Genomic DNA, 123,147 nt, shown 5'->3' with positions numbered 1-123,147 from the left:
GGCCTAATAGTTTTGAATAGCACGAAACCATTAATAGGGCGATTTATCGCTATTTAGACTACATAAGAGGAGCAATGAGAGACAAATAAAACTGTGAAGTCGCCGAGTTGCCCTTTAGGCTACCTCAAAAATTGGAAGGTCGAAATTAGAGCTATATTTTATTTCCTTTCTAATGTTTGTAATATCTTATAGGTTTCAGAACATTTTTTAAAATCGGAAATCATTGTTGTTCATTCTTGATAGCATCGTTGCAAAATGCTTCGAATTTTCATCTCTGTATTCTATGTACAATATCTTACATAGTGAGGTCATAATGTCATAATACCGCAAAATATGTTATTGTTGTTCACGTTTTTTGTTTTACGTGTTTTTATTATGGTAGTATGGCTCTGCTAGTGCTAACTCTTAATAATAATAATAATAATAATAATAATAATAATAATAATAATAATAATAATAATAATAATATTAATAGGATAATGGAAATTATGGAACATATGAGAAAGAACATCACAAAGCCCAGGATGATTTTCCTGAATTTCAAGGTAGCAAGTTAAAAGTCTCCATGTATAATTAATTCTATAGGCATTATTAATAACAAGACATTTTTATAGGATTATCACCAATTTTATTGCATCTAAGAGTCCGAAAAATTAAAGATGATACAATTTATTCCTAAATATTGGGTAAGTTACATCTCTGAAGGTAATACGAAAACCCCGAGCGGATTGCATTTAACAAAAACGTAAGATACTTATGCGCCAGTTTATTATTATTATTATTATTATTATTATTATTAAAGCTCCTGTGATGGCAAGCAGGTTGGTAAAGAAATTTGATGTAAACCTTGCACACTAATCTAAGAGCTCAGAAAACTGATTTAATTGAACATCCAGATACTTCAACACATAAGAAAAACATTCAAAACTTAAATTAAATTAATACTTGTGTATGTTTGTATCTAAATAGTACATTATGCAACGAGCCTATAATTAAGGTAATTAAGAAGCGAGTATGGATATTTATGAAACGAGCGCAAGCGAGTTTCATAATTTTCATACGAGCTTCTTAATTACCATTATAGGAGAGTTTCATACGACTTTTTATGCTCGACTATATTTCTAACTTGATATTATTAATTTTCTTTGTATCTGACCTTGACCAATGTCCCGTATGTTATCAGATGTGCGGAGACGCGAAGGTATTGATTTTTTTCCGAGGAACAGATGTTCACATTGACCTTGCTAGGCCATAAGAACCTACAGAGATAACATTGAAATTAAATTAGACATTGAAAAACGAGATGACAAATTGAATTTATTTGAATATTATTTACAATTAACGCTAATTATTATAGTAACAGAACATAACTTTCTGCGACAGTATTGGATTTCCAGCCTCCGTGACTTTTCGCTAATTCTCTTTCGATTGCATATCCGAGAATAATCGATACTTGCGGTTTTATAACGGTAGAAAGCTGCCCTGTCATTGGCTGAACAGTTGTAACCTGAGTCGTCATTGGCTGAAAGACCTGACCTTTAATGAGTAGGTGTACTTTAATGACATGCATTAAAGGTCTGCTACCAGGTGTATAATTACTACATTTCGGCATGGTCGAGCATAAAAATATTTAGAATACGGTAGTTATAATGATCGTAAGATTTTATTCAGATGTAGGTCTACGGTGATTATTATTAGTTCTATTAAGACGCCGGTAGTTCGATTGTCATTGGCCAATTGAGCAACAGTAAGCTTAGTGATTGGTTGTCAAATAATTGAAAGCTATATATATATATATATATATATATATATATATAGTGCAATCCCTAAAGCAAAAGTCATGCAAATGGGCCGTTCGAAGAAGCGCTGGACTGAGAATTCAGCATTAAGACCGTAACAAGCCACAGAGCCTAACACTTGGCAAACGAAGAACTTAATGAAAAAGACGAAATGAACCGGCAGACTCGACGCACCATATTGCTCCGAACTATCTCCAATTTTGGAATATGATCAACAAGCAACAATGTTTAAAGTCCCCATTTCCCGGAGACAGTCCTCGAACAAAACTCGTCCCTGAATTTAATAATTTGTCTCCAGATATGTCCCGATTTTAAGTTTTAATCATTATAATTGTATGAAAATGCTGTTGAATATCTCTCATTCACAAGATAAGATATCTGTGGAATGCAAGTTATATTGCTGAGATGTCCTCCAGAAAGAGACAGTCTATTATTTCTCTTCCAATGTTGATAGACTTGGCCTGGATGAAATATTTTTAAATTTTCTCCAAGAAAGTGATTTTCTATGTACATCGAAATATCTTCGCATCTTTCTGGGAGTTATGTTCAGTGAAGAGTTGTTTTTCTTCTGTGAACATGGTGTGGAAATCCAGAAAATCCAGAACAAGTTTAGAAAATGTTAGAGCCATGCTTCCTACCTTAATCAACTTCAGCATGACCTGAAATAAATTTTGCAAAATATATTGTCATTAAAAAATCACTCTTATGAAAACACCAGTAGTTTAAGTAGTGGTTAAGTAGAATGAAAATCTTTAGTGCCTAAATAGAATGGATATTTTAATTATTTAAGGTGTGTGAAATCAATATAAGTGAATGACAAACTAACAGAAATTTTTAATACTGAAAGTAGGCCTAGTTTTTTCTGTCCATGGAAATTGTAAAAAAAAAAATCTGGTAATCTTACATTATTGGGGAGCCAGAACTAAGACGGGATTCTGAAGTTGTGTTTGTATCATTTTCTGTTACTGTTTGTGTATAAAGTTACAGATTAATGAGCAACGATTAATGTCAGTGTACCTACCTGTCATTACAAATAAATAAATAGGTCATTATCTTGTGATGCGTTATGCAAAATGCAAACAGTGGCTTACTCCGCAAGATATGCACTACCGTATGTGATACAACATTTAAATAGACAGGTCAGGCGACTTTTTATATGATATCCTTATTGAATTTGGTATTCCAAAGAAACTAGTTCGATTAATTAAAATGTGTCACTGTGAAACGTACAGCACAGTCCATAGCTAGTTTCTGTCGGATGCGTTTACAATTCACTGTGGGCTAAAGCAAGGAGATGCACTATCACCACAGTCTAGTATATACAGTCACGAAGCTTCAGTTGTGAGGGTGCTAGGAACAACAGACTGTGCCGGTACTATTTCGCATTGTCTGAAATGAGGCGATGTTATCGATCCTAGTGGTTAGCAACTATCTATGGATGCATATTGATTACGTATTGAGCTTCGTGATTGTTTATACTAGACTGTGCTATCACCTTAACTTTTTAACTTTGCCCTACAATATGCCATTAAGAAAGTCCAGGATAACAGAGAGGGTTTGGAATTGAACGGGTTACATCAGTTGCTTGTCTATGCGGGTGGCGTGAATATGTTAGGAGAAAATCCCCAAACTATTAGGGAATACACGGAAATTTTACTTGAAGCAAGTAAAGAGATAGGTTTGGAAGTAAATCCCGAAAACACAAAGTATATGATCATGTCTCGTGACCAGAATATTGTACGAAATGGAAATGTAAAAACTGGAAATTTATCCTTTGAAGAGGTGAAACAATTAAAATATCTTGGAGCAACAGTAACATATATAAATGACATTCGGGAGGAAATTGAACGCAGAATAAATATGGGGAATGCCTGTTATTATTCGGTTCAGAAGCTTTTGTCATCCAGGCTGCTCTAAAAATGCTGAAAGTTAGAATTTATAAAACAGTTACATTATCGGTTGTTCTGTAGGGTTGTGAAACTTGGACTCTCACTTTGAGGGAGGAAACAGAGGTTAAGGGTGTTTGAGAATAAGGTGCTTAGGAGAATATTTGGGGCTAAGAGGGATGAAGTTACAGGAGAATGGAGAAAGTTACACAACGCAGAAGTGCACGCGTTGTATTCTTCACCTGACATAATTAGGAACATAAAATCCAGACGTTTGAGATGGGCAGGGCATGTAGCACGTATGGGCGAATCCAGAAATGCATATAGAATGTTAGTTGGAAGGCCGAAGAGAAAAAGACCTTTGGGGAGGCCAAGACGTAGATGGAAGGATAATATTTAAATGGATTTGAGGGAGGTGGGATATGGTTGTAGAAACTAGATTAATCTTGCACAGGATAGGGACCGATAGCGGGCTTATGTGAGGGCGGCAATGAACCTCCGGGTTCCTTAAAAGCCATAAGTGTAGGCGACTATGAATTATCTTACGCTACCACAGTCCTTCTTCTTCCACCTCCTCCCCTCCCCGTTCACGGACCACATAATTATATACATAACGGTCAATCTGTGTATGATCTGAGATCCACCCCTCTGCTTATGACAACCACCAGAGTTACACCGAGGTTGATTTTTCCAGTTAAGAAAGTTGCACCAGCAGATGTCAGTGCTGCTGTTATCGGATAGCCATCTATAGGTTGAGAATTGTACTGAAAAGAGTTATCCACGCCATCTGCTCAGTAATACGATGAACTACTAGTATGTCGGGTCATGAAAATGTCGTCTGCTAAAACCGGCGCGAATATGACAACCAATCAATACTTCTGTCGTTCGTCGTAACAATAGAGCAAATGTTAATCGAAGTTTCTGTTATATGGTGTTCATTATGAAAATATCTTACATTGTTTTGTTTGAAATGTGATTAGATTCACAAACTGACCTATTCTATCGGCGCCAATGTACAATAATACTATGCGCATTTGCGCTACGTTGTCAAATGTAACTTGTAGTCAAACGAGTTCGCTTCCACAATAGAATCCTCTATTGCAAACCGATATTTTCATTATGTAAAATACAACCGTTATAAATCTAATCTATTTATCTGGCGTCCAACCGAATCAACAATGAAGTCATATAAATAGAAGTAAATTTGGCAACAACGGTGTTCATATCCCCTCGTATTCTTCAGGAATCACTACCAGAGAAATGGTCATTATGGCAGGCATGGCTGAGCATGAAAGGAAGATAGTGATTGAATTTTGTCATCTGTTAGAGAAATCAAAACAGCTTTTCAATGGCCTTAGGTAAATGAAGAACCCCAGCAAACGTTGGTGACGAGTATTACTGTCAATTTGTACTCACTGCTAATACAGAGTGGTCGATGTTCAGTTGTTCGCATTCACGAATGAATTTGTAAAATAATAATAATTTTACTGTGTTTCTTTGTGTGTGCTGCATGAACATTTACTAATTACAGCGCTGTGAAACTAGGCGAGGAGTGGTATTGTGATACGTGTCTTGATACAGGCTGGAGCGGGCGAAACAGTCACTGACCAACCGACCGACTGTTATGCTTACGATGAAAATTTGGTTTTATTACTTTTGAGAACACGTCCAAGACTGTTCATGAAACAAATAAATGATGCACTGTATCGAGTAAAAAAATTATGATATATTTCAACAATATTAGCTTGCCATGCATGTGCGTGGGTCAGTCACCCTTCAAGACACATGCCCCACCCCCTCTTTGTGTCTTATGTTGATTGTCAGATTTGTATGAATTCTGATTTTTTTCGCAGCAAGGCTGAGTTATGGTAGATACGTAAATACGTGTGTGTTTTATAATCCTTAATTTGTTTGCTTGTTGTGTAAATTAATAATGATGATTATGATTATGAATCATATGCATCACCACCATCGTCATTATTCATCATCAATTTAAGTGTAACATAACATACTCTTATACTGTGGTGTTTTATAGGGATTTGCCTCAGTATGGACATAAACAATGGCAAGCATATTTTGGAAGAACCTTTGACATTTATACAAAACTCTGGAAATTTCAGCAACAACATAGGTAATTTTATCTGTATTTCAAGCTTAGAATGCGTAAATTAAACCAGAAATACAAATATAACAAATTTAATTGATGTCTTAATTCTATTGTATTCTAATTTTCAGACAAGTTTTGGACACAAAATATGGACTAAAGAGGTGGCAGATTGGTGAAATTGCTTCAAAAATTGGCCAGTTATATTACCATTACTAGTAAGTGAAATAAGTGTGATTAAGTGTGAATGTTAATTTCAGTGTGTTCTTATTTCTCTATTTTATTGATATTCATAATCTCTTGTCTTCTACAAGAATGTTTGTTAAGAAAAAAAAGCTGTTACAGAACTAGTTACTGGGTGCATCTGATGAATTATGCCGCTTTTGACAATTAATTATTTTTTTTATTTCTCCTACTCAATATTGAGTTTAAAGAACTGATAAGATGTGATAGCTCAACTGCGCCAAAATTTTTCCCATTACTTTCCTCTCTAGTTTAGACCATACTTTTAGACAATGAAAGTCATTAACATGTCTAGGATCACCGTATTGCACCTGTTAACCAAAATCGTAGCAGCTAATGAAAACATTTCACAGTGTATTGCTTCGAAAGTATCGGAAGTCATTGCTGTACTGCATCACGTATAATCATTTAACTTATTGCAGTAGCCTACACAGAAATACTTTCTCCGCAAACACATAACAAATTTCATCGTAACCAATACATTCACGGGAAGTTCACCACGAAAATAAATTCGAAAATGTTCGTCAACCGCAGATGTATTTAATGTTCTTTTTCTTAATTATGTGCTTTACTTTATGGTATGAGTTACAAAACTACAGCCATAATAAAGAACAAAGTCAGTACATAAACGTAGATAACGTACATAAAAAATGTGACGTCATGTATCTTATTTCCATGTCTTAATCTAGTAATTTTAAAAGATTGCCAGCAGTGTTAATTTTTAGCAAACATGTAAACATAGCATCTTTCAGTTTATCAATGAGTCATTAACATTCCCTCGATAACTTTTAAAATTCTCATTATTAAAGGACTAATTTTCTATTTATTTTGTCAACATAACATTAATCTTCTCACAATTTGTATTCACGCATTCTTATGAAAGTAAAAATCAGCACGTCACGTACCTGTCTTAATTATTAACTTGGCATCTTACGATGATGACAGTTATCTCTTCTTTTAAGAAGTGTCATAAAATATTTATAAAATCACTCTCACACACATTATTAATTAGTAGAATGAATGCGACTTCCTCAATTTCTATTCACATTTCGATCCCAAGAGTTGTGACGTCAGTCATTGTTGCCAAGATTGCTCTCTGGCTTTGTGTAGATTTATGTCCTAGGCAGAGCCACCTACTGTAGGCAAGCATTCCTTTGAAAATTTGTAAAACAAGAGAACATCAGGCTTTGGCATAAATGATGTTTTCTTATTTTACAAATTGTCAAAGCCTGCTAATTTCTAAATATGGCCCATTGACTAAGTTATTTCATCATTGCTTTTATACATACGTTTCTTATGGCAATGTTAAATCTCTATGTTCTATTCCACAGCCCTTAAAACACGGTAGCCTATATCTGCCGAACTTTCGGAAGCATTTTTCATATAAAATATTACAAGAGAATGCAGACTTCTTCTGTTCATGTTAGTTGTGCCAAACTACGTAGATTAGACATTCTAATCGTGAATCAGAACTAATTGTATTAAAAATGTTATTAAAACTAAGCGATTTCATAGTCTCTCTTCCACGAGTCGTCTGCAATATACAGCTGCTTTCTTTTTTAATAATTTTTAGCTTAGCTTTAAAATTAAAGGAAGCTGCTATTGAATTATTCTCTAGAAATTTTCTGTAAATGTTCTCCCCATTTATTGCTGTATAATTATATTTTATGTTTGTAGAGCATTATTTGTAATTTATGTCTGATATTGTCTTGCTTAACAAACAATAAGATCTGACTTTTCATATTTTATTAAGGATCTCACTTCATTGTGTCTAATATGGCTGGAGTGTAATGTATGTTGATGAAAACAAAAATTGCATAACATTTTGTAATATAAGCATAATATACAGGCGCCGTAGCTATAAAAAAAAAGACGAAAGTGACAAAGAAAATTTGCTCTTTCATTAAACCTAGAGGGATAAAAAGTGGGTGATATCAATAAAATTCTGCTACAAGCCTATCTTACGGGGTCTTAATGTTTTGAGGTCATAGGCAGGCCCTTTCGATTAAAGTTCATAAAGAAACCAACCAGTAATATTCTACAGAAGTCAGCGATCATTGCTGACATCTCAAATGAAATAACTTACAATTTAAGAATTGGTACTTGGGTGAGTTCTAATTGAAAATTGTTAGAGCAGAAAGAATGTTCAGTTATCTTTGATTTTCATGGCAAATGCATGAGAATTTCAATTATTTTCTCACTGTCTCATTTGTATTGTAAGTTCAATATTAAGGGTCACTGAGACAACTCCTGGAATCTGAGGAAGCAGATACATGGAAGGTTCCAGGCCTTGCTAAACAAAAACCATGTGACTTTGTAGGAATGAACTGAGCCACATGTTAAATTGTAGTGTGTTTGTGTTTTCGTAACTGACTACAAATGTTTTCACTTCTCATGTTACTGCAGAGGCGTATACTGGTTAAAGGGTATGGGCTACCGCTGACCCTATTATTACACAAAATATATCTAACAATTACTTTAATTTTAATTACTATGGTAAAACTAATAATACAAAATTATTACATTATGTTATATTATAAACTTTTTCTTTTGTAATTTCCTTGGGCTACTGCCGGTAGCCCGCAAAATACGCCCCTGTGTTACTGAAACCATTAGACTATTATGTCATTCACAATAATGATGTTACCTTTTATTTTACTTAATAACATTGTTGGATCTGCTTTGATCTACAAAATCCTCAGTAGTTGGAGCTTCACTCGGTTCTCATCTGATATGTTGTACAAGCAACAGATTCGAAAGTAATTAGCACGAGATTTGTTAATGGATTTGCTCTGTTGCAGTCTTCGTACTAGTGAAACCAACTACTTGAATGAAGCGTATTCCTTCTATGCTGCGATCAGAGGCAGGGCTTATTACTCGAGAGCATCCAAAGAAGACAGGTAAGACAGCTGCAATTACAAATTACTCATTTATTGTGGTGTAGTTAAGGCCATGAGACCTTCTCTTCCATACTACCAGAAATACATATAAGGACAATAACAGAAAAAATAAAACTGTAAACATAAAATAAAATCATTCGAAACCATACATACAGACTACAGTCACACAAACTTTAAAATGAGTGAAGTTAAACTTGATTGTCATAATTATTTCATAGTTAATTATCAAGGCTAAGATATTAACAAATATAAACAAGAAACTTGCAATTTTAAATCTAGGGAAGAAACACAGATCAACACATCTAGCAATACTTAAAAATCGTGGAATAATACAGTTTCTAACTTAATTTTGAATTGTGATAATGTCGGACAATTCCTGACGTCATTAGGTAAAGAATTCCAGAGGCGAGGTATTTCTACCTGTAGGAGGATGAGTATAAAGAAGTTCTGTGATGAGGGATAGAAAGAAGTGCTTGATGTCGGTTCCGAGGAGTTGTAAGAAATTGAAAGCACAATATCAGATAATTCGGAGTAGAAGTATGCATGATTCTAAATCTTATAGAAGAGCCAGTGAATGTAGACCTATTGTTCTTTGTTCCTTCAGATGCACCCATGAAAGTAATAGGAGGAAAGGCGTTACATGGTCAAACATATGAGTATTGCAGATGAATCCAATGCACACATTATGAACACGTAGTCTCTCAGCTAAGAGTGAACTTACATTGGTTAGCAAGGAATCACAATAATCGAAATGAATTTCAGACAGATTGTTTTTAGGCTAAATTGACATGTATGTGAGTAGAAATACAGGAATTTCTCACATCATTCTGCTATAAGAAAAATCTTAGGACTTTTTTTTTTTTTGTCAGTACATAAAACTAACGTTTAATTTGTAATTCAGTACAGGTATTATTATTTGCAATGTAATTCTTTACATATATGTTGTTATGGAGTTAATAAGGTAGATTAGCATTGATTTTTAGAACCAATATTTTACGATGCTGCACTGTTCAAATTCAAACAACTGAGGTATTTGACCAGAAATGAATTCGCTTTCTACCACACAATAGGAGAAACAGTCAAAATACACATTACTCTAATATTTCTTGCTCTGATTACCGTACTTAAAACAGAAACTGCATGACACCTTAGACAGAATGAGTACTGTCAATACATAGCATCTGATAGTTTGTATTCCTTATTGAACTAGAATGACGTGAAATATTGAAATTAAACATCTAATATTTGTTGTTACATCACACACATTGTTAGCTTTGGGTCATGTGAATGAAACCTAAGCAGTTGCTAGTAGTATTAAGTTTTAGCAACATAATTCAGCACTAGTATTAGCATTTCCCCTTTTTGAAGTGAGTAAAATTTTGTTCATGCTTGCAAGCAGCTAGCTTCTGCTTCTTTGCATGATCTACTCTATTAAATACCTCTGACTGAGGTTCTGGTGATATGTACTGTACATCTATTATCAGGCAATATATCTCACTTGACAAGTGTCAGGGGAAGAACAATTGTTTGTATACAGCTGAAGTCTGATTAATGTAATATGTAGCTAATCGGCGATGTGTGCAATGGAGGGGGAAAGGAACTGGCCACCCTACCCCATTATCTCCTGGTGTAGTTGCCTTATAAGTGATGCCATGTTGGTATCATTTGTGAGGTTTAGACCTGCCTTCGGACAGTTGACTAAACAACAACTCCATTAAATCCTTTAAAGTTTATCATTATTATTAAAACTTCCTTTATTTAAAGGTTGCCAGGACTGACAAAGTGTAGCAGATATTAATGAATACATAAGTAGCTTATATGAAACATGTACCGGTAACTGGAAAAAAAAAAAAGAAAAAGGAAAGAAAGAAACCTATGTTATAAAATACAGTAAGTAAGTACAATGGAGCAAGAATAAAGAAAATGAGTAAATTATAAAAACGTTTCAAATATTACCATACTGGTGATTTCATAAGATCTAAATGGGTCCCTTTAAGGCACTAATGGCTATTTTTCTTCGTAATTGTGTTATTGAGGCCTAATTTCTTACAATGATGCCAAGTCAATGTGATTCTCTTTTGTTTTCCCTTTCAATCTCCATTTCATCATGTCTTAAGAAAGTGAACACGAAGGTTTTTCAAACAAAGACAGTCATTAACTGCAATTTATTTCTCTGCTGGCAAATATAAAATACTAGTACATACTTAATAAATCTCAATTGCCAAAAATACAAGCTGAGAAAGAAAAGACTCAACAGATATGTTAGCAGACTATCAGACATGTGGCAGAGCCATAACATCAAAGCAGATAAGTAATAATTATATGAAAACTGAAATAGGAGGAAAACAAATGCAACAGGCAGTTAGATGAGTAATAATGCAATCTTCATAAGTCCTGCAAGTTCATATTTGCATAAAAGCAGCCATTTTTAGCAAATATAATAACATGGAAATAAAATTCTAGCTTGGATAGAAGCAAACTTGAAAATACTCATGTTTTTATTCACTCTGTTTAGAGTAAATGCTGCAAAATTTTAAGTCACTTGTTGCAATTTAGTCTTTGCTGGAAATCATCTGGTACTTGTTTTTAAGCAAAGGTTTTGCCTTTAACTTTACTCTCTAAAAGAGAAGCTTTGCTTAAAAAAGTTTAGTAAAAGCAATTAGTTCCTAAGTTTCATTGTATCAATATCTGTTGCTCAATGTGTGTAAACTTGCAGGTCAGACCTGATGGTGAAGAAGCTGCGATACTACGCAAGGTTCATTGTCGTGTGTTTGCTACTGAAGAAGATGAAGCTGGTCAGGGACTTAGTCATGGTTCGTACCCTCGTTTTTAAGTTGCTGTGATGTGTAGCCTGTAGTTTAGAGGCCTGCTGCTTGACATCAGGGTTTCTGTTTGCAGGAGCTGGATAAGCAGATCGTGGACTACACAAGCACGTACGAGCCCGACGACCAGTTGGAGTGGTCGCTGGTGCTCGAGGAAATCAAGTCCTTCGTCAAGGCAGACGGCGTCGTTAGCGTCCTGCATGCCGACTCCAACACGATAGTGCTGTCCCATAGGTGAGCAACAATCCTAAATAATTGATTAAATGGCGCTCTTACTCGTGTTAATTATGTAAGCATGTGCGGCTTACAGCTGTTTCGGTGCTATTCGACACCATCCTCAGAGCCTACTAGATCTCGGCGCTATCTCAACTTCGCCGCCTGTTGAGTGGGTGCGTTCGTGTGATGAAGAGTTTTGTCAAATAGTGTGTGTGTTCTGAAATTGATCTGTGTGTTGAGAATTTGATTGGGGTGTGTTTTCGCGTGTCTGTACAGAAAACACACCCCAATGAAATTCTCAACACACAACTCAATTGCAGAACACACACACTCTTTGACTTTACATTATACCACACAAACACACCCTCACAGGAAACAAAACAAGAGGCGACCAACAACGACCAGTTCTGAGGATGGCCCATAAAAGGTCGAAACATGTAAACAAGGTACGTTAGAATTTAACACAAGAAAGTCTTATCATACATATTCCGTAGAATTCTTTGTTCAAATCGAAACAAGAGTGAAGCAATACAGTGGCAGTGTATGCATTGAAAGTGTATGAAAACTAAGAGCACGATCTTCTCACCATATGGTACAGAAATGTATCAACTATTAACAGTTATGATTGTCACCAACCCTTATTACAATGTCTTAACAATAGAACCTATGATATAAATGAAGGGGTGAGAATGAAATAGTCCAAAGCCACGCTTTTAACAAAAGTAGTTTTTTATGCGAGTTCGTTTCTTAAATGTATGGTGAAGCTACTATTAAAATATTGTAAAAATTACTCAACAAATGACGTATGTATATGCCGAAGAAATTATGATACTGCTTTGGACTCTAAACCTTTAACAGCTCTCCTGTGAAATTTTGTCTGTGTGGCTTAGGATCATATCATTCTCATCCCTTCAAATAACCGTGAATGTCCCTGATGTTGACTTAACAATACACATGATAAAATAAAATCGCGTTTGAAAACAGGGACAATTTCGGAAGTTTATTAGAAAGTGGGGACAGATTTTAGCCAGGGACAAAAGTATGAATTTGGGGACTGTCCCCAGGAAGCAGGGACATCTCATAACCTTACAGTATTTTTGAACTGCTATAGACATGGCTTGTCCACATTTTTTTGGCAATGTCCCTTAACATTCTCCAATGATGAAGAATAGTTGTCAAGAAAATTAAAATTTCGAACAGTAAATTATTGTGAAACAAAGTCGCTAAGAAGATTGCAGCAATCTAAATAAATATCAAAACATGGTGTGAAAGATGCAAAACTTTGCGGTGTGTGCGAGGACTGGCCACACCTCTGCCATGCCACAACAGCCTGGATAACACAGTCGGAATGTATTGGAAATTAACTTAGTGTCTTTCCGCTCATAACATTAAAAAATTGAAGTATCATGTTTACTGCACTTCTTTGCAGGTTAAGTCCACTGACGACACCGCCTGTAGAGAAGTCGCCAATGATGAACTTGACGTTACAAGAGATATTAATAATAGGGAACTGCAATGACCAGGTGAGTGCATCGCACAGTCTGACCTTGCATCATATTCCTTACTGCCCGCTACCTTTATCTGAACAAGTACATTGACAGCAGTCAGGATCTTCATCAACTTTTAAATTGTTTTCAGAAATAAATCAGTTGCAAAAGTAGTCATCTCTGTGTGTCACAGATATAGGCCTACTCTAGACAAGTAAGCTTACTTTGATCTAACTTGGCACACTGCTTAACTTCGACTACACACACCTGCGAAATTCTATTTTTGTTTTAATGCACCTAATTTTGATGTGTGTGCTTATAGCCACAAGAGGTGTGTCGTGAAAAACAAGTCCTCTATGAGCCTTGTTGTCAGCATCTCGGAGCACAATACCACATCACACATTGGACAGTTTTTGGGCTCATGTTCGGTGCCCGTGGCACGATCCCACGAGAAACTTTAAATCAACTTCAAACAATTTAAAATTTCTGATGCAACGATTGATGCCATAGGATCTCATGTGTTAAAATCATCTTTAGCTATAATTAGTAATCATTTGTACCCAACAAACTTTTATTGTAAATGATTTCCTATGTTTTCTTATCATTTATCTTAATGTTTTTTTCTTTCAAATTGTCACATAATTGTTTTTAATGATTGTTCATTGTGAATTGATTAGTAGGCCGATCTATCGAACCCTTATTTAGGGCGGCTTTTTTTTTTTTAAATTCGTAGACCTGTTACATACGGTTTTTTTTTAATTTAATTTAATTTCTTTTCCGTCATGAGTAGGCCCTAAATATTTTAATTTTTTGTTAATTTCTTTTAAATACACTTCAAAATGCGCGAAACAGCACGAAACATAATACAATCCCACTTGTTTGGATACAGTAGTTCAAAATTAATAACAAAATTTCAAACATACGTTAGGGAAACTATTTTCTCCTCCGCTTCATTGGAAACGAATGGTGACTTGTCATTGTCTTAGATTTTCTGTTCAAGTTTCACACACAACATGTGGCCTGATCTCCTAATTTCATTTTAAGATGGGACAGATACAAACTCTCGGTGTTTCTCTTCAGTATGTAATATGTAATTTGTCTAGGACTAGGTTTGCAGTATTTTTGTAGGATTGTTTCTGGTACATTGAAGGGATAGATCAGTGGTTCCATATTAGTGTGGCTGTCTTCACGTACTTCCATTGTGTAGGCTAGCATTTCGGTTCTTGTTACGTGTGCCAGAATGTGCCTCTAAGCTAGAATTACTAAACATTATTATATAATCATTTATCATTAATTTTATTAATTACCTATTATAGATTTTATAAATTGTCTTTTAAATAATGTATTGATATCACATCACCATTCTACTTATAATATTGGCGGTAATTAATTACAAATTCAACAATTAAGTCTTCTCCACCAATATTTAATTATTGCTGATATTCGTATTTGTTAATAATTCAATGCAACATATAGTATAACACGCTTGTCATTTTAATCATTTCATATGTGTTTTTGTAACATGAGTTATATGTATCAGCAATCATATCGACTTTCCAAATTTATATTTCCTGGAAACCTTTTCCGACATGAACCTTTTTACTTATAAGACATACGACATAAAACTCATGAAAATCTATTTGTCATGCATATTACAATGTACATGTTTAATTTGATCAAGGTTTAGATTACGTGTTTCTTAACAATATCTGATGATGCCGAAAAGGCGAAAACGTTAATATTCCATATACAATGTTATAGCAAATAAACATTTGCAAAATAGATCAATCTCATAGATTGAACTTGAAACATTTTATTATATTATTATGTAAGAATCTGCCTTACAATAGCAGAATAAATTCAAACTTAAATACGATACTCTGCTCTCATTACTGGTGTATGACTCAGCTTCTGCTGCAGATATTTGCATAGCTCTGTAATGAAGTGCCTTCCCCATGGCTTTTGCTCCTCATAAGCTTCACAGCTGCCTGTCGTGTGACGTACAAATATTTTTAGTTTCTCTCATAAGTTGTCATTATTGTAATTTATATAGTTCAATCACGTAGTCTAACTTCGTGACATGCACATTTCCAAATCCATCGACTCAGCTGTGTGTTTCGTGGCGCAGGTGAAGTTCAGCGAGCTGACAATGGATATGTTCCGCATGCTGCAGACCCTGGAACGGGAGCCCCAGGACGACTTCAACCACATCTACGATGCATCGCCAGCACCGGGTAGAGTGCCTTTGGTGAGTGAGTCTGCCCATTTACTTTTCCTGGGAAAGCAGGACTTTGATATTGAAACTTCTTATAAATATGTCTGAGGTCAGGTTTCTATAAAAACGTATAATTTTACCAAAGGCTGTCGGCAGACAGTAAGATATCTTTTCAAAATTTAGAATCTTCAGACAAGCAGTTACCTCATAGTCAGAGAGAAAGTGCTCAGATGTTTTTCTGCATACTTTTAAGTAGGCCACGGCTGGAGCATATCCTGCTTCACCCTCTCACCTCACTAAAGACTGTCTCATACTCAGTTGAAGGTGGAGGAAGCTACTAATCCTTTATATGATGCATTTGTTGCACATGTCGCAAGTGAAAGAGAATCCACTTACCCAGCAGTATTTTTTTTATTGATTTCTGTAAAACCAAGATCATATATACGCTATGCAGTGCTTTGCTAAATCAGATCGATCAGTGCTGTCAACTATTACATGTGTTTCTCAAAATTATGTAAGATGTGCCTACTTTTCGTTCTTTCATTCGATAATTAGGTATGCCTTATTTTCTGGGGAAAGGTAGCAAAATTGGGAGTGTCTTGATTTTGCAAAAGAAAGCCATTAGAATTCTATGTCAATCAAACTATCTTGAACATTGTCGACCTGTTTTCAAACAATCACAGAAATTAACTGTCATAAATTTATATATATACGACCTAGTCCTTTACACTCGACAAAATATAGACAATATAGACAATTACTCATTAATAGCCAATATACGTGATCATGAAATTAGAAATAGTGAACAAATTAATATTCCATACTGTAGATTACATAAAACTGGTACAAATTTTTCTGTCATGGGGATGAATTTATATAATAAGCTTCCCAGTCAATATTATAAGCTACCAACCAATAGTTTCAAAGCTAGATTTTATAATTGGCTTTTAATTAATCCTTTCTACTCTGTAGATGAGTTTCTTAACATAAATTCATACGAAATTATTTTTTAATAAATAAAGTTATTTAGATTAGTTACAATTATTACATAAGAGTGAAGTGTTTTCATTAATTTTAGAGTTTCAAAATGTTTTGTGTTTTCATTCCAATTAAACTTTACTGTTTTCAATTATATGTGTATTTTCAAATGTATGTTTTTTTTTTTGTGACGAAGCCCATCACTGTATGTTTAATGGCTTATAAATTGAACTGAATTGAATATAACTGATTACCTCCCATTATTACGACATTACAGCCAAAGGGATAATTATTATGGAAAAGCAAAATTATCATAACGAAAAGAGAGTATATATTTCTTCCGAAAAGGAGAGAAAAAAATTGCATAAAAATTTCCAATTGAGACTGAATTTCTTAGGCATGCAGAGGTTGTAGATATTTCACACAGGAGAACGTTTTACATCCATCTCTAGAATATTTCATTAAAATATTCCCAAATTTGGTTAATGAAGGTGAAGGTGAAGCAGACATAAGCTCACATGTGCTAGCTATCAAACAGCCAAAGAACTAGCCTGAGTCCTTTTTTAGGGACAGGGTTGCTTTATGCTGAAGAAAGCCATGGTAAGCATTTAGATTGCCCTTAGTAAAGCTTGAACCCTTGAATCTTGAATCCAGTGGCAAGTATGGTTACCATTAGACTATTAATTAAAAACGTTTTCAACTCACAAGGCCGATGCCCTTCCTACACACTCAGATCTGTTGCTTACAGTACATGACACAGTTCCATTCGGCCAGGCAGTGATGTCAGTTTACTTGCAGGACAAGGGTTATTCCTTGCCAGGAGGGGGGAAGGGAATGTACCCCCTTGTGTCATCATGTCAGGAGAATGGTGATCGGCCCATCAAAAGGGAGAACCCACACAAGTACCTGCTGTACAAGCCCACATTCAGTCAAGTAATGGTGTTCCTGGCATCAGGTGAGTACCACACAAGTACCTGCTGTACAAGCCCACATTCAGTCAAGTAATGGTGTTCCTGGCGTCAGGTGAGTACCACACAAGTACCTGCTGTACAAGCCCACATTCAGTCAAGGAATGGTGTTCCTGGCGTCAGGTGAGTACCACACAAGAACCTGCTGTACAAGCCCACATTCAGTCAAGTAATGGTGTTCCTGGCGTCAGGTGAGTACCACACAAGCATTTGTTGTGATGATATTTCTGAATGAAAGAAGTTCCCCTCTTTATGCTGAATTAATGTTCTTCCTTTCTTTAAAGAGCTAATTTTTTAACTTAAAAATTTAAGAAGTGGTTGTACAAACTGCAGCAAATTTAACAAGTGGTTCATGCGAACTGACTGAATGACACCACTGGTAGGTAGTAATGAAATGTAATGGAGAATTGATTGGATTCTGGCATGGTGTCCTTGATCACAAATTTAACTTGGATGTAACAGAATTTCAGTCTTGATCAGCTGTAGGAACAGATAGGCTACTACAGTGCATTCTGTGTGCTGCTGTTGCAGGCTTCAAGGAGCTGCCCCCTAGTGGAGCGCTGATGCTGTACATCTCTGCAGACGGGTGTTTCTCGGCTATGAAGCACCCCGAAGACAGTAAGCAAGCAGCTGTTCTTGATTTTGCTTGCTTGGTGAGTGAGTGAGTGAGAGGATTCTAACTACTTGGCAACTGTTGCAGTGGGCTACGACCTGGGCGGCGTGCTGACAAGCAGCAAGAAGGAGCTGGACCATCCCAACAAGAAGGCGATCCAGCTCAAGGAGATGCACTGGTGAGGAGTGGTCTGCACATGCCTCTAGGAACTGCGAACTTGGCACTCTTAGTTAGGGACCTGAAAATTTCGCGAAATCCGCCAATTTTAAAATTGTGGGGTAGAAAGTATTTTCCTTTATCTGCTTGATTTTCTAGCAGAATTGAAAGTGCTATTTTTCAAGCAAAATCGCATTGTGTAGGCTATACATACAAAAATTAAAGGCACTTTTTAAATATTCAAAACATGTCGATCGATTATTACCCGCTCGATTCGATAAATTTTATATATCAATAATGAAGTATGCACTTGACTAAAATTCGTTGTGTCGGTTTACTCAGCTATTTGCTTTTGAGATCGCAGCACATTGGATAGTTATTCTAGTTTCATTGGCAGAGTTGGCTGGACTTGTGAGACACGAGCCCCTTCATAAAATGGGCAAACAACTACAACTGCTCATGAAAGAGTAAAAAAGTAGGTACTAATTTCAGAAAAATAGACGCGAATTTTGAGAACAATAGATGCTAAAAATTCAGGTCCCTAATCACAATACGCGAAAAACTTAAAATGAGTGAATAATACAGGAACTCTGTTATTGTAGGATCAAAAGTTTGTTTCCAGCATTTTTAGCCACGAATTTCAGTACTGCACCTATTCACCAACATTAAAACGAAGCTAAGGATAAAATATGAATAGACAGAAATCTGTGTGTGACAAATATTTCCCTTAAGCATCTACTAAAATAAGAATTGAGTGTTCATCCAACTTGTACAGCTAATTTCACTGCTGTTATATGCAGAGTTCGTAAAGCAGTACAGGTTCAGCAGTTTAAAAAAAAAATGTTCTCATGCGAGATTTTCCCTTTTTTATTCAAGACTTATTACAACATATTATTCAAGGGTCTTAAATAAATCTGTTCAAGAAATTTCCATGTTTTTAGTCATGGCCTGTGATGTTTTATTCCCATGAGATAGTTGCATTTTATTTGGAGTTTCTGTGTTGTTTCTAATCTATTTTCTAGTGCCGTATATTAACATAACAGATTTTCTGCTGTTCCATTATCATGAGAGTGAGAGTCCATTATAATACAGATTAGATTTCCTGTAACCCTCTATTTACAAAAGCCGCTGATTTGTAACAACTGAGTAATACATTGCATTATGTCACATACTGGGTGCGCCAGTAAAATATTGTAACTTTTATTTCTATTTTTAATCACCACTCCTGTCACAATGTGACTTTTATTCTTAACAATCACCCTACAACAATGGGTATTCCACTCAACACAGCAACACAATAGTCGTTACTGCACTCCACACGACGACAATGACAATTCACGTGTATTATTGAGAAGAACAACAATGTACTCCTAATTTCAACTAATGTTCACAAAGCACTATGTGCAGAACAAAACTGTCAGTTCACAGTTAACAGTTCGTTCGCCTTGGCTAGTTCTAGCTCACTCACTCAAGTTCACTGTACGTCGAACCCAAGCCTTCCAGATATAGTTCACTACACATCGAACCCAAGCCTTCCAGATGCGGTTCCCTGGACTTCGAACCCAAGCCTCCGGATACGTCGCACTCGCCTGGATACTGCCACAGTTACGGACTCATTCAAGTTCACTGCACGTCGCCGCTGTCCAAGACAAGACTTGAAGGCTGACTAACTGCTGCGAAGACTGCTCACGCTTTTATTACTAAACCGTAACATCTCGAATCTTCGATTCGCGTGGCTTACGAGAGGATTACGCTTCTAGAGGCTTCCCCTGCTGTCTCCGCTCCACTCTGTTCCTGTAGTTTTCTTTCCCCTCGCTCCGTGCCGCGCTACAGCGCCTACTGAAGCTCGAGTTCAGTTTCCCCACGCCTTCCTTCTCGCTGGATGCGCGCGCACGCTCCTGAGGCAACCAGAATATTCCAAATGGCGCCACAATAGACTGTACTGGTACCTATTTTCAGTGTTCCACATTTCGCAAAGTTGTGCCACCATGGTAATCTAGTGGTTAGAGTGCTAGACTCAGGTTTGATCCCCGGCATACCCCCAATTCGTCTTCCACGGGAAGGCGAGGGAGTGGTGGCTTACAGTGAGGATCCAAAGGGCAACTCTTGGATTGGTGATAGAAGAGGGATATCATCCTCAGAGTGAACCAATGCCATAGGGATGTCCACAGGCATCACAGCAGTACGATCGGTGCCAGGTCGTTCCTTTCAAGATCAAAAGTGTCTTCATCCAGGATGCAGCGAAGTAGAAACCCTTGGGCATGTTTTGGGTTATTGCCCTAAAGGAGAACTACTGAGGAACAATCGCCACCATAAAGTGAGAAGCTCCATCGCAACCACTCTTCGGAAGGCAAAGTGGGAGGTTTACGAAGAAGTGCTGAGAATGGGTCAACGAGAAGAGCAGACATTATAGCCATCGATCGCCGGAATCAAAGAAGCCTCATTCTTGACCCCACTGTCCGTTTTGAGAAGGATGATCAACAAGCCAATAACGTTAACGATGAAAAGAAGTCTATTTACAACCCATGTATTCCTCACTTCAGTGAGAGATACAAAATGAATATTAATACATGGGAAGTCAAAGGACTTCTTTTTGGCGCTAGGGGAACTTCATTTAAGTTAACCAAAACCATTCTCCTTTCTCTTAAATTTTCTAATGAGAACATTAACAAAATTTGTCTAATGGTATTGAGAGATTCATTATACATTTTACACAATCACTTGTATAATACTATGTAATTTTTTTTCACTTCATTTCATTACTCTTCAATGTACTTTCATCTCATGTTTCTCCGAAATCAAATTGTACTTTATTTTTTAATTTATCATTGTTCCGTATTCTCTCCGCAATCATATTGTATTTTTTATTTAACCTCTGCTTTGTATTCTGGATCCTAGTGGTCAGACGTAGATTTCGGCCAGATGTCCCAAATTGTGGAATTTGTGTGTGTGTGTGTGTGTGTGTTGGGCAAGCCCGTGATCCAGATGTTTCTCTGGAAGCTCCGGTCCTCCTGTCGCATCCCAACGAATTTCCATCATCATCTCAACTCATTGCGGGTGTAGCTTAGACAATCTCCTATGGCGTACCCTGTGCAGTGACAGCTTGATGTGGGTGAATGACAAAAAGTCAAGTACTCACCACAAGAAAATATATATATATATATATATATATATATATACATATAATCCCTAACTTTTACCTGAAAACAGGCTGTATTGCATCGTATTGTATCAACTTTGTGAAATATAAAACACTAAAAACATATATTTTATTGAGACACCCAGTATGTATTGGCTGCAGCATCAGAAAAAGGAAGGAAAGCGAACCCAGTTGCTTGAGAATTTGGACGTTTCTACATCTGACACAGTGATAAAATAAATTCCACAGCTCTAAAATGTGAAACCGTGTCTCTCATTGCAGCCTATACCCTGGTGACCTGTACCCGTTCACGCGAAAACCGTTCTTCATCATCGTGGACTCGGACAACAGCTTCGTGTTCCAGCACGTGCCGCGCTACTTCGGCCAGCCCCTGGTGATACTCATGTCCCCACAGGACATCCCCGCAGCCTTCCAAGGTAAGCCATCGCGCACACGCTGCCGTGAGGCCACGGGCACGGATGCTAGGGGCTGTCCTTGTTGCAGACCACCAGCACAACGGCAGTCTGTTCACGCTGTTCCTGCACAGCCCGCTCACGGCGTTCTGCTTCATCTGCAACATCCTCAGCATCCCCATCCACCTGTGGGAGCGGTGTCAGTCCTTCATCGACAGATTCGTCACGGAGGCCAGCAGACTCTTCACACGGTGCCGAATAGGTCAGTTCACAGCAGCAGTCTGGTTTATGGGGAACATACACCTTCCATATGATCTTTTAGCTTTATATTAGTGAAAGAAATTTTAAGATATCTGCAGTATAAACTTGACCATATTATGCATTAAAATGTTCTACCGTGCAACATAATATGTAAGTTTATTGCTCATTTTCACAAAACTGTACTATTTAAATCATATCTTCCACAATTTTTCAGATAATTGCATGAAATTTTGCATGAGCCTTTTTCTTAGCAATATCAACAAACTGTAGCTCAATTTTTAACTCATCTTTAACAGAAATTTAGAAAAGAAAAAAAAAAATCTTATAAAATTTTAAAATATGAAAAAAAAAAAAATGTTCTTCTTGCAGTACAGATATTCTTACCATTGATATAGCGCTTGTTAATATGAAAAAAAAAAAAAAAAAAAAGATCTACTAAAAAATATTAAAGATCTCGAGAGTAATTTTTAAAAGCAGTTTGATACAATTCACAAAATGAGAATTTTGAAAATTCACAATTCCAATAACTTTTCTTGCAGGTAAAAAGTGTTTTCTTCTACATTGAAGAGCAATTTTCATACATAAAGGAAATAAAATACGATGAAAATAGTACTTAAAGATATGGGGGAATAAAATAAAACTCATGGTAGAAGGTGTATGTAACCCCTTAAGGAAATGAATATCTCTAATTACACAAGATAACAGATAACTACATTCAAATTATTGTGATCATGATTATTACTTTTGTTTTCTATGGTACATCACTCTTGGAATTAAGTTCGCAATCCAACAACTTAAATTATTTAACCATTAATCCTCACAAGTCTGTTCTTTGAATTCTACTGGAGTAAAAGGTAAGTGCTTGCACACCTCACATCTCAAGTGAGTTCACAAGTTCAAATCCGACAATTGCTAAACGCAGCTCCCTTGTTATACATTTTTAGCACGTGAAAGAACTTCTTTTCCCGAATAAAAAGACAGCAGCAAAATTTAACAATGAATTTAAATACTATTATAGTCACAATCATGCCATGGTATGAAAGAAAAATTTCACAACCTCGAGCGGGAATCGAACCTGCGACTTCCTGTTCTCCGGTCAGGCGCTCTACCACTGAGCTATCAAGTGAAATTTTTCTTTCATACCATGGCATGATTGTGACTATAATAGTATTTAAATTCATTAATATGTCACATCAACGGACGTGTATACGTCACCAAACATCGTAAGATGTAGATTACATTTGTAAAATTTAACATTTCGTACAAGCATTTTCTCCGCTCTGTACATGAATACAGCATGCCTGTCTTGGGGACCAGGTCTTGACTCATGCTCATCTTTGTTGATGTATTAGTTGCCCCAAGCTTGTCATGTTAGCAGAGCAGATTGTATATACTGGTGCCCAAAATCTTCCCAAGCAAAATAGTACATAAATCATGAAGTGCTATGCATTGTACACAAAGTATTATTCCACCTGAAGAATGTTACAATATTTTTGTGTCTTAATTCTTTACAAGTCCTGTTAACAGTATTCCTCGTTACAGATGCGTCCTACCTTCAATTCTTTGGGGACGATTTTCTGAGATTACTTCTTCTGCGATATGTGTTCTGTGACGTGGTGCTGCACCTCCACCGCTCCTTCAAGGTACGTCTGCCCCAAACACTTGAACTGCGCATGCTAGAGCCAGTCTCTGATGAGCTGAGCAGCAGCTGTTCTTGCATGGAGAGGGATCACTCATGTTTATGATTTTGTTTCAGATGGAAATTATACAATGTGTTATTGGCAGCGAAAGTCGTGATGGTCTACTGCTTTTTAGTGTATGTACTGACCTTCTGCTAGGTACCCATGGTAGTTCACTGTGTAGACGTCAGATTGATTGAAGGGAGTTGGTTGTTAACATATTAAAAAAGATTGCAAACTTCTTACTTTTGTCATATGAAACAGCATTCTTTTCTAAAAAAAACTGTATATATCCATAGGATATATGCACTTATTAAAATATATGTTTATTCAAATCATGGTGCCCTAACAACCAGTAGTATACTGTACATCTTGATTACACAACTTTTAACAGTCTATCACTAAGGGATAAAAAATATATAATATATATAACTTTGACGTGTAATGAACTAACTGAAGATGACTTCCAAGCCGAATATATAATTTATTTCCAAGAAATAGTCTGCCCAGGCATCCTGGGTTGCCACAAACACAGAATAACGATTACAGTAAAATAGATGAGTCAAATTAAAATGTGAACTAGGAACTTAAATTTAAGAAATAATAACTTTGTACATATATTGTAACAATCGCACACTAACGGATAGAAAGAGGGGGAGGGGATTATGATATTCCGTATAAATGATTTTTCAGAATCGCCACAGACCCTTTAATGCTAGAAGTAATTATTTTTGGAATGATGTCATGGATTCCAAATGTTTTGATAGTGTTTACAGTTGATCGTGGGATGGTGCCCCTCACTCCAATCATTAAACCATGTACTTCCCAGGTGCCTTCCATCTGATATTTTTCTCGAAAATACGGAATAGTAGGCTCATAAATTTGTTGTTTCTCTTTGTTGACCTCGGATGGTTGGGTCTGGCTCATCTCAAATCTAACAGTTGGGTCCAGTATAAAGCCTTTACTATTAGTCTTGTCTAGAGCCACGATGTCCGCTCTTCTAATTCCGCCGCCTTCAGACGCAACGCAGTGCACCTCTTCATGGACCTCGAAGGATCTTTTTCTAAGGGCTTGTGTTATTAGTTTTCGGATGTTATGATGGCGTGAATTTCTCAGGAGTTCTCCATGCTGACAGGATCCTAGGACGTGTGCTAAGGTTTCAATCTCGTTGCAAGGATCTCCCATGAAGATTTCTCACTGGTGCTACGTTAGCATTCATTTTAATTGCGTCCCGCCATTCAGAGGAAGACAGACCCTCCTTAGAAAAAATCCATTTATTTCCGGGAGTATATTCTTGAAATAAAATAACACCTTTTCCTTTATGTGGAAGCGCACACCATTTGTCGTACTCTTGTTTCCTAAGATATTGTCGTAGTTTATGGACACTGATGTTACTTATATCCAGATCTTCAGTCAACTAAGGTACTGGTATTTTCAAACTTACTTCATTAATACGTGAAAGTTATATATATTATATATTTTGTATCCCTTAGTAATATACATTTAACTTTAAACGTTGTTTTGGAAACGTACATTTTCCAAATTTTTAGTACAGTTGTAGAAAAACTATTTGGGCTAGACTTATGAAATTTTCAGGTTATCTCACCAGATATATAATAATGCTACCCTGTAAGATTTACTTAAAGACACTAAAATTATTCTGACCTACATTTCTACATACTCATAGTTTCTACACAATTGATGAATTGTATATGCTTGTAAATTAAATAGGAAAATATACTTGCTGTGTATTGTACAGTTTTGCATAGCCCAACTAAAGTATGCTTGTAAATTGAATAATCGCTCGCTATGTGTTATATATTTTTTGATTAGCGTAACTGATGACTTGTTTGTGCTTGTAAATTGAATTAATCTGCATGATGTGTATTATCTATTTTTGTATATCTAAACTGATTGAATTGTTTATGCTTTTAAATTGAATTAATTTACATGCTATATATTATATTTTTTTCTTAGTTCAACTGATGAATAATTGTTTAGGTTTGTAAACTGAACCAGTCTGCCTGTTAAGTACTGCACCAAGGTAGCTCAGTCGGCAGACTTGCTTGCCTGCTGATCTGGAGCTGTGCTCGGGCTTGGGTTCGATTCCTGCTTGGGCTGATTACCTGATTGGTTTTTTCGAGGTTCTCCTCGACAGTAAGGCAAATGCCAGGTAATCTGTGGCGAATCTTCGGCCTCATTTCACCTCAGCGAAAAAATGCTATAATTCTTGACTTGACCCACATATTAAAGCTTCAATGCTAATGTAAGATCTATGGAATATAATAAATGAAATGAAATGAAAAATAATATGAGAGAAAGAGATTAATGATTTAAAGATTAAAATGTACTCCAAGACCCAAGACCATAATATTTGACAAGAATACTTTGTACCACTCTAAGTCTGTGATTACAATTTTTGTGGAATAAATGTAGGGAAAGAGAAAATAATTATTATTGTGGCAATGCATGTGGGTGTCTGTAATTATTAATTAAAATTTGTTTGTTTTATTAATTTTTTTCAAGAAGTAAAGAAATTTATTAGAACTTCTAGTACGTATGTAAAGAGTAGAAAGAGGATATAAGAAAAACATATACTTGTGAGTATTAGACCCTTAGCTGTGACAAAATAATGTAGTTATGTTTTCATAAATTTCGCATGGGTTAACAACCAACTACCCTTGAATAAGTCCGAGCTTGAGATGTGAAGTTTATGCTTTTCTTTGTATCATGTTACTCTACTCTATATCTTGTTCATGGACACATTTCTCGTGTGTTTAAAGCAGCGTTTTCAGCCTTTTTCAACATATGGCACACTAAAAGTGTAATTTAAAATCCCGCGGTACACTCGTATAACCTAAACCAGTGGTTCCCAATCGGAGGGGGAGGGGGGGGGGGATTTTGAGGGATTTAGGAGAAAATATGTTTACTGAATGTTGACTCTCGTGGACCCACTTTTTTATTACTCTTCCCAGTTTCTGCTACAACCTTCATTATTTTCATCTTCTCGTGGCACACCAGCAGATAATTTGGTTAAAAAATGGCAGGTTTGAAGTAATGAAACAAAGAGACACCGGTACTGGTTCTTCTTTTAATGTAGTGCCTCACTGTCTCAACATTATTCACGCAACTTCCACTAAATAGTTATCACTATAGTCGCGACGCTGTTATTCACAGCGAGACTCCTCTTTGCTTACGTCTTAGGAAGTGAATGCTCTATGAAGTCTAGGTAGGTAGTATCGTTCGCCATTTTTGTTCTTTCGTTGCCTAGCTACCAGACGAGGAATCTATTTCCCACACCGTTAAACATTATCATGTCGTAGCTCCTATGATAATAAATCAAACGCACTCTAATTGAGCGGCAATTAACGTCTTCGTGTGCTTTCTGCGAACGCCAATGAAAGAGCCAAAATGGTGGGCGATTATATTAAGTATTTATCGAGCCTTAGGAAATACATAACATCTTCATCAGCGAATCACAAGACGCACACGTTTAAATGTAGTCGACCTGCAACGTGATTGGCTGCCGGAAATTAGAGCAGCGGAACTATAGAGACCTGAATTTTTAGCATCTGTTATTCTGAAATTAGCATTTACTTTTTTCCAAATTAGCATCTATTTTTTTCCAAAGGAAACTTCGTACATTCTACCTTTCATTTCTCAAAAGAAAACATTGTGAACAATTGGCATTTTCCTCCTTCAAATTACAGCGTCTGTCTGGAACAACAGCACTACACTGTGATGAAACGCGTTGTTTGTTGGTGTCCACAGTACTTGCAAACAACATTTTGAAAATGCTTTATTCTCCAACGCGGCAATTACAGAATTTACAAAAAATTGTCTTAGCGTCTGAAGCATACAGTCCATGAATGGAATACTGCTGAGCTTTTTCACGAACTGTTATAGCTGAAATTTATCGAATTGAGCTGACAACAATTGATAAAGAGATAATCGATCAACATGTTTTGAGTAGGCCTATTTAAGAAGCGACTTTAATTTTTGCATATATGTAATGCGCTTTTCACTGGAAAAATATCATTTTACTGATAAATCACTATTAAATAATATTTTTCTGTGATTTCGCAATTTGTTAGAAAATTCGCATTTTTCGCATTTTCAGTTCTGCAAGAAAATCATGCTAAATCACCTTACAGATGAAGAAAAATACTTTATTTTGAATCTTGCGTACACTACTTTTAACACTTGAATATAAGTAATTCACATATTCATTATATATGAGGTCTCGCCCACCTCATTGAATATTATACGACTATTATGAAGTAGCCAATGTGTATTATCACCATTTAAGACGAGAAAAATTCATTCCGACACCGGGAATCGAACCCGGGACCTCTCAGCTCTATGCGCTGAGTGCTCTTTCCAACTGAGCTATGTCGGGACACAATCCATGGTGCCGGCCGAACTCCTCTCGTAATGTTTTACGGCCTTACTACCTGCACTTTAAACAATGTAAGTCATACATGCAGGAGCGCATATTTAAATGACTTTATGGCCATATTCAACATTAGTTGTGACAACTGCTAACAGTTAATACATCACATATTCATTATATATGAGGTCTTGCCCACCTCATTGAATATTGCAGGTATTAAGGCCGTAAAGCATTACGAGAGGAGTTCGGCCGGCACCGTGGATCATGTCCCGACATAGCTCAGTTGGAAAGAGCACTCAGTGCGTAGAGCTGAGAGGTCCCGGGTTCGATTCCCGGTGCCGGAACGAATTTTCCTCGCATTAAATGGTGATAATAAGTAATTGATTAACTAGCGGACTTACTCGTGTTAATTATGTAAGTTTGTGCGGCTTACATAATTAACACAAGTAAGTCCGCTAATTAATCAATTACTTAAAAATACTTTCTACCCCTAAATTTAAAAATTCCCGGGTTTCGAAAATGCGAAATTTTCAGGTCCCTAGTTATTACTATCACATCCTGTGCTCTGCTACCTGCCAAACACAGAGACTTCTCTGAGCAGAAAAGAACTGTCACGTTGAGCAGTTCAAGACTGTGTTGCCATGTTCCCTTCTTTCAAGGAACAAAAACGTGCTCTGACTGCAAACACTGGAATAAGTAAGATAGTGAGACACTGCATTAAAGAAAGAAGCAACACATTTCTGCCTCTGTTATTGGAAATGCGAGAAAGATCCCCATAAGTGACCCACAGTGTTAATTTTAAACATAGACTAACATGGAAATAAAAAAAAATATAAACTTAGCAACCCTCAGACTCGGAATCTGTTCAGTACATTTCTGCAATGAGTTGCGAAAACCAGCTGTCAGAACAAGGGGGAAGGTAGATACATTACCTAAGAAGGCACTAGACCACTAGAACCCAGCAATCTGTAAAGATTGTGGATATTTTATTTGATATCACTGTGATCCCAAACTGCGCTCAAAAAGTCACTTGTCTCGCATATTTTCACTTCACTGAGCAGGAATTTTGTCAGCTGCTGTCTTCATCTTGTTAAGGCCATTATTGTTTCTAGTTTATATTAATGACTTCGCTTCAACTACGAGTAGAAATTATTTATCCCAGCAGATTATCTCAAGTAAACAATATCATTGGTTTACAAACACTTCTAATGTAGTATTAAACCGAGTGAATGATTGGTTTAAAGAAAATAAACTAGCACTTATTGTTGATAAAACCAGTGTAATCAAATACAGTGTGCATAATAGTTCTCACTTTAAAATTAAATAACTGATCTCAAAGAATCTATAAACACAAAATTTCTTGCTTTGGGACTACATAATAACTTGAACTGGACACACACATAGAATATAGTAATCCTAAATTGAGCTCTGTCATCCCCAGTGGTTTAGGGGTAAAGCACTCTCCTCTAGACACAAGTTTGCGGGTTCAAATATGGCTCGGGTCAATGTATTTTTCAGGATGCAAAAATTTGGAGCACAAATCCTCCTGGAGGGACTTTCAGATGTTAAAACCATCCATGCCTGAATCAGAGCCTGTGAACTAAATTTCTCCTCTCTCGCGTCCCAGTAGGCACTCAGCTCACCGCTTGTCCCTCTGTCCCTATAAGTCAAGTCCTTGTAGTTCACCGCTGTGAAGTAACAGTCAGCGCATCTGACAGTGAAACAAGCGGGTCCAAGTTCAAATCCTGGTTGGAAAAATTTACTGGTTTGAGTTTTTTCCAGGGATGTTCCTGAACCAATTGAAGCAGAATTGCTGGGTAACTTTCGGCATTGGACCTCCGACTCGTTTCACCATCATTAATTCACATGTCATCATCATCATCCATACCATAGCCCCAGTTAAGTTCACAGTGCAGTGTGCTGTACTTGTACAAGAGCATGGCTGTTCAGCTACCAAATCATTCATAAGAATAGGCGTGGTAAGCACAATAAGCCCCAGGCTGCAGTGCAAGCCTTCGAGTCCCTCCTCCATACAAAAAAAAACTTCTTGTAGGTACTGAAACCTCCATCAGGAAGTACCCATGTTCTGACATTGGAACAATGGATTACATACATACATACACACACACACACACACACACACACACACACACACACACTAAGAGAGAGTCTGCATGGATAGCGCAGTCGGTAGAGTGCTGGCCTTCTGTGCTCGAGGTTGCAGGTTCAATCCCGACCCAATTCGATGGCATTTAAATGTACTCAAAGGCGACAGGCTCATGTCAGTAGATTTATTGGCATGTGAAAGAACTCCTGTGGGACAAAATTCCGGCACATCGGCGATGCTGATATAACCTCGGCAGTTGCGAGCATCGTTAAATAAAACATAATTAAAAAGAGAGAGAGAGACTTGTGAAGTGCTTTGTGTGGAGTGTGATATTTTATGGGGCAGAAACATGAACATTAAACGAAGTGAGGAAAAGCGAATAGAAGTTTTTGAAATGTGGATATGAAGAAGAATGAAGCATGTGAAATGAACAGACAGAATAAGAAATGAAGCTGTGTTGGAAAGAGTGGATTACATACATACATACATACATACATACATACATACATACATACATACATACATACATACATACATACAAATTCATCTCTGCCTTGTTATGCATTAAGATCCTTATCTTCTATTGGTGATATGAACACCTTTAAAATGGCATACTTCGCATAGCTACACAGAGTTCCACTACCTTTTTCTGCAGAAGAAAAGCAGTATGTGTAAAGATTACTGAAATTTAGAAATTTTGATTTCACTTTGTTCGTATGTCCTTTCCCTAATGATGTTTTAAGTTAAAAATCAAGATATTTTAGTACAAACAGAACATTCATAATTTTAATAGTCACAAACCAGATCTCCATCTACTGGTGCACTCTGTTAGTCTCAGCTGTTACAAAAAAGGAGTTCACTATTCATGTTTTACGATCTTCAATGCACTGTCGAATTATCTTAAAGCTTTGAAGGGCTGAGAGAAGAAGGTTGGAACAGAATTAACATAATTTCTCCATATATTATTATGACACAAGTCTGCTACTGTGAAGATGATCAGCAGTAACATCAAGTGAGTTTTATTGTGTAGGAAGACAAGTAAAACGATTGAAAATGAATTGAAAGTATTCACGAATAGATCTTACAGAGAATATTAAGAACCAGACGACCAGAAAAAATCTCAAACATAGATCGATAGGAAAAAAAAAAACAAGTTAAAAAGGAATTAAATTAGAAGTAAATAAATGAAAATGGAATTGCTTAGAACATACATTAAGGAAATACACTTATCACCTACAAAATGTTTGTCAGGCATGGAATGAGGAAGTTCAAGAAAGCTCTTATTACTGCTAATAATGTCTACATAAAACCAGTAATTACATACTGAGGTGAAAATTCAATAACAGCAAATCTTAAAAAGATCAATCTTCTTAATGTACCAGTATCCAGCTGTTTGCTGACAACATAAAGTTCACTATAGTCCACTGTAGTCTATTCAGTTGTTGTTTTTCACGAGGAATGAGGGGTATTTTGATCGGTGTTCATTATAGATGCCTGTTGCTAGGAGCCAGAGGTGGGGTGTAGTCAATATATACTGCAGGGCTGTGTCTTCTGCAACTGGTACTGATGATTTTAATTTACTTCTTTTGTGGTTTATGGATGGACAGTATAGAAGAATGTGTTCCAGATCTTCATCATGATTATTACACCACAGACAAGTAGGATTATCAGAAATGTGAAATCGGTGTAGGTACAATTGAGTGACAATGTGACCTGTTCTGGCTCTTGTTAAAAATGTTTGAACATGTCTGGGCAAGTTTTTGTACATTTCCAGGTCATTTGGTTTCTTTTGTACAGACTGTAAAATTTTTCCTTTGTCAGAAAAGAGCCAATTGTTGATCCATAGGTTTGTAAAATGAGACTTTACTGAAGCAAAAGCACTGGATAGAGATATCACTTGAAGAGGTCTTGGTTGCAAATATGTTGCCTGTTTTGCAGTATTATCGACTTTCTCGTTTCCAGGTATACTACAAAAGCAATGAGAAAATCAAAGTCTGCGATTAATTACAGGAGCCGTCCAATCTATGCAATACCTGCAATGCAATCGTAGTTAGTTCATCAGTCCACTACTCAATATGAACTTAGGAAGGGATGCTGTTATTCAATACGAAGAATTGATCTGACTTCCATTTAGCAACTGAGAGCTACAAAACTTCATAGTGAACTTTAAATATCAGAGAAATGTTCTCTAAAGTACATGAGATTAAGAAAAAGATAAATCTCCCAACAAGTAAAGAAAATGTAATTCATAAAACTAACCCTAAACAAGCGATGGGAATAGAGTATTATCTGTACCTGATTGAAGATACCAAAAAGAGTGACACTACAAAATGATGTCCTAAAATCGCTAGCATTGGAAACTATTCATAGTAGATTCCATAACAAAGAATGAGTTCATATTTTCACTGATGGATCCCTGCTGTCCAGCCCAAATGGCGCTACAAATTCTGATGAGGAAATTGAAGGCATCTATTCAACACTTCAAAATCTGTTGTATTAGATCTCTTATTTTCAACAAGTTGTCATATTCAGTGATTCTAAAGCAGCTATTACTGCTATGACAATCAGTCTATTAGCTAAAAGTAAAAAAATAACTGACTGTTGGACAATTATACACCATCTGATGAAGCTTAACAAAAGGATAATTTTTAATGGGTACTGCACACTGTGGATTACCTGGTAATGAAACTGCTCACTTCTTGCTAAGAAGGGAAGTAAAATCTTACAAAGCCCTGTCGTCTGTATCATTTTCAACAGTTAAAAGATTAATCAACTCAAAATATTAGTTATAATGTCATACCATTTCCACGCAGTTTCAAATAATAGATGGGAGTGTCTCATTGTATAACAAAACATAATTGCTGAGTATCCAAGGGAAAGTGCAGTTGCATCCTTTCGATTACTCACAAGGCATGACTGTGAAAACACTTGAACAGATGAAATGAATCAAATCAAATCAATCTTCTTAATGTATCCAGCTGTTTGCCAACAACATAAAGTCCACTATAGTCCACTGTAGTCTATTCAGTTGTTTTTCACGAGAAATGAGGGGTATTTTGATCGGTGTTCATTATAGATGCCTGTTGCTAGTAGCCAGAGGTGGGGTGTAGTCAATATATACTGCAGGGCTGTGTCTTCTGCAACTGGTACTGATGATTTTAATTTACTTCTTTTGTGGTTTATGGATGGACAGTATAGAAGAATGTGTTCCAGATCTTCATCATGATTATTACACCACAGACAAGTAGGATTATCAGAAATGTGAAATCAGTGTAGGTACAACTGAGTGACAATGCGATCTCCGGGTAGGGACTGCAATGAGAGATGCCTAGAATCGTACTAAAGTACTTATTTGGAACACCAAAAGTCACACCGTCCAGTCAATCAGAGCCAAGTTTAATATTGAAAAGAACCATATAATGAGACAAGGAGGCAAATATAACGGATGAAATGAAGAAGTGGGGAATTATTGGCACGGTAGTTATTTTTGCTCATAAAAGTAAAATGACAGCTTTAACTGAGTAACCATACACGACTGATTCCTTTCCATACACACACAGAATGTTGAATTTTGTTTGTTAGAATATCCACACATCTGTTCAAAGGACGAGGTGTGATATGAGCTGTTGTGTTGCTCACAGGGCCGGCAGTTCCGCCCTCGCTGTCAGCCGCCGCTGCCGGACGGGGACCTGCTGGACCACCCGGCGCTGCAGCACCTGGTGCTGGACCTGGCGTCCCACCTCGACGTGCGCGGCCACTTCATGGACACCAACGAGATGGACTGATCGTCGGCTACCGTGTGGAACAGTATCATGTCTCTCACGGAGCCCAGCTCTGTTGATAGCCATGTAAGTGATCACCACATTATTCTCTCTCTGTCACAAGTGATGCTTTTCCTTTTACCATACTGTGGCATGAAGACAAGTTCTGACACTAGGAATGTCCGTCACAGCAGTGCTTTGAATACGTCAGCCTCAAGTCTCGGTTCCGCCGAGACACCGTACTGTAATCGTTTCGGGCGACTAGCTCGCACCGTTCTCGGAGCAGCTCGACTCCTGCAGCACCAAGACGACCGCTGCCGCAGCCAGCGACAAGTGCGTCACTTTCTAGTCAGTTAACGTCGCGTCGCCAGGAGTGCATCTTCCTCGCATGGGGCGCGGAAGGGACAAGAGAATTGATCCATTTTATAGCTTTAAAGACAGGCTTGTAGGTGCAGTTCCGCTAGACGCTTGGCTTGCGACTACTCGATTCCAGAACACTGCCAGCTCGAGGCGCGCCAGCAGGAAGGCAAACAGTATTCTTGATTTTTGGGAACAAATTTGTGACCCCGTGTGATTTTTGTGATATCATCTTCCATGTTGGACTGTTTAATTTCCTCGTATGAGCAGGTGCCGCACTTCAGGGAAAGAATACATGTACATAGCAGTAGGTAATCACTGTATATAAGGAGTACTCAGTGTCTTTGCTTCATGAAATGTAATAATAATGTTAAAGATGAATGATCACCATTTTCACAATCATATCAATTTAAAGTATATACTATTATATGTACGAACTAATCACTGTTGCGTTCAGTACCTTAGTTGAGTGTACTGTCACTTGTGATACGGCACGTGTGGACGTTGACAGCAGCACCGATAAGTGGGCTCCTTTGTTTTGACGCTTGTCAGTCACCTCGTTCGTTCGTTTTACTCATCAGTATTACTCCGTTACTAGTCACACGTTAGGGTGTACGAGGTCTTGCTGCTTTCAGTTCTCGCGGCCCTCTTCATTTTGTATTTTCTAGTGCCGTGACTTCCCAAGTCATTTAAGTTACGTCTTGAGCTCCTCTAAAGTAAAAGGGTCAGACAGCGATGCTGTGGAGGTGGAAATGCAGGCAACTTACTGTGATGGTCGATGTAGACTTCAGAATAAGAGTATTGTAACACATGACATTATTTTTCATTTAATGGAAGCAAGAAAAGGTTAGATTTTGTAACGTTATTTTATTTTGTTAATTTTGTTACTGTTAGTAAGATAAATTAGATTTGTTATTTGAATGTCTCTTCAATCACAGAATTTGGATTACTTTGTTTACAACCATTGTAAACCAAAAAAAAAAAAAATGTACAAAACATTAACTATTGTGCAGAAAGCATAGCTTACTCTCACGGAAGTTCAAACAAAATGAGATATTAAATTAATATCACAATACAGAAACCATTCAGTCAGTTATTGTCCTCGTGTGCAGGACCAAGGGGAACTGTTACCCTGTAGTAGTGCAGTTTTCCCTTGGCCCTCCACAGACGGGACATTGTGTACATTTCATTGCTTCTTCCTCCCTTCCCTCCCTCCCACATAGTACCCTTATAGAACAAGCCACTCCTCGACATTGCAGACGTGTGTTGTATCAGCAGCATACATACATCACCAGCCAGAGCCTCACATTTTGAGGACATTCTCTGTTGCTGGAAAAAAATATGATTTCGTGAAGAAATATTCTGTTAATATTTTAGGTCACCGTGAGCATAATGCGGAATAAATAGTTATACATACATTTCTACAATCAAAGAGCACAGGAGAAAAACAATCAAAGTCACAATTCTCTTAAGGGGAGAGGATGGTATTTTTTGGTGAAAAATGAGTAAATTGAAAAAAATTCTTTAAAATACTCTGTGATGTGTGGAGTGCATAGCATAAGATTTTGTGGATATTTGTGCCCTTATAGGATGTTATCATTTTTAAACTTTCAGCGCTATGGATTTTTAAATCACACGCCCCCTTTTATCGGTTTCTGGAACTTCATTTTTTTTTTTGCTACATTGCCAGACAAAAATGGATATAATTTCTGAACTATTAAAGATACAGGCATGAAATTTAGAACACACATTCTTTAGACTATTAGGAAACTTTTCTCTGTAACAGAATTTTGTTAATTGATTTCATTTTAAAAATACGTCCGTTTGTTTGCAAGAAAGGAAATCAGAAAATTGTTATTAAATTTTAATTGTTTATTTTACAAACGTAGGGACTAAAATCAAAATTCTGTTACAGACAGTTTGTAGAACATGCTTTTGCAAATACATTGCAGAAAACTGTTTGAATCTATCTTTAAAAACGGTTTAGATATATCGGTTTTAGTACAATCCTGCATCAAATCTGGGCTCCAAATATTTTTTTTTTTTTTTTTTCAAAATATTTATAATTGGTTGAGTTGCTACAGCTATGAGCTCCCTACATACAAAAAATTAATATTTATACCAAATAGGAAAAACAGTTTTAAAAAATACCATCCTCTCCCCTTAAGGGTGATGTCATCTTCTAATTCAGCATATTACTGCAAAATTTATTGCAGTTACTAAATGGAAAAGTAGGAAAGGATGACCGTATCCATGGTGGTAATGCTCCTCTACCAGTTTTGATAAGAAAAAAAATACTGAAGTTTGCAGTAATATGCCGAATTAGATGATGATATCACCCTTATGAGAATTGTGACTTTGATTGCTTTTCTCCTGTACTTTTCAATTAGATATATTTGGGTATCAGTAACATTAACTTTTGTCTAAATTTAGAAGTGAAATATAGGCATAATAAAAATAATGTGGTAGTTGATCATGGATATGGAATGAAAGAACAGCTCACAGAAGATCCTAAAACTGACAGTTTCATTTGGGACTGTCGTGTCTCACGCCATGCTGATAACATCCTGTATTTCTATAAAAATGTAACCAGGATATGCCAAAGTGAACCAATTTTTGGGCGAGAAAGTATGATGCTAATGTTCTAGGCAATAAAGATGTAAGTATGGAAGAAGTCATTCAGAATGATAATATTGCTGGTGAAAGTGGAGATAAAGTTGGTAGTGAAGGAGGTGATGGTGAAGGTTGTTGTAGAAGTGGTGGAGATAAAGTTGGTAGTGAAGGAGGTGATGGTGAAGGTTGTTGTAGAAGTGGTGGAGATAAAGTTGGTAGTGAAGGAGGTATTGGTGAAGGTTGTTGTAGAAGTGGTGGAGATAGAGTTGGTAGTGAAGGAGATTATGGTGAAGTGTGTTGTAGACGTGGTGGAGATAGAGTTGGTAGTGAAGGAGATTATGGTGAAGTTTGTTGTAGACGTGGTGGAGATAGAGTTGGTAGTGAAGGAGATTATGGTGAAGTTTGTTGTAGACGTGGTGGAGATAGAGTTGGTAGTGAAGGAGGTAATGGTGAAGGTTGTTGTAGAAGTGGTGGAGATAAAGTTGGTAGTGAAGGAGGTGATGGTGAAGGTTGTTGTAGAAGTGGTGGAGATAGAGTTGGTAGTGAAGGAGGTGATGGTGAAGGTTGTTGTAGAAGTGGTGGAGATAAAGTTGGTAGTGAAGGAGGTATTGGTGAAGGTTGTTGTAGAAGTGGTGGAGATAAAGTTGGTAGTGAAGGAGGTGATGGTGAAGGTTGTTGTAGAAGTGGTGGAGATAGAGTTGGTAGTGAAGGAGGTGATGGTGAAGGTTGTTGTAGAAGTGGTGGAGATAGAGTTGGTAGTGAAGGAGGTGATGGTGAAGGTTGTTGTAGAAGTGGTGGAGATAAAGTTGGTAGTGAAGGAGGTATTGGTGAAGGTTGTTGTAGAAGTGGTGGAGATAAAGTTGGTAGTGAAGGAGGTGATGGTGAAGGTTGTTGTAGAAGTGGTGGAGATAGAGTTGGTAGTGAAGGAGGTGATGGTGAAGGTTGTTGTAGAAGTAGTGGAGATAGAGTTGGTAGTGAAGGAGGTGATGGTGAAGGTTGTTGTAGAAGTGGTGGAGATAAAGTTGGTAGTGAAGGAGGTATTGGTGAAGGTTGTTGTAGAAGTGGTGGAGATAAAGTTGGTAGTGAAGGAGGTGATGGTGAAGGTTGTTGTAGAAGTGGTGGAGATAAAGTTGGTAGTGAAGGAGGTATTGGTGAAGGTTGTTGTAGAAGTGGTGGAGATAAAGTTGGTAGTGAAGGAGGTGATGGTGAAGGTTGTTGTAGAAGTGGTGGAGATAGAGTTGGTAGTGAAGGAGGTGATGGTGAAGGTTGTTGTAGAAGTGGTGGAGATAAAGTTGGTAGTGAAGGAGGTGATGGTGAAGGTTGTTGTAGAAGTGGTGGAGATAAAGTTGGTAGTGAAGGAGGTATTGGTGAAGGTTGTTGTAGAAGTGGTGGAGATAGAGTTGGTAGTGAAGGAGATTATGGTGAAGTTTGTTGTAGACGTGGTGGAGATAGAGTTGGTAGTGAAGGAGATTATGGTGAAGTTTGTTGTAGAAGTGGTGGAGATAAAGTTGGTAGTGAAGGAGGTGATGGTGAAGGTTGTTGTAGAAGTGGTGGAGATAAAGTTGGTAGTGAAGGAGGTATTGGTGAAGGTTGTTGTAGAAGTGGTGGAGATAAAGTTGGTAGTGAAGGAGGTGATGGTGAAGGTTGTTGTAGAAGTGGTGGAGATAGAGTTGGTAGTGAAGGAGGTGATGGTGAAGGTTGTTGTAGAAGTGGTGGAGATAGAGTTGGTAGTGAAGGAGGTGATGGTGAAGGTTGTTGTAGAAGTGGTGGAGATAAAGTTGGTAGTGAAGGAGGTATTGGTGAAGGTTGTTGTAGAAGTGGTGGAGATAAAGTTGGTAGTGAAGGAGGTGATGGTGAAGGTTGTTGTAGAAGTGGTGGAGATAGAGTTGGTAGTGAAGGAGGTGATGGTGAAGGTTGTTGTAGAAGTGGTGGAGATAAAGTTGGTAGTGAAGGAGGTATTGGTGAAGGTTGTTGTAGAAGTGGTGGAGATAAAGTTGGTAGTGAAGGAGGTGATGGTGAAGGTTGTTGTAGAAGTGGTGGAGATAAAGTTGGTAGTGAAGGAGGTATTGGTGAAGGTTGTTGTAGAAGTGGTGGAGATAAAGTTGGTAGTGAAGGAGGTGATGGTGAAGGTTGTTGTAGAAGTGGTGGAGATAGAGTTGGTAGTGAAGGAGGTGATGGTGAAGGTTGTTGTAGAAGTGGTGGAGATAAAGTTGGTAGTGAAGGAGGTGATGGTGAAGGTTGTTGTAGAAGTGGTGGAGATAAAGTTGGTAGTGAAGGAGGTATTGGTGAAGGTTGTTGTAGAAGTGGTGGAGATAGAGTTGGTAGTGAAGGAGGTGATGGTGAAGGTTGTTGTAGAAGTGGTGGAGATAAAGTTGGTAGTGAAGGAGGTGATGGTGAAGGTTGTTGTAGAAGTGGTGGAGATAAAGTTGGTAGTGAAGGAGGTGATGGTGAAGGTTGTTGTAGAAGTGGTGGAGATAGAGTTGGTAGCGAAAGAGATTATGGTAAAGTTTGTTGTAGAAGTGGTGGAGATAGAGTTGGTAGTGAATGAGATGATGATGATGGTGGTGGTGGTGGTGGTGACGATGATGAGTTTGCAAAGGTCGTGTAAGTGCAGTTATTGCAGATGGCGATGAAGAAGATCATGCTTATGAAACTGGTGTGCTGGAGTGACAAAGAAACTGACGCTAGTGATGGGAATGGAGTTATGATGTGAGTTCGCTCAAGTCTCATCTGGACTTGCACTCCTTAGCGTCTGCCCACTATTCTACACTTTCCTTTGTGCAGCTCTAGCTCTGATGTTGCGCTGAGTGTGTGTCAACTTCACTACACGCTGCTCAGTTATGTTTCTGTATGGAATACTCTGATACTAATTGATGCCTGAATTATCCTGACGAATCCAATATTTTCGTATGAAAATTTATGGTGAATAAATTAAAACTGAGGTAAGGTTTCTGATGTTGTGCAAATGCTGCAATAATGTTTCGACAACTTACAATTTCGTTTTGTGTAATTTCACTAAAATGGAAGCCAATAAATGCATTTAGTAAACACAGACAAGAAAATGAAAAGGCACGAAAAGTTAATATACTTCAATATATCATTTTCACGGTGAAATGCTGAAGAGGAGGAAGTTATTTTTACTGAGTAAGATGGCTCTGTGGAAGCTCATTGAACTCACATTCGGAAGCTACTGGGTTCGATCCCTGGTGCGAACCAATCTGGTCGAGGTTTTTTCCGTGGTTTTCCTCGACTTAATATAACAAATTTTCATCCATGTTGAATCTTTCGTACACTACTTTTAACACTTGAATATAAATAATTGATTAAATGGCGATCTTACTCGTGTTAATTGTGTAAGCATGTGCGGCTACAGCTGTTTCGGTGCTTCTTCACACCATTCTCAGAGCCTACTAGATCTCGGCGTCATCTCGAAACCACACAACAGGCAGCGAAGTTCGAGATGACGCCGAGATCTAGTAGGCTCTGAGGATGGTGTGAAGAAGCACCGAAACAGCTGTAAGCCGCCCATGCTTACATAATTAACACGAGTAAGATCGCCATTTAATCAATTATTTAACTAGTTTTCAGTTTAAAAGAGTAGGAGAATGCCGAATTGGACACCAATTACCACGAAATAATAGACACTGCATAACAGCAAGAAGAATTTCCAACAGTAAACTAGAAACAGTCACGATATGAACTAGGAGTTTAAGTGACTTACTTACTTACTTACAAATGGCTTTTAAGGAACCCGAAGGTTCATTGCCGCCCTCACATAAGCCCGCCATTGGTCCCTAGCCTGTGCAAGATTAATCCATTCTTTATCATCATATCCCACCTCCCTCAAATCCATTTTAATATTATCCTCCATCTACGTCTCGGCCTACCCAAAGGTCTTTTTCCCTCCAGTCTCCCAACTAACACTCTATATGCATTTCTGTATTTGCCCATACGTGCTACATGCCCTGCCCATTTCAAACGTCTAGATTTAATGTTCCTAATTATGTCAGGTGAAGAATACAATGCGTGCAGTTCTGCGTTGTGTAATTTTCTCCATTCTCCTGTAACTTCATCCCGCTTAGCCCCAAATATTTTCCTAAGTACCTTATTCTCAAACACCCTTAACCTATGTTCCTCTCTCAGAGTGAGAGTCCAAGTTTCACAACCATACAGAACAACCGGTAATATAACTGTTTTATAAATGCTAACTTTCAGATTTTTGGACAGCAGACTGGATGATAAGAGCTTCTCAACCGAATAATAACAGGTATTTCCCATATTTATTCTGCGTTTAATTTCCTCCCGAGTGTCATTTATATTTGTTACTGTTGCTGCAAGATATTTGAATTTTTCCACCTCTTCGAAGGATAAATCTCCAATTTTTATATTTCCATTTCGTACATTTAAGTGACTATAAATAAATTATTATTATTGTTCTTGCTTCCCTTACTTCCAACAACAGGATAAAGAATTATATAATTAAATAATAATATCATTTATTTCCTTTCGATTATAAAGATGATGTATAAAATCAGTACACCCGAAGGAGCAAAGCTCGTGCAAAAGAAGCATAGCAAGTTGACAGATTTGTAAAGAATATAGAATATGGAACTGAACGGTGAGTTGATACTTGGAATGCTGTGAGCTCGGAAACAATGTGAGGGGATGTGATCAGACCGAATGCATGCAGACTGGACCCTTGCCAGACGTCCACAACCTATAAGTGAAATGAGGTCATTATTTTGGCAACTCTTCAGAGTACACTCTGCTCTCAAAAACGTGACACATCAACATTTTAGTGATGCCACCCCCTGTCTGAGGTTCTCCAGCCAGCTCAGTGACCAGTGCACCTGAACACCGCCAGTCTCCGTGGGACACAGCGGCATGGTGGTGCGTGCAGTCGTCGGCTGCTGAGGATGGGGGACAAGACCCCCGCAGGTGAGCAAGGTGAATATTTGAGGCAGGCTCGCTGCTGTCTATAGATTCTGAGTTTATTTTTATCAAACACAAGGACCGATGTTCGGCTTTGAAGCCAAATAACACATTCAGAGCAGTCGTGCTTTAGGCCGTTCACCCTTCAGACGGAGGGACTTCCTGGTTTTTTATTGTGTGAGCATTGAATGTGGGCTTTGCTGTGATTGGGCATTTATTACCACATGTTACCCACGCATCTTCCACTAACTGATGATTATGTGACAGTTGTGTTCTCTGGACTTGTGCCAACGTGTGGATATCATAAATGGAATGCTTTTTCAAGTTGCTTATTTTCGTACAAAATGAGCTTCACCTTCGGCTGGCACAGGTCCACGTTCATGACATTTACCCCATTCACCAGCCCTTGACAACAAAGACGAATGATCGATACTGATACACAAACACAGTGAATAGCATTCACAGTCTCTTGGCCTGCTACTATTACTGGCTGATTCTTCTTAAAACAGTACAAATATAGGTACTAGACCTTAGCAGCTACTTCCTTTTCTTTCCTTCCCGTCCATTGTGACAACAGTTAATGTCCAACATGCTGGTATCCCAATATTTTGTCTTAGCATCACAGTACATACCACTCATGACTCTCAAACTGACTGATGTATCAGGATGGTTATACATTTTTCACGAACTAAAATTTTGCCACTTTTTAGACTTCAATGATATATATAAAATTTTATGAAAAAAAAAATAGGGGTAGGCTGTGTCAGTGACACACTCATGGGACTTTATGTAAATGTCGGACAGTAAGTTGTTTGATGTAGAAGTTGCTTGTGAAATGAAGGACAAGTCAACTATAGCAGAATTTTATTTATTAAAGGACAGTGGCATGAGGCGTAAGAAATGTGTGCTTCATTGCCCTGTAGTTCATTTTCTCACATTCTTCTTGAGATCTAACCACAATATGTGTGTTTCCTTCTATACATAAACCCCACAAGGGTAGCTGCCCTTCAGTAAGGGTTGCCAAAAGACACAGCACACTAAACAAATAAAATAAAAATAAATATTTGCGTTATCCCCTTTCTTTCTTATACCGAATTTTGTACACCTCTTCTCCCTCTTACTTATATGTCCGATTCCACAGTCTTTCTCGGTATCATAACTTCAATACTGGGTCACAATATGATAACACGCTAGAATACCACTGCACACATCATCTCTTTATTCTTCATCTTTCACTGTTGCTACTTCTCGTCACTGGAATTCTCTGCCGCCTGAAGTCAAGGGCTGCCAAACTTTAATTTCCTTTAAATGTAAATTAGAAAAATATCTTATGATGATTTGCCAGACCTAACGCGTTGCAAATATTTAATGGAATGTGTTCCACTGTATTTTTTTTCTTATTTTTATTATCTAAATCGTGTTTATTTATCACTTAACGCCAATATGTATCCCACTGTTGTTGTTTTTTATTATTAATCTATTTTTGTGTACATTTTATTGAATTGTCGGTTTCTGGTTTAATTATGTAAATCCTACTTAATTATAATCTAATATTAATATGTATACTAATGTGTTTATTTTTATTTTTACTGTGTATATTTTTTATTGAATTATCGGCTTCTGTTTTTATGCGATTCGTATTTGATTCCAACAACATTAATATATATTCCACTATGTTAATTTTTATTTTATGAGGTAAATTTTATGTAACTACCTCTTTTGATCTCATTATGTACCTAAATTGTATCAGTATGTAATTACTTAATTCCGATCCAGTTTTATGTTCAACTGTGTGAGCAAGTTTTAATTCTGGTTGAGTGTAAGAGAAGGCCTTACGGCCTTAACTCTGCCAGGTTAAATAAAGCCATTATTATTATTTTTATTATTATTATTATTATTATTATCACTATTTACGATGTTTATTTTCAAATGGAAGCTACCCTTGGGAAAGTACTTTTATTCAATAATTATTAGTAATCAAATAGAATATAAAGAAATTTAGGTGTACAGGTGATTACGTAAAATCTGAACATTCAATGTTCACATACATTGGTTCGCATGTACTCGTGGTAGAGGTGCTCGATTGGGTTCTCCAAGTTGCACTGCTTCAGCTTTTTTCCTCTTTGTATAAGCCCTGCATCATTCGGCTTGGGACATTTTGGGCATAATCGATTCCTTTTGACCTCCTCTTTCATCCAATATGCGTTTCTTGTATTTTGACTTAGATTTCAGCTGCAAATGTTTCGATATTTCTATTTTAGCCACTTATGTCCTCAGGATTTCAATGCCCGTTTAGATGCTTATGATTTAGCGTTTTCTTCTTAGACCGTGTTCATACGAATTGAATGGGTTATTTATGAAAGGGCCTAAGTCGCTGATTTTGTGAAAATGAGTTTGTAATGTAATAACTGCTCTTTGGGTGTAGATACATCGATTTAGATATGAACAGGACTAAGTTTCACACTCTAAATGCTTAGTAGAATTTATGATACAATTTTTATTTCAGCCTTAATTTAAAAATTTCGGCCACTAAGCAGTTTTTCTTAACTGCTAACAATTTAGTATTCGAGACTTAGGCCCTTTCATAAATAACCCATTCAATTGTTTGAGACCCATATCACCGTTCTACCACGTTGCAGTCTGGAGACGCCTACTACTGGCTTGAAGACATGTGATTCAGTACACGAGAACCAAAACTGGTGGACACTCCCCTCATGCGCGTGACTTTGAATTTGCAATTGTTAGATGCTTCTTTCCTTTGATTGTCGAAGCCAGGTTTCACATTTTGACTATCGGTTGTGCTTTTTGAGATATCAGCTAAAGTTATACACCATTTTTTTAACTCGCCCAACTTTTCTTAGAGGGACACATCTGCAACGAATGATATGCCTTGTCACACAAATGCTTGCAAATCAAACAACAGTTTGCACAAAAATTTCATTCACAACAGTGGTCTATGATAGGAGAAATAAATTATAAAGGGCACAGCCTATACTTAACGTCCACAAACATTTAAACTTTTAAGTGTTTTACTTAAGGGGAGGTGGTACACCATGGCAGGTTAAAATATAATGTGTATGTGTCCTGATCCATTTACAAAAATGTCCATCAATATAGAAACCATCAATATATAAGTGTACCAAATTTCATCGCCCTAGGATTGGTAGTTTTAGAGAAAATCCAAAATAAAGATAGCAAATTTAACATTGCGGAGATAGGGTGTACCACCTCCCCTTAATAATTCAAACTCTTCTGGGCTAACACATAGGCCTACACTATCTTGGTGGCATATTTTGAACATGATTTTTCAACTTAATTCTCACCCATTGGACAGTTTTACTTGACAATCAAAGTTACTACTTTTAATGTAGTTTTCAAGTAAATTAAATAACTTACTGTACCTTATTGAGTAAGTCGACTATTTGCGAAATCGGAATTGTTGCCATTAAGTTAGTAATCAATCGTTCTCTTTGCAGTGCTCGCACCACTTCTGTGGCACCCACCGAGTGCTCCCTCTTTTCGGAGGTTTGCCTTCTGTCTTCTCACAGCCGAATCTTATAAGATTTTGAATATTTTCTTTGTAAATGTTTCGATTATTTTGAAATGAAGTCCAAATTTTTGTTCTTGTTTCCAAATGTTCATTATGTTACAGTTGCCTGTTCACTATTTCTACACGATTATTTTGTAGGTCAGTCTGTAACGAATCATTTGAGTAGTCAAACGTGTGTAGCTGCTTTGCTTCCTGAGTTAAGTCTGCCGGAATGGCACAAAACGTGGTAATTTTCATCTCATGTTCAGCGGCATCCTTCTCTTATCACACGTGCGTGAGTCCAACAAGTCGTCCATCACAGCATGCATAGGTTCTCGTCTTACCAGATGGTAAGAGTACTGTCCCCTTTCATCACACCCAATCCACCAGCTTGTTGCTCATATAGATGCTTTGAAATGTTGACCTTACAGCCATAATTATCCTGATGGCGTTTCGTGTTAAAAATTAAGATACTCTCAGTACAAATCAGAACATTCATAATTTTAACACAGACACAAATCAGACCTCCTGCCCGCTGTTAGTTTCAGCTGTTATAAAAAGGAGTTCACTATTCATGCAAAATAAAATAATAAATCCGTAGCACTAGAGCACATGAAGGGCCAAGACCGACCAGCTGGCTGCTGGCCTCACGTCCACATGCCGAAGCAGAGGTGGACGATCATCCAACCAGAATGGGGGTATCGTGTGGTTAGCACGATGATCCTCCCAGCCATTATAGCTGGTTTGCAAAACCGGATTTCGCTACCTATCGTAGCTCCCCAAGTGCACCACGATGTTGGGTGGGCACCAGTCCCATACACTGGCCGAAATTTCATGAGAAAATTTCTTCCCCCATGAGGACTCGAACCAGCGCGCATTCCGTAACGCGAGTCCTAGGCAGGATGCCTTAGACCACGGCGCGCGACTCACTATTCATGTATTACCTAATTATCTCGAATAGGGTGCGAAATCTCGGGGAAGATTTCCTGCATCAATAATTTTGTACTACAACATTCCCCCCCCCCCCCCTCAGTAAAATTTCCCGGAGGGAAGAGTTGATTTTATTATAACAACAATGAAGAACAAGAATTAATTTTTGGCTTGAAACATTACTGACTGTTAGTAAGAAATGTAAGGATATTGTATATTACTTTTTTTTTCTGCTACTGCCATCAGTTTGTCTTTTCGACAAGAATAATATTGTTCGCTGTAAATGTGCTTCTCTCTCTCTCTCTCTCTCCTTTTTCTTCTTCTTCTTTCCTTCACACACAACAACGAAAACAAAATGCTTATGTTACAACAATGAAACTGGATACTAAAATAACAGCAATATTAAACACATTATTATTAAATAGAACGGCATGGCAGCTACATCATGCAAAATGGTTGTTCACATTCACAGAGCAACGTAATGCCATTGTTCAAAGGACAAGCAATGAAGCAATCCGTGAAATCGGTTTAGTGAGTGCCCATGTATGTGACGAAGTGCTACGTACGGTGGAGAAGTTCGGTATTCATCTTTAAATGAAGACAGTGCGGTAAGCTGCATTACCAAACAATGATGGACTAGTGGTGACCACCGATTCAAAATGTCCCAGGGGGAGACGAACTTATCAATATTCTGGCAAAACAATCGAACCTGACGAAGTCAGTACCGTTGTGTACCTGGTGCCTGTAGCAAGGTTAAGGTTCAGGGATAACAGCTCACGTCATTGTTGATCTCTCAGCCGACTGGAACTGGGGTGCAAACATGGAAATCCTACACATACAACCCAAGAACCAAAATCTCAACACACTAGAACAATACGAAATATACAAACACACTAAAACACATCCCGATCAAATTCTCAACACACAGAACAATTTCAGTACACACACACTATTCGACTCCACTTTTCAACAATAAAACGCACCCACACAACAGGCAGAGAAGTTCGAGATGACGCCGAGATCTAGTAGGCTCTGAGGATGGTGTGATGAAGCACCGAAACAGCTGTAAGCCGCACAGACTTACATAATTTACACGAGTAAGTCTGCTAGTTAATCAATTACTTATATTCAGTTGTTAAAAGTAGTGTACGCAAGATTCAAAATGGATTACTTTAATTCATTTCTTTAACGGAGGAGGAACCCAAAGTGTTACGCAGCCTGAGGTTTATTGTGCTTACATTTCTGTTCTGCGCAAGATATTGTCCCTGAATGGCTGCGCTGGCTGCAACAACTTTTTCAATAAAGTATAACTGCCTCCACACTACTAGGTCTGTGTCACTTAACAGCGGGTGATGGACAGGAGGGCTAACATATCCCACTTTTTCTCTAAAGTTACATTAATTTTCACCAAATGCAGCTTAGCTTATGTAATATTTAAACACCCCATTATTATTATTATTATTATTATTATTATTATTATTATTATTATTATTATTATTATTATTATTATTATTATTTTACATAATTACTTTAATTTCATATACAGACATTTTCGTAGGGTATTTAACAAATTCATTATTCAACAACGATACACGAGGCGATCTTTGCTGGTCTTTATCCGTGTACATAGTGTAGGCCTAATTGATTTACAGGGTCCGACAATTAATGTTTCTCATTTTCAAAATACCATAACTGATTTATTGTTTAAAGAAATTACAAACCATGGACAGGACTTACAGATTATTACCTTATTTTTTGAGGATGCCCGCCATTAGCGTCAATACATTGTTGTAATCTTCTTTGTACATTAGTAATTAAAACTGCCTGGCGTGACACAGCAATTTACTCACGAATTGCATTTTTGAGGCTGTTGATATCAGGCAGTCTCCAAGCACAGGCCTTAGCAGGAAGAATGTTGTCAGCATGTGGTTGTAACGTTCGGAGTTGATGGTCACCGCAGCACTATTACATATTGTCCTCGAAGAAGTAAAGGCCGATAATTCCTTGCACTACAACAACCCTAGGGCTGTGAAGTGGACGTTCGTGGATTTCGCATGGATTTTGAGGAGCCCAATATCGAAAGTTCCTCCGATGCTCGCGCTGTACAGCCAGCCACAATTGACTTGCTTGATAAATAATGTTCTACGCAGAAAATGCGCTGCTGCAAAGGCCAACGTTCCACGGCTTACTAAATCCAAGACCATGTTAGACTGAATCACAATGACCAAAGCATCCCCCCCCCCCTTAAATGATGCGTGCCTAATTACCAACTTAAAATGGGAAACGTTAAATGCCGGATCCTGTATAAGCAAATCCACCCATAAGACATAATCACGTTAAGAACCTTAACTTTATTTTATACATTTAATTAAACTTATCAGAATTTTGCTGTAGTTTTCCCAGTCGCAGAGGTAGATTTCTCGTATAATTTTATTCTGATATTGTACTCTTCAGTTATTTGTTTCCATTAGTGTAGAAATCAAAATGATCGCTAAAGTCCTTCAGAAAATTGATCTTCACGTCCTCCTATGTTTACTGACTAATGTGCAAAAGTAATCTTCCCTTCTTCCCTCCTCCTGCTTCTTCTTCTTCTTCTTAACTATTCTCATTAACTGCGTCTAATAAAATTGAATATCCCCCTCCCGAATAAGTGTCTAAGGTCCAGTTGTACGAACACGGAATAAAGTCCTGTTAAAATTAATTCCACGGTTATGCGAGAAATGTGTTGTTCGAACTTGGAATAGTGCATTATTCGGAGGATAACTTCCGAATAAGCTATTCCATGCTTTCAGTAGTTGTTAAATTTATATCTAGAGAATAAAATATAAAATGGCAGCAGCATTAGACATGAATCTCTGATAGTGATAATGAATTACATGTAATGTATTTTTGAGAGTGCGGAAACAGAGAAAATAAGGCACAGACTTTATCTATTAAACGAGCGTAACAATGAAGAATTCTGGCAAGATTCAGTCTAAAATTGGACACTGCTTGAAGCGTGCTGGGATTGATTAATGATTATTGGAACATATAACACACAGGTAAAAATAGTTCACAATTTCATCATTATAAAGAAATTGTAATTTTTTTAAATAATTAAAATTAAATTTAAGCAAATTCATAGCACAATATTATATCCGTATTATGTTTTACATTATTATAACCTAGCTATAGACTCCCATGCTCTTGTCTTTTATTTAAAAGTTATGGCATCAGTTTTTGCTTTCTAGCACGTTCTTATAGTCATTCACTATCACAACTAGCTTAAGTGTAATCTTCTATCTAATAATTTTGACTTCTAATTTATTTTGATTTACTCATTTCTTTATAAAAAATCTGTACACAAAATAATGGGTAATTATAGACGAGATGTCGCTGAGTCAATGATTCAATTGAATTAGTTCTTGATTCAATTGAATCATTGACTCAGCAACATCTCGTCTATAATTACCAAATAATGATATGTTTAGAAAATAAATTTCAACCATTACTGGTATTCTGAATGCACTTTATAAACAGAACACCATCTAAAATATTTCCAACCTCAGTTCCAATTCGGCCAACTTTGGAATAGATAACCTTGGAATAAACGAACGTCATACAACACGATACTCCATTTATTCTATAGTTAGGCTATTCCATGAATAGCTATTCCAAGATTTATTCTGTGATCATACAACTGGGCCTAAGGCGCATGTTTTCACAAGTTAGTTAGACTTTTATTCCGAGGGGTATTCCTGTTCAGAGTGACTTTTCTATTGTCAATGAAATTAGATATCACGCGTTTCGAAGGTTTGACCTACCCTTGTCTCCACGTGACAAGAGAGAAAGAGAAGAGTGCCTATCCTACTAGCTGGGACCGCTATAGTGATCCGCCCCTTTTCTCTGTAGTTCACAATTCCCTTCTCCCCCATTGAAAAGGTTTCTTCTTTGTTTTTGTTTTGTTTTGATTTCAGTTTTATAAATCAGTGCTAAGATGTAAGTACCTTTTAAAAAGCGTTTTAAAGTATAGCCTGCGGTGACCATGGATGTTCACATGTGCTCACAAGCTGCCACGGTGTCTAGTGGCTATAATCCTGTGGACCCGAGTTCGACCCCCGGTGTACTCCCGATTTATAACTTGTGTTGGGCAAGACTATGCTCCAGGGGTTTTCTCCAGTTCCCCTATGGCAACGACTCTGTCAGTAAATTGCTTCACATGGGTGAATGACGAAGTCAAGTACCTACCTGCCAATAATTAAAAAAATGAAATATTTGGTCACAAACTTCATACATTACAGTTGAAAAAATGTGCTGCAAATTGGGCAGGATGCGAGGGACTAAAATGGTGTGTCCACAAAACTCTTAGAAATGTCATATCTACATTAAAGAGAATAGCTGGGTTCGTCGCCACGCGATCAACTTGTAGCTGTTCACAGAATGACAAAACGTATCAGCAGCAATTTATCCACGGTTGAATTGAATTGACTTTCAGAAGAGAGACACTGCGATCTAGAAAATCTATTGCGCTGACTTTCATCTGGGTGCATTCCCAAGCTGAGTTGTGTACCAGGTTTGCAGTAGACAACCCCACTCGTACCTAGGCCAGCCCTTCTTGCGTCGGGGATATTTGTCACCAAACGGTCGCGCTCCTGTACGAATACAACACGCTGCATGGGCTGTAGAAATGATGACGAAGGCATGTGAATAAATGATGGCGAAATGAGTCCGAGGTCCAACGCCGAAAGTTACACAGAAAATTTGCATCAATTAGTTGAGGGAAAATCTCGAACCGAGTAATTTGCCCAAACCAGGATTTGAACCTGGGTCCACTCGCTTCACAGTCAGACATTGTAACCGTTACTTACAGCGGTGAACTTATTTACGGTTACTACTACGAATAAGGTAAGATATGAACCAAAGACTGAGTCGAGCCCTGCAGTGAAGCTTCTCTGTCACGAAATTCAAGACAGAGAGGACAGAGCCAAGGCTGATGTTAAAAATACCCACACCACTCCCACAACTCGGCCTGGTCCAAAACTCGTCGCTCGGTTCACGTCTGCCCCTGGACCGCCATGCTCCAACGCACGTGAAGCACTTTTCACCAAGCATAATAACTGCTCTATGCCTTTCAAAACGTGTGGCTGAGTAGTCTGACCTTCAGCCTGCCACCGGGTTCGAGTCCCGGTTAGGCTTGGTACTTTTCATTGAAAAGTCCATAGTGACGCTTGTGGCGGACAAGGTCGCAGTTGGGGTTTTTCTCGGGGTTCTCCCGTTTGCCCATATTAGGCACCTACATCATTCTGTCAACATTTCGTAATCATTCCATAGCATTCCCCGAATGTTGCCTAGTGAAGCACGGAGGGAGCTGGTGTTGCCTGCCCGAAACCTGGCACACAGCGAACCTTAGTGTAGTCAGCCGGTGTGCCTAGCTTGAGGGTTAGCGCAATATATCTTCAAAGGTCGCAGTGCCCACTCCCGAAATTCCATAACTGCACTGTCTTATTCAAAGTTATGACAAAACGAAATGCTCCGAAAACCAAAAGTCACTTTTGTGGAGGTCGCGCATGCTCAAAGCGTGCTGAGACAGTCTGCTCAGCAGCGGCTCGTGAACAAAAACAGTGTGTGTGTGTGTGTGTGTGTGTGTGTGCGTATGTGTGCATGCAAACCAACAAATTCCCCTTAGGAACCGCACTTCCACGCATTGTCTTTCTGCTTTTCACGTACTGCAGTGCACTCGAATTTTCAGAGGTCATAATTTCATAATCTCTGCTTAAACTGAGTTCAAAAGTGGCATGAAATTCGACATAACAAACTGTTCTAGAAATCACATACTTATATATGTGGAGGAAAGCATGAATTTCAAAGCGGGTCGCACCGAACACGAAGGGCTCTGTATTTTCGTGTTCTGTCATGACAAAACTAATTTGGAATAAAATAAAATTTGATTCAGAACATATAAATGACGTTTTGTATTTCAAGGCTTTAAAATATGACCATATAAATTTAATAAACGAAAGAAGTATAACCGGAATAAATTAATATGAAAGGATAGCAATGGGACCTCCGACAAAATCTACTAGTGTGAAAAACGTACAAGTGCGAAACATATAAAGAAGTTTTACTGTAATTACATTGAGAAGAGCATTTAGATTAGTCTGTGTTTCATTAACACATTCATTATGGCAAGGATTTTCACTTCCACTTTACCCCAAGAATCACTGTTGCCAGACTAGAGACATGAAACATAAAAAGAGCACAGATAAGTTATGGCATTCCATCAAATTTCCTATTGTTAATAATGTTACGTAGCTGCTCGTCTGGGTAGGCATGCAGGACCTTTCCTGTCAACAACATAATCCTCACGCATGCATGTTGCAAGTGTTCAGTTTAGTCACAAATAAAACGCGCGCAAGTCGCTTAAAGGCTCATTCACAATCAAAATTAAACATAACGTAAGCGTTAACTTAACGTTACAGTAAAATCAAGAAGTCATACCATCATTCACGATGGGAACATAAACATAACAGCAAACATGCTTGGTAACCATGGAAACATAACAACGACGCCATTTCCTCATATTCTGTCGTATACTACAGCGCTCCACGATTGTGTTCTGTTTGCAAATCACGTAGGTCTGAGCATAAGCATGAAAGTTTGGAGTTTGCAAACTTTAATGTTAATGTCTTAAGGTAATGTTTATGTCAATGCTTATGTGAATCAATGTGAATGATCCCATTTGGTAGCCTGGGCGCAAACTTCTGTGTTTATGTTACGGTTAGGCCTATGTTTAATTTTCATTGTGAATGGGCCTTACCACAAGGAATGCTTTGAAGACTTGTGTAATGTTTTCGATAAGCGGTTATAGGCTTATTTTTTGACCTATGTATTTATCGTGTATAGCCTAACAGAATAACCCCGCTCTGCTGTAATAGCTTTGAACGCTCACAGCTAGCCGAAAACAAGCTGAGAGAGGGAGCCGAACTTATCATCGCTTCTCCATAGTGCACGCATTATTCTCCGGGCTATTGACTGAACCTGCAGAATTCTGCGACAGCCAGAAGAGGCAACTTGCAGCGTGACGTGACATCAAATTTGTATGTAACATTTCCTCACACGCTTGCAGCTAAATATAGTTAAACTGCGCCCACTAAGCAATGGTGACACCGCAGCCGCATCTGACCGACTTCTTACACGGCGGACCACGCTCTATTGCTCTGCCCAGCTGATGGTCCCACGACCTAGACCGAGATCTCTAGCAGTGTTGATCTAACTTCATGTGGGGTGCATTAAAATGGTTGAGCAGTTGTATAGTTAGAAAGCGTCCCTGCTGGATAGTCAGAGCTTCAGCCTGCCACGCAGACGATCCTGGTTCGAGTCCCGGTCAGGTCTGGGATTTTTCATTGAAAAGTCCGTAGTGACACTTGTGGCCGACAAGGTCGCAGTTGGGGTTTTCTCAGGGTTCTCCCGTTGCCTCATATTAGCATCTGCATCATTCCGTCGCCATTTCTCCATTTCGTCATCATTCCATAGCATTCCCGGAACTCCGGCCGGAGGGGGCTGGTCTAGGGAGTAGGGACGAGGGGGGGTTGCCTGCTCGAAATCTGGGTACGCAGCGAACCTTAGTGTTGTCAGCCGGTGTGGGTTTTTAGCACAACAGATCGTAAAAGGTCGCAGTGCTGGGCCATAGTACCCCCTCCCGAAAATTCCATTCCATAGTTAGAAAGCCCTCTATTGAGATATTGAAAGTTATTATTATTAGAGGGCGTTAGAGGCGATTTTTGAAGAAAGAGAGCAATATAGCAACTTTCATACTCCATTCCAAACACAGATGAAACAACCACTTAAATTGGGCCCGAGACATTGTGGTACCAAAGAAATCAGTTTCTCATTAAAGAAGTGAAAACAAGACAGTGATGAGAGCATCAAACTACAGACCGCCGTACACAATGATGTGGTGGAAACTGTCAGTCCGTGCAGCTTGGCTCTGCCGGCTTTACGAGGACTGGACCTGGACGGGATCGTACACTCAGGCACGTTGTGCGTCTTATAATTATACCAGTGGCTTGTGCAGCAAATGCTGCAAACTAAGTTAATTAGACGTTCAAATAAACATTTTTCAGATTTATTTTCAATGAAGAATACCAGACATTCGGAAAGTTATTTGGTTCCATAATAATGAAACATACTCTCTCTCGAGCCAATACTGAAGAGAACCACGCATATAAATATCTACACAACACCGCCATTAAATATGTGAAAAAAGACCCAACCCCACATGATTAACAACTATAAAAATATTTTATTTTTAATAATATTATTATCTTACGTAAGTTTTATAGCTTTCAGTAGTATATACTATAGCATATATATACTATATAGCCGCCACTCAGTAAAATATAGAAATCAAAATCTAATTTAAGTTATTCTTTACATCTGCTTATATAACCCCAAAACGTTTCACTTTCATATCATCAATATAGCATTAATATGTGTAATTAATGAAAAATAGTCACATCACGGTATTAACTACAATAATATTTCATTTCTAATGGTAAATGTCATCAAACCACCTCAAGTTTTGTAGTTTTTAATATCCAATACACAGCTGTACCCAGAAAATTACACACCACAGAATCGAACCTGTAAATTATTTTTAGTAAGTTAAGTTTTTAATAACCAATTTAATTTGAGCTCTAAATATGTCAGCATTCTTGCAGATCATGGTCTTCGTGTAATATTGTTTACTGTAGTGTGTGTTTTGTTTTATTCTGAAATGCAATTAGCTAGTTCTCAAAACTGACGACAGATGGATTTTGGAAAATAGGAAAATTATGTTAAAAATTGACATTTCACTGAAAACTACTACTTTTTTTGAAAAACTTTGAGTTCCAAGCTTCAAAATGAGGGGTAATTTATTAAAATCCGTTCAGCCGTTTTCCCGTAATTTCCATTACCAGTTCAAATTATATATATATATATATATATATATATATATATATACATATACTAGTGGCTTGTGCAGCAAATACTGCTGCAAACTAAGTTCGTTACACGTTCAAATAAAAATGTTTCTGATTTATTTTCAGTGAAGAATACTTGTCTTTTTGATAGTTATTTGCTTCCATAATAATGAAACATACTCCCTCTGAATGGATTTTTTTTAGGCCAAATACTTTTTCTTGAACCTATCCAACTTCAGTTTTTGAGTTTCAACGCGAAAACGCAAGTATCAATGTCAGGACGATAGCAGTAGCTATTTCAGGTCATTGTGGATTGTAGGCAAAAGTTTAAAAAATGTCAGGTTTGCTAAGCTTTCGAACAATAGCATTTTCGTATAGCTGCTGCATGTAGAACTTGAAATGTAGAGCGTAAAATCATTTTATTCTACTAAGAGATCTTGCTGAAATGATCTGGAGACTACAAAATTTTCTAGGCCTCTTATTTTATCAGTAAGTAATAGGCCTACCTTTTTATCTTTCCTTAGGAACTGTAATTTTTGCGGTCTCTCGAGCCAATACTGGAGACAATGACAGATATCAATATCTACACTACACCGCCATTAAGTATATGAAAAAGACGCAAACCCCACTGGGTTAATAAGTATAAAAATATTTGATTTTTAATAACAATATTATTATCTTACTTAAGTTTTGTAGTTATATATAGCAGTCACTCAGTAAATTATAGAAATGAAGATCTAAATTAAGATATTCTCTACATTTACTTACATAACCTCAAAACGTTTCACTTTCATGTCATCAATATAGCATCAATATTATGTACAATTAATGAAAAATAGACGCATCATGATATTAACTATAATAATATTTAATTTCTAATGGTAATAATGTCATCAAACCACCTCACGTTTCGTAGATTTGAATATCCAATACACAGCTGTACTCAGAAAATTATACACTGCAGAATCAGTTTTTAATAACAAATTGAATTGAGCTCTAAATATGTCGGCAATCCTGCAGGTCATGGCCTTCGTGTAATAGCCTATTGTTTATTGTAGTGTGTGTTTTGTTCTGAAATTCAATCAAGTCGGCCGTGATTCAATAAAAGTAGTTCTCAAAACTAACAACAGATGGATTTTGGAAAATAGGAAAATTATGTAGGAAAATTTACATTTCACTGAAAACTACTATTTTTCCGAAAAACTTTGGATGCCAGGCATGAAAATGAGGGGTCACTCATTAAAATCCGTTCAGCCGTTTTCCCGTAATTTCCATTACCAGTTCAAATTATATATATACTAGTGGCTTGTGCAGCAAATGCTGCTGCAAACTAAGTTCGTTAGACGTTCAAATAAAATTTTTTCAGATTTATTTTCAATGAAGAATACTTGTCTTTTTGATAGTTATTTGCTTCCATAATAATGAAACATACTCTGAATGGATTTTTTTTAGGCCAAATACTTTTTCTTGAACCTATCCAACTTCAGTTTTTGAGTTTCAACGCGAAAACGCAAGTATCAATGTCAGAACGATAGCAGTAGCTATTTCAGGTCATTGTGGATTGTAGGCGAAAGTTAAAAAAATGTCAGGTTTGCTAAGCTTTCGAACAATAGCATTTTCGTATAGCTGCTGCATATAGAACTTGAAATGTAGAGCGTCAAATCATTTTATTCTACTAAGAGATCTTGCTGAAATAATCTGGAGACTACAAAATTTTCTAGGCTTCTTATTTTATCAGTAAGTAATAGGCCTACCTTTTTATCTTTCCTTAGGAACTGTAATTTTTGCGCTCTCTCGAGCCAATACTGAAGAGAATGATACATATCAATATCTACACTACACCGCCATTAAGTATATGAAAAAGACGCAACCCCACTGGGTTAATAAGTATAAAAATATTTGATTTTTAATAACAATATTATTATCTTAAGTTTTGTAGTTATATATAGCAGCCACTCAGTAAATTATAGAAATGAAGATCTAAATTAAGATATTCTCTACATTTACTTACATAACCTCAAAACGTTTCACTTTCATGTCATCAATATAGCATCAATATTATGTACAATTAATGAAAAATAGATGCATCATGATATTAACCATAATAATATTTCATTTCTAATGATAATGTCATCAAATCACCTCAAGTTTCGTAGATTTGAATATCCAATACACAGCTGTACTGAGAAAATTATTATACACTGCAGAATGAGTTTTTAATAAAAAATTGAATTGAGCTCTACATATGTCGGCAATCCTGCAGGTCATGGCCTTCGTGTAATAGCCTATTGTTTATTGTAGTGTGTGTTTTGTTCCGAAATTCATTCAAGTCGGCCGTGATTCGATAAAATTAGTTCTCAAAACTGACAACAGATGGATTTTGGAAAATAGGAAAATTATGTAAGAAAATTGACATTTCACTGAAAACTACTACTTTTCCGAAAAACTTTGGGTTCCAAGCTTCAAAATGAGGGTCCATTTATTAAAATCCGTTCAGCCGTTTTCCCGTAATTTCCATTACCAGTTCAAATTATATATATATATATATATATATATATATATATATATATATATATATCGATATACGATGATTGTTCAAGTCCGACAGGTGACATTCGTGAATCCGACGCTGACAGTGGGCCACCTTGCCTCAGCCAGTCCCATCCGCACTCTAGTAGCCCGGTAAGCCCTTCCTACATCGGCAACACATTTCACCCCAGCCTGCTTTTACTATTACAGATGACAGAGCGCCGCGATTTCATGGAGGGGAATGCCAGGGATTGCATGGGGCTCGGACGCCCGACCAGCACAGCAATGCTTCGGGACTTTGAAACTGCCCGCTCTGTATTTTACCTCTTATGTGCCACACATTAGAATCCCAATTCCAGCTCTAATTCACCATTGAACTACTTACTTCGAAATCTCCATTCAGAAACTTGCATTTAATATCCTAATGCCGTACTAAGCTTGTGTAATCTCCTCCACGCGGTATTTGTTGTGCAGTTATAACCTGAACCTGCAGTTCCGTGCTTCGTCACTCGCCATGACCACGTGTGTCTGGTGTTGCCGATTTTCTCGTTGCAGTGCCCCCCGTGCCCATCAAGACTTACCGCTGGGAGGACCTGCGTCGAGCGCGCAAGCGGGGCGGCTACCCCTGGACGCATCTGGACAAGCCCTCTATGGACAGCGAAGCGTGGAGAGACATGAGGTAGGCAACGAGGCACACGTTCAAATGTGGTTACTCAAAGGCTGCGGTTGGTGACGTAATGAAACAATGTCAACACTTAAAACAGACTGTTGGGTGTCTGAAAAAGTTGTCTAAATATCTCGCGACAATGCTTAATTTTTACCACCGATGCAAGGCGGTGAGGAGGTCCGGGGATGAAATTGTATACACGTGGAGCGTGCTCTGAAACTCAACGGCCTCAAACAAAGAGAAGAAGGGGAGCTGAACGGTGTCTACGACCCTAAACTACTCTCACAACACAGGTCTGGGTTCGAGCTGCGAGATCGGCAATTCTTCACAATATCAATTAATTGAAGCAAAATTTATAGGGTAGTTAGTGGTGTGTGTGGTTGTGTTTAGTATATTTCTGTGGTTTTTTAATTGGGTTATTTTACGACGCTGTATCAACATCTAGGTTACTTTGCGTCTGAATGAAAATGAAGGTGATAATGCCGGTGAAATGAGTCCGGGGTCCAGCACCGAAAGTTACCCAGCATTTGCTCGTATTGGGTTGAGGGAAAACCCCGGAAAAACCTCAACCAGGTAACTTTCCCCGACCGGGATTCGAACCCGGGCCACCTGGTTTCGCGACCAGACGCGCTGACCGTTACTCCACAGATGTGAACTACTGACTTCCAGGCCCATTGTACGCTCTACATGCGGCGATTGTCCAAGTCCGACGCTGACAGGCTGGCCATCCTTCATGCACCTTGCAGCCATGGTCCAGTAGGCTACTTATGAGCATAAACCCAGAGCTAGGAGCGCCAATCCCTTAGAACTTAGATCAGCATTGGAAACCTGCACTACCCTTCACAACACCCCAACCTATTTTTACTATTAGAGATGATAGATGAAATGAGAGGGAGTTCCCCGAGAAAACCCTCTGCAACGTCTGCTTTGTCCACCACAAATTCCACCCAGACCTGACCGGGGATCGAACCAGGGCCGTCTGGATGGAAGGCGCGGCCATATTACTATTTACCTTTCATCAAGCCGCTAGATTATACACACAGCAAATCGTACTGTAAACTAAACCTGCAACACATAAACCTTGTTTCAACAGTTGGCCTACTCTTTCGCTAATTTTTTATACAGTTGTTACAAATCATTTCGGTCCTGAAATTTTCATTTTAGGAACTTTCCTACTGAAGCATAACTATGTGACACAAATTAATCTCAACTCTACATTCATTCAGTATTGTGTCATTAGTTGGCAGTATTTCTTATGCCACAAACAAAATCTCATTGGAGTCGATTTCAAGCAAACGGCCATTTTGTTTATATCTTCTTTTTTTTTTACAAAACACGGGTTCTTTCTTCTCGTGTGTAGTTTGCGGCTAAACTGATCTAACAGTTTATAAATGCCGCACACAGAGAGATGACTATTACATAAATAAGGATGCTTCAAATGTGTACGTTTAAGCGTAACAATGTTGTGTAAAATAAAAAAAATGAAAAGAATATAGTAACTGACGAAAAGAGTATATAAATTAAATTTAACATTGAAAACGAAAACATGAAAAATAATACATAGTAAATGAATAACGAAACAAATGAAAAATAATACATAGTAAATGAATAACGAAACAAATGAAAAATAATACATAGTAAATGAATAACGAAACAAATGAAAACTAATACATAGTAAATGAATAACGAAACAAATGAAAATAATACATAGTAAATGAATAACGAAACAAATGAAAAATAGTACATAGTAAATGAATAACGAAACAAATGAAAGAAAATAATTAAGTAAACAACAAATTGAGGAAGGAGCGCGTGAACGTTGACCTCGCAGACGCAGTAAATAAGCGCTCTGGCCGCCGGCCGGCGAGGGGCTGACCACTGATCGAGAAGCGCTCAGTTCGACCCCGACGACGAGTGGGATGCAGGCTGACAAGAGAGGAGCTGCGTGGAGATGCGATGAGGGTGTTCAGGTTGTAAAAGTCTTCTTCATACATGATTTAATTGCAATACTTCTGTACAGACTGGGGCGAAAGTCTCTTGACCGAAATTTGAAAATGAGTGATCACACTTTTATATGCGAGATGTAATGCATGTAGTAGGCCATGATTCGATCTTTATGAATATGATGTTAAGCCTTGGTTGTAGTAGGTCATGATTTGCGTGGCCACGGATAAGGAGTTGTCACTTTGCACACGGATGTCACGTGTGTTTTGATCAAGGAGGTTCACATTTTGAAAATTTATAATAAAATGAATTACTTTTGAACAGAAAAAGTGCAAATAAATATCTAGTTTTCATTTATATTTATTTAAACAACTAATTTCGGCCAAGCGACTTTTGCATCACCCTGTATTTTTAAGTAATAACCATATTCCTAATGTAAGGTATCTGAGAACGAGTGTAGCGTCACAGTGCATATTCAGCTTTGTCGTGGTTTAGACTGTGCGATGGTTGTTGAAGAATTCAGGATGGGTCATGCCATAAGTATAACAATTTCATGTAAAAGAGAACCACTGCCTCATACTTGTACCTGTGTAAGATTTTCTTGAACCATTATAATGGGAAGCTATGGTAAAACTTATTTTGCACTAATTTTTAGAACTGTAGCTATCGAAGAATTTATGTGGACAAGATTGTAGGACACGTGCAAGTGTGACGTGAAGCTGTATGTTCTTGCAAAATACAGCGGGAAATTCAACAATAACAAAAAAAAACACTTTTTGGTCAATTTTGTAACTGTTCATTAAAACTGATAAGGTACAATAACATTTTATTGTATTTTATAAATAAAACTGTAGTAGCAGTGTTGAATACTGTACGTGACGGGACGCAAGTAGGCCAGAAGATAATGGGGTAGGTTGGGCAAGTAGATGAATTTTGTTCACATCTCGAATTAATTCATCGGGGAATAATAATCGTGAACTGTAATAACTGGAGTGAAAAATTAATATGGTTTTATTTCAAAGCAAAAACCACACAATGGTGATCAAAATGAATCAAACGGTTTTATCGTGTTTCTTGCATAAGAATGTATAAGTCAGCGGACATCAGCACAGTGCACCCTCGGGCTACCGTCTTTTACCCGCGGATAAGACACTCCATTAGCGTGCATCCGTGGCTGCTGGGGGTATGCTACTTCCCTCTTCCTTCTGCACGACGGTGCATATTGCGATACACTTCTTACCTATTACCCATTTCAGCTGGTATAAGTGAACCGGTGGTTTTGTGTGCAGTAAGTTCATCAAGTCATCCAAACGGTAGATAATACCATTCGCACATGGAGTAACCGAGCTGGTCACACTACGCCTGCCTTCTTAAACATGCATACGTGCGTTCAATCGCTGTCACGGCCAAGGTACGTCCTAGTGATAAATATCTTAAGATCAGCTTTGTTCTCTTTACTTGATCAGTATGCATCAGTACAAATAAATCAATACGGACCGTAAATTTTGTAATGGGGTTTACTCTAACTGAATTCAGTGACGAAAGCATTAATCTTTTGGTTCCTGAAATTAAACGTGAAAATAGACCTAAAGCACATTATCTGTCTTGTTATGCACTCTGCCCCCTACCGCTGAGACAGTTGCGGTATATATAAAGTTGCTAAGGAAACAGTTCTGACTTGAACGCAACATCCCTTAGTAGATTTGTTTCTGCAGAGAGGCCTTTGGGTGATTATGACTCGTGACGGGAATATTGTACGAAATGGGAATATAAAAATTGGAAATTTATCTTTTGAAGAGGTGGAAAAGTTCAAATATCTTGGAGCAACAGTCACAAATATAAATGATACTCGGGAGGAAATTAAACGCAGAATAAATATGGGAAATGCCTGTTATTATTCGGTTGAAAAGCTTTTATCAACCAGTCTGGTGTCAAAAAATCTGAAAGTTAGAATTTATAAAACAGTTATATTACCGGTTGTTCTGTATGGTTGTGAAACTTGCACTCTCACTTTGAGAGAGGAGCAGAGATTAAGGGTGTTTGAGAATAAGGTGCTTAGGAAAATATTAGGGCTGAGAGGGATGAAGTTACAGGAAAATGGAGAAAGTTACACAACGCAGAACTGCACGCATTGTATTTCTTCACCTGACATAATTAGGAACATTAAATCCAGACGTTTGAGATGGGCAGGGCATGTAGCACGTATGGGCGAATCCAGAAAAGCATATAGAGTGTTAGTTGGGAGGCCGGAGGGAAAATGACCTTTAGGGAGGCCGAGACGTAGATGGGAAGATAATATTAAAATGGATTTGAGGAAGATGGGATATGATGATAGAGAATGAATTAATCTTGCTCAGGATAGGGACCGATGGCGGGCTTATGTGAGGGCGGCAATGATCCTGCGGGTTCCTTAAAAGTCATTTGTAAGTAAGTATATCTCCGATGTGGTAGCGCGCTCATTTTGGTGGCAAACGAAAGATCTCGTCTATATCTGACGATTTAAACGAGATGTATTCACGTAAAACTTACGGCCGTGTCCCCGATACAGCCACATTCGCTTTTTCGGCGACAGAATCATATCTACAGGACTATGGCCTCCAAGATCTCCAGATCTCACCAGTCCAGACTGCTTTTCGTGGGGACACTTACAACAAATCATGTTCAAAAACAATCCACACGCTTCGAACGAGCTGAAGATGCACATCAGTGCTGCCATGCAGAGAAGAGACAAAAATTGCTGGGAACACGGCGAAATGTGTGAGCAAATGCACTGGAACGGGGGGACATCATTTTCAACATATGCTGTAGCTGTTTGTGGCGGTGATTGTCCTCGTCCGGATATGCACACCACAACCCAGTGGCGGCTGATGCGAACTGGCGGACGAGATCGCAGCCTATTACAATGATTGCAGACGGCCTCGAGATCGACTCCTCCTAGACGCCGGTACCGGAGCAATGGTGAAATGAGATAGACTACTCCTGGAAACCCTTCGCAGATCGGATAATCGATGACGCGGCGCGGCGGACGGCGTATTTATTTATAAAGAGAGGCCTGCCAGCGCATGCGCGCGCGACACAACAATAAATAGTCTGTCGGGCGGCGCTGGTCGCCGCGGCGCGGCGGCAGGTGAGAGCCAGTCGGGTCGGGGCATGCAGGGCGCCAGGGGTCGATCCGAGGAGCCCCGCTCGCGGTCCAAGTCGCAGTCCCAGCAGCCGAGGCGCGCGGCGTCGCGGGACTCCTCCGTGTCCAGCCTCGGCCGCGAGGTGCGCTGCGGCTGCCAGTTCTTCCAGTCGGACAGCCTGCTGCCGGAGCGCCGCAACCCGGTGGGGCGGCCACCTAGTCGCACCAGCCAGACGGCCACCGCCATGGCGCAAGTGGGGTAAGTGAGCCCGCGCTAAGGCTATTTATAAGGGCGGCGGCCATCTTGGCAGGCTAGCCCAGTTCAACTCCAGGCTTTTCAGACTCCACTAAATTTCAAAAGTCGTCACGTAACGTTACAAAGAAACACACAAATAAAAACGTCCGCGTTTTCCAATATTTCGACGTCGCTAGATCAGGCCTGAGGCACGAACCCGATACAGCCAGACACGGAGGATGTAAATAGGATTCCGCGTGTTGTTGCCAAGTGTCAGTCACGCTCCGTCCCGATATAGGACGCGGCATGCAACTCGCGGCCCGCGGGCCACATACGGATTGATTCCACAGTGAGCAAACGAGCTACATCCCGTGCTCTGCGCTGAACCACTGGAACGGATAAACCGTGCGTGTCATAATCTAAAGTTTGAGTTTAAAGGAAGTTGGAAGAACGTCTGGGAACTGCTACTACTGCTCTCTGGTAGGTGGTGCGTGCACTATACAGAACCCGTTGCACTTATGCCACTCTTCTTCTCTCTTATATACTTAATTTGTGCCAAGTGAGACATTTCTCTGTATCGTGAGACTTTCAGCCTGACCAAGCGTTCTATTTCAGACTTGTTTTGTATCGCTCTGAACCGTAGGCCTACTCTCCGAGAACACGAGCTGTACAGTTACTCAATTATAAGTAGGGCTAGGATTTTGATGACCTATAAATCATGAAAAAATGTCCTAAAAACAATACATTTATGACCTAAAAATCTTTAAAAAAATTCCCTTAAAAATTGATTTTACATAATTGGCTTAGTAGGAAAAGAGGTTTTGTACTACTTAATATTTAGACTAGTAATTAAATTAAATTTTACATAATTTCTTCTAAGTAGTACATTTTAATTAATTATTTTACGTGATGTAGTTTCCATGTATGATCGTTCACTTCTGCTTCGGCATGTGGACGTGAGGTCAGCAGTCAGCTGTTCGGTCTTGGCCCTTCATGGGCTGTAGCGCCATGGATTTACTTTACTTTTAGTTTCCATGTAGTCTACCACAAGGCCACTCTTATCCGGAATTAGCAGGTAATTGTATAGAAAAACTATTAAAATATTATACAAAATAATGGGTATTAATGGAAAAACATGTAAAGAAAATAATTATCAAAGGGAATAAAAATTATTTTACATTAATCATGGGGATTTATGAGTTGAAACAGGCAGAAAATGCAAAAAAATGCCCTAACAAATAGGTCTTAAAAAACTCAGTTTATCACATAACATATAAATACTAAAGCGGCTATGTTTCTGGCTTACTAGAAAAAAGATGCAATTTCATCAAAATCCTAGCCCTAATTATAAGCAACTCGTGATCACTTCGCACTCTTTTTAACAGCCAACATTTTATATAAATGCATGTAGTATGCACACTCTCCCCGATATACCATATCGCATATGAATAAAATCCAGACCAACTAGCACGACCATTTTCGCTGCCACAGACACCGGAAGTAACTTAGAGGAAATACGTGTCACATTTCATCTTGTCGATAATTCCTTGTGTTAATGAGAAACTAAGTTGGTAATTTACCTCAGTTGACTGGTTTCGACTTCACTTTGAGATCTCTTCAGAAACAGTCAACTGAGGTAAATTACAAACTAAGTTTCTCATTAACACAGGAAGTCCACACCTGTGGAGTAACGAACGGTCAGCGCGTCTGGCCGCGAAACCAGGTGGCCCGGGTTCGAATCCCGGTCGGGGCAAGTTACCTGGTTGAGGTTTTTTCCGGGGTTTTCCCTCAACCCAATATGAACAAATGCTGGGTAACTTTCGGTGCTGGACCCCGGACTCATCTCACCTTCATCTCATTCAATATTCTCTAAAGCTGATAAGTATTTGAAAAACGCGATCAGATACGATGGGATCTGAAATGGTTGCACGGTATTTAACACATTATTATTACATCCTTACTTTCCTTACACACACACACAAACAACATTACTATAGTCCCGTCGCTCTAATTTCCGGCAGCCAATCGCGTTGCAGGTCGGCTACATTTAAACGTGTGCGTCTTGTGATTCGCTGAGGAAAACGTTATTCATTTCTTAAGGCTCGATAAATACTTAATATAATCGCCCGCCATTTTGGCTCTTTCGTTGGCGTTCGCAGAAAGCACACGAAGACGTTATTTGCCGCTCAATTATTTGCTGAATTCCAGTGCGTTTGATTTATTATCATAGGAGCTACGACATGATGATGTTTAACGGTGTGCCAAATAGATTCCTCGTATGGTAGCTCGGGAACGAAAGAACAAAAATGGCGAACGATACTACCTACCTAGACTTTATAAAGCCTTCACTTCCTAAGACGTAAGCAAAGAGGCGGAGTCACTCCGGAAATAACAGCGTCGCGACTATAATATTATAAAAATGTGTTTCTTCCTGACAATTGTGCAATATATTCCATTAATGCCGTCACGTTTTGGAGTTGTGTTTACATTCAGTACCTCACTGCCCTCCCACTGCTATAGTAGGGAGCAAAGATATTGGCGGGTCGTACTTAGCACATCTTTGTACGTACCACCCCCTCTCTTCTGACCTGTCCATTGGGATGACTGACTGGCAGTGTGTCGATGCGTTCGGGTGTAGTTGCTTGCAAGCCAATCGTCTGTTCACTGTGCACATATTCAAACAGTAATTTTCAATACTAACAGTGGAATTGCTTCTGTGCCTAGTTGAGCGACATGTCTAGAAAGGGAGCGGATACGCAGAGCCAAGAGAAAGGAATTATTTAAAGTGTTTACGAATACTTAAAAAACTTTAATCAATACAACAAATTAAAATTTTCGTAACATGATTGAAATTCTGGTTATTAAGAGAATGAGGAAAACAGGAATTAGGCCACTATACGTTTAAGTGAAATATTTTAAGATCTGATAGTATATTGGCAATATACTCACTGCAGTGAAGTAAATCGTTAAAAACCATTGTGTTATTATTATTATTATTATTAAATTTGCGCTGATGGATTTCATTTAATATAGTATTACTAGCCATTGTTAAGTCAATTATATTATATAAAATAAACCTGGGTACCGACACAATACTATTTACAAATTATTTACATCGTCAACATTAGTGATTTTACTCACGGGACTGGCTTCATCTTTTCTTGCAACCCTTGTCTTGTTCAAAAGGACTCTGGTCACTGCTGTCAGTTGGTCACCTGCTGTGATTCTTCCCGCCGGAAGGTTCCTGTTGACTTTCTTTGTCGCAATCCCAGGACCGCTGCCATCATTTTTGGCCTCATTTCTGAACAGCTGGAGCCATTCATCACGACTTCTACTCTTTGTGAAGCGGATGACAATAGGACGCGTCTTCCCTGGCCTGGATGGTATGCGATGTGCTAAGCTTACATCATGTTGCACCAATTCACTACCGCCTATGACTTCCGATATTTAGTCAATGACTTCATAAGTTGATTGTTCATCGATCTCCGGAACTCCAAATAGCATTATATTGTCTTTGCGTGTGTAATGCTGCAGATCACTCACTTCCTGTTTGAGATGGTCATTTTCTTGCACTAGCCTCTTCATCTCCTCCTGCGTGGAGCTGAGTTCATGTCTTCTGTGCGCCAATTCCTCTCTAAGACTCTCGAACTCGGAAGATATGAATTCAACTAATTTTCTTAGTTCATTCACCTCAAAATACGAATGCTATTCGATATCAGTATAGTAGTTATAAAATCATGTCGCATATTGTATACCAGTAATTTGTATGATAACAAATGAAGTGTTCACATGTGCTGTTGTTTAATGAAATAATTATAATGCTGCGCATAGAAATTACACTAAATACTGACACACAGACAGTGTTTATATATAAACACTATTTCGATGTTACAGACTTCAGGTTACGTAGCGAGGAGTGAAAGATGTTTCGGAAGCGGCCCTTCGAAAAACATTTACAGCTAAAGTAGGGGTGGAACTTGGGTTGGGTTAGTATGAAGGGGTATACCTCCATCCGCCAATATTCCTGCTCCCTACTATAGTATGTACCTATACAATACACCAGTGGCGGCCGCCTCAGCTCTGAAATGTCGACATACATCGCAAACGAGTTCTAATTTGTGGTGACGACACAGCATGAACACCACAGAAAACTGGAATACATAATACAGACGAGTCAAGCCACACGTGCACAGTCGAGGTAGTCATAGAAGACGTAGCTTCGTTAAACGACGAGATGGCACTGATGTCCATGCGTGTAATTTGCCAATAGCCAATTTATCCACGAGACAGATTGCGGTTTTCAAGCCGTTACTCCTGTGCTGTTTATAATGGACAAATCAGCAAAGTTTTTCTACTTGAAATGAAAGAAATTACATAAACTTGGGGTATTTCAACAATGAAAACGTATCGCGTGGAAGGGTTTTATTACACCAAATCTAAATTCACATAAATGTTAACCAGGCACAATCGAGCGATTTCGTTTTCCGTATTGTACGAACTGCTTGGACGCAACAAATAAATACCACGCAGACAATCTTAAAAACTTTAATTAGATCATTCCACTTCATTTATGAACAGCACGTGTTAAGTAAACGCTGCTAATTGATTCTAAAAAAAATTAACATAACACAACAATTCAAGCATGGCAATCATTCCTACTATTAATTTTATGCTTAGGACTGAATATGAGCAAAATCCATCCAATAGTTTAGGATACACAGACGGACGGTATCCAGGATGACAACGCATTGCGAGCATTTTAACCAGGACGAACCAGTTCCTTGCAGTTCTTACTGAAGTGTTCTCAAGCAATACTGTTCAGTAAAACTAAAGAAATATATAAGGCAACTTAACCTTTTTACTTACTGAAATGGAACAATTACCTAAGTTTGAATTTTTCACTACGTAACATTTACGTACACTTCGCCTTTTACTGTTCCCAAGCTTTCACACAATGCACTCGTGAAGGGTGAAAAAGGTTTCTGATTCCATGTAAATAAAATATGATGGCGGAAGATCAGCACGTAACTCTGGGATCAGTGCAACTTTCCTTCCAACAAGTGAAATTGAACATTGTATTACGGGCATTCCGTGACTATACCTTAGGGAAGCTATTAGTGATGAAGTGCACTTATTTCTACACCGCACATGAAATTCGCTGCTAGTTTTTCTTTATTCCATTTTTTAACACTCACTGACATGCAACAATACAAAGACAGTTGCCATCACTTTCTGCTGATATCTTGGAGATTCGGAAAAAGAAATATTCTGAACAAACAATAAATTCTCTGCCGACTGCATCACCTACCAGCTGTCGCGAGTACACGTGATGAAGGTACTAAGGGCCAAAACATCTTGTATCGAAGGATCCATTCTTAGGTAAGCCAATCTTAACATTATCACTGAAAATCAATTGCTCAATACAGTATATTAAGACTTTTCGAGATCATCGACTGAATCACCCCATCCCCTGACAGCAGGGTACAATACTCAACACACCAGCTATGTAAGTCTCTGATCCGGGCAAATGACGAAGAACACAGAAACACAACAGAAGCTTTCGTGATCATTACGTCAATAACCTGCACCTCTTCCTTAGCGCAGTTCTAGGGCTAAATTAGCGACTTTACTTTTCGTGTAATATGGTAAATTACATAGGCCTACTTTTTACTTGACTGTGACGATGTATCTGCAAAGAATGAGAGGGCGGAATTTACATATGTGACAACGCAACCCTTTAAAACTTCCGGAAGTCAATATTCTTTAAAGCTGAATTTCTCGAAATGCATTTGATCACACTGATATAGGCCTACTGTAAGTACAGCTTGCAAACCGCCCATAAAAATCAATCTCGTGACATAGAACACTATTATTATTATTATTATTGTCCACATCTGTGGAGTAACGGTCAGCGCGTCTGGCCGAGAAACCAGGTGGGCCGGGTTCGATTCCCGGTCGGGGCAAGTTATCTGGTTGAGGTTTTTTCCGGGGTTTTCACTCAACCCAACATGAGCAAATGCTGGGTAACTTTCGGTGCTGGACCCGGACTCATTTCACCGGCATTATCACCTTCATCTCATTCAGATGCTAAATAACCAAAGATGTTGATAAAGCGACGTAAAAAACCTACTAAAATAAACCTACTAAAAATTATTATTATTATTATTATTATTATTATTATTTTGCTGCCGATGCATCCTGGAACGAATCACAATGTGCCACTACGCCAACATACTTTCAACTACAAAAATTAATTAAAGACATTTTGGACATTGCTACAGATACCAAATCTGGTTTTCAGAATCACAGAAAGATTGCCACCGTTTTTTTGAGTTAGTTATTTAAGACGCTGTATTAGGTTATTTAGCGTCGATGAGATTGGTGATAGCGAGACGGTATTTGGCGAGATGAGGCCGAAGATTCGTCATAGATTACCTGGCATTCACCTTACGGTTGAGGAAAAACTCGGAAAGAACCCAACCAGGTAATCAGCCCAAGCGGGGATCGAACCCGCGTCCGAGCGCAACTTCAGACCGGCAGGCAAGCGCCTTAACCGACTGAGCCACGCAGGTGGCTGATTGCTACCTGTCGGTCTTGTTTGAATATCAACATTTATAACTAAGCTGCAGAGAATGTCATGTCATGCAGCATTGATTATTTTACAGGCAACTGTGAGGCTTTGATTAAAATATTATTCGTTCACACGTCACTGTACCAGAAGGCTTATATGCCACGGTTGATTATACAGGATGTTCCACAATTATAGATACAAACAGCAGGAATGTGTAGAGGAGAATGAAACAAGGCAGGTCCGGAAACCAGCCACTCCACGAATCTGTGAGGCTTTTTATGTCTGGTCAGCACAGTGCTCTGAGGAACAGAACATCCTTGAGGAAGAAAGCGTATAATATATAAGCACTGTTTATGGTTTTAGCACGTATTTTAATCAACAATAGTACACATTCGAATATCCCTGACGTGTATCTGACATTGCCGGAATATGTTCATATTATCAACAGGTCTGCAATAAACAAAATTGTTAAAATGCAGAAGAGTCAAGTCGGGCATTGGTAAGCCACTTGTGCATAAGAACTCTCGAACGTTGATATTGTAACTTTAAAATACAAAACAATAATGTAGTTTTATTCTTACAACAATAACTCTTCACTTTCTACAATTCAATTCTACTCCCGTCAACAATGGGATTTCCACTCCACACAGCAACACAGTATTCGTTATTGCACTCCACAGACGACAATGACAATTTACTTGAATTATTGAGAACAACAATGTACTGTTAATTTTAACTAATGTTCACAAAGCACTATTTTCAAATCAGAACTGTCAGTTCTCAGTTCACAGTTCGTTTGCCTTGGCTAGTTCTTCTAGCTCAGTCACTCAAGTTCACAGTATCTCGAACCACAGACCTTCAGAGACAGTCCACTGAACCTCGAACTCAGGTCCCCCAACTGCGGTCCACTGCATTCGAACTCAGGACTTCGGACGCTCGCACAGCTGCGGACACACTCAAGTCGGACTCAGGTCTCCAAGCTGGCTTCACTGCTACACAAGACTAACTGGCTTGCTGTTCACCGACTACAACAACACTGCAACTAACTAAACTGCCCTCTAGTTCACTCGCGTGTCGTAATTTATAACCACACCATAGTTACGAGAAAGTACGATTGCTCGAAATTTCCGGAAGATGCCACTCTCGAATTCTCTGGTTTTCTCTCCTCTCTGCCGCGGTCGCTCTCTCCCCTCTCCTCTCTACGCTACAGCACATGCCCCAGGAAGCAGATGCGCGCGCAACCTGCCCGAACCACGACCGACCTAGCCCTTCCTCCGCCGGTCGTGAGATCGAATCTCACGTGGCCGTCACAATATGAAAGTGAGTCGGTGCATGTAACACGGCATAGCCGTAGCTCACGTTGTAATGCAGGCTGTATTCTGTTGTGCCGCAGTGACCACGAGTACGAGCCCATAGCCGCGCCGCCGCCCAAGATCATGGAGCCCAACATCACGGACGACCTGGACCTGGGCGGCGACGAGGAGTTCGACGCCATCAAGGTGACGGCCGCCAAGTCGGAGACGAGCAGCACCAGCAGCCGCGAGCGGCGCTTCCTGCGCATCCCGCTGGACGACGAGCTGGTGGTGCTGCCCGGTGACGGCGAGGACGAGGAGGAGGCCATGGGCATCCGCTCCATGGAGGGCGAGAACGGCGCCGCCAAGCTGTCGCCCTCTCCGCTGGACGAGCGCTACATGGCGGCCACGCCCACCACCACCACCGAGTCGCGCACGGACTACGACGTCAACACCAGCCAGCTGGACTCCTCGGGGCTGGAGGACGTGCCCCTCAAGAAGGAGGCCAGGAAGAAGAAGGCGGACGCGGCCGCCACGGAGGAGGCGCGCGGCTTCCAGCAGAGACTGCGCTCGCAGGCGGGGCGCATCCGCTCCAAGCTGCGCAGCATGCCGCGCCCCAACATCAAGCTGCCCGAGCGCCCCAAGTTCAACCTGCCCGAGCGCCCCAAGTTTCACCTTCCGGAGCGCCCCAAGTTCAACCTGCCGGAGCGCCCCAAGTTCCATCTCCCGGAGCGTCCAAAATTTAATCTCCCAGAGCGCCCCAAGTTCAACCTGCCCGAGCGCCCCAAGTTCCACCTCCCAGAACGCCCGAAATTCAACCTGCCGGAGCGTCCCAAGTTCAACCGGCCGCAGATGCCCAAGCTCAGCATGCCCAGCTTCGGCAGGGACCGCAAGGAGCGCCCCCGCACCAGCAGCACCCGGCGCCCCCTGCGCGAGCGATCGCTACACTCGTCAGCGTCCACCGCCTCGTCCGGCAAGCGGAACATCTTCGACTTCGACTTCCGGTCGTACCCGCGCATCTTCGACCGCAAGTCGCGGCGCGCGGACTACGCCACGTCCTCCCCCAAGCCCTCGAGGGGGCAGACGCCACCGCCCCAGATGCCGGCGCGACGCAAAGGGCGCTGGCTGCAGCGCTTCACGGAGCTGAAGGGCGCGGACGAGCCCGGCCTGCCCGGCCCCACCAGCGAGGCGGACAGCCGCGCCAGGGACGACCTGGACGCCGACATCGACATGGCCGAGGGCTCGGAGTCCACGTCGGCCTTCCGCGACAAGGACTACGGCTACGCCGTGACCATGGACGACACGCAGCAGCCGCCGCCCGCCACGGAGCAGGAGCGCGCCGAGTCCAGCAGCGTGCCGGAGTCCGACCGCGAGGCGCGCTCCTCGGGCAGCTCGTCCCTGCGCCGCCGCGCCGGCGTGCTGGAGGAGATCGACTCCGACGAGTTCTTCCTGCGCGAGAAGGGGCTGAGCCAGGAGGACGTCGAGGTCGGCCGCTACCTCACCTCCGAGATCCGCGAGGCGTTCCGCGCCCCCGTCAGCGCCCTCTCGCAGATGGACAACTACGAATACTACGACGACGAGGAAGACGTCGAGAACCTGGGTCAGCAGTACCGGAGCACCCCCGACAGGGGGCCCACGCGACCGGCGCGGACGAGGTCGCTGCGGACCCGCAAGAGGTCCAGCAAGAGCAAGGAACCCAGTCCCGCCGAGGAAGAGTTCTTCAACACGTTTCCGCCCGCCAGGCCAAAGAGGAGCCGCCGCCAGCAGCCACAGGCCGAGGAGCAGGATGCTTCCAAGGAGGAAGGCTACGAGCAGGACATGGAGGTGGACGAACCCAGGAAGGACATCCCGTCCTTCACCGTCACAGACGAAGACGGCAAGTACCTCAGTCGTCAATCCACAGAGGAGTACGACGAGGACCTAGCGCCTCCCTCGGAGGAGCAGTGGCAGCCCGAGGAAGACGTGATTACTGACGTCCAGCCACCCATGCCACCCAAGAGGATGCGGCGGACCAGGAAGGAACCCACACCAGAAGCTTTGTGTAACGGTGATTACACCAAAGAGGACTGGCTGGAGAACCTGGAGGCCGACATTGTGACCACTGAAGAGGTGAGTCATTGTCAAACATTTGCACTAGAAAACGACAAATCTCCTTTTACAGTGGGGATTTCTGAGCAGTCGAAAAATGTAAAAGATATACCAATATATAATGTACCAATTATACATATTTTTTCACGTTACTGTTACATCTGCTTAAACATTATATGCACCAATTATATATTTTTTTTTACTGTTACACCTGTTATACCTGCTTACACATCATATGCACCAATTATACATATTTACAGGTTACTGTTACACCTGCAGAAAATTAACCCTTCTTGTCTTACACTGCAGGTGATGGCGATGAGAATGGAGCCAGATTACATAATTCCAGCAGCTCCTCCTGAAGACTTCGAGTTGCCCCCAGAGCCCCCCAGACGAGGACGCAGGAAGAGCTCCCGCGGAACATCTCTTGCAGACGAAGACCGCACTTCCAGGGGGGCGTCGTCACTTCCCTCCGAGCGGGACCACGCCGTGGACGACTTCCCCTGCGATCTCAGTCTGCCAGAGATCCCAGGATATGCGGCCGTCGAGAAGCCGACTACAAAGCCCAGACGCTCCAAAGCGGCGCGCCCGTCCGCCCCAGGGCGTCGCAAGAGGTCCACCAACGGCCACCAACGTGCATACCCGCACTTCTACTCCCTGCCGCACAGACCACCGCCCATTCGCCCACTGAGGAACTACAGCACGCTGGGGCCCTCGCGGCCCCCAAGGAAGCAGAGAGTGATCGCCCCAGACGACGTGGACAGGAAGAGCGAGTCCTACATCGAGATCGAGGACAGCGGCCTGGAACACACGTCGCTGGTGGAAGAGTCCCAAGGGAGTACACGTGACCTGCAGTCCGGAGACATCGTAGAGCGGATGAAAGGTCGACCGCTGCCTCCGCCGCCACGGCCTCCCAGGAAAGGCCGAGACACGCGCGACATGCAAGACGAATTCGACGATGAGCAGGCACCGGTGTACAAGGACGAAGAGACTGAGGAAATAGAGGAGCCAGAAGTGGCAACAGAGGAGGTCGAACCCTTGGGTGCACTGAGCGACACCATATTCTACGCTCGTCCAGGAGTAACCACGTATGACGAGGAGAAGTTAGAGGAGTTACCGACGCCAGAGGAGACCAAGGAGATGTCGCCCTTCGAACTCGAAAAAGAAGAAAGAGAACTCTCTCCAGACCTGCTTGAAACCAAGGTTCGAGAAATCTCTCCCGTGTCCCTTGAACTTCCCGTGGAAGAAGTAACTGTGGCAACGCAGACAGATCCATTGCCAGACGACGTCTGCGTTGTGACTGCGGAGGAGGAGGTGGCGGTCACCCACGCCACTATCGGCACCGAGACCATGAGCTGGAGGCCGTCGCCCCCCAAGACATCCGAGTTCGGGCAGCAGACCATTCCCCAGCGGCCTCCGACTCCCCCGCCACCCACAGTGATCGAAAAGCCTATTCCGTATTACGTGATGCCGGACCCCGACACAGAGATCGAACTTAAGGCCCAGAAGCTGCAAGTATCAGAGTTGGACGTTGAAAGACTCAACGTAGGCGAGTTGCAAGCACAGAAAATACTGGTGTCCGACATCGACGGTGTGTCGTTACAGGTTGCCGAATTGACTAGCAAGTCAGGCAACCTAGTGGTCAGTGGACTAGAACTTCCTCCAGGATTCCTTCAAGAGCTCTACGACTCCCTTCCGATCCCTGCCCCTCCACCACCTGCTCCTGCTCCTGCTTTTAGCACGCATTCAGCTGCTATGGCTGAACCTCCTGTGACAATCTCCCAACCTCCCTCTCAACATTCTGAATCTGTAACAGCCTCCCAAACTCCCCAATCGACACTACCTGTACAAAGTCCTTCTGAATCGGTGTCACAAGTTCCCTCCGAATCGACAAGTTCTTCTCAAGTTGCTTCGGAATCAGTATCTCCTTCTCAAATTCCTTCGCAATCAGCATCTCCCTCTCAAAGACCTTCCGAATCCATATCCCCACCTCAAAGACCTTCCGAATCCATACCACCATCTCAAAGTCCTCCGGAATCCATACCTCCCTCTCAAAGTCCTTCAGAATCCATAGCTCCCTCTCAAAGTCCTTCGGAATCCGTACCTCCTTCCCAAAGTCCTTCAGAATTCATAGCTCTCTCTCAAAGTCCTTCAGAATCCATACCTCCCTCTCAAAGTCCTTCGAATTCCATAGCTCCCTCTCAAAGTCCTTCGGAATCCATACCTCCCCCTCAAAGTCCTTCCGAATCAGCGCCACCTCCTCAAAACCCCTCTGAAGCCAGTGCACCTCTCCAAGCTCCATCACCTCCCAGAGTCCCTGCACCAACCAGACCGGCGCCCTCCATCCCCGTTAGTGCCACAATTCCCCTCCAATCCATCATTAACCCCAACCTCGTCACCACTCTCGACGGACTGCATTCCTACATACCAGACTACATCCCCCCTCAAGTTCGTATTCCATCCCGCTCACGGTCGCATGTCCAGAGGGAACTGGAGTCAGAGGAAGAAATGATCAGTTTAATGCACACTCCTTCCAGCAGGAGGCGGCGTCATCACCTTTCCAAGCCTGTATCCCGCTACAGCAGTGACGAGGAGGAGGAGGAGGAAGAGTACAGCTCGTTCCGTCCACCCAGCCGACGGCCCCACTCCTCGTCGAGAGGAGCAGAGCCGTCCGTGAGCGACCTCAGTCGGCAGTTGTTGCATGCTTGTCAAGGTGTCACCATGAGGGCCCTGCACCAGCTGGTGCAATACGTGGCGCCCCAAGTGCGCGAGGGGGAGGACAAGAGAAGGGACTTACAGATAGCGCTGTGCATTCTGCTGGTGCTGGTAGCAGGACTCATTCTGCTCGGGTTTGGGTCTGGGAAGACATACCACCACCACCACTGGGATTACCATTTCCCCCCAGCTCACCCGTGATGTGCCACACCAACTCCAACTACCACGCAATTAGTTACCACTGTTATCCATTATTGTTGGCAAAGTGAAGAGTAGCAAGTTTTACACGATTGCCTCCTTGTTACTGTGTAAATAAAGTGCAAATGTTGTTTGTTTCATTTATATTTATTTAACCCAGTACTGCAACTACAGACTCCAGTTGGTTCTGACCAATTTCAGCATCATGTTCTAATTTCAACATAATGCAGGATATGGCGTGAAGAATGCAATTTATTAGCATATTACTATTTTCCTGAATGACACATTTCAAGCGATCTTCCCGGCATCTTATGGTTTGCTGCAATCTCACCCAGAATTTGTTCATGACACATTGCAATAAAGCCGGAACTTCTGCCTGTATCCTGTTGTTCAGATCCTGTGATATGATTCGAAACATCCTTTCTTCATATCTGATAGAAAGCACACAAGCTGGTCTAGAGATGTAAGTATAAATTTATTTTTTAAATTCCTACAATATGTACAATACAGACTGCTTACTCAACTAGTCGAACAGGCCTTCTTCATCATCATACACAACAACTTCCCGCCGGTCCCTGTGGCTGCCCTTCTGGGAGTGGCTGGCAGCTGGAACAAGATTCACATCTCCATGTATGCAAACAGAAGTCAGCAGGGGATGGAAAGTATCAACCAAGTGACACAATGTTTGCTGTAATGGATGGACTTTCTCCATTACTTATTAATTATAAAACACAGACGTTTCCTAGTTTAATTTTTTTTTGTCTCCAGATACAGAGGTGAGAAAGGAAAGGAAACTGTCTGTATTTTATATAAATCAGTTATTATAATATGAATAACCCTCTTTTTTAGTAAATTAGGTTATTTTATTTAAATAATTAATTTATATATAATACCGTACCTTATATTAATAAAAAATCGAATTACCAGCAAATAACAAGAGAATCCAGTACAAAATATAGATGCAGGACCAATAAAGAAAAAAATTCTCTTAAAACAATAAAAATAAAGAGCCTGAGTAAAGGGTTATTGTGATAGGATAAATAAAGTAATCTAAAATTACCATGAGGCTGCTACCTTACGAGAATGAGGAACATGTGGATTCTATTTTCCGTCAAAAGTGGATTCTCGTAGCGAATAACTTTATATAATCTCATAATATTATGTAATCAAGAATACTGAGACTCTGTATCTTTTCCAGAAATATAGTGTGGAAAAGAAAGTAAACTGTCGCATGATGCTAAAAGGTCATTAGAGAAAGGTTTTCCGGGCTATGAGGCCATGGTCCGTTGGTTGTGTGACCAAACGTTTCGTTCACTGCTGCGGTGAACATCTTCGGCACGTGCAGTAGAACCAGCCGCACCAGCAATACACACCGCAGCAGTGAACGAAATGTTTGGTCACACAACCAACGGACCATGGTCTCATAGCCCGGAAAACCTTTCTCCTATTGACGCTGGCCGTGAAAGCCTACACTCTAATACTAAAACGTCATGTTGATGTCAGTGTACATATTCTTCTTCACATCATCCCAATTCGTCTTGGCTATCATTTCCTTGTGGACCACTGTCGGAATAGTTATGTGCTAGCCATACAGAAACAAGTTCACTATGCCACGATAAGGACTGTATGTCTGGCACTCACCTATAGTGGACCACGTGGTGGCTGAAGCAGCGTCATTGATGGGCTGGATTATAGGCTGCCTCCTAGCCAGGGACACCTTCAGCTGCACCCCAGCGACCATGCTGCCGTGCATCTGAGACGAACACAACATAGCAACTAATTTATCCACAATAGGAAAGATGAATAGTAACAGTAAGGCCAACCACTTGACAGTCATAGTTCAAATGTTATGACGTAACACCTGTAGCAGGCTATATTACAAAGTAAGCTTCTTTTTTGCCGAACTTAATACACGGGAAAGATATGAAAACATTCGCTTTACATTCGGGGAAAATCCCAGAAGAAACCCAATCAAGCATTCAAACCCACATTAAGCATTTCTCAGATCTAGAGTCCATCTGAGCTACACCATTATGAAATATGTGATATTATTACCTCTGCTATCGCCTGGTCTGCAGCCTCCATCTTGTCAAATGTTACGAAGCCACGACTGAAAAAGAACAACATCATTAAATACACAGAACGCACCAACAGAAACCAGGAATGGCTTTTGAGGGCTGCACACTAAAACTTAAGAAGAATGGTGCAAACGGCAAGGCTCTAAGGAAGGTGGACTGTTAAGGCTCATTCACAATGAAAATTAAACATAACGTAAGCGTTAACTTAAGAATATAAACTCTGTGGTAAAATCAAGAAGTCATACCATCATTCACGATGGGAACATAAACATAACAACAAACATACTTGGTAACCATGGAAACATAACAATGACTCCATTTCCTCATATTCTGTCATATACTTCAGCGCTCCGTGATTGTGTTCTGTTTGCAAATCACGTAAGCATAAGAATGAAAGTTTGTAGTTTGCAAACTTTCATGTTAATGTCTTACGGTAATGTTTATGTCAATGCTTATGTGAATCATTGTGAATGATCCCATTTGGTAGCCTGGGCGCAAACTTCTGTGTTTATGTTACGGTTATGTTTAATTTTCATTGTGAAAGGGCCTTTAAACATGAAAATTAAATTCGGTAGAAGAAATTTTTACAATTTTACGTGCTATTATTACTAAGATTCCCTGTTTCTTCTTCTCTTCAAATATCAGGTCTTATGGTGTATTACAATCTCCCGTTGAAGTATTATTAATATTAATATTATTATTATTATGTTACTATTAATATTATTATTATCATCATCATTATGATATTAATTTACACTACTGTTATTAAAATTGCAAATCAAAAGAAATATGACCAATTCCATCGATACAGAGTAAAACAAATAGATTGTCTTGAAAGAGTACAAAAAGGGGCGGAAAAATTCATAGAACATGGCAAGGGTCATGAGTGCGAAAAAGTTCATATAGGCTACTGGGTTCAGGCACTTCAGCGACTAGGCAGAAAATCGAGGTTCTGTGCACTATTTAAAGCATATACAGGGTGTAGAGTAAGGAGGGACACAGGGAGTTGAACTGAAAACCTTCGTGTTCTCAAGGGCAGATCACAATGACACAATTAAAAGTATGAAACAGAGGACAGATATAGAAAAGTTTTTGTTTTTAAATGCGACTGTAATAGACTGGAAACACCTCCTGTAGCGGTTTTTGAGGGCTATCCTCTAACAATTTAAAAGATTGTTCTGAAAATAATACCTCCTTTTTTTGTGTTAACCTATAATGTCAGTGGCGTTGTACCTTCACACGATGTACTCTTAGTTTGGTTGTCATCTGACTGATAACTGCAGCAGGACAATCTACCAAAATAGCATCTGACACAGAGATGCGTAACAAACAGAGATGTGTTACTGTTTGTTAGGACATTAAACCAATCTCTTTAGATAACGGAATGTTTTTCAACTTTCTTTTTTCTCAGTTCTAGTATCATATGGCAGACCAGCCACTTACTTCTTCTCAATCTCCATCGTGACATTAACGATGTTGCCGTATGTGTGGAAGGTCTTCTTGAGGAAGTCCTCGGTGATCTTGTATCCTGAGACGAATATGGTGTTGCCCTGCCGGGGCTTGTCGGCGCGGCCATCTCGCTTCTCTGTCAGTCCTCTCTCCTCGCGGTCGCGTGCTGATACAAAGCTGTCATATAAGTTCTGCAAAGAACCGAAAGTCAGCAAGCATTCAGACCAGAACCCCAACTGTCAGTCACCAGCAGTGACTAACCTGGTGGTTTTATATGCTGCACAGGTAATTCTACAAAAATGCTAAACCCATGGAGACACTATTTTTTCATTAACAGTAGCATACCACGAATAGTATAGAGTACTAAGCACGTGGTTTTACTTTCCACAGAATAACCTAGAACTATTCACCTGTTATACCAGTTACTGTTGACTCTGTCGATAGTCTTTAGCATTCTATGACATGTAATAATAAATATCAAGTAGTAGTAATGGATGCATGTACAGCAGAGTCCAAATTATCCGCACTTCTATTATCCGGATTGCTTTTATTTTTTAATTACAGTAGTTTACGTATGCCATTACGAAAGTCCAGGATAACAGAGAGGGTTTGGAATTGAACAGGTTACATCAGTTGCTTGTCTATGCGGATGACGTGAATATGTTAGGAGAAAATACACAAACGATTAGGAAAAACACGGGAATTTTACTGGAAGCAAGTAAAGAGATAGGTTTGGAAGTAAATCCCGAAAAGACTAAGTAGGCTACATGATTATGTCTCGTGACGAGGATATTGTACGAAATGGAAATATAAAAATTGGAAATTTATCCTTTGAAGAGGTGGAAAAATTCAAATACCTGGGAGCAACAGTAACAAATATAAATGACATTTGGGAGGAAATTAAACACAGAATAAATATGCGAAATGCCTGTTATTATTCGGTTGAGAAGCTTTTATCATCCAGTATGCTGTCAAAAAATCTGAAAGTTAGAATTTATAAAACAGTTATATTACCGGTTGTTCTTTATGGTTGTGAAACTTGGACTCTCACTTTGAGAGAGGCACGTAGGTTAAGGGTATTTGAGAATAAGATGCTTAGGAAAATATTTGGGGCTAAAAGGGATGAAGTTACAGGAGAATGGAGAAAGTTACACAACACAGAACTGCACGCATTGTATTCTTCACCTGACATAATTAGGAACATTAAATCCAGACGTTTGAGATGGGTAGGACATGTAGCACGTATGGGCGAACCCAGAAATGCATATAGAATGTTAGTTGGGAGGCCGGAGGGAAAAAGACCTTTGGGGAGGCCGAGACGTAGATGGGAAGGTAATATTAAAATAGATTTGAGGCAGGTGGGATATGGATTAATCTTGCTCAGGATAGGGACCAATGGCGACCAATGGCAATGAACCTTCGGGTTCCTTAAAAGCCAGTAAGTAAGTAAGTAAGTAAGTTTATGTGTATACAGTACTGAACAACAGCAAAGTTTTATAAAGTCAGTTACATATTATGTACATGCAAGTATCGTCTTTCTAATTTACTGGGTCCGACCTGTCTCCCTTCAAGATTAAAACCACACAGCGCTCTCACCCTCTTTATTATCCGGATTGCCCTTAGCCGGATAATCGGCACTCTGCTGTATTTCAGAACAATTTGATATTCATTACATAAACAATGATCCAACTCATATGAATTCCTGCTCGGACAACATTCTTACGAATCACAATAAGAACGAATATTATGAATTTGGGAGTGTGGACCCCATTTTGGCTGACCATAGTGCTGTTTGGTTTACTGTTAAAAATAATTTATCTATTTCGATTATGAATTTTCTTTGAATTGAATTAGAATGATTTCTTATAAGATCTGTTCTTTTGTATGTTTATTATATCAAGCTGAATGGAACTCAATGTTCACTTTTAATAATGCTGAACATATTATTTTAGTGAATTCTTTCTCAATTTAATTTAATTATATAATCCATGTTTTAAATATATTCAAATTAAACATACCGCTACTGTATTGTCAGAAATGTTTAAAAAAGAAATCCTTGGTATACTTATGAATTACAGTCTCTATTTGCATGCTTCATATTTGAAGGATGCTTTTAAACGTAGGGAATAACGACCTCATTAAGCGATTTTATGCTAATAAAATGAGAGAGTACAAATCTAAACTAAAGCAAGCTAATCAGAATTTAATTTTGAACATTAATAATGATGTAAAAAGATATTGGAAATAATTAATAGAGAATCTTGTACAATTTATTGTGTCTCGTATTTTGCCCGATAATGCCACAGCTAACGATTTTAGCAATAATCATTTCATAAAAAAAATTAAGAATTCGATACTCGTTCCTGGAGTTTCTGTGAGTGAATTTTTAAACAAATCCGATTAGATCAATTGTACTTTTGGATGAAAACCTGCCTCACACAATGAAGTTTATAAACTTATCATGAAGCTTAGTAATAAGATTTGTCCAGTAATAATATAAGGGTCTTCTACTGGTCGTGCTCCAATTCATGTTAATAGAATTACAATATTTGTTATTAATCAGAATATAATCTGATTAATTGAAATTTAAAAAGTCGGGATATTTATGGTTTTTCTAATTATTTGTTAAAATCAATTATATATTTTAGACCCATCGGTATTGATAATTAATTGATTGCTTGGATGAAGGCTATTTCTGAATACAGTTTATATGCTCTAAGGTTATTCCTGTTTTAAGAAAAGTGAAAGAAACATGATGTCGAATTATACGCCTGTTTCTCTTGTGCCCAGGGGCGTATTCTGCAGACTACCGGGGCTACCGGCGGTAGCCCAAGGAAATTACAAAAGAAAAAGTTTATAATATAACATAATGTAATAATTTTGTATTATTAGTTTTACCACAGTAATTAAAATTAAGTAATCGTTACATTTATATGCACTCTCTGCTCTCGAAAAGAAACAAGTTGTCAAGGCGGCATCGCTGGAGAAACCGCTGCTACGAGGGGTAGCCTGTGACCGTTCCGCTAACGCTGTTCTGTCGCACAACTGCCCGCCCCCCTCTCTCTTCTGTTTCCATCATGCAGTGTAAGGCCGGGTGAGTTGCCGCTCTCGTGATCGGTTTCTTCGCAGGCGTGAAGCAACAGTACGCTTAGCACGCTAGCTCATGAATGTAATTGTGTTCTTGCAGTGCAGTATTTTAAATTTGTGATTTGTTCGAGTGTCTAAGAGTTATATTAATTGTAATTATTAAGTTTTTAATTTCCCAATTAAGTGATATTGTGAAAAATATGGCAGAACAAGTTTCTGGAGAGGTTTGTGTTGAAAATGACTGTGTAATAGAAGGTTTATTAAAAGTGCCTTTTAACCGTCGTACATACAACGAGAAAGTTGAAATTGTGAAAATGGAAAGACCAACTCCTAAGTTAAATTTGTCCATGGACGTAAAAGAAAAACAGCGTGAGTACACACGCCATTTCACTTCAACATCATATGGTAAGTGGAATTGGTTGTGTGGTACTTCTAAACTGTCTAAACTATTTTGCTGGCCATGTTTGTTATTTAGCCGCAAAACTAATGTGTGGTCAAAAGAGGGTTTTCTAATATCAACTCCCTTCGAACGGCAGTCCTAAAACACGACAAATCAAAAGCTCATATTTGTAGTAGCATGAACTTTGCAAACTTTGGGAAGACAAGAATTGATTTACAGCTAGATAAGCAAAAAGCTCTACATATCAACCAACACAATGCTCCTGTGGAAAAAAAAAATCGGGAGATTTTACTGCATCTTATTAACGCAGTCTGCTTTCTAGGAAAACAAGAATTGGCTTTTCGGGATCATAATGAGAGTGTGGAATCAGACAATAGAGGAAATTATATTGAATATTTAAGTTCCTTAAGTGAATTTGACCATTTACTGGCCAATCATCTTGAGAGTTCAACAGTATTTCGTGGTACTTCTCCCGCAATTCATAATGACTTAATATTTGCTATAAGTGGGGTTATGATAAAGAACATAAAATCTGAAATAGAAGAAGCACCTTTTGCGGCCATTGTTGTTGATGAAACAACTGACTGCTCTAATCAGAGTCAATTGTCCACTGTTTTAAGATACGTCGATAGTACTGCCAATGTTCAAGAACGGTTTATAGGATTCACAAATGTCAGTTCGGGCAAAACTGCTGCTGCTTGGTTTCAGCATGTGGAAGGTGTTATAGCAGAATACAATGTCGGCAATAAATTAATTGCACAAACATATGATGGTGCTTCAGTTATGGCGGGAAATATTAATGGCTTAAAAACAAAAGTTCAAGGAAAGTATCCTCAAGCACTATTTGTCCATTGTTACAGCCATGTTCTCAATTTAGTTTTGCAACAAACTACTTCATCCATTCCAGAATGCCGCATTTTTTTTTCAAAACACTGTCGGGTTTAGCTGCATTTTTCTCATCATCTCCTAAAAGATCAGAAAAACTCAAGAATTTATCAAAAAGAAACTCCCAAAAGTAGCACCAACTAGATGCAATTTTACATCTCGGCTTGTAAATACAGTAAAGTAATACACAGAACAACTGACTGCTTTCTTTGAAAATATCATTTGTAATGACTCTGAAGAAAACTGGGTTGATGATGTAATTGTGCAGGCTCAAGGATATTTGTATTTTTTCACACAGTTTCAGAATATATTTCTTCTTGAAGTCTATGCTAGAGTGTTCGCACATACAGATGTGCTCTACAATATTCTTCAGACAAAAAGTCTAGACATAGCATACTGCTTGCAAGAGGTATCAAAGTTAAAAAATACTATATTCGAGTTCAGACGTAGTGGGTTTCCGTCCATATGGAGTAATATGGAAAATGAAAATTCTTCAGCCAATACAATGGAACCACCATTAAAGCGAAGAAAAGGAGATGATGAATTGAAATACAGGCAGCTGTACTACAGCATACTAGATCGTATGCACATGGAAATTACTGACAGATTTTTTGATTATGGAAAGCTTCAGTTCACACATCTTCTAGATTCTCAAAAATTTTCTGCTTATAGAGAAAACTTCCCGAATGAGGCACTAAACAAATTATTTCAGTCCTATAACAGTCACTTTGATCAAGTACGTTTGAAAAATGAATTAAGTGTAATATATTCAGCAGAGGTCTTTGATTTTTCGAACAAACCTGTCCATGAAATATTATCTGCCATATATGAAAACCAGCTGAACCAAGTTATTCCTGAAGTCCTTAAATTGGCAACATTAATTGTGACAATACCTGCTACGTCAGCATCAGTAGAAAGAACATTTTCTCCGTTGAAGAGAATAAAATCCTACTGTAGATCAACTCATACACAAGAACGTTTATCCGGCTTGGCACTGATGTCCATTGAAAAGTCATTTCTACAGAAACTTCGCAAGCGGCCCAACTGTAATTTCAATGACGAAGTCATCAAAGTATTTTCGTCCCAATCAAGACGTCTGAAATTCATATATAAATAGGTAAGGAATTTTATTATAGGGACTTTAAAATATATTTTGTGTAATAATAGGGTCAGTGGTAGCCCAGACCCTTAAACCAGTATACGCCACTGCTTGTGCCTATCATCTAAATAATTGAAACAACTAGTTACTTACTTCGAAGAAATCTACGTACTCTCTGAGCATCAATTTGGTTTTATATCTGGAAAGTCAACTACTCAAGACAGTTGAATGTGTGCTCAGTTGTGTGTTGAACAGTTTTGAAGAAATACCAGCTGGAGCTACATTATGTGAGCTTAGTAAAGCTTTTGACGTTTGCCTCATGATGTTATATTAAACAAGCTTAAGTTTCATGGTGTTGAGGGTATTGGGAATAAACATTAAATCCTACTTGATTAAGAGGCAACAGACTGTTGAAATGCATGCTGAAATGTCTTCTGCTGCAACTGTAAATGCTGCTATTTCCCAATTATCTATTTTAGGCCCGTTCCTTTTTTACTGTTCCTGCTAATGATATCTCTGCTGTCACCCCTGAAAAGATCATTGCTTATGCTGATGATACCACAGTTCTAAAATCATTTAATGATAACACAATTGGCATGACAATCATTTTAAATAATTTGAATGAAGGGCTTAATGCTAATGCGTTAAGCTTGAATTTACACAAAATTCAAACTATCTTATTTAGCCTATAAAACTTGGAAATAAAATATAACAGGCATGGACACCGGCCTTGGACCAGCTTAGGCCCTCTTACAATCAAGGTCACGAAGATCACGGACCGAGGACAGCAACCGATTCCAACCGGCAGAACAGGACTCGTCGCCCGCCAAACTTCACACAAGAATCCCGGGAGGGGCAGAGCTTACGAGGAATGATAATTCCCGGCCCCGGATTGGCTGATCCGCCAACCAATCCCATATCACCTGAGACAGCCTAACATCTATATAACCCACGACTTTCTGTCCAGACACAACTTCCATGAAGATGGCTGCAGAGAAAGCAGTTGAAAGCTTGGAACATTCCAAAATTTTAACTCGGCTGATATCCCACGAAAACATATTAGCGAAAATATAACACGGTTAATTTATTAGGTTTTTGGGTTGATAGTAAACTTACTTCGCAATATCATACGCAGTTTTTATGTATTAAGCTAGCCAAAACCTTGTATTTGCTAAGAATATTGAAAAAGCTTATATCGTATAGTGCTTTACTAAACTCACACAATGCTTTTCCTCATACTCATTTGACTCATGGTGGTAACATTGCCAGTGCTAAAAATATACTCCAAAAGAAGGTATTGCATATCATTAAAGAGAACACTCTATACAAATTTTTAAATATTTAAAGGTATTAACATACTCTTCTGTCTGTGTCTTGTCTGTTTATAATGAGTAGCCGCGAATGATGTTAACAATTACAATACGATAATTTGAATTTAGTTGTTCCCAAATGCAAATTAAATAAAATGTTGGAGAGTCACATTATTTTGGGAATTAAGTTTTATAATAAACTACCCGAAAATATCAAGAGAATAAACAATTTTAAGAGCTTTAAACATACGTAAAGTCGCTGCAAAAGGGTATCTGTCGGATACAGAGGGGAGAGCCATTAATCCTTCCCATTGAAGGCTTCAAGGAACCAACCTGGACAAATACCCAATGTCCCATTCCTACCTTCCCGTGGTGCAGCTGTTAGTGAGCATAATTTTACGAGCTGAACTAAAGGGAGGAGCTACTCATCCATTAGTCAGCTTGATGAGTTAATGACTGAATTCGGTATACTTTTCCTCTATTCAATACCTAATTCCCTCTTTACCCTTTCCTATCCAGTCCTCTGACTGAACTCTTACTTTCTTCGACCCCGACGGCTTTAGAGCATTTGAGGCCTAGGGGTTCATTTCCCTTTCCTTCCTCCTCTTTCTACTTTTTTGTTCCTAGTGCTGACCTGCTATGGCACTAAAATCGTCCTCCAGTGGCTTAAGGAGGGAAAGCTGTGATCAACAAAATCTCCCAGCTAGGTCCAATGGACCCGTCGACCAACAGCAGGTGTGGTCCTCCAGACATTCTGGGGGTTGTGTGTGAATGAAGTAGCCACCAAAACGTTGAAATATGGTGTTCACTTAAATCGGCTACAACTTGCCATTTTCATGATAATATCTTTGAAAAATATTGGAATGCAAGAGGTCAAATGACTTTGTCAAACGCCTGGCATTAGAAAACAACAACATACGTAATGTTAAAACACTTTTTTGTTAAATAAGAAGTTTTATAGTGTGCAACAGTGAATGGAGAAAGTTACACAACTCAGGACTGCATGCATTGCATTTTTCACCTAACATAATTAGGAGCATTAAATCCAAACTTTTGAGACGGGTAGGGCTTGTAGCACGTAAGGGTAAATCCAGAAATGCGTTTGAAGTGTTAGTTGGGAGACCTGAGAAAAAAAGACCTTTGGGGAGGCCTTGGAGATAAAATATGCTTTGAATATTTTCGTCTCGAAGTTCATCATTAACCACCAGTGAGTTTCAATTCGTGACTATTGGGTTTCAGGTTAAACAATATAACACCACCATGAAATACTCACGAATACAATAGGCCTAGTTCCTCTTCTATACGCACAGAAATGTACAACATCCAACATGTATATTCAGAATACAACAAATGAAGGTGTGATTTATTTACTTTCTTGGCTTCTAGTCGAATTGTACGTATCGACAACGAAAGAAAAATTTAAGGAAGACGCCAATTTGGGGCCAAAAATCCACAATTTCATCTTCAATCTTTTCGCCCAAATACTCACACAACCTCATGTGGCAGCCTGACCGACTTGAAATGCATTCCCTCTAATTGTACATACGTTGCAACATTGCAAACATATTAATTCATCCCATGGTCCTTCGAAGAATTGCCCCTGGACCTTAACTACGTTTATATGAATGGCGGTACATTCAATTCAAAGATTTTCCACTGAAAATTTGCGTACCTTTGTTAGCGCTCTTGTGCAGAATGACTCAAACATAAGACAACAATCTTTTGCTCAACTACTAGAGAAGGGCTATACCTACTTTGAGTACAACAGCCATAACATCATACTGCTCAAGTTCTCATACCTTCACTTTCGGTCGATTGTCGGTCTCCATGTCTTCTGGATGAGTTGCAGAGAAGGGCTGGTACCCACTGACAGTGCGCTCTGTTCCAGACAGCTTCCTTTCGAGGCCTCTCGGTCGCTTGAAGCCTGCCTGTTCTGGTCTCTTTGGAGTCTTCGTAATGGCTGTGATAGCTCCCGACTTAAGAAGCTTCTTGGCCACTTCTCGAGCATCGCGAGCTTCGGCTGGACGCTTGGGAGTCTGAGGAGTACGCTCCGGCTCTGGGCGGGGGGCCTTCAGGGCTTGCAATGCTTTTTTCTGAGAAGACATCACAATATGTTAATAAGAACAGTGATTGTAACTCTGGCATGAACTATTTACAGCGTGTAATTATTATTCATACACAATGGAAATTGTAATCAAATCTGACACAAATTTTAGGCCTACTTCAACTTAAAATAGTCAACTGTGGTAAGTATACTGTAAAGATGAGGTAAATCTAAACCTTATTCTTAACTATATAAATTGAGAGATCAAAGCAAAGGTGAACTGTTTAGATGAAGCATACATTGGACTTTTTTCATTGTTGGCGAAGATTATTCTACCTTGGAACCCCCGTGTGACATTGGTTTTTTTTTTTTTGCCTCTACATTGAAATACACAAGCTTTCGTCAGTCAGTCATGCACACGAAGATAAAGTTAATATTAGAAATGTTACGATTTTCTTTACCATCACCAGCAACAGAAAAAGTCCAACTTACTACCTACAGTTTCCACTGCAAAATATTTGTTTCCTTTATTAAAAACCTTACGTCTTCAGTAATAATTCATCCGGTATAACATGCCACTCAACAATAAAATCAAATCAACAGGATGAGTTTTTAATTCAGTGGTTTTTTTTTCTTTCAAGTAAAATACAACTAACCTTTTTCTTCAATTTTGCATATTTTGCTTGAAGCATTAATTCCTCTTCTGTAAGGTTTGTTGGAAAATGTAGATACACCATATTTTAACGTTTGTACGTTTTTAAACTATTGATCAATACCTAATTCTGGTAACTGTAATATTGCGAATACACATCAATTCAAAATAGCACTGCACTTTTGCCTGAACTGAAGCAGTGAAGTGTCAAAAACGCTAATACCCACAAAAAACATATGCAGAGTCGCCAACCCATTAACAAGAGGAAATAGAGTTTCCGAAACCACGGCAGCTCAGAGTGGGACAATAAATACCACTATTGATTAAGTAATTTAAGTTTAGCCATAACCTGTTACTGAAAATATGCGTAACAAAATTATTTACATTTTATGGTTCTGAAGATAAAGGACACTTTTTATATTAAATTACATAACTATTCAATCGTTGGTAATAATGCATTGTGTTTAACTGCAATAAGAGATCAGCTGGTAAACATACCAAAGACCGTAAAGATAAATATATGCATACTTTGTCAAATTGGGCACAATTAATTAACCATGTTTTCATAACTACAGCCTCGTAACTTAACCACTGATGAAATTTTACGGGGTAAATTATATTGAAACGCATAATTGTTCGCTATTCCAGCCATATAAGTTCGGGTTCAAATTCGTAGACATGAGGTCTATTGTGAATTTAAACCGATTGGTATCAATTGTTCCGAGCATGAACTGGCAGTTCTTGTTTTGTTTTTTTCTACTCACACTTGCACCCATGTGTTCACAATAGACATAGTGTGAAAGTAGGCTGTTTTATCACAGGGTATAAAGATGCAATAGTGATAATTATTAGTGACATTAGAGAAGGATATTCTTATAATGAAGTACTTTATCAATTCTGTCGCAACGTGCTCTAGTCGTTTGGGATGTATTAGGGATATAGAAAGACTTCCCGGCCTTGTGTTCGAAACACCTCTGGTTTTATTATACACGAAGGTAAATATATATTACTAACGTCTTATTTAGCAATTCTACAAAAAGAGTCTACCGAAGGAGGCACCATTTTTTTTCTTTAACAGTTGCATAGTACGAATAGTATTGAGTACTAAGCACGTGGTTTTACTTTCCGGCATCCTATACTTTCCACAGAATAACCTAGATTTATTCATCTATTGCACGTAGTAATGAATGGGTATATCGCCACTAGCGCTGAGATAGTCCGATGATCGTTAAATTTATAAGAGATTTTTTTTTTTTTTTTGTGGAGAAGCAGTTAATCGTAGGCCTATATGGAAGGTATAACAAAAGCCCACCTAGCCTAAAGTAACTACACCTAACCTGTCACAGATTCGTATATTCAAGGTGTATATGCGGAGTACGAAGATAACTACCTGAGCGCTAGTTTACCAGATTTCACACTCGAAAGAAATGTTAATATTCCATTGACACTAAAAATGTTTTTTTGTTGGTGCAGTCCATGCCCCCCAAGCACGCGTTCTCAAGAAATTTTCAACTGGACCACCCTCCTTTCTTTACGCGGCGGTGGTAAAGCGTTTCTGTAAAATTACCAGAATTAAACAATAATTTCATAAATGATATCCGTTAAATTGTTGTATTTTTATGGTGCAAAACTTTTTCTGTTGTCACAGGGTGGCAGTGTACCACACCTAAGTCATGAGGTATTACAGATGGTAACCAAAGATCAGCAACCGCTGCATATACCGATTTCAACTGTTGCACATTGTCATGAAGCAGTAGCAGCCTACAACAGAGGCATAGCAGACTTCATCGGACTCAAGGTATTAAATTATGCATTACTGAAGGGAAGAGGCGAAAACTTCCTAACACCCCCCCCCTCAGAAAATAGTGATCTTATCCAAACGTCATTATACTCCAAAGGTATAAATCATCATCATCATAATCATAATCATTTATTACATCCACTGATCATATAGCCTACATGATATGGGACATGACATATTTACAAACTAATAATTAATTACATAATATACATAAAAGTAATAACTATAATTAAATGCAACACAAATACAAATATAAAAAACTTGGAACTTGATTGAAGAAAACCACTGGTCAGTCGATTTCGGCTATGAGTCCCATTTGCAGTATTTCTTGAAGTCAGGAGTCAATTTTAACCATCGCGTCTTTCATGACAAGACATCCTTCTCGAAGTCAGGATCTGGAAAAGAGGAAGTAAAGTTTTTTGAAGTAAGGCGTTCTTTCTATTCAGTTATGACAATTTTCAATAAATTCATTCATACTGTAAAAGCAGTTTTTGATTAAAATTTTATAAAGAGCTTTCTTAAATTTCTGATGTGCAGATATTTCTTTAAGATAATTTGGTAGGCTATTGTACATAAGAAGACCGGCATGAATGAAACTGTTTTTATATAGAGTTGTGTTAAAACTTTCAATAAAAATATTATCTTTATTTCTTGTATTGTACTGGTGTGTGTCTGAATTTGTAGGAAAGCTATGCAAATTATATTTGATAAAATTTAAAGTTTCATAAATACAAATACAGGGTAATGGCAAGACATGTAATTTTTTGAAGAATGGTCTGCAGCTGGTAGTTTGAGACACTTGAACTATGGCTGTAATAGCTCTCTTTTGTAGTTTAAATATTTGGATTGCATTGGGTGAATTACCCCAAAAGATTATACCATACATTAGGATAGAGTGAAAGTATGCAAAGTACAATGTGCGAGCAGATATAGTAAATGAGCAAGTTGACTCACACGGTAATGTTTGAGACTTGCATTTAAGAGGTCTCAGGTTCAGACCTCGTGGCCAACCAATCTGACTAGGATTTTTCATCTTACTTTTTTTTTATATATATATACAAAATATGCAAACTTGAGAATTTATGCAACAGCACTCTGGAAATATGATACAATTCATGCACAACAGTCTATTAGCCTATATGCAGGAACGCCTGAATTACACAAAGATATGCACTTCGTCATCACAACATGTACAAAACTGTTTTTGCATGGCTTTCAACTGCGTAGGAATCCTGCCCTAATCATCGTACTGCACATTTTTGACTTGGAGCTACAAAACCGCAATTTTGTACAGGAGCACCTGACGTTCTGCAGCCTGCACGATCCAGCCATCGCCACGCCGCAGGGCTTCAACGACAGAGAGACAGTGTCGCTGTGGCTGCGCAATGGAAGGAGACAAATAGACCCAGACAAGTATGACGTCAGACACTGCATGTGAACCTAGTTACAATAAGTAACAGTTGAAGTGTGCAATCCGTGCACCAAATCGTATTATACAACACAACACTTGCTGTTATTACTTGCCATGTACTCTGCCGCACACAAATGTTGCAGATCATTTATAAAGTTGCAAATATTCAATAATTATTATTGTCTTGAGAAACCATTATGAATCAGAAACACGATCAATAGTTCACAAGGCTAAAGGTAGGATCTCTGACTTCTTGTGGCATCCCGTCTCTTTTGGAACCACCAGGTATTAGTCGCGCGGATGGTAAATGACCCGATGGTCTGACCTTGATTCCATGGTCTAGAGGAAAATCTTTAATTTGGGACTCCACTTGCGTTGACACTCTAGCTCCATCTCACTTACCGAATACCTCCAGACACGCAGCATCTGCTGCTGAATTAGGCGTGAAGAAGAAAGTCAATAAATATGCTCATCTTTTAGACAATTATATCTTTGTCCCATTTGCTGTGGAGACCTTCGGTCCTTGGAGTCATGACGCTAAAGTTTTGGTATCTCAAATCGGCCAAATTTTGATCTCCATTACCGGTGATCGTCGTTGCACTACTTATTTGCGTCAACGCTTAAGTATTGCAATTCAACGTGGAAATGCAATGAGCGTTTTGGGTACTCTTCCTGAGTCCAGCCCTTTGGACGAACTTTTTCTCCTGTAAAATTTTTTATCTCTATGTAAATGTTTATATTTAGTTTTTATATATGTGTAATTGTAACGCTGAAAATATTGTTAATCAAATAATTTATTTATTTATTTATTTATTAAAAAAAAAGGTAGGAATTTTGTACATATGCCAACTAAAAAAAAATGCTAATGGAAACATGGTGCTTACGAAAATATTTGGGGCTAAGGGGGATGAAGTTACGGGAGAATGGAGAAAGTTACACAACACAGAACTGCACGCATTGTATTCTTCACATAATTAGGAACATTAAATCCAGACGTTTGAGTAGGGTTGTCAACCATCTGGAATTTTTCCGGATTGTCAGGAAATCAGTTTCATAGCAGGAAAGAAATTAAATTCTTTTCAGGACGCTTAATATCCGGAATTTTGTTCATTGCGATTTTATATTCTGAAATTTGATTTCGTGACTGAAAGGTGTACCAACTCCGCAAGACGTTGGAATACTGTTTTGAAGACATGAAGTGTGCCAAACTTTAAAAAAATGCTGAACATAATTATACAAACTCTTCCAATTAGCAATGCTCATTTGGAGAGAGCATTTACACAAATGAAAAATCTCTGGATTGATAAGAGGAATCGGATGAGACCAGAACTTGCGAATTCAGAGCTTTTAGTAAAACCAACTTTAATATGTCCTACAGAGAACCTGTACTTTTAATTTCAGCAGTATGGCTCACTGACTGCACAGACCTCATGCTGAACATACATCCATCTTTTCTCGCTGCAATCCTAGAGATCTTTTTTCATTTGTAAGAGTTCAGAGTCGAACATGAATATCTGCACAATTTTAGAAATTCATTGTTGGTTTTTTTACTTACTGGAGAATATTACTAATGTTAGGATCTTGGACCTGGCTGAATATGTGCAGGTACATGGACATGATAGAAGCGTTCCAACCCGACATGTACCAAGTGCTGTGTGATGGCGACACCAACCTGACGAGCAGCAACAAGAGGGTTCAGAAATCTATGGAGAGGTCAATCGCAATGTTTGATAAGTGTATAGCAAGACACGAGAAATCGGAGGTAAGTGGCGCTTGCAGTACTGTTCTGGTCTCAGTTGCCTATGTGTGAATGTTTTCCAGCAATAGTGTGTTAGATTTACTACCCATTTGTTAAGACTTATCTAGTCAGGCACTGTTCATTTTTCACAAATCTCTATTTGGTTTGTGGAATATTCTAAATATTAAAGTAGAATTGTTCATGAATTGCAAAATTCGGAATTGGCATAGGGCAAGATTGTTCAGAACATCAATTAATTTACTAACCCCTGATGAGAGGGAATCTGTAACAATTCTAACTCTGACACGAGCATTGCTAAATATTTATTACAATACCTAGTGGATGAGTAGGGGAACACCAGTCTGCTTGTTGGGGTTAACCACGTGACAACGAGCACAATGAGATGGCATTCAAGAAATTTTAGTGCTTCCGGCACATTGGTGGTCGTAAATGGTGTGCAAAAAAGTGACACTAATATGTAGCATCCATTAGGTTAATTAGGGTCTACTATCGATAACAACTCAGGATCAGGAATTACGTGTGCGTTATTCTCATTTTATCAACCAGCAGGACATCATACAACAAATTTTGATGCGGAAATAATGGCTATTCATATCTCACTCCAACACCTACTGTACAGAATAGATAAATTTCAAAATGCTGTCATTCTCTCTGATTCTAAAGCAGCATTATATGCAATAAATTCATATAAAATGATGTCACTCCAAATTAAAGAATGTCACAAAATGATCCAACAACTTCAAAAACTACAGAAAAGAATTCAATTGCAATGGATACCTGCACATTGCGGAATTGCTGGAAATGAAACTGCTGACTTTCTTGCCAAAAAAGGATCCAATTTAATTCACAATACAAATACAAGCCTACCTTTTACATCCATCAAAAGACTAATTAAAAATAAATATAAAATCAAGCAAAACCAAGCACTATGTACCAAAGCCAAAGATAAAAAATGGAGCATTTTAATAAAATAAAAACAGAAATTATTCCAGAAATCCCACGTAAATCTGCAATAGCAAAATTCAGACTGCTTACAGAACACGATTATTTGGCCAAACACTTGAATAAAATATGAATTTACACAAATCCAAATTGCCCTCTATGCAACAAAGAATAAGAAATGACTGAAGATCATCTCATAACCTGTGAAGTTCTACCTGATGGATCCACCACAGAGAAATATTGGAGAGCAAGAACGCTAATGGCTTCGTTGACAAAGCCCGGCATTAGATAACAACAACATATGTAGCATCCACGGCATTCCAATTGGAACAGAATGAGTGGTTAATGCGCCTTCATAACCATAAACAACAGTGAACATAAGTTTGAGTGGGTCCTGCTTGTCTACATTTCTTTTGGTATCTTCTTTCACTGTGGCTGTTCCTCGGCTTTGGAATTCCCTACCGAGTAATGTCAGGGACTGTCAGACATCAAACCAATTTAAGAATAGGCTAACGAAATATTTTTCTAACAATTCTTGTTAACAATAATAGCTGTTTCAGGTTTCTCAATGTTTAACGGTTATATATATATCACAGATAAATATCTAAATTATCTCATTATTATTATTATTATTATTATTATTATTATTATTATTGTTATTATTATTATTATTATTATTATTATTATTATTATTATTATTACTATTTTCTTACCAATGTTTATTATTGTCACACTAACATTACTTATCCAACTTTCATTATTTACTTTCATGTTGTTTTATGGTCTAGATATTAATGTAATAACTATGTAACCAATTGTATTCTATTAGAATTAGAGTCTGGCTGGGCGGAAGAGAAGGCCTACTGGCCTTAGCTCTGCCAGATTAAATAAATAAATAATTATTATTACATAACAGCACTACCAGCTTACATTAGTCACCGCTAGGGAAGCTGAATATTGCCAGTGTTGCCACTATTTTTCAAATGACCCATGTATTAATTTTTATTTAAAATATCACCCAAAACGCTCAATTTCCTGTAAATACGTATCTATACTGCCAGAAGACTCAAAAATAGTAACCATACAGAAACTGGACGACTCATTTGACACTTGGTGGAATTTTCCATTTCTTGTTGTGATTGAATAATAGAAAATGTATCTTATGTTGAGGTTCTGAAAGGGAGTGCCGTCCTGGGTGTTGTGGAGGGTGGCTACAGCACCCTCAGCAGAGAGAAGAGCGCCAAGCACCTGGCAGACGGCCCTGTGCTGGGGTTTGTGATCGACGGCCTCCACAACAATGGCCCCGAGGTGGAGCACATACCCATTGCAGATGTCAAGCCAGTTCTGCAGGAAACTCTGGTATGTTGACATTGCTTTATTTACAGTTGTTAGAGTGTGTACATGTCTCCCAGAATCTTTGCTTTGACCTCGTCTCTGTTGCAGAAGCATCTGCCGAGTGGGAAGCTGCGCATGGTGCACGGCTGCTGGAGTCCTGGGGCAGTGCTGCAGCTGGTGGAGCTGGGGATCGATGCCTTCGACAGCTCGTACCCCCACATCGTGACAGAGAGAGGAGGGGCACTGCTCTTCCAGAACTGCCTGGCGTCAGCGTGAGTGTGCAGACAGAGAAGGAACAGGGCTTAATGGAACTAAACTTCTCGAGAATATTGAGATGTCACAACACCATTTTTATGGAGAAAAGCTTAGGAAATCGATTAACATGAATTTAAACAAGAAATTATAGCGTCAAAAATCTGAATAGACAACACAGAACAACGCCTGGCGTGACTTATAGTATACTGAGCATATTCATATCAGTGTAGTAAGATTTAAGACCTGCACTGTCATAAATGCAGATATATCTACTTATTATCAGCTTCATTATTAGGGAAGGCGTGGGAAGGTGTAACATACTTTTGGGTCCAGTCTTCTTGGCTGATGTTATACTGCCAGCATTCCATTGTAAGATGTTTAGTTGATTCTGTACCATTAAAGTAGTCCCCGCCCGGAGATCCGATTGGGGGACTATTTTACCTCCGGATAATTTTACCTTAATGGTACTCATTTCATATTGGAGTGGTTAAATGGCAAGTTGTAGCCGATTGGTAAAAAAGAAAGAGAATTCAATATCCAATACAATGGCCAACACCTTCCTAGGACTTATGAATCCAAATATCTTGGAGTTATTTTCGATAGTAAGTTAACATGGAGCAACCATTTGAAATACATTTCTGAAAAAGCTCGTAAAAGATTCTCCCTTCTAAAAAGACTAGCAGGAAAGAAATGGGGATGCTCTAGGAATACTTTGAACACTACATACAAAATGTTTATACAGCCAGTGCTGACGTACTGTGGAGAAATTTTAATTACTTCACCTTTCATAAACGACATAGAATATGTTCAAAACCAAGCTCTCAGACTCATTACTGGTGGAATCAAAACAACGCCAATAGATTCTATGAGATTCCTCACTAATATTAACAGCATCAAAATGACAATAGAAGAAAAAGCACTGATTCAATATGAAAAACTTATTAGATTACCAGGAAACAATTGGCATTCATACAGTCCTCTCTGTAGATTGAAAACTCAAAAAAGTTTCATATCCATTGTTCAAGAATTAAAACAGAAAATCAATATCCTGAATTTAAAAGAAAACCTACAAATTAAACCAAACCCTTTAACTCTATTAAATATAATATATAATCTAACTTTAACAGAAATACTAAAATCAGAAGTAAACACTGAAATACTAAAACAATTGTCTTTAGAGACAATTAATATTAGGTATCTTCCACAAAACTGGCTTCATTTATACACTGACGGATCCTTGATCTCCAGAGAACAAGGTGCTGGTGCAGGTGTTACGTGCTGCCTCTTCTCACTTTATAGATCTCTTGAGTATGGAACAACAAGTTTTGATGGAGAAATCATTGCAATAAGTGAAAGTCTCAGGAATCTTCTATGCCATATCAGTAAATTTAAAAATGCAGTTATATTGTCAGACTCCAAAGCAGCTATTCTATCAGTAGTCTCTAAACACACACCTTCATCTCAAACAGCAGAAATAACTAAAATGCTCTCTCAATTAATATCACTCAATAAAAGAATTGTATTCCAATGGATACCATCCCAATGTGGAATCCTGGGAAACGAGAATGCGGATGCTTTAGCAAAGAAGGGCAGCACTGCTACTTACAGACCTGTTACTAAATCTACGTATTACTCTGTGAAAAGATTTATTAAATCTACATACTTAGACTTCAACAAACAAAATTTGATAACACAATCTCAAGGGAAAAAATGGAACTCTCTGCATCAAAATCCACAGTTAATTCCCGATTTACCACGAAAATCGTCTGTAGCTGCATTTAGATTGGCAACAGGCCATGATTGTTTGGCCAAACACCTGCATAGAATTGGAATATATCAGTCCCCTAACTGCCCGTTGTGCAACTCAAACCAAGAAATGGATTTGGAACATCTCAAAATCTGTGCTTCAGTGGCTGGCCATGATAATATCTTTGAAAAATATTGGAGTGCAAGAGGTCAAATGACTTTATTGTCAAACGCCTGCCATTAGAAAACAACAACAACTTTTGGGTCTAGGCACATTATCAAGAGCTCTTCTTCAACACCGGAAATGTCGCCATTAGCCATCTTTCTGAATCGTAGGAAGTATTAGTATTTATTTATTTAACCTGGTAGAGATAAGGCCGTCAGGCCTTCTCTGCCCCTCTACCAGGAGATTCCAACTATAATATGAAGAATAAAATTACAATTAGTATTAAATTTACAATTACAATTACAATAAAAATCAAAGTACGAAAAGATTACCTGACTAATGAAAGCTAGATAATTTATCATAGAAAAACAAAGAATATTTTATATTTACTGAATTACAAATTAAACCTAGAATAACAAAATTGTATAGTGATGAAATTACTGCATATTGAAATATTTTGTGATAGATTAAGGAAACTATTTACAAGAAATCAATTACTGACCAAGTGCCTAGTAAGTTTGCGTTTTAATTCAATTTTATTTCGACAGTCCCTGATGCTAGCAGGTAGCGAATTCCATACTCTTGGCAGGGCTATTGTGAAAGAGGATGAGTATGAGGAGGTGCGATGGGATGGTATTGTTAGTATTGTTTCATGGCGAGAGCGTGTGTTCAGATTATGGTGGGAAGAAAGGTAAGTGGACCGAGATGACAGGTACGAAGGAATAGAAGAGTTCAAGTTTTCGAAGAAGCTGTCATATTGTTCAGTGCCACGAAGGGAAGAGTTTCCAGACTGCAACATGCTCATTAGTATTAATTATTATTACATGAGATATGGAACAGCACAACAGATATGCAAGCTGTGAGAAGTACTACAAATGAGACCATCACAGTAAGAAGAAAAGAGAAAATATCAATTTCATAAATTTGTGGCATAATTAGCATTTGTAATCGACAAATATGTCCACTGCTGTGAGTAATGGTTATCATGTCTGACTGTGAAATGAGCAGGCCGGGTTCAAATTCTGAATGGGACAAGTTACCTGGTCGGGGTTTTCTTTCACCCAATTGAAGCAGAATTACTGGGTAGCTTTCAGCGTTGGACCTCGGACTCATTTCGCCATCATTAATTCTCATATCATCATCATCCATACAATAGCCGGGAATAAGTTCACGGTGTGGCATGCTGTACTTGTACAAGAGCTCGGCTGTTCAGCTACCCAATCTTTCAGAGAATAGGAGTGGTAAGCACAATAAGCCTCAGGCTGCATTGCAAGCCTTCAGGTCCGTATAAGAGAAAAAAAAATGGCAAATGGTAAGAAGAGTTAACTCAAAGGAATTTTTCTTTGATATTTTTGTATATTCCGTGGAGGGATGTCATATTATTCTAGAAGCATGATTCCAGGTCAATGTCACTGTGGTTTTATTAAAAGTGGCCAATATGTTGTACTATTTCTTCGTCTCCTACCCAGTCTGCCTTGATCTGATCTATCCTTCCTGTCTCTCCCTTAACTTGGTATTGTTTCTTCTTGCATTCATTTTATATATTCAGATGTCTCCTGGCACCACATTATCATAATCAACCTATCACATCATCGGGGTAATGTAACTCCGCCTTTCAGGCGCCCCAACCTCAGAAGTGGGTTACAACTAAGCCACGGCCAGGAGAGAAGACCAGAAATGTCGAAAGACAACCTGGTGGCATTGGGTTAAATATATTCACGTGTTTAAATCTCTTTGTTTTAAAATTTTCTTGCAGACTTAATGAACTTCTTTCTTCTCATATTTAACACTATCAACTGAAGTGCACACATAATATTACAGAAATTCTGCCATTGAAAAATAATATTAAAAAATTCATGATGTGTCTTTTTTTGTTTAAAATACTGAAGAGAAAAATACACTATAATTATATAATTATTAAAAGTTAATGCAGAAATTCATGGATAGGAAACAAGATCAAACAGACAGTTGTGGTTGAAAACACCAAATACAACAAAATTTCGAATTAAATCTTTTTTGTGTGAGATTGATTAATATAGATTGTAAATTTAAAGAACAGCTTGTTAAGAATTGCTGGAAGCGATATAATCAAAATAATTGATACAGATGATAATTTAGTTTAATGGTTTGTTTAAAGTTAGGCTGTTTATGCATGAGACACTAGTAGTAATTAAATTGTATGAACTGCCCTAATTATGAGCAACTTCTACTCAGCCGCAGTCTCATACCAGGTAATCCAAGAAATCCTGCTGTAGCAGCTTTTTGTCTGATCATTATTATTCCATCACCAACTCGTGTTCTTTGTGAAGCCATGGACAGAGACCATCTACTTAACTGCAAGTCTCTCCGAACACTGATAACACTATGAAAAATATTGGCTTCATTATTAAGATAGCTCACCATTGGATAACAACATGTTTAATGTCGATATCTTTTGAGTCAGTTTATTGGGAAAATGGAATTTTTTGACTAGGAAAGTAATAATAGGTTAAATAGATTCATCAGAAACTGACGATTTAGTGAAAACTGACTGTAGCATTTCTCTGTCTAACATTTGCACATTTGCGAACGATTGTCAATTAGATTATGTGTGCCACCATTTGTTTGCTGTTTCCTTTCTCACTTTTCCTTGCTTGTTACAGAGATGCAGCGGACAGCTCAACACTAGAGCAGCCACTGAAAAAGAAGCAGCGGACACTAGTTGATGGGATAGCGGCAGCCAACAGCTCTCCTGAACATGGATCAGACATAAAATACGAAATTACGCTGACAGACAAGAAGTGAGTGTTTGTCAGACAAGTCTTAATTAAAGCCTCCAGGAGAACAGAGATGCAGTTCTCAAGCTGTACATGGCAAAATGTTCGACTGTTTCTTGCCCATGATCTAATTACATTCAGCTTCACTGTTATCCCAAAAGTATAGATAATGAATTGTTGCATCTCTTCTACAGTGACATCATTTTATTTTTACTTCAATTTTTATTGTACCTGAGTTTTTGAATGTACTTCACTCCCATCCCCTCTACTAGTGAACTTTCAACTGTTCTCCTCACAGAACCAAGCGTATACAGTCAAAGTCGCCTTAAGGTCGTAGTAAACGCAAACAGTATTGAGTTAGTGAGTATAGTACATTCCAGAAATATGTTCGCGTTTTCCAGTGACGAAAGAACTTTCAACATTGAACCATATTTTTGCACAGGTATTGTCGTCCGTTTGCCTACGTCGCATCCTGGTTTCCCTCACCCGCAACTGTTTAAAATAACTTAAATAAAAGTAATTAACTGTCACGTGATTTCCTCCCTTTCTACGATCATGCAACATAATCACTTGGACAGACAGTAGATAGCATGTCTGAGTAATGTTATCTGTGCGGGTCGGGCAGAAGTGAAGATTGAATTTACAGTACGTAAGGTACTCTTTTATAGAGTGGGTACAGAATTATTTCAACATGAGTTACTAGTACGAAGAACGAAACTGGCAATTGGAATTAGATGCAATAGTCTATAGTGCGATAATATGCAAAAAAGAACTGAAGCCTGTATCGAAATGAACGGCCACCATTTTCAAAAATGTGTTTAAATATCCATATAATGATTATTCTTCAATTTAACTTCATTCTCTATATTGTACACTAATGTGCTGTAGACAGTGTAATATACACTGCATAATGAATACGTACGAATGGATAACTCAGTTCGTGAGTAAAAACACTTATTTTTAATACTGCACTGTATTTTGATTAAACAAAAACCTAATGAAAATTATAAAATTCAAAATTACGATATCTCCTAGTTTACGTAAATGGATGAACTACTTTTCTTCCCTCCTCTACGTAGTAAAGTGTTTTGTTTGTATTTTACGCCAGAATCATCGAACTTCAATCGTGGAAGGGGGTAGCAAACAGTGTTTCCGGCTCCAAAGGTATAGCCAGGTTAATATTAAAAATGTTAGTAAAAATAAAATGATGTCCCTGTGTATTGTGGAATTGCAATGAATAAAGGGCTAATAATCTTAAATTTTGTTGGGACAGCAACAATAATCCTCACTTGTGTACATCGACACACCAACTGTACTCCACTTCTGTAATTCTGTTCAGGTATGCTGAGGACTTCTCCCCCTTGAGCGACTCGTGCCGTTGCCTGGCCTGCAGGCAGCACACGCGCGCCTACATCCACCACCTGTTGCAGACCCGCGAGCTGCTGGGGCCCGTGCTGCTCAGCATGTGAGTGACGCCACTGAACAGTCCGCCTGCTGCAGCACTTGATTCCCCTCTGATCGTGTTTTGTGTTACAGCCACAACCTGCACCACTACCTGGAGTTCTTCAGGAGCATCAGAGAGGCCCTCAAGTCCAACTCTCTGGACACGCTGCAGAAGTGCGTGAATTTGGGGGTCCAGGAGTAAGTCGACATGCCATTTGTGTTGATCTCACAGTATTATTTGGACTCGTCAGAATTTTGTTGAGAGTGATTTCCACGAGACTTTTCCACTCTATAAACCACCAGGAAAAATGTACAAAATGATGTGAATGCTTCGTGTAACACAATGCATTTCTGAAGAACATTATACATTCATAGAGGAAACTGACGGGACCAAAAAAAACAAACATTGAAATGATTTTTAAGAGGCGTTCACTGCTGGTAAGTGAAACATGAGTTAATTGAGCTGTGAGCAGAGAATTTGAAAAAGAAAAGTGAAATAAAAAATGTTTATAAAACAATAAATAGAATTGTTCTTCCTGGCACTTCTTTAACCCATGATAAATACTGTAATGTTATTTTTCTTGTTAGATGTTTTAATACAGGATGTTTTTGCACAGGTTTCCGCAGCTGTTTGACTCTCCCCAGCCACAGAAAATTAAATGAATTCACAGTACATTTAATTGATCCTTCTGTAAGATTTCAAATTTCGTGACTGTCAGACTAGAGTTGGGTAGAATCAAATGTTTTCAAGAATCGAATACATTTATGAATCGAAACTTTCACTCCAATGTTTGGGTGATGAGTTCACGTATTTCTGTTTTAATTCACGTGTTACCATTCTGGATTAAGAAGGCTATTTTTATGACACTAAATTAAAATGAAGCTTATCATGATTCTACAATTAACATACAACTGTGCAGGACATGAACTAAATGTTGTTGACTGATGTCGAGTTCTTAAATCTCTTGGTCTCCGACACAGAAGAATACGAATTAGATGAAGTGATATCAAAACATATATACATTTAGGCCCACTGTAACGGAGATTAATGTGCATTCCTTCAAAAATAGTAAGTGATGTAAGCCTACACAGTGTCCTGTGTTGGACAGTCTGTTTACTGCAGGTCACAAGTCCCCACTTTTATAGATGTTAAACATTAACTTTTGAAAATACAAATAATATTTATTATGAAAATTTTACATTAGAAAAGTGATGAACAAATTTTGATGCAGAACTTTATGTAACAGAATTGGATTTGAGAAATATAATACAGTACAACGATCCTTAGTGAATAAGAAATTGATAAGAGCATTAACTTATTTTACATATGAATATAGAGAGTGCAGAATGCCTGTTATGGGTGGTGGCAATGTTTTGTATCGCCAAGTGCAGCCGTAATTACGGTATTTTAGACTTCATCTAGTAAAACTCCTTAACTGTATGTTGGCTATACTGTAACATCTTAAACAGAGAAATTCGGCCTAAGAGAACATCTGAGAACTCCACTAAAGTATTCAAATGCTCAGTACACTGTATTTGAGATCTCGAGAACTCATAACAATCGAATTCTTCGACAATTTGCACTCAAATACTTCTATCACTATGTTAGACACAGTCTTACATACGATTGTAATGCAAAAAATATATATACAGTATATATTCTAGGAAAGTTAAAACCTATTTTCATTAAAGTAAGTTAGTTGGATAAAAGTATCTCCCATACAACCACTGTTGCTGTTTAGTTAACTGTCTGAGGACAGGTTTAAACCTCAATAAGACATCACTCATGACTCAACTAAGCCAGAAAATAACAGGGTAGGGTGGCCAGTTCCTTTCCCCCTCCACTGACTAGTAACATATTACACTAATCAGACTTCAGAATAGAACCACAGTCTAATATATTCAGTCGCGAAGCTCAATACATAGTAAATATGCAAACATTAGATAGTTGCTCACCACTAGGATCGCTAATATCGCCTCATTACAGGCAATGCAAAATAGTACCGTCACAGTCTATTGTTTCTAGCACCCTCAAAACTCAAGCTTCGTGACTGTATATAGTAGACTGTGATAGAACCATTAAGAAAATTATTTAATGTATTTAGAGAACACAATCCATATTAGAAAAAAAACTGAATGTTGTATGCTTACTAAGGAGAAGCATGATGAATCTGATACTAGGTTAGAGGAAAGTTCTAAACAATCTCTTTACAGTCTTGCACAATGGGCAGATGTTTCGTTACCTTGTGCACGAAGTTCCCGAAACTTGAGCATTATAAAAAGACTGTGGTGTACAAGTTGTCACTTGATCATGGAAGACGCACACATTTTTGTTTTGCAGTAGAGTTCTTCAATGTGTTGCTGCTGGTGAAACTGGCTTTTTTTTTAAGATAAAAGCACGGTTAATTTAGACAGGCACATGGCATTACAACACAATAGTAGGCACTGGAGTGAAGAGCCATTATGCCAAAATCTGTTGTTGTTGTTTTCTAATGCCAGGCATTTGACAATGAAGTCATTTGACCTCTTGCACTTCAATATTTTTCAAAGATATTATCACGACCAGCCACTGAAGCACAGATTCTGAGGTGTTCCGAATCCATTTCTTGGTTTGAGTTGCACAATGGGCAGTTAGGGAACTGATATATTCCAATTCTATGCAGGTGTTTGGCCAAACAATCATGGTCTGTTGCCAATCTAAATGCAGCTACAGACGATTTTCGTGGTAAATTGGGAATTAACTGTGGATTTTGATGCAGAGAGTTCCATTTTTTCCCTTGAGATTGTGTTATCAAATTTTGTTTGTTGAAGTCTAAGTATGTAGATTTAATAAATCTGTTCACAGAGTAATACGTAGATTTTAGTAACAGGTCTGTAAGTAGCAGTGCTGCCCTTCTTTGCTAAAGCATCCGCATTCTCGTTTCCCAGGATTCCACAATGGGATGGTATCCATTGGAATACAATTATTTTATTGAGTGATATTAATTGAGAGAGCATTTTAGTTATTTCTGCTGTTTGAGATGAAGGTGTGTGTTTAGAGACTATTGATAGAATAGCTGCTTTGGAGTCTGACAATATAACTGCATTCCTAAATTTATTGATGTGGCATAGAAGATTCCTGAGACTTTCCCTTATTGCAACGATTTCTGCATCAAAACTTGTTGTTCCATATCCAAGAGATCTATAAAGTGAGAAGAGACAGCACGTAACACCTGCACCGGCACCTTGTTCTCCGGAGATCAAGGATCCGTTGGTGTATAAATGAAGCCAGTTTTGTGAAGGGTACCTAATATTAATTGTCTCTAAAGACAATTGTTTCAGTATTTCAGTGTTTACTTCTGATTTTAGTATTTCTTCTGTTAAATTTAGATTATATTCTATATTTAATAGAGTTAAAGGGTTTGGTTTAATTTGTAAGTTTTCTTTTAAATTCAAATTCTAATATTGGTGTATGGTGTGCTGAAAGTCCAGCAGTGTTGGAAGGGACAATAAATGCCAAATATTTACTCCTTTTTGTGCATTGTGGCATTTGAGTGTGCTTAAATGCGACAGGCTCATGTCAGTAGATTTATTGGCCTGTAAAAGAACTCCTGCAGAACAAAATTCTGGCACACCAGCGACTCTGATATAACCTCAGCAGTTGCGAGCATTGTTAAATAAAACATAATTTAATTAATTATACAATTTTTTTCCGTCTGGTACCATTTTCTCAAATTATTTATGAAAACTTATGAAAATGATTATAATGATTGTTTATTGGTAATTTGACATTGTTAGTCCAAGAAGACTTTCATGAAGAAGCACACACTATCAAATACATAGCACAAGAGAATGGATACAAAACAAACATATGACAGGTGTTCACAAATTAACGACATTAATTACATCGGACAAACTTTCAGGTCTTTGTAAACACGATACAAGGAACACATCACAGCCATAACCAAATCACACAATACTTCCACCTACGCAGAACATCAGCAACACCAACCACAACTACAGCAATTTAGAAAGACATGAAAATTCTACACATAGAAGTGAAAAGCTAGAAACTAAACACACTAGAACAGTACCAAATATATAGATACAAATATACATCCTTAATTTTCAACTCAATTTCAGAATGTATACCCTTTTCAGCACAACACTACCAATCACAAACACAACCCACCTCTACCTGAACACTCCACCAAGACATCAACAAGAAAAAACCAGAAGAAAGTGCAAGATCTCACTGGAAGCCTGAAGACAGCATAAAGTTCCTATTGAAACTAGTCATTAGGTAAAGTACAACAATAGTTTCATTAATTTAACAGAACATTAGTGCTATACAGGTATTAAAAGTGTGCAATCAAGAGTTAAAAGATGATATCTTAGATTTGTTTGCATATTACTTACCAAATAGGAAACAAAAAGTAGGGTCTACAAATAAATAAATATATCAAATAGGCATAAAGTTACTCAGAATTTACGAACATTAAACAATGAGTACCCAGGGATCAATATTTTAGGTCCATTATTGTTTCTAGTTTATATTAAGGATTTATTCTCAACCATAAATAATTTATCCCAAGTAATCTTATTTGCAGATCATACAAGTGATTATCTCGAATAAACATCATGATCACTTAAACATTTCTAATGCAGTGTTAAATCTAATGAATGATTGGCGTAATGCAAATTAAATAGACCTTCATGTTGATAAAATCACTGCAATCAAATTTAGTACATATAATAGAGCTCAGCTTCCTTACAATGTTAGATTAAATGGAACTGATCTCAAGAATCTGTATATAAGCACAAAGTTTCTTGGTTTGGAATTGGATAATCACTTGAAATGGAAAACACACGTAGAATATAGAGTCCACAGAAAGAATATGCTAAGTCACTTTTTGTTGTTTTTTTGGTCCCTTTTGCTATAGCCGCATCACTAATTCCGGTGTCCTCCTCTTTGTTTACGTTTTAAGCTGGTCGCGTTGTTGCACATTCTGTATACCTGCTTGCCATCTAGATATTAATTAACACCTGTTTACTAAATGTGGCAGCAGTGAAAGTACACAATGTCATCAGCGTCCAATGATAAGACACACACATTTAAATGTAATCGAGCTACAATGTGATTGGCCTCCGGAAACAACAGTGACACACCTTCAGTTCATAAAGTGAACTACCTTTATAGTAGGCCTAAATCAGAACGACAAAAAGCCTGAATGGCAAATTAAGCTAAATGAGATGTAAATTCGTAACGTCTTATGAGTGTATTAAAGTTAAGAAATGCTCCTCTGAAAAATTTAAGAAAAGTGACTTAGCATGTTCTTCCCATGGACCCTTCATATACTACTCCTGAACTGAGTTCAAGCGTTCACTATATACAGTACATCATATCGGACGGATCGGAAAAAGACAATCTTTGCTGTAATTGTTATTTAACCGCGTTCACTACATCTTATCACACGCATCGGCTCTCGGTAAATCTGTCCACGTTTCTTGGATGAGCAACTTTTCCGATGCGTGCGATCATGGCCTTCTTTAACAAATAAATTTTAATTGCTCCACTATTCCTATTAAATTAACAAAGTTTCTTCATACTTACACTTTCTGCTCAAATGATGAAATGTTTATAGTACTTGTAAATTCAATTCATGGAGTTCTGTCCACACCTGTGGAGTAACGGCTAGCGCGTCTGGCCGCGAAACCAGTTGGCTCGGGTTCTATTCCTGGTCGGGGCAAGTTACCTGGTTGAGGTTTTTTCAGGGGTTTTCCCTCAACCCAATGTGAGCAAATGCTGGGTAACTTTCGGTGTTGGACCCCGGACTCATTTCACCAGCATTATCACCATCTCATTCAGATGCTAAATAACCGAAGCTGTTGATAAAGCGTCGTAAAATAACCAAAAAAAATTCATGGAGTTCTACCACAGTCTACTATATACAGTCACGAAGCTTGAGTGTTTAGGGTGCTAGAAACAATAGACTGTGACTGTACTATTGCATTGCCTGTAATGAGGCGATATTAGCGATCCTAGTGGTGAGCAACTATCTAATGTTTGCATATTTACTACGTATTGAGCTTCGCGACTGTATATACTAGACTGTGGTTCTACCTCCATGCCCCCCGTACGCCTTCATGGCGTATATAGAGTGTACAGTCGCGTCAAGAGATAGTTTGAGAATGTAAACAAGCCGCAGTGTGTTCTCTTCCCCTATGGGCCAACCACAGGGGAGAAAAGAACATGTAACCCACGAAATTCTACGTGACTACCTTGCCACGACTGTACGTAAACATTCGGAGAAAATTCTCTTCAATTATTGACTCTCATCTACAACACATGGTATTAATGGAGGGTCTTTGACTTCAAAATGCATTGCAATATGGCGTGTATGTAGGTGTTTTACAGTTTCTTTAAATGACAGTTTATATACTGAAAGATTGGAACAATGTTGTGAAAACAATTTACCGCCGTTTATATTATTAACTACAATATACAAAAGCAGGTATTTCAACTGAGTTAACTGTATCAATATAGAAAATGTGTTAGGTAGTCACTGTTGGGAAAGAGGTTATCTCAAACAGTGATCTGTATTGACATACTTGGTGCACCTGAAACTGGAGCAGGAAGAATGTTCAAATGGGATAAAGCTTTTAGGCAACAGTAAGGCCCAAATACGTCATATATTTTGTAACAGATGTAATTCCGATAGTGTGTACATAGTATGTGAAAGTCATGTTTAATCCACGTTTATTGTAATCCGTATCACTTTAAAGTTCTGAAATGAGTAGGCCTACTGTAAATAAAACAGAAAATGTGTCATTTACATCTTTACGAAACATGTGTTTGATTCTTATTTCATTGCTTCGTATGTTTAGGTAAGTGAGGTTATATTATTCGTATGTAGCTATGACAATTCTCAATGAAGGAGCCAGTCTATTACAGTCACTAATATTAAAATAGAAAGTTATTACCTTACCAAAAATAGCCCTCTTTTGCCAGTACCCCAATTTGTTAAGTATTTGAGCGCTAATTGTACTGAAATGTTATTTTGGGCGATTCTTAAAGCAAGATCACATAAGGTACAGGACTGGGTAACTGTCAGCAAGTCTATGATGTGACCACAATATCAACGCTGTCAATTGTTGTTGTAGGTTATTTTCATACATCCTAACTTAACGCTGTCAATTAAACTTATCGGACAAGAACAGCCAAAGTAACCTTTAAGCATTATTTATAACTAAATCTATAATTTCCCTCCTCCCATCATTACATTATTGAACAGTTGGCACTACATTCTTCTTCTTCTTCTTCTTATTATTATTATTATTATTATTATTATTATTATTATTATTATTTCAGTAGCTCATTGTTTGTAACAATACTGTAGCCTGAAGTGAATTTTGTACTTGTTGCATAAAATTAACCAAATTATTCATATCTGAATGCACTACTGGCACTAGTATATAAGATATAAATGGTAGCCAATACTGGTAGTCATGTCCAAATAAGAATCTGCTAATAATTTTCTCACTTATATAATGTGAAGACTTCTCTGTCTAGTCTTAAAGTATGTAAATGCACTATTACACTCAAAACATTTTAGTATAATTTTCTGATATGTAATGCATTCTGTACGATCTTATGCGTGGCTTATGTAATAGCTATGATCTGTCTTTCTACTGAATATTTGGAATATTTTGTTTTAGTACATAATTAATGACAGAACATAAAGATGTGTGACACCAGAATGTCTGACGACGGCACATGTGTCAGTGAAGTGACATCTGCCATCAGTAGGATCAGAATGCAGTCCAGCGCTGCGGGTGTCAGTGAGGCTGCGCCCTCGTCTCCACAGTCCCCAGCTGGGGACTCGCCAGACAGCCCTGTGGGCAACTCTTTCAGGTAACTGCGCTATGTGCGCAACAGCCACATGGTGAACTACAATCGATGGCCTTTTAATTGAATAACACGAGACTGATGGCTTTCTTAAGATTTAGCGTGAGCCAGGTGGCCATAGGTATTCCGTGGTAAGAATAAATATGAGTATATAGTATATACTGGACTTCTTTTAGTATATACTCTTGTTAGTAAGAATAAAAACATTTGAGTAACTACTCATTTTTGATTACATACTCATAACATGGAAGCATAGTAGAATATACTCAAGTGTCCATCTTGTACAGAATATATACTCAAGCTTCATAAGAATAAAAGCTAGTATATTCTCATATTTATAAGTTCGTTCTCATGTTATTCTGAGTATGGTTTGTAGCAGGCTCAATCCTGAATATTTGTTGATTTGTGTTCAGTTTAAAGTTAAATAAAAAAAATGGCAGAATTTATGAATGATGTAGTACCTCATCGCCTTTAACGCTTCACAAAAGTGAATGTGAAATTGGTTAAACACGTATTTGTTATTCATAAAAAACATAACCTATAAAAATATGAATGGCTATCAAATTATGAGGTTAGACTGTATTGTTAAATATAATTAACAATTACATTTATTTTGTAAAATTTGATTAGCAAAATGCAATCACTTGTAACTTTAAATTATATATATATATATATATATATATATATATATATATAAAACTCTCTATAATAAAAAATAGATTTAGCATAACTGGAATTCTAGAAATGGATTGTAATCGCTATCCAACATCCCGTAATGACGATTTCCTAGTAGGCCTACTATTTTCTTGTTTCCTGTTTATTAACATCACCTATCTGATTCACTCTCTTTTTCATGTTTATTTATTTATTTACTTATTTATTTGTTTATTTAATTTATTTATTTAATTAATTAATTTATTTATTTAGTTATTTATTTACTTACTTACTTATTTTTTTAATTATTTATTTATTTATAAAAAGTAAAACACAACCACTACAGCATGTGGATACATGTGAAAGTCTATATAAAAAAAACTGAGCATCACAGTGCAATGTGGTCAAAGAGGATAGGTAACACGAGTAGATACTAACTTTTAAACGATCAAGAAGGCTGTAGAGATGAGTATATATTCACGTTAGGTAGAATGTCTTTATTCTTACGAATATGAGTATGTTCTAGTGGTTACGAGTATATAATCACAGGAAGTGCTCATACTCAAAAGTATAAACCTTGAGAAAATACTTAAGCTTTATTCTTACTACCCAATTTGCAGATAATTTATCGCTCATGCAAAATTCAACCCTACTAATCAGTTTACATTCTCAGCCTTATTTTATCATCCCGCTGACACATGTCCCCCCCATCTGCTATGAGATTAGCAGCTGTCTTACTTTAGCTTGGAAAACCAATCGATTGCATCTCTGCCTTGATTCTATTGGCTCATTGTTACTAATGTCCCCACATTTAAGATAAATCGAGATTAACAGGCTGCTTGGAACTAAGTTAAAGTCGAATTTATGAAAAGTAGTCTTAGTGATGGCTGTTCAGATTCAGACTAACACTCGACCCTGGATGTTTGTCATGTAACACTGAGGATGTTATTTCAATTTCCTCCAGGCTGAGAGACCTGATGCCCCCCAGCGCGCCATCCACAAATACTTCACATTTTAAGATTCCTATTGTTGGGTACGAGATTATGGAGGAGAGAGCGCGCTTCACCGTAAGTGTGAAGAAGTTTACCACAATGAGATATACTTTGATTCAGATTAAGGTTTATGTAGGACTGACTCATTCCAACGCATTGTGTTTGGCGGCAGGTTTACAAGCTGCGCATAGAGAACAGCTCGACCGGGAACTGCTGGTTCGTGTTCAGAAGGTACACGGATTTCATCAGATTGTTTTCAAAGGTAAAATTCAGAAATGCCTGAAGCTGCTTCTGCACAATCTAATTTTTCTTGCAGTTCAGTACTTTACATTTAATGTCACATCACACAGCTGTACGCATATTATAAGTACTTTCATATTAGTCTTATACCACACTTACAAAAGTGGTATAATTATGCAAAGGTATTAGTGGCTTATAGTGGAATATTAAATCCATTACTACTTGTCAAATAATGAGCAGTGCAGTGAAATCAGAGCATCAGAGAAGTTGTAAAACTATTAGTCCACACATAACAAAGAAGTATACTTCGCGGAAAACCTTCTGCATACGATTTTTAATAGCTTCACAGGTCCTGCGGATCACAGGAGTTGCCTAGTCAAGAGAGGCAATTGGCACTCTGACATATTTTGTTCTAAAATCCATTAGCTTGCCAGGCGTAAAGAATATGCCAAAAAAAAATAATAATAATAATAACAACAACAACAATAATAATAATAATAATAATAATAATAATAATAATAATAACAACAACAATAACAACAACAACAATAATGGTATATAATAATTAAATTCTCTCACAGAATTTCTGCAGGCTTTCATGTATAGCATTATTTTAAGTAAGAAAGAAAACCTTTCGGTCAATTTCAAGTAAATTGCCATTTTATAAATTAAAAACATCAATTTTATTTTATAAAAAAATGTATTATATGTGTAACACTCCAATGTGTTGACTTACAGATAATGAATATGAACAAAATCTATCCTGCAAATCAAGATTTCAGGTATAACTCCCTGTAAAGTTGATTTTAATAATTTTCAAGGGAAAAATTGTTCCGGGGCCGGGCATCGAACCCGGGACCTTTGGTTTAACGTACCAACGCGTTATTCAAATCAACTTTACAGGGAGTTATACCTGAAATCTTGATTTGCATAATACACGTCACTGTTCGTTAACAGAAAACCACAATTAAAGTCACACAGAGTTAGTGTGCACTCGAAGTTGGTTGCTTGACGGTTGTCAGCCCACTTTGAGGTCTGTGGATATAGAGGGAAAAATTGGATCGGTGTCACATAGAGTTCCCGGGTAGCTCAGTTGGCAGAGCGTTGGTATGTTAAACCAAAGGTCCCGGGTTCGATGCCCTGCCCCGGAACAATTTTTCCCTTGAAAATTATTCAAAATCTATCCTGTAGCTTAGAATGCTATGCACAGATGACATACCGAAAACCATTTTTTCAGTATCAGAGATGCGAAAGTTTTCCTTCTACCGCCCACCCCCCGAAAGCATTATCCTCACAGTTGGGCTCATGGTAGTGTCCTCTTGCACTGTGTCAGCCAGCAATACCTGGACTGCCCCCTTGGTATTCCGTTATGTGGTGGGATCAAACTGCAAACAGCTCTGAGTGCGTCACAATCAGATGTTGTCACTGAATGATAGCAAGCAGGACGGAATGTGTTGTTTTGCTTGGAGGCACAAAATCACCAAAGAGACAACAGCCAACTGTCGTATTGCTTCCATTTTCAGTTGAAGAACGATTTTCCGTCTATAAAACTGACACTTCCAAGGAAGCGCTGGTTTGGGGACAACTTCGACCCCAACTTCCTGGAGGACCGGATCAACGGCCTGCAGTGCTTCGTGAACACCATCCTGGAGCACCGCCAAGTGTACACCGCGCCCTCGGTGCAGGACTTCTTCTGCCTGAACGAGCCGCCGACCTATGCGGAGAGTGTGGAGGAGTCCAGGGTGAGGACTAGCATGGGGAGCGTGAAGAGAGCTTGGCACTATACTCCATTCACTCTTAGAATGGATCCCAAAACAAAACAAATTGTTGTTGTTTTCTAATGCCAGGCGCTTGACAATAAAGTCATTTGACCTCTTGCACTCCAATATTTTTCAAAGATATTATCATGACCAGCCACTGAAGCACAGATTTTGAGGTGTTCCGAATCCATTTCTTAGTTTGAGTTGCACAATGGGCAGTTAGGGGACTGATATATTCCAATTCTATGCAGGTGTTTGGCCAAACAATCATGGCCTGTTGCCAATCTAAATGCAGCTACAGACTATTTTCGTGGTAAATCGGGAATTAACTGTGGATTTTGATGCAGAGAGTTCCATTTTTTCCCTTGGGATTGAGTTATCAAATTTTGTTTGTTGAAGTCTAAGTATGTAGATTTAATAAATCTCTTCACAGAGTAATACGTAGATTTAGTAACAGATTTCTGTACCATTAAAGTAGTCCCCGCCCGCAGATCCGATTGGGGGACTATTTTACCTCCGGATAATTTTACCTTAATGGTACTCATTTCATATTGGAGTTAAATGACAAGTTGTAGCCGATTTAAGTGAACACCATATTTTAACGTTTTGGTGGCTACTTCATTCACACACAACCCCCAGAATGTCTGGAGGACCACACCTCTTGGTCGACGGGTCCATTGGACCTAGCTGGGAGATCTTGTTGATCACCAGCTTTCCCTCCTTAAGCCACTGGAGGACGATTTTAGTGCCATAGCAGGTCAGCACTAGGAACAGAAAAGTAGAAAGAGAAGGAAGGAAAGGGAAATGAACCCCTAGGCCTCGAATGCTCTAATGCCGTCGGGGTCGAAGAAAGTAAGAGTTCAGTCAGAGGACTGGATAGGAAAGGGTAAAGAGGGAATTAGGTATTGAATAGAGGAAAATTATACCAAATTCAGTCATTAACTCATCAAACTGACCAGTGCTAATGGATGAGTAGCCCCTCCATTTAGTTCAGCTCGTAAAATTATGCTTACTAACAGCTGCACCACGGGAAGGTAGGGATGGGACATTGGGTATTTGTCCAGGTTGGTTCCTTAAAGCCTTCAATGGGAAGGATTAATGGCTCTCCCCCCTGTATCCGACAGATACCCTTTTGCAGCCAAATTGTACTCGTCTGGTAAAAACCAGACCTGTAAAACATCAGATCAAAATAAGTAATGATACACATTATTATAGTTCTGCTTATCTGTGAGTAGGGAATGTCTTTCGGTTACTGGTATCCGATTACTGCTTAGTGTTTATTTACATTAGGACCCAAATTAAGAGCGGATGGACTATAGAATGAGGTGGTGTGGTCAGCACCATGCTTTGACAGCTGGGAAATATCTAATTTCACAGGAGGCTGGGTGGTCCCTGGGGCCATTCTGGAAGTTCTGGTAAAAGGAAATTCTCATCACCACCCAGGACATTCCAATTACTGTACCAACTGCCTGATTAATAATCAGTGAAGATTTGGTGATAGTATTGCTCACCTCATTAAGGAAAGAAGCAACACCTATGTTTCTCTGTAATTCCAAATACACGTCCGTACATAAATTATTTACAGTTATAATTTTAAATGTATAAAGGTACGGTCACACATCACTACTTTTGCAGCGCAACTTTTGTACTACAGCTGCAAAAGTTGCATGTCGTGTTCACATGTAAGCCAAAAGTAGCGCGCTGCACGCTACTTTTCGTGCTGTGCAACCCGAGTGCAGCAAAAGTTGCAACTGGAGGTTGCGAGTCTGTTCACACACAAGGCGCTACTTTTGCAGCCGCAGTCATGCTGCAGGTTCCCATCTCCGTGTTGACTTCTCAATATACATTTTGTGTTATGTTCGCATTATTAAGAAACTCATGCGAAAGCTTACTTATCTATTATTTGCTTTTCTGTCATATCTACTATTCAGAAATTGACATTATTTTTACTATAAAGCTTTTAAAAACGCCTACACACTTAAATGATAACCAACAGTATATTCACGTAATCAATGTTGGCAACCCTCCTGTTTGGAACTACGCTACGGAAAATTTAAAAAATGAATTATATCGTCAGCAATTATGCTCAGACTGTGTTGTGCATGTAATAACTGTTACAAATAATTTATTTTCATCACATCTAACATTAAAATATATCCAAACAATAAAAGTATCACTGGCACATTTGGGTGGCAACACTGGTCGCAGCCGCAGTAAAAGTTCCAACAAAACTGATATAAAAAATGCTGCGGCTGCAACCCTGAGAACCCTGTTCACACGTCGCTACTTCTAAGCTGCGCGCAGCATGGAAAAGTAGCGGGCAGCAGGTTCGGCAGCCGCTACTTTTCGGGTTGCACCGTTGTTCACACGTCGCAGTACGAGAGTTGCGCAGTTTTTTGTACTGCAGCGCTGCAAAAGTAGCGACGTGTGACCGTACCTTAAGAACGTGTGATTTAACCTAACCTACCTTCTCAGGTGGATGGAGTAGCTCAGTGAGTATACAAGGGACTGGTAACGAAGATCCTGGGTTCGAACGCCATTTATTTAATCATTCTTTCTTCTTTGTAAAAGAAAGTCTCTTGTATATTCACTGAGCTACTCATCCACGTGAGAAGGTAGATATACAAACTAAACAGGTGACAGAGCAGAACCATTGGGCACTGTGTAACGTGGCTCTGCTATGCTTACTGTCATCTCTTTACTTCGCAATGCTGGAAGCAGATTCACGTGGACTGTTGTTCTCCTGCAGGCAGTCTTTGAAGCTCTGGAGGAAACCATCTACCACCTGCGCTGCCAGCTGAAGGAGCGGGATCTGGAGCTGGGGAAGGTGAGGACGTGCCTCACCGCGGAGGTGAAGAGGAGAGAGAAGCTGTCGCAGCTCGTGAGGTGGGTGGATACCTGCTGCAGTCCGCAGCCTCCTGCAGACCTCGGTCTCATTGCTTGTCTCCGTTGTTGCAGGGATGCTGCGAAGAACTGTCCGCACTGCGGCAGGGACTTTGCCAGCGTGACGTCGCCCAGCTCCGACACGTCGACACTGAAAGAGGTCAGCCCCACCCCGCAGAACTAGACTGACGGTTTCTGATTATTTATTGCATCAAGTGCCTATGAGGTGTAGATCTTCCAAAGAGACGTATATTTATTATTCATGGCTGTGATCAGTAGAGACATACGACAATACCACACATTAACTGTACAATAAGTGTTTGTTTGTTATCGGTGCAAAGTTTTACCTAATTAATGCTCACTTGTGTACTTTGTGAAAGGGTGGCCACACTACAACCTGCGAAAAGCCTATCTGGCAATGTTAAAAAGGACGTGATTGAAAATAGAAAGCTGTTACACAATTTTACAAAACTTTTGATGTCAATTTGTACCTTGGAATGTGCTAATTAATAAATTGCCATAGGAACACAAACAACACAAAGACTTTCCTAATTCTTTATACGAGGAGTTAGTACCGTTTTGTGTGTTGGATATGAGTAGACATCGGATTTTTAGGCTCTAAAAGTTAGATTTTAGGTGCCTAAAACAGGCTTAATAAAGCTATGAAATAAGCTCTAAAAATCAGATCTAAAATGATCTTTCATCACATCTTACTTAAACTTAATAAATATCCTATACATACTGTTATGAGTTGAGTATTAAATGTCTTATAAAAATCTTGTCCTTCAGAAATTGCCTTAAACAACAGTGTATTCCCCCTAGCTTCTTTATAGGGATATACTAAAATGGAATGGGACTATTCAGTCATGATGAGAAACTGAAGGATTATTTCATTCCCTTCATTTACATTAAGATTTATGTACCTTTGATACTTACACTCACAATGCACAATCAATAACTTTTCCAAATCTTCGAGAGACAGTTTACATGTTTTGTCTGTTAGCACAAGCTTTGTAATTAGAAAATGAATGCATAATGTCTACTGGTCCACACCTGTGGAGTAATGGCTAGCATGTCTGGCCGCGAAATCAGGTGGCCCGGGTTCGATTCCCAGTCGGGGAAAATTACCTGGTTGAGGTTTTTTCCGGAGTTTTCCCACAACCCAATATGAGCAAATGCTGGGTAACTTTCGGTGTTGGACCCTGGACTCATTTCACCGGCATTATCACCATCTCATTTAGACGCTAAATAACCTAAGCTGTTGATAAAGCGTCGTAAAATAACCTACTAAAAAAAAAGTCTACTGATGTCACAGAAGCATACTTCAATTTTGGAATAATTTGTATTGGAAAGTCGCATTTTATCATGTTGTTACACTTCACTGTTACATTGAGATCAGTAAGTCCAGGATTCTTCTGGAGAACATTTTCTAGTTTTCGGGTACTTTTCCCCAACTGGTTCAGTTTCCCCCTATCGTGATGTCGCTCATAAATTGGTTTAGCAACCAAGAATGTAAAATGTGACCTGAAGTAAGCCACCTGGATGTGAATGGAGTCATCCTTAAGAAGATCTTTAGTACAGAAGATGCAAGTTGCCTTAGCTTTCAAAGAAGAAATAATAATTGTTAAAAAGAAAGAAAACAGGCTAAATAGATTCTAACGGCATATTAGGCATTTTTAGGCTCTATAAAATTAGCACTATTAGTTATAACAATCCGTGAAGTCCATTAATAAAACTTAATATGAATCTCTCTCTTCAGGAACAAAATAGATTTTTGCCTAAAATCCGATGTCTAGCTAGATTTGCGACATCTCTGAATTTGGAACAACTTCATGTCGAGATGTGGCCACCCTTACAATGCTACAGAAGCAAATTTTGTAACAGGCTGATATTTATATGTAAGGCACAACCTGAATGTACAACGATAAACAGATTCTCTGGTAAACTGATTTACGATAGAAGCTGGTAGGGAAATACATAGGTTAGAGTTGGTAATATATGTTTAAGTGGAGAAATTATTAATAATTCTAACTTGGACGTGTTCTTCAGCCTTTGTGCCCACAGTACAACTTTTGTATGCCTACTTCCGTCTGTCTTCCCCACGTGATGGTACTGCAGCTCCTTTATAGCCCTGAGTACATTCGGAATTCTTTGACGCAGATCAGCATAATGCGACTTGTTTAAAATTTTACAGATGCTTCAGTGTGGATCAGGGCATCAGGGTTATGATTTTAATCCATTTGTCTTCTGGCATCCCAACATAAAGCCGTAGGATCTTCCATCTCTGGTTAAACTTTCACGTATTGGTAGGCGTTCTTTGTTCATAATTATGTTCCTTCATGCCTCCTGTTTTATAAATATCTGGTAATCTTCTTGATTTGTGTAAGTTTACCTTCTATACAGTGGACAATTTTTTCCTCGAGATTTGTCTAATAGTTGTTTCATTTTGTGCTTGATGAAGTTCCCAATTTTTTTTTTATTCTCTACATAGAACAGAAGCAACTGTGTTGTTATGTGGCAGATGTATACCACTGCTCTCAACTTTGGTTTGGAGTATCATGTTATTGCTTGAAAGGCAGCTTTAGAGTCTATTAAAAAGAGGCGACTTTTATAGTAACTAAGTAGGAAAAAATTCTTCTATAAATATGATACTGTTGGCCAGTTTGTCCAAGTAATGTTTAATTTTGCTTAACGAATGTTAAATTAACAGTCTGTTTATTTTTAATGCTTTGTTAATGTAGTTTCCATTTGTTCAAAATAATTTTGTTTAAGATAACCAACACTTAACTATAACGTCTGTTAGCACTATTTTAACTACTCAACAGCAGTTGGTAATAATACTACACATGTAAGACAATTTTTGATTGGCTAAAATTAATCTTTAAATTCTATATTACAGTGAGTCATGAAACTTGCATAAAATGACAACCTGTTATAGTAGGCCATGCTCCATAAACAAACAGTTGACAAATGAAAGTTGTAGGTGATGTGCTGAATAATAATTATAAAGTAAGGTTATATTTCCTCATTGCTATTATGGATACGAAATACGAAAGAAATAAAATAACACTGATGTATTTAAACAGTCCAAAGTATTTTTTAAATGTTATATTACCAGTCATATGCTAAACATTCCCTACAGAGAGACACAAAATATTAATTTCGCAACTTCTGTTCGAACAGCTATGGAGACATCGGCCATATTTAACTAACTGTTAAACGAGTTAACTGCCCGAAATCCTACATTTAAAATTAACAGACTGTTAACAATCTGTTAAACCAAACTGGTGTTGAAAACATATAAGTTTATTAATTAACAAACTGTTTATAGAGTTTAACAGTCGTTAAATTTTCTAACAATACTTGGAAAAACTGGCCATGTATCTTTTAAGTTGACATTGTAAGCAGTTCACATTGTTTTTGTTCTTCTGTGGTGAGTCTGTATTCTTAATGCCATTGCTGCTGGCTGCCCATTCATAGTGTTTGCATCATCCACGTCTCACAGTGTCTTTACTTATTTGGCTAACAGCATGAAATACTTATTAATATGAAAGAGACTTTCTGTTGATTTCTGTGCTGCAGCACACTTCGAAATTGCATCTACTCTTATCATCATGCAGGAAAGAGACTGTGGCTGTCAACACCAAGTCATAAGTATCGTCTTCCTCACTCAATCCAGCATTGGAAGCGTCGCATTTACACACATGCGCACCAGCAAATAGGTATTATAAAGAATGGACACTTCGCGTCGGTACCTTTGATGTAGCCGGACTGATTTCAATGACCTTCAAGCCAGCTAGAGCGTGAGATTCTGCTTTCTCCCTAGAGTTGGCGCTGACATCAGACCAGCTAACAGTCGACACAGCAGAAATATAACATATATAATTAATACATCTAGGTACATTATGTACTCAGATAAAATAAATTGGATCCATAAAATAATAAATCCGTCATTAACTGTAATGTCTAGACTCTAGAGTTCCTTTATAATGAGAGTTGAGACGTTGACCTCAACAACAATTGAAATATGTAATGATTTGATAGCGCTGAAAATGGAAAAACAAAACTCTTATGAGAAGTAAAACCATATACCTATATTATATTATATACAAATATTAAACGAATTCGATACTTAATTTTATAATGTATTATATTATTTTATAATATAATTTATTATATCTGAAATATAAAAAATTATTATTACTACTAGTTTGTTATTGAGAAATAAGGAAAAGCTGTTAACTTGAATTTATTTGAAGCAAAGCATTACTGGATTATGCAATAAGGTAGGCGATGTTTGGATCCTGTGTCTCAACTCTATACTCAATTATTATCTTAGCGTGTGCTGGATTACACTAACCTCTAGCGCTTGAAAGTGGAACTAAACGCTGGCGCACAGAGAAACAAAACACAGTAAAATTCGCTCAGTGTCCATTCTTTATAATCCCTATTCACTGTGCGCACACACAGAGTGTGAGAAACATGGCTCCGTTTTTTATGTGAGAACATGATTTTCAAAGACATTCTTTTCAGAAAGGCATGGTCAGTACTTGCACTCCATTGTGCTGCAGTGCATGATTTTTATTCTTATAACAACCCTGTGTGTACTTGAAATGCCACTCTGCAGTTTAAGCTCAGGAATCCTTCCTCTGGCACCATGTGCTGGACGCAAGGGCTGGAGATGTCCAGTGCTTCAGCTCTCTTGGTGCCGGTATTTGTACAAGCTGACGTAATGTTGGCTGCTCTGCTCGTGGAAGACATTGTGTAAGGTTCTGCCTGCGCCCTGTAACCTTTGCTACTCAGGAACGAAACAAATTGAGAATAAATTTTCCATTCCAAAAGCATTCATCTCAATTCTCTTATCCCCTGTAGCACATCCACTTGCCATATCTTCTTTCAGTTGGAATTCCTTCTCTGCGATTAACCAAGTGTGTGAAATCACACATTTATATGGTAAGCAAGAGTAAAGACTAGTAATTTACTTTTTATCTTTCATTCAAGGAGAAAAATAAATAAGAAATATATTATACATGCAGGTCATTTGTTATCTCATGAAACCAAATGCATGGATATGCCGTAACTCATAGTAAAAATCTTATGGTGGAGGTTAGTTTGCTAGCTAGCTGCAAGTAGAACCGTAGCAAGGGATGGAAGCTTCCAGTTCACTTCTTCCTCTCACACGCAAGTTGATTTCACGAGATAAGGAATGGACTGTTTTATAATTGTCAAAATCAAAGCAAGCCTATTAAAAATCAGGAAATTTATAAATACCTGCATTCACAGTTAATACAATAAAACTTGTTTTATAC

At 38.7% G+C, this 123,147-nt stretch overlaps 5 protein-coding genes and 1 non-coding gene across 17 annotated transcripts; 4 read left to right on the top strand and 2 right to left on the bottom strand.

The window, feature by feature from the left end:
- Positions 1-4,544: 4,544 nt before the first annotated feature.
- On the top strand, positions 4,545-35,583 carry LOC138713062 (protein SCAI). 6 transcript variants are annotated; one of them, XR_011335787.1, is made up of 17 exons: positions 4,546-5,043; positions 5,721-5,816; positions 5,921-6,007; positions 8,834-8,932; positions 11,649-11,745; positions 11,831-11,988; positions 13,400-13,493; positions 15,586-15,705; positions 17,449-17,605; positions 18,150-18,236; positions 18,319-18,409; positions 21,809-21,963; positions 22,031-22,201; positions 23,743-23,843; positions 23,957-24,016; positions 34,021-34,227; positions 34,317-35,583. XR_011335787.1 is itself a non-coding variant. In XM_069844792.1 (16 exons), the coding sequence occupies exons 1-16, from the start codon at positions 4,946-4,948 to the stop codon at positions 34,162-34,164; spliced, it is 1,815 nt and encodes a 604-aa protein (XP_069700893.1). In that variant the 5' UTR covers positions 4,546-4,945; the 3' UTR covers positions 34,165-35,583. The 6 variants fall into 6 exon arrangements, 5 of the variants coding, with proteins under 5 accessions (XP_069700897.1, XP_069700893.1, XP_069700898.1 ...); XM_069844792.1 differs by having other exon boundaries at positions 34,021-35,583; XM_069844795.1 differs by lacking the exon at positions 4,546-5,043 and adding an exon at positions 5,125-5,449 and having other exon boundaries at positions 34,021-35,583.
- Positions 28,203-28,279, bottom strand: TRNAY-AUA (transfer RNA tyrosine (anticodon AUA)). The gene has a single exon. It is a non-coding gene; the product is annotated as a tRNA-Tyr (tRNA).
- A 6,345-nt stretch (positions 35,584-41,928) lies between the features above and the next one.
- Positions 41,929-76,943, top strand: LOC138713057 (uncharacterized). Of its 5 annotated transcripts, none has more exons than XM_069844782.1 (4): positions 42,012-42,048; positions 58,528-58,651; positions 71,904-73,911; positions 74,200-76,943. In XM_069844782.1, the coding sequence occupies exons 1-4, from the start codon at positions 42,027-42,029 to the stop codon at positions 76,804-76,806; spliced, it is 4,761 nt and encodes a 1,586-aa protein (XP_069700883.1). In that variant the 5' UTR covers positions 42,012-42,026; the 3' UTR covers positions 76,807-76,943. The 5 variants fall into 5 exon arrangements, with proteins under 5 accessions (XP_069700886.1, XP_069700883.1, XP_069700882.1 ...); XM_069844781.1 differs by having other exon boundaries at positions 42,012-42,057; XM_069844785.1 differs by lacking the exon at positions 58,528-58,651 and having other exon boundaries at positions 41,929-42,057.
- A 316-nt stretch (positions 76,944-77,259) lies between these two features.
- Nelf-E (negative elongation factor E) lies at positions 77,260-90,049 on the bottom strand. Its single transcript, XM_069844790.1, has 6 exons — positions 89,812-90,049; positions 88,911-89,204; positions 80,325-80,521; positions 78,859-78,913; positions 78,445-78,556; positions 77,260-77,409 (listed from the first exon to the last, which is right to left on the bottom strand). Exons 1-6 carry the CDS (start codon positions 89,890-89,892, stop codon positions 77,327-77,329), a joined length of 822 nt encoding a protein of 273 aa, XP_069700891.1. The 5' UTR covers positions 89,893-90,049; the 3' UTR covers positions 77,260-77,326.
- Positions 90,050-90,558: 509 nt separating this feature from the next.
- LOC138713059 (queuine tRNA-ribosyltransferase accessory subunit 2) lies at positions 90,559-103,948 on the top strand. Its single transcript, XM_069844789.1, has 9 exons — positions 90,559-90,802; positions 91,456-91,605; positions 92,903-93,021; positions 94,625-94,781; positions 96,891-97,079; positions 97,164-97,327; positions 101,865-102,002; positions 103,318-103,443; positions 103,515-103,948. Exons 1-9 carry the CDS (start codon positions 90,686-90,688, stop codon positions 103,621-103,623), a joined length of 1,269 nt encoding a protein of 422 aa, XP_069700890.1. The 5' UTR covers positions 90,559-90,685; the 3' UTR covers positions 103,624-103,948.
- A 5,628-nt stretch (positions 103,949-109,576) lies between these two features.
- On the top strand, positions 109,577-122,682 carry Snx16 (sorting nexin 16). 3 transcript variants are annotated; one of them, XM_069844776.1, is made up of 7 exons: positions 109,577-109,915; positions 111,120-111,315; positions 112,928-113,030; positions 113,128-113,217; positions 114,719-114,937; positions 117,705-117,841; positions 117,914-122,682. In XM_069844776.1, exons 2-7 carry the CDS (start codon positions 111,146-111,148, stop codon positions 118,020-118,022), a joined length of 828 nt encoding a protein of 275 aa, XP_069700877.1. In that variant the 5' UTR covers positions 109,577-109,915; positions 111,120-111,145; the 3' UTR covers positions 118,023-122,682. The 3 variants fall into 3 exon arrangements, with proteins under 3 accessions (XP_069700877.1, XP_069700879.1, XP_069700878.1); XM_069844778.1 differs by having other exon boundaries at positions 109,647-109,915; positions 111,137-111,315; XM_069844777.1 differs by lacking the exon at positions 109,577-109,915 and adding an exon at positions 109,943-110,288.
- The last annotated feature ends 465 nt before the right edge of the window (positions 122,683-123,147 follow it).

This window comes from Periplaneta americana, chromosome 14, assembly GCF_040183065.1.
Source record: "Periplaneta americana isolate PAMFEO1 chromosome 14, P.americana_PAMFEO1_priV1, whole genome shotgun sequence".
Lineage (NCBI taxonomy): Eukaryota > Metazoa > Arthropoda > Insecta > Blattodea > Blattidae > Periplaneta > Periplaneta americana.
Note: the sequence above shows the minus strand (reverse complement) of the source record. Positions and strands in the feature narration are given on the sequence as shown.

Coding starts and splice junctions, on each gene's coding strand:
- Nelf-E (XM_069844790.1), bottom strand. CDS start 89,892: ATGGTGTATCTACATTTTCCAACAAACCTTACAGAAGAGGAATTAATG. Junction 78,557..78,858: donor CAGACCAGGCGATAGCAGAG/GTAATAATATCA, acceptor TGTTCGTCTCAG/ATGCACGGCAGCATGGTCGC. Junction 77,410..78,444: donor CACCACGTGGTCCACTATAG/GTGAGTGCCAGA, acceptor ATCTTGTTCCAG/CTGCCAGCCACTCCCAGAAG.
- LOC138713057 (XM_069844780.1), top strand. CDS start 63,734: ATGCAGGGCGCCAGGGGTCGATCCGAGGAGCCCCGCTCGCGGTCCAAG. Junction 63,964..71,903: donor ACCGCCATGGCGCAAGTGGG/GTAAGTGAGCCC, acceptor GTTGTGCCGCAG/TGACCACGAGTACGAGCCCA. Junction 73,912..74,199: donor ACATTGTGACCACTGAAGAG/GTGAGTCATTGT, acceptor CTTACACTGCAG/GTGATGGCGATGAGAATGGA.
- LOC138713059 (XM_069844789.1), top strand. CDS start 90,686: ATGAAGTACTTTATCAATTCTGTCGCAACGTGCTCTAGTCGTTTGGGA. Junction 97,328..101,864: donor CAGAACTGCCTGGCGTCAGC/GTGAGTGTGCAG, acceptor TGCTTGTTACAG/AGATGCAGCGGACAGCTCAA. Junction 102,003..103,317: donor ATTACGCTGACAGACAAGAA/GTGAGTGTTTGT, acceptor AATTCTGTTCAG/GTATGCTGAGGACTTCTCCC.
- LOC138713062 (XM_069844792.1), top strand. CDS start 4,946: ATGGTCATTATGGCAGGCATGGCTGAGCATGAAAGGAAGATAGTGATT. Junction 8,933..11,648: donor AGAGCATCCAAAGAAGACAG/GTAAGACAGCTG, acceptor GTAAACTTGCAG/GTCAGACCTGATGGTGAAGA. Junction 21,964..22,030: donor CATCCCCGCAGCCTTCCAAG/GTAAGCCATCGC, acceptor TCCTTGTTGCAG/ACCACCAGCACAACGGCAGT.
- Snx16 (XM_069844776.1), top strand. CDS start 111,146: ATGTGTGACACCAGAATGTCTGACGACGGCACATGTGTCAGTGAAGTG. Junction 113,031..113,127: donor AGGAGAGAGCGCGCTTCACC/GTAAGTGTGAAG, acceptor GTTTGGCGGCAG/GTTTACAAGCTGCGCATAGA. Junction 113,218..114,718: donor TCATCAGATTGTTTTCAAAG/GTAAAATTCAGA, acceptor TTCCATTTTCAG/TTGAAGAACGATTTTCCGTC.